This window comes from Heteronotia binoei, chromosome 10 (assembly GCF_032191835.1).
Source record: "Heteronotia binoei isolate CCM8104 ecotype False Entrance Well chromosome 10, APGP_CSIRO_Hbin_v1, whole genome shotgun sequence".
NCBI lineage: Eukaryota > Metazoa > Chordata > Lepidosauria > Squamata > Gekkonidae > Heteronotia > Heteronotia binoei.
This window is the reverse complement of record NC_083232.1, coordinates 56,836,203-56,976,195: the sequence shown is the minus strand read 5'-3', so window position 1 is coordinate 56,976,195 and position 139,993 is coordinate 56,836,203. Positions and strand designations below refer to the sequence as shown.

General features: G+C 47.1%; 10 protein-coding genes across 13 annotated transcripts; all 10 read left to right on the top strand.

Moving 5' to 3' along the window:
- Positions 1 to 11,891: 11,891 nt before the first annotated feature.
- On the top strand, positions 11,892 to 15,086 carry HOXA11 (homeobox A11). Its single transcript, XM_060248680.1, has 2 exons — positions 11,892 to 12,956; positions 14,720 to 15,086. The coding sequence occupies exons 1-2, from the start codon at positions 12,191 to 12,193 to the stop codon at positions 14,950 to 14,952; spliced, it is 999 nt and encodes a 332-aa protein (XP_060104663.1). The 5' UTR covers positions 11,892 to 12,190; the 3' UTR covers positions 14,953 to 15,086.
- Positions 15,087 to 25,447: 10,361 nt separating this feature from the next.
- HOXA10 (homeobox A10) lies at positions 25,448 to 28,538 on the top strand. The gene is made up of 2 exons (XM_060248679.1): positions 25,448 to 26,654; positions 28,218 to 28,538. The coding sequence occupies exons 1-2, from the start codon at positions 25,676 to 25,678 to the stop codon at positions 28,490 to 28,492; spliced, it is 1,254 nt and encodes a 417-aa protein (XP_060104662.1). The 5' UTR covers positions 25,448 to 25,675; the 3' UTR covers positions 28,493 to 28,538.
- Positions 28,539 to 35,848: 7,310 nt separating this feature from the next.
- Positions 35,849 to 37,862, top strand: HOXA9 (homeobox A9). The gene is made up of 2 exons (XM_060248689.1): positions 35,849 to 36,421; positions 37,565 to 37,862. The coding sequence occupies exons 1-2, from the start codon at positions 35,854 to 35,856 to the stop codon at positions 37,801 to 37,803; spliced, it is 807 nt and encodes a 268-aa protein (XP_060104672.1). The 5' UTR covers positions 35,849 to 35,853; the 3' UTR covers positions 37,804 to 37,862.
- A 7,478-nt stretch (positions 37,863 to 45,340) lies between these two features.
- On the top strand, positions 45,341 to 47,258 carry HOXA7 (homeobox A7). The gene is given in 3 exon segments (XM_060248691.1): positions 45,341 to 45,419; positions 45,422 to 45,808; positions 46,904 to 47,258. Coding segments are annotated over 3 exon segments (759 nt in total). The 5' UTR covers positions 45,341 to 45,355; the 3' UTR covers positions 47,212 to 47,258.
- A 2,574-nt stretch (positions 47,259 to 49,832) lies between these two features.
- Positions 49,833 to 98,494, top strand: HOXA3 (homeobox A3). Of its 4 annotated transcripts, XM_060248682.1 has the most exons (5): positions 62,206 to 62,783; positions 76,745 to 76,922; positions 81,094 to 81,178; positions 93,929 to 94,538; positions 96,821 to 98,494. In XM_060248682.1, the coding sequence occupies exons 4-5, from the start codon at positions 94,046 to 94,048 to the stop codon at positions 97,582 to 97,584; spliced, it is 1,257 nt and encodes a 418-aa protein (XP_060104665.1). In that variant the 5' UTR covers positions 62,206 to 62,783; positions 76,745 to 76,922; positions 81,094 to 81,178; positions 93,929 to 94,045; the 3' UTR covers positions 97,585 to 98,494. The 4 variants fall into 4 exon arrangements, with proteins under 4 accessions (XP_060104667.1, XP_060104665.1, XP_060104666.1 ...); XM_060248684.1 differs by lacking the exons at positions 62,206 to 62,783; positions 76,745 to 76,922; positions 81,094 to 81,178 and adding an exon at positions 49,833 to 50,310; XM_060248683.1 differs by lacking the exons at positions 62,206 to 62,783; positions 76,745 to 76,922; positions 81,094 to 81,178 and adding an exon at positions 85,566 to 85,893.
- On the top strand, positions 54,197 to 56,697 carry HOXA6 (homeobox A6). The gene is made up of 2 exons (XM_060248690.1): positions 54,197 to 54,889; positions 56,379 to 56,697. The coding sequence occupies exons 1-2, from the start codon at positions 54,415 to 54,417 to the stop codon at positions 56,636 to 56,638; spliced, it is 735 nt and encodes a 244-aa protein (XP_060104673.1). The 5' UTR covers positions 54,197 to 54,414; the 3' UTR covers positions 56,639 to 56,697.
- Positions 58,302 to 60,945, top strand: HOXA5 (homeobox A5). Its single transcript, XM_060248688.1, has 2 exons — positions 58,302 to 59,536; positions 60,648 to 60,945. The coding sequence occupies exons 1-2, from the start codon at positions 58,876 to 58,878 to the stop codon at positions 60,896 to 60,898; spliced, it is 912 nt and encodes a 303-aa protein (XP_060104671.1). The 5' UTR covers positions 58,302 to 58,875; the 3' UTR covers positions 60,899 to 60,945.
- Positions 72,856 to 74,449, top strand: HOXA4 (homeobox A4). Its single transcript, XM_060248686.1, has 2 exons — positions 72,856 to 73,589; positions 74,057 to 74,449. The coding sequence occupies exons 1-2, from the start codon at positions 72,935 to 72,937 to the stop codon at positions 74,386 to 74,388; spliced, it is 987 nt and encodes a 328-aa protein (XP_060104669.1). The 5' UTR covers positions 72,856 to 72,934; the 3' UTR covers positions 74,389 to 74,449.
- A 3,762-nt stretch (positions 98,495 to 102,256) lies between the features above and the next one.
- Positions 102,257 to 105,284, top strand: HOXA2 (homeobox A2). Its single transcript, XM_060248681.1, has 2 exons — positions 102,257 to 103,448; positions 104,122 to 105,284. Exons 1-2 carry the CDS (start codon positions 102,914 to 102,916, stop codon positions 104,886 to 104,888), a joined length of 1,302 nt encoding a protein of 433 aa, XP_060104664.1. The 5' UTR covers positions 102,257 to 102,913; the 3' UTR covers positions 104,889 to 105,284.
- Positions 105,285 to 109,526: 4,242 nt separating this feature from the next.
- On the top strand, positions 109,527 to 111,287 carry HOXA1 (homeobox A1). The gene is made up of 2 exons (XM_060248030.1): positions 109,527 to 110,425; positions 110,887 to 111,287. Exons 1-2 carry the CDS (start codon positions 109,762 to 109,764, stop codon positions 111,240 to 111,242), a joined length of 1,020 nt encoding a protein of 339 aa, XP_060104013.1. The 5' UTR covers positions 109,527 to 109,761; the 3' UTR covers positions 111,243 to 111,287.
- The last annotated feature ends 28,706 nt before the right edge of the window (positions 111,288 to 139,993 follow it).

Genomic DNA, 139,993 nt, shown 5'->3' with positions numbered 1-139,993 from the left:
GTATTGTATTTAAGGGATAGGTGAGATGTAGATATTAGATATGTGTAAACGCAGAGATGAAGAAAAATATATTCCCTCCCCTCCATACTGCAGATAGGTACAATTTACTGCAAATATTTGCCAGTGCTGATGGACGAAACATGTATTATCGCTTTCCCCCTCTTTAATTTAAAACACGCACAAGTGGATAGAACACATAAAATTTAAAAAGGAACTTTTGAACTCAAGTTTTATGGATTAAGAAGTCTATGGACAGAGGAAGACTCATTTTAAAAGAAAATTCATAATTACATTTTAATTTCCACTGATGTATATATGTATGTATGTATATAATGTATATGTTCTAAGAGAGGATTCCTTCAGCCTTAATTCTAATTATGTGGCTATGAAACAACAGTGAGGCTAGTAGCAGCATCAGGCAGGCGACAGCAACCAATGGGGGAGGGGGTAGCAGTCATGGTGGATGAGAGGTACTTTGGCTCTTCGTTTACAGAACTGAAAATTTCATTTTGGTTGCAGTGAGGGTTGTATTTAACATACTTCTCTTTCCCTGAAGGAAAAGAAGCTTTTAAAACAACCCCAAATAATTTACTATTACTGGTTCTGTAAGGAGGGTGTTATAAAATGCCTCCTTGGTTTACATAGCAGGATGAATTCTGTTGTGTGTGAAGCCCATTCAGTCAGTTGGTTTGTTCTTCAAAATATTTTCTCAGACGACTATTTCTGTTGACCCTCTAGGAATATACTTATGAGCCAGAGCCAGAAGTTTTTGATTTCATAGACTTAAGGATGATCTTAAGATAATTTCTTCACGCACTGTACGTCGGGTCTGCTTAATTCCAGTGTTGTTAATGGAACTCTCGTCAGCGACTTCAACTGAATCAGAAGGTTCCCTGGATTTTGAAAGTGACCTCTCCAACAAGTTAAAAAACAAACAAACTCAACCTTCTTCCTTTTTGGGTTCTGAACCTACAAAAAAGGCATGGACAGAACATTAATGCGCGTTCATCCCAATACTAAAATCGTTAACTACGGAGAAAGTAGTTTCAATCGGATTTACTTTTCACGGGAATCTATTTAGGATTGCAGGGATCTTGCAGGGAGCTTCCAGGAGTTTTCTCGCTTGATTAAAATAGCTCACATGGCTTCCGATTACAGGGATGGATTTTATTGGCGCGTTAACTTAACATTTCATGAGCTTATTTGCTTAAGGAGGAAACAGGCTTCTATGTATGGTTAAGATTTCTTGAATGGGTGGGGGACCACGAAATGTATGCAATAGTTCCTTTAACGTAAATCCACAACTCGTTTAAAGAGTCGAGTCGATTAAACTCAAAGGTACAGCATCGTTTTCTTACACGCATTTACTTGGGAGAAATCCCAAACTATTGAAAAAATAAGGATTGCTCCAATGTTGATTTATTTTAAAATGGCAGATTTAGGCTGTGGATCGGGTCCACTATGCCCTTCTCCGCCCCAATCCTGATCTCGCATTCCTCTGCCTCATACAATTTATAGTAGAATATATCCTAAGCGTTAGCTTAAACATGTCTTCTGGAAAGCCAGACAGGCTGAATTTCTTCTCGGAGAGATTGCATCTCTTAATTCCAAATTAAGGATCAGGATAGGAAATTGTGCTTGACCAACGGGTTACATTTTCTCCTCAGTCTCGCCTTCCGTGAGTTCACCGTCTTCTGCTTCGATAATAGAAATGCCTAGAAGAGCTTGTAGGTGTCTCGTGCAGGGGGTGTGCCTATTATTTATGGCCTTCATTTACCCTTAAACTGTTGGCACATATATTTCCCAGTACAAATTGCTTCTCTTGTATCGCTGCTTTCCCCTCTCCCCCATCTGCCGCCTGCCTTCTTAAAATATATGCCTAATATCGACATTATAAGAACATCGATCAAAAAAAACCCGAAATCCGCCCCAGCGAGGCAGGGGTTCTGCCTCAGAGGCCCTGCCTGACTAGGAATGACCCAGCAGGGTGGAAGCTGGATCTTACCTCGGTGTTCTTTAATAGCTCTATTAGAAACACTCGGATTTTATTCTCTCCCCAACGCATTTTTAAAAACACACACACACAGAGGGAGAGAAATAGCAAGAACGTAATAAATCGAATAGATTTTAATAATAATTCTGTTTTGTATCGCAGGTTGCATGGAGACATATACCCACAATCTTGGGTGGTGGTGGTGGTTGTTTTTTAAGAACAAAAGCATGCCATAATCCCTCCAGTCCACACACCCCCATTCAAAAAAATTTTCCCCTTGGGATGGAAAAATATTAATCCCGGGGAAACAAACCTGGCGCGCTGTAGCATTCCGTGGCAGTGTCTGTGGGTTTCCCAGGGCAGGACGAATGCCCTGCCAGCTCAAGGAATAACGGCAATTCTTGCAGCTCATCTCGTCGCCTTCAGCAGCAAGCTTATCCTTCTTGTAAATTTCCTTTTAGAATTCTTAAAAAGCAGAAAGGACCGAAATGATGATCGCAAGGGACAGGTACATTTTAAAAAAAACCCCACCAGGCAACAACAGAGGTGTTTTGCAACAGGAAATAACATTTGACAGCAGTTTATGTCCGAAAAGGAATTCAAGGGTAGCTGCGAATCAGTATCTCACCCACTGCCTCTCCCCACGCCCCACACTGCCGTTGAAAAATACCCAGAGCCTTTGTGCCTGCTGTCATAATGGTTGGAATACAAAGTAGATCACGCTTTCCAGGAAATTACTTGGTTTGCTTGGGGTGGGGGAAGCAACCGGCAATGATTTCAACTTCAGAGCGGTGCCTGTAGGGTGTTGTTGTTTGGAAATGGCCCTGACTGGAGTCAGGTACCTTTTCAACACTCAAATGGGCAATCTCGCTGCTGAGGGTAGTAGAGCATGTTTCATGCGCAGAAGGCATGCATTCACGAGGCCCAATGATGGTGGATCAGTGTCAATCTGAAACATGACCGTTCTTGGAAAGTGGTAAAGAAAATACCTACGTAGAGAGGAGAAAGGCGCTACCACAGCAACGCATCTCCCCTCTCATTCCGAAGAAACCAAGGCCCACCCCACGGTCTGAAAGGCATCCTCTGTGTGCCCCTGATCCCAGTTTCACTTTGTCGTCTCCCCCCCGCCTCACTCTCCCCGCCCCGATCCTCTTCGTTTCCTTCTCTTGCGAGAGGGAGGGAGGCGGGGAGGGGAGTCGCGAAGCAACCAGCACGAAAATGGACGGAGAGTCTATAATCAATGGCCGACCAGTTTGTTTGTTTTTTTACAGAAGGCTCCTTTCTTTCGTTAGGATTGCTCTGAATAAAGATCTCCAGGCACTGGGGGGGGGGGGGCCGGAGGGGGGGGGGACGTTCCTTTCATGCGTTGGTGGAATAGACCAAATATGGCGTGCAGGAAAACCCAGGGGCCTTTGCCGCTCCTGTCTCCGATTTCCGATTCAAGATCCCCAAAGAGAGCATCTTGTCCTCCGCCCGCCTCCCTGGCGCTCTGTCTGTCTGTCTCTCCCCCTCCCTCCCTCCCTCCCTCGCTCCCGCCTCATCTCATGCAGCGCGAAAGAAAGCGCCCTCTTCTACGTCGTAAAGGTCAAGTCCTACAACGCACAATCCACGGTCATTACTGTACTGTGACCCATGGTGAATTGGGGAGGGAGCGTCAGGGTGTTCCGTAATCAAAAACATTTGGACTTTCCCTATAAGTCAGATGGGGGGGAGAGAGAGGAATAGCGCGGGATTACGCGGCACTTGAGTCCGGTTTCCCTCACCTTGTTCTGCCTGATAAATCGCCATCGGGACTTTAATCTGCAGGATTTGGGAGGAAGAAGCGATTATTAGCGGGAGATGTTGGGGCACGTTCGGCTGGAGACCTTTGCGAGGAGAGGGGGGGAGGGCTCGGCTTTGCCTCTCGTCCTCCTCAGGGGAGTCTAACCGCCGGTGGTTCGCGATTAACCGACTTGGACAGGGCTTTATCGATCGAGGGGTCTCTCCCCTCCCCGCCCCCTCCCCTTGGAAGTGATCTGGAGCTTCGGAGGCCAGCCGGGAGAGTTGCTCGCCAGCCTTCCCTTCCCTTTTTCTGCGCCAGCAGACCGGACCTCGGAGACTGGGGTAAGCCTATTCCATAACTTCGACGCCTCTGGTTGAAAGGGCAAAGATAGTCCCACGGCTTTGAACTTCCTTTCTATCAGCTTCTGAGACCCCCTCTCGCCCGCACACACACGCACAAACACTTCCCTTTCCTTACCCCAGGCATACTGAGTTCATATATACATATGATTATTACATGAGGAATCGGGATTCTTTTTTAATCTGGATCGTGGCCATCAGACATTTTATCAAAAGCCTCAAAACTTGTTTTCCAGAAGCCCAACTGTCCTCTCCCCAAAGGCAAATGTTGTTGGCATCAGCACGAAATAGTGTTGGTATCAGCCAAAGCAAAAGGCTAAAAGTTTGGAAGCTTTAATTTTTCTTGGGATTTGGTTACAGTGGGTTTTTTAAGTGCTTAAAGGGGGAGGGATATCTATATAACGGGTGGAAGGTGTTGCTATATCATTGCTATAATTCGAGATACACTCTAGATTTCTGTGGGGTAACTGAATTCTTCTCCTCTCCCCGCCCATTTCAAATTACTGTCAAATAGAAGAAGTGGGGTTGCGTCGGCGTTCATTGTGTTCTTCCCCCCAAGCCTGGTTCCTTTACCTCTTTTCAAAGCAGCGTGGCAATTCCGACCTCAAAAGATGAGTGAAGCCTTCATAATATACGAACGAATTCTCTAGTACGGTTGCCGACAACTCAGCGTTCGCAGGAGAAACTAGGAGACCCCTCCCCCTCACAAATTTAGCTAAATCGACTTCCTTTTGTTAATTTAGAATATCCAGAATTGTCTAAAGGCTCCACGTGGTGGTATACACGCCATGTTTTGTTTTGTTTTTTAACCAGGGTTCTGCCTTCAGAATGCTTTTGGGTTTGTGCAGTTTTGCGCTTCAAATATTGTTTGAAGGTGTAGCCTAACAATTTGGCTAGATGTGAATACGATTAATAATTTCGCCGCCCCCCCCCCCAAAAAAATCTGGAGAATACCTAAACGGAGGCAGCCTGAGGGCAAGTATTCCCTTTTAGCCTGATAATTATTCATCTGGTCTTATTGATGCAAACGACGCCGAGGATGTCCATCCAACATGCAGAATTCCATTTCGGGCGCAGATCAGGCCGGCCGGCCCACAGGGCTGGAGTAATGTCAGCCATATTCTGCAGAAGGTATTCATTCCCTTCCCTCATTGTCATTCCCTTCCCTGAGCCGCCAGGCCCGCAAGATATTTACTTCTAACCGGAAACCATTGGCAGGCCGATCCTAAGCGTTTTTACTCAAGAGTAAGAGGCCACTGATTACCTTCAAGTAAATGCGCATAGGAAAGCAATAAGAGGGCAATTCTAAGCGCCTCTACTCGAAAAGAACTCCCGTTATGATCACTGGGGGTTACTCCCTCTCAAATGTGCCCAGAATTACGGCCTCAATTCTTCGTCGCTGTTTTGGTTTTTCTATTTTGTCTGGAGTAATTGAGTGACATTGGGCGCGCGGGTCTTTAAGGTCTTCTAACGTGAGTTTTAATGTATTGGTGTTTGTGCCTTTGCTCGGTGACTTAAATGAAGGGGGGCATGCCTTCAGAACAGGTGGTACAATTGTATAGATGTCTAAGTGTTTCCATAATGGCCAATCTTGTTTCGGTGCTAGCACTCTAATACAGGCTTTTGCAGCCAGCGGACAAACCGACAGCCAGAAGTGCATGAATAAGGGAAAGTGGGGTGCGGCACAATCATTTTAGTGGAAGGTTTTGCTTCCCCTTCGTCGATTAAGAAACTTAAGGTCAAGTTCAAGGCATCACCTGAGACAACGCACTTCTAAATATGTCATACCAGGAATGTTGGTGTGTGGTTGGTTTTGCTGTTTGTAGACAAAGGGAGATCAAGCAAGGGAGCAAGCAGACAAGGCAGAGCACTTAACAACACCGCCACCTCCAGAAATCGTATCTGGGCTTCTCATTGGGATGTCCCCAGTACATCCTGCTGAGAAGAATCCTGATGGTTTCTTTTACATTTTCCGGTCTAGTGTATGGCTTTTTGAAGCAGCAAGCCGCTAAAGCAGTTCTGGAGAGAGAGGCGGGAGCGTTCTTGAAAGGAACAAAAATCTCCTTTCAGCGGCGTAAAAGGCCAGGAGAATGGTCTTGCTCTAATGATGAGAATCCACTGGTGCTGGTGGTGGGCCGTGACAATGAACGTGGGAGAAATCCAGCGAATATGAGCGTGGTTCATTTGAATGGAGATCTTGACTCCTCTTCTTTCCTGCTAAACCAGCTGGCCTAGACACCGTAGTGTCTTCCTCTTGCATCTGTATTTGGATAGATTAAAAAAAAGTGTGCATATTTCCCATATTTTCATAGGAGGGCAACGGTGAAGAGGGAATGGAACAGATAATGGAGGAAGTATGTGCAATAGCAAATCCCGGTTAATCAGATGTAGAAAAATGTCCAGATTCACAGGACTTGCTTCTTTGCTTCCTATTTCTTTGCAAATGGCTCCCAAGTGCAAATGATCAGACATTATTAAAGGGTTTGCCAGTGTGAAGGTTTTCTGCCAAAACTCTAAAGCTGTTGGGAATAGTTGTGATGGTGACAAATGTGTATAGCTGAGCTTGGAGAGCAGTATACAGAAAAACACTCCAGTGGTCATGACCTGACAAAGGTATCTTGGCTTTTAAAAATATTTATTTTTATTTTGTTACACAGATGGAAATATTCAGGTGTACTAAAGTGCCACAAGTACAAAGAATGTCAGCAATGATCCCCTCGTCTGAAAAAGTGTGCTTTTAGCACACGAAAGCTTATGTTCTGAATAAAACATATTGGTTGGTCTTAAAAGTGCAACCTGACCCCTGCTTTGTTCATCAAATAACAACAGTTTCTCAAAGGGGGGAGAGAAAGAATGAAAAAGAAAAAAGAGGTTACTTGGATGTAAACGTTCAAAGCTATGGGACTTCTAAAACTGAGAAGAGTAACTAATAATATTGCAGGATGTGAGAGGATTAATTATAAATCTCTAATCCGCAAGCTTTAGGAAAAGGGACAAGGTAGACAAAAGAGGACAAGGATTTCATAAAATAACGTGCCTTCCTTATGTGAATGAAAAATTACAGCGTTTTTAATTACTCTTGTTTCTTGATAAATAAGGGTATGGAATTAAAACGAAAGTCTCTTAACATTCTAAAAACATAATTGGAATAAAACGTCCACATAAATTTAAGCACGTTTAAGTCCCATTCGTTTCCATGATTGTGTGCCTAAATTTGTTCTAGTTGAAACCAGGGGTACCTAAGAGAGCGTAACCTTGCCAGAATCATGGTCACTGATTTTCAAGGTGCGTTCTTCTCCTCTTGTTACGATTGGCATTAGACTAAATATTTAATTGAATATTTAACCTTTATTAGCTGCTTGCTTCCAGATAAATAAGAAGATTTGCTTTCAGGATAAATTACTGCAGAAAGCAGCAAAAAGACAACATTATCTATTATTTGTTTGCACTTCGGGGTTAAACAGGCTCACTTTTCGAATCTAAATGTAACGGGCAACCAATATCAGTCGTAATTACTTACTAGGGAAATAGGGAAGTAGACACTATTTTAAGTATATTTCGAATAGATAAGAACTCTGGAAATGTGAGTTAATGGCCTTCGAACACCATAGACTGAGATGGGATCACAAGCGGAAACCCGACCTACTGGAATTAGTGGGATTCAAAAGTGTTTCACTTGGCAGGAGCCCCACAGAGTTTTATTCGTAGGTTTATATAAACAGGCTCCCCCCCCCCGCCTTTAAAAATGTATTTTAGAACAATAATAAAACAGCACAGCAAAAATAGTGGAGGAAGGAATAGCTTGAGGACGTTTGTATTAAAATCTGCATTTGACAAGCTGTGTTTCAATAGCACAAGATTGCTTTCATTCCCAAAGAAAAGCCATGGATTTATAAAATAACTCATTTCTAATTTGGAAGCTTTCAATAAATTGCATTTGACATACACAGGCAATCTAAACACAGTATGTTGCAGAAAAAAATGCAGCAATACAAGATACCAATACAAGATATCAGACATATCTCACCATAAAACAACCTCAGCACACACACATACACACAGAACATATTGCACAGATTATCATCACAAATCCCTTAAACCCAAATTGAAAGTAATTTCCCTGGAATTCCTTTCCTTCCATTTAGGATAAGGGGTGGGGGGTGGGGAGATTACATTTCTGTTAGATATTTGTGTGTGACATGCACCCAATAGCAAAGCAGTGCTATAATCGGGGGGGGGGGGGGCACCGCACAAACACGTTGCACAAACACCGCACAAACACGTTGCATCGTATACACATCTTCCAGAACACATTGTAGGTTAAAAAAAATAATAAGAGGCAGTTGCATATTATGGAGCGGAGATCATTCGGAACAAAGGAAACGTTTTGAACTGTGCATTTTTTCCTATTAAAAATCAATATTCTTCCCCTATATAATCCTTGATCCTTTTGTGTGTGTGTAAACGTCTCCCCCAAACGTTCATGGCAAGGTTCTCCATAAACAGAGATGGCTCCTACTAAAGCCTTGTCTCTGTTCTCCCCCTCCCCCTCCTTCCATGCCGCCACAGTTCTGAATGGTCTCCCCGAACTTCGCCGCCTGCTGCTCTTAGCACCAGCCTCTCCAAGGTAAGCGGGGAGGGCGCCAGGCTGGAGATGCTCCCGCTTCTCCGCCTCCTCCCACCAGCCCCCACCCCGCTCAAGCCAGGAAGTCGCAAATATTGCATTACAGCAGCATTTGGAGGAGAAAGCATACAAAAAGCCTGCTTATGGCGTTCAAAAATAGCAACCTAGCAGCAGGCTCGCGGTCATTATCCACTGCTTTGGAGACTTCGGTGCACTTTAGCTGCCTTTCACTTAATAGAGAGGATAAAGCGAAGAATTGTGCCTTGGGTGCCCCCCCTCCCGCTTCCCAGACGAACGGCACCCTTAGGTCCTTTTAATAATGCTCTGGAATGGCTCCGCAAATGCAAAATACCCGGTATCCCCCCCCCCGGTTCGTTAGAATGCGGGTTTCTAAAACCCCCAGGCACCTCTGGAAAGCCATAACCTGCAATCCACGCGAGGCAGGAGGAGGCTGAGGCTGCAGCCACCCCCAGCGCCCTGGTCCCTTCCTCCCTGGTCTTCGTCTCCCTCCCTCCCAACCCAGCCTTAATTTTCTTCTTTGTCTGAAAGGATTAATCAGGCAAGGCTGGGAGGGAAACTGCCAGCCAAAGGGCTCCAGAGCCCGGCCCTACAAGCCTTCTCTCAAACCTGCCTCCCCCTTACTGTAGGATGCCCAGGGCTCCTGCAGATTTCTTGAGGGCAAGGAGGGAATCCACGTAGGTGGCGTCTCCTGTCCTGCCTCGGTCAGCTCTGCCGTTGTCTGCTCCGAGACAGGCTGAAGTTGACTGCCAAAAGTGCCATAAACCCCCTCCCCCCACCCCGGCCAGTCTAGAACGGTTTTCGGTTCTCCTTGACGCGCCGGGTTCAATTAGAGCTTGAAAAAGCCCCCCCACCCCACCCCCCGCCACCATCACAAGTGCAAGAAAGTTGTTTGCCGGGGCAGAAGAGGCGGGGTTAGACTGTGCAATGGTGGCGCCTTTGTTATGGGGGGGGGGCGGGGAGAGAAAACGGAAAGGAAGAGGATGGATCCATTTCTCCTACCAAGGACTGGAGCTAGGAAAGGGTGGGCAAGGAAGCCGTTCACGGGAACCTTTTCTTTAATGTATATATATATAAAATCAGGGCAGAGGGAAAATAAAAGCAAAAGGCTCTCGTTAAAACCAATTGGCAAGCATCAGTGTCGCATATTTCTGCTCCTTCCCTCTAACCTCCCCCCCCCGCAAAGAAAAGAAATAAAACCATTTTATAGTCCCACACAGACCCTAGCAATCTGTAAATAGTCCTTTGATGACACGCTTATCTCCTGTTTTCATCCACTCTCTTGGCAAATAGGACAAGCAGAGGAGATTAATTAATAATTTCAAGTTCAGCTCACAAACGATGAAGGCCCATAAAAGTTCTTGCAGCGATCCAAAATAAAGAGTTCATTAAAGGGATATGTCCAAAGCCTTTGATTTGTGATTGGTAGCCCTTGTAAAAGAGAGCGAGAGAGAGAGAAAGAAAGAACGAAAGTGGGGGGAGGGAGGTAAAAGGCATATAAACATGCTAATACATTCGTTTACTCCACTACAAAGTAATTACTGAATAATATTGATATTTACAGTTTAGTATAGTTAAATTGAACATAAGGAAAATACATAATGAGAAGGGTTTTTTTTCCCTCCAAGATCCAACATGATTAGATTTGTTAGTGAGTAGTTGGGATAAGCTCAGCAATAAATAAACAAATCGATCCTGACATTTAAATCCCGAGGATCTCCTCCAGTATGTACAGTAGGGCTGTTACTCGCCGGTATATAAATACAGGATTACATCTCAGGGAACAACAGGGTGTGTTTTTAAAGTGAGATTCTCCCCCCACCCCATCCCATCCCTTCTTTCCTCTTGAAAAGTCCACTCCCTCCCACCTCCCGGAAAGATAGGAAATCTGCTCGGTTCCCAGACTGCACCAACCCCAGAATCCGTTGTTTTGTGGCCTTTCCCCTTGTAATAATTAGATCCAGCTAAGCAACCTTTCTTCCCTTAAATAAAGCATCCAAATAGTACATCGGTGCAGAAAAGGGGGGGCGGCTTCCTGTAGGTGCTGTGTTGTTTGGCCCCGCTTCTCTGCTTTCTTTGGCTCTCCCTTGGTTGCGGGGGTGCTTCTTTTTACTGACAGCCCAAGGCTTTCTTGTGCAGCGAGACCCTATGCAGGTTTACTCAGAAGCAAATGCCACAGAGTTCAGCGGGTGCAATCTCAAGTTTAGGCTCTTGTTCTCTAAATCTGCCCTTTCCTCGGCCGAAGCGCTGGTCAAATTCTCTCTGCAGCTTTGCTAGGCAGGGCGAAGCATCTCTCAGATCCTGCTCTCTTCTGTTTCACAAGCACCTTTCGCTTTTGGACCCGCGTTCTAAGAAAGGAGAGTCTACTGCTTGCAGGGAACCCAGTGCAATCAGTGGGACTTACTTCCGAGGAATACGGTTTCAGGATCGATGTGACGTGTGGATCGTTAAACCCATCCTTGGTCTCTCAAGCATTCAGCTGCACTGCGCTCGACTAATGCTCCTTTTCCCCTAAACCTGGTGGACTGCAGTTCAAAAGATTCACAGGCATTGCAAAGAACAATAAAATCCAAATCACTGGCTTTCACGCATGTGGGAGTGGAGAGAGTGGAAAGGCTGGCTGGGGGAGAATCAAGTATCGCCATATACCTGCAGCAGAGCTGTGATGCAGCCGCCCAGGCTATCTGAGGTTAACATGTACGAAAGAGAAGGCAGGCACTAAAGCGCTTCGGAAATGAACGTGAAGGCGAGTCATGTCATCCATTCACCATGAAAATCGGTACAGACTTGACCCCGGACATTCTTCCCGACCATGTCTTCAGCAAAAGCCTGCGGGGCTGGGTGAGTGTCTTTGTCACAAGGACCCGGGGCTGTCGGAGCCAGGCTTCCCAAAAGTCAGATCTGGGCAGAATTATAAGATTACCCGGCACCTCGCCGAAGCCGTTCAACAAGCTTTGGAAAGGAGGGGGGAGGGGGAATCCGCGTGCGTTTCTAATTGCATCCCCTGCTTAATGGGCTCGCGATCTCCTGATACAGAAAGTGGGGGTGGGGTGGGGGAGCTGGAGAGAAAAGGGAGAGAAAGGAAAATGCTTTGAGAAAGCCACAGAAAGAAAGAGGGGCCACGCGTCTCCCCCTCTAATCATCCAGGAGGCCCGCCTGAGTTACATTTAAGATTTCTCGACTTTGGCCAAAAGACCCAAGTGACGATCTGTTGCTTCCCATGAGATGGTTACAAAGAAGGGGAAGGAGGGGGGGGGGAGAGAGAGAGGGCCCATACTCGCAGCTTGTCAATTTCAACATTTGGTCACATGACCAGCGCCTCCCTGCTAAGGATGGGGATAGATTTCCACGTCAGCTTACGTCTCCAAATTTCTTACTTCACGGATCTGCTTCAAAGAGGCAGCTGCATTAGAGAATCATGTTAAGCTCGGCTAATGCGGAGAGCCCGAGGTAGCCTAATGATGGATTTTGATGAGCGTGTTCCTTGTTCCTCTAACATGTATTTGCCAAGTTGTACTTACTACGTTTCGGGTCCTGATTTCTCCAGCCTCCCTTCCTTCCTGCCCCAGACCCCGTCTTCTCGCCCCGTGACATACTCCTACTCCTCCAACCTCCCCCAGGTCCAACCGGTGCGAGAAGTCACCTTCCGGGAGTATGCCATTGATCCGGCCAGTAAGTGGCACCCCCGGAACAATCTCCCCCACTGCTACTCCGCCGAGGAGATCATGCACAGAGACTGCCTGCCGGCCACCAACGCGGCGGCGGCGGCGGCGGCGGCCAGCATGGGCGAGATGTTCGGCAAAACGCCGGCCAGCGTCTACCACCACCCCGCGGCTGCCGCGGCCGCCACCACCACCAACAGCGTCTCCTCCAGTTTCTATAACACTGTGGGAAGGAACGGGGTGCTGCCCCAGGCTTTCGACCAGTTCTTCGAGACCGCCTACGGCACGGCCGAGAACCACCACGCGGACTACGCCGGAGACAAGAACGGCGACAAAGCCCCGGGCGCCGCAGCAGCAGCAGCAACTTCAAGTTCGGACGGCGGCAGCGGCGGCTGCGGTAGGGAGGCGGCGGCGGCAGCTGCAGCCACGGCGGCGGCGGCGGCGGCGGCAGAGGAGAAGGAGAGGCGCAGGCGGCTGGAGAGCAGCAGCAGCCCGGGCTCGTCTTCCGGCAACAATGAGGAGAAATCCAGCAGCTCCAGTACGTATAAAGGCAGCGCCCTAGCGCTTTTATGAAAGGGACTTGGAAATCTTAGCGCACCGCCGCTGTTAAATTTTTATATGCTGTTTTATAAGCATATAAGGTTTATGAAGGGCCTTTAGATTTCCCCCAACAAAACTTTGTTATAAAAGGCGAGATCACGTGGCAAGGACTGAAATTGGCCGTGAAATACCCACCGGCCAATGGATGCCTTTTTTCCCCCCAAGAAAAAAAGTTTTCCCCCCTTAAATCATAAAAAAGAAGGATAAAGAGAGGAAGGGGGGGGGGGGGAGAGAGAGTTTTTGTAGTCAAAGTCTCGAAAATATAATAACGCACGTTTTGCGCCTGTAAAATTCGGCCAAAAGGGGATTTCAGATTCCTTTGATATCCATGTAATCCTATGATTTTTTTTCCCTTTCTTTCTTTTTTTTTTATAAAAGCCATGTGTTGCCCCAGAAGTCTAGTTAGAGGGTTGGATTCAAAGCCATCCCTGTTTTTAACGATTGCACAAGAACAGTGTTGAACAGATAAAGTAGCCGCCTGCACTGTAGCAATATATTAAAAGCAACAAATTAACCTAAAGCTGGCCCTTTTTTGTCTAAAAGGGAGTCATTTTCCTAAGGCACTGTGGCAATTATGTGTCGCCGTCTGTCCAACAGTTTGTTGTTCCTTGCGATTGTTATTCAATCTGTCACAGCCGGTTTGGGTTTTTTGTTTTTTAATGTGGCATTTTTCTCTCTGCACCCCACCCCAAAAGTTAAGAGCAGAAAAATACCCTCGCAACCCAGATGTGCTAGAAAAGGGAGCGTTGTTGTTGTTAAAAAAATAGAAGGTAGCACTAATATTTAATGTAAAATGCCTTGAGAAAGTGCCTTGGAGGGGGAGCAAGGAAATGGGCTTCAGAAGAGATTAATTTTGCTTTAAAAACACAACAGCCACTGGGGCAAGACTGAGACACAGCAAAGGGAGGAAATTAGGGGGGTGGGCGCTTCAGAACAAAACAGCAGGGCCCGCTATACTGTGGACTTAACTACTGGTGGTCATATGCAGAGGGATGGGCGTTTTCTAAGACAAGAAAAGGAGGCGCAGAAAAGCTACAACAGAAGTTTAAGATTAAAAGCATCCTCAGTAAGCAGGGAACCATACGGAATGTCACCCACTTCGAAGGCATTATTGGACGGTTCCTAAGCAGGTCCACTGGAAAATGAGACCCATGTCATTTTATGGGTTCACTCCAGAAAAGTGTTTTTAGGATGGCAGCCCATGACTGCTGAATTTAAAATTTCAGTAGGTTCCTTTGATTGCAGAACACGGTTGAAGGTGCCATCTTGAGTGACCTATCTTTAACTATAACCTTTCCAGATTCCTTACGCACGCCCTGGTCTGGGTAGAATTCTGCTTTCAGCATTTGTTCCAGCTGGTGCCTCTAGGTATTGTGTCTGCGGGGGCAGTGTTCATCCCGAGAAGCAATCCTGTGCACCCTTACTTACCTATGGCGCTCAGGAACATTTGCTTTGATGAAGCGTGCACAGGATGATCCTGCGGATCTGTTTGAAGTGGATGACCCGTGTCATTATCTTTCCTTGTGACATGCACATACAGAGATTGTAATATATGCATAAATGCTGAGTAGGAGAGAACTAGCCAGGTAGTAAGCCAAAGGCTTGTTTCCTCGTCCCCTGATTAAATATGAACCGCAACCCCTCCCTCATTCATATGACTCCAGACTCACTGGCTTTTGCCTTTATCTTTTCATTCCACAGGTGGACAGCGTACCCGTAAAAAGAGATGCCCATACACCAAATATCAGATTAGAGAATTAGAAAGGGAATTCTTCTTCAGTGTCTATATAAACAAAGAGAAACGCCTCCAGCTCTCCCGAATGCTCAACTTGACCGACCGTCAAGTAAAAATATGGTTTCAAAACAGAAGAATGAAAGAGAAAAAAATTAACAGGGACCGATTACAATATTACTCAGCTAATCCACTACTTTAAAACTTGTAGCATTTTCCAGAACGAGATTAAATTCAGATCCCCCCTTTGACAAGGTCAAGCCACAAGGTTACCTATGAGAAGGAATTTTGTAAGATGAGGGAGGACTCTGGAAAACTAGGTGTCCCTCCATGTTTTTTTTTTAAAGCGAAAGTACAGATTTTTCTTTTCTTTTTGAAGTTCTTCTTGATGTATCAACTGGAATCAGTTTGGAGCCAAATATCTTATGGTCCGCGTGCAGTTTCCACTTCTTACCTTCAGACTGCACAGTTATGTTAGGGGTCCACGGGGAGAGAAGTATTGGCTTCAGATTGCATTTAAACTATATTAATTTGGTTTACTGTGGAACATTGCTTGGAAGGATACACACGACGGCACCCGAGTTTGAGGATCAATGAAAAAAAAATCAAGCCAAAAGAGAAAGTCTTCATATGCCCCCCTTTTGCTATAGATGCACAACCCCTATCCCGCATTACCCTTTCCTCCTTCGTCTCCCGCAAGAAGGTTTACCTTCTTCACCCATTAAAGACTAAAATGCTTTTTAAAAATGCTTAATTCCTTGCAAAGCCAATCATAAATGTCTGTTGAGAACCAACGCTGAATATAACTGTGCTGTGAGGGAGATATGACCTGTAAGACTTAAAGAACTCCTTTTGAAGCTATTTCAGGTACCACTTTGCCATATATGGTAAAGAAACAATCACTGACGAGGCGAATTCCTAGCAATTCGAATTCGCTTTCCTTTTAATGAGTAACAACTGCCGAAATGTGGCCACCTTTTCTGAGACAAATCATGATGTTCGTATTTATATGCTTAAACAGTGGGAAGAGGTGGAGAGAGGGACACAGAAAGACTAATCTAATACTTGCAAAAGGGTAAATCGGTTTAAGGAAGCTTCTGGCTTCTGTCTCACGATCTTTCTTCAGGAAATACCTGTGGATAATAACAGTTTGGCAAAGACCGTGCAACACTTAATTTGACTTTGGATATATCCAGTGCACTGAGATCAGACCATTAAACCAAGAATGGTTTTCTTAGAAGGCCCAGCAGCCAGACCTTAAAGCAAAAAGCCAACGATGTAAATAGGATGGATTCATTTTCAGACCTTGCTGTCCACTGTTGATGTTGTAAGTTCTACTTGGTCGTTCCGGCGGCAGAATCAAAGAATTGAGAGTTCCTTGGAGTTATTTTAAATATATATAAAGAAATATATTTCCCAGCAGGAACCAAAGTGAGAGAGAAAGAGAGAGAACCGTGATAAAAAAAAAGAGAGAACTATTTAAAATTCTATATCAGTTTACAAAGAATATGTGTTTTATTGTAAAGGTCATTTGCTGTTGAGAATATCTGAATGTATATTTCATACAAGAATGGTGTTTTTTCAAGACTTGTACATTTTAAAAATGACGTTTCTGTTGGTATACTTTTTAAAAGGTGTTGGGTTTGTTCTTTTTTAAAATATGTGAAACATAAGGTGATGTTGTTTTTTAAAATCACCAGCTTCCAAGATGGTTTTCTTTACACAGTTCACAAAATGCAATACATTTATAGCTCATCACTGTTTGAAATATGTATCGTCATATTTGTATATACAGTTTTCTCTTTAATATGCGAACGTCTTTGGCTGCATGTATACAGTGGAACAGTGCACAACTAAAATAAATATGTGGGAAATTTATATTTTTATCCTTTGTGTTACATTCATGGAGCTTCTTTTATCTGGTCTGAGGTTTTGAATCAGGCAGGCTGAGATGCTTGGGCGAAAATTCCACTCACCGGCTATTGTTTCTAGTCATTCAGGCCGGGCCTGAGCAAAGATGTCTGGTATTCATGAATGCGTAGGCAGAGTCCAGCTAGAATGAGGCCAGGTTTTACTGGTTGGGGGGGGGGGGTAAGTCCTTCAAAATAATGGCAAATTACAGACTTTGGGGAAATGTTTGCTAAAGAAGCTCTTGTGTTAGCTGGCTTCAAGGTGCGCTTGGTTATTTCAGACACCCTTTGTCGAAACGCGCTGTTAGAAAGTGTTTGCACTGTTTGTGGAGGAATTCGCTCTGCAAAATGGCATTTGTAGCTGTCCTGGAGATGGCTGTGAATGACTCCTAGGAAAACATGTTTCTCTGAAGGGCAACAGGCATGTGATTGGAACCGAAATGCTTTGCAGAGATCTATGAGTGGGGGGGCGGGGGCTGAAAAAACCCAGAGACATTCGTGAGGAGGTGACATGAGGTTGATCATTCTTCCCTTTTATTCTTAATCAGGAAAGAAAGCACATACCGTTTTTCCTATTGTTTATTGGCTTTGAACTTCTGTATTGCTTTGGACATCACCCATAACCTTGAGGTGAAGGGCTAACTGGCTCGGGGCTTTTGCTGACAACCCCCACCAAGCCAGACAGCGTCTGGTCAAAGGAAATGTACAAAGATGAAGGGAGGGGGGCGAAGAGGAAACTTGTTTGTTTGTTTATTTGGCTAGCATGCTACAAAGGAATGCAGCTCTTTAAAGCGGGAGATAGAAAGAGAGATGGAGAAAGAGAGACAGACCCGCAGAGGGATAGACGGATGGCCATAAAATGTTCGACCAGCCACTTCCTTTCCTAGTTAAAAATTAACTGGTTATTCATGGCTAGGCTGAGTCATGGGGTTTCTCTAGACTGTGGTGGAGATGGCGGTGGTGATTTCCTGGTCCACTACTTGTCGCAGTTTTTTTGTGTTGGTGGAGTGTTGTTGTTGTTTTAGCACATCCCGTGCGTTCCTGGGCAGTCATAAAAGTGCCCATGACTTGCCGGTTTGCATCTTTAGAAAGCGGGCCTATAAACGAGGGCGAAGATTCGCAGCAATCTCACAGCTGCAGAGGTTGGATCTGAGCAGGGCGATTGTCTGGAGTGGTAATAGCTGTTTGTTAAGGAGAGCATTAGGGGGAACTGGTTGCTAGGTCAGCTCTGCTTTGGAACAGGATCGCCACAAGATGGCGATCTTCAGATCAATGTCAAAGCCGCAGTGGGAGAAGGGGGGGGGGAGATTCTTGGCCTTTGTTCCCTTTGCATTCTAGGAGTTGCACATTATATTATTTCACGTTCCACGGTCAGATTTGCTAAGGTAAGCCGAAGGCCGTTGAACAGTCTTTCAAGGAGAGTAAAGCGAGAGGTCAGAAGTTATTTCCAAGGGCCGACTTCCTCGGGCTGCGAGCGCGCCAGAGCCGTGAGTATTTCCTTCGAGTCTCAGCTTGGAAAGAGGAAGAAGGATCTTTTACCAAGGTACAGCCAGAGTAACCTTTATATCTGCTTAAGCCTGTTTGGAAGGGAAAGGCCACGGGTGTGGATGTGTTTTCCCTTAGGTGTTTAAAAGACTATTTTTAAAAAAGGCTTCCTAGGTCTGGAGATGGAATCTTTGGAAAGTGGGAAGCTGGAGAAAGGTTTTAAGTAGAACTCAAATGCGCAGGCCGCGTGGCGGTAAAACAAACCTAGGCCGGAACGGTGAAATTCTTATAAAAACTGCGCCCCTGGAAATATTATGAATCTTGACGTTTATGTGCAGAGCTAGAGGTGCTTTCTATCAACTAGATCTATAGCAGCGAAGACGGAAAATGGCAGATTATTTTGATGGCCTTATTGAATCTGAGCTGTAGGTTACTCATTCCGGTTTGGCAAAGATCATCAGTGTGTGGTTAACAGCAACATTTATTAAAAGCTTTTTTTCTTCTGAGGCCAGCGTCACTTTTCCTCCCCCTCCCCCATTTCTAAGCGAAGGGTGGAAATCGATATCCTTGGACTACAAAGCGAAAGTCCCTTTGGCGCAACAAGAAATGGTCGATTGCAGTCCTTGCTTGGATAGAGGCTGAAATTCCAAACATCTCTATCGATCTCTAGTTTGTTTATGTGAAAGTATTTTGAGAGTGACACCAGGTGAAAGGCAACTTAACAGCTTGGTCTTTGGCTGAGGACAGGCCTAGATCTCGCCAGTATTTCGTAGGACTTGTACCGTGACCTGAATTCTTAAAGCTGTAGGCCGAAGCTCGCATACAGCGGGGTTCAGACCCTACGGAACCCAATTTACTGAACTTTTAGGTTTCTGTTACACCTCCCTCCTCTCTCCCCCCCCTCCATGAGAGGAAAGATCAGTGTCCATTTTTTTGGGTTGACTTGCCTGTGAAATTCTTAGGATAAGGATGCCAAATGCAGAGAACAATCCTGTGACCGATGCCTGGAAGGGACATTCCTGATTTCCGAAGGGAAGCAGTGGACTGACCTTGTGATATGGCCCCTCTGCAGAGTCACGCAGAGAGAATAGATGCAGACTAGCGCCTTCCCCGGAGTTCCCAACTTCTTTGGGAAGTCCTCTGTTTGTTTGTTTGTTAACTTGTATTAATTCTGCACTTTTATTTTTTCCCAATTTCCATGTTACATTAGACGCTTCCTTTCTTCTGAAGGTCTATTTAAAACAAGGTCGCTAAAGTATGTGTTGAAATTTTATTATGGAGGGGCTCTTGGAACTTGCGATCAGTGTTTCCTGTGGGAAAGAAACCGATTCTTTATTTGTGTGGGACTGCAGTGGTCGGACTTCCAACAATGAATGTGTATTTGTTTCATAGTTTAATTTCGGGACATTGAACCACAGCGTGGATTGTAATCAGTGATGGGCGGTGCTTGAAAAGTACTAGGTTTAAGAGATTGATGCTCCAATAACCATCTGTTGGGGGGGGGGATATGGAGGACCCCTCTCAATTGCAAGAACACCCCCCAAAAAAGGTGTGGTGTGGTCGATATATTTTTCGATGTCCTCTCCCTCTTTCAGAATGTAAACGTCTAGCCAGCACCGGCTATAAAGTAGTTGCTTACATAGGCCTCAGTCAGAAAGAGGCTTTTGCGGCTGCTGCTGTTGTTAAAGAAAGCGCATATTTCTTAGGATTTCTCTCCCCCAACCCCCGACTTCTCCTAAATTAGGATGCAGAGAATGTCAAACTGCTGGCCATTTTATTTCTCGTGACTCTTCTCTGGGGCCACGCTGCAATCCTATGGGGCTTAGTCCCCGGTGGAAAAAAAAATGGAGCTTGCTTATGAGCAAATCGGCCTGAGTGGAGAACCGCCCAGCCCAGAACAGACTCTTTCTTTTTGACATTATGTTGCAGTCGGTGTAACAGGAGCGCTGTTGAAAGCCAACGTTATTTTCCGTTCGGAAGTTGTTGCACGGGGCGAGATTGTCTTTCCAGAAAGAAGAGTTCAGAATTCGCAGCCTGAAAGATCATGTTTTGATGAGCGGCGGATGTCTCAGCATCTGAACGCAGTAGCGCGTCGCCAGACGGCGTTGGGAGCAAAAGAAGAGCTAGGAGTAGGCGCGTGTTTTGTTTTGTTTAAAAGTGCAACCTCTGGTTTTCTGTGCTTCGCAGTCGACTCGAGTGAATTGATATACAGATCAATACAGTCTGCAAATTTCACTCATAGGCTTAGTTCTGGGTTGCCGTACTTAATGGCCTACTTCTGCATTAAGAACCACCCGGAGAGGGGGAAGGAAGGCGCTCCACGGGAATCCATTTTCCGAAGGGGCAGCGTGTAAACAATGCAATCCTAAACCGTCCTTCGAAATCCATTGAAGTCAATGGCCTTAGAAAGGTATGATTTGCTTTAGGATTGGACTGTTAAGTTTAGAGTTTTGCGGCACCTGAAAGAGGAGCAGATTTTCTTTCTAAGGAAGTCAAATAAAGTTTATGCTGCTTTAAAACAACAACAACTTTATTCTTTAAGCTGCGGCGAGCACTGTGCCTGCAGGAGTTCAAAGCGGCTTTCACAGTGTCCAGGAGCTGGGAGTTCAGAGACTTGGCCAGGCCTCAGCGCTCTCTTGCACGCTTTCTGGACAGAGGTGCCCTTGACTTCAAACTGAATTTACGTCCAAGTAAATGGACATGAACGACCCCAAGGCTGTGGGGAAAGAGGTTGCCGTCTGAATTCCTGCCACATCAACCTCCTCAGCATCCTGAAGCCCGGCTGGCAGCGATCTTGCCCTGGTTTCCCGCACGTAAATCCCATCCATATCAATGGGAAGCTAACTCACCAGGAACGGTGCGCAGGAATCCAGCCAGACCAGAATTCAAGCTGCCAGAGGCATTGGGGTTTAAGACGCAAAGGCAGTCTGGATTTGAAAGGGAATAAATCTCTCCAAACTCGACTGTAGGTCATTCTGTTTTTCCTCTCTCTCTCTCTTTTCTTCTCTTCCCCTTTTTACCACGAAAGAATTTCGAAGTGAAGATAAAAATTACTGGGATAGCCATTTGTCACCTTTCTTGGCACGGAGATGCAGTTCTTTAAACTGCCTGATGGAAAGCCGCCTGTTTGGGAATTTATCCAGAGGGAAAACGGGCTTGGCACGCGGTCGCATTCTTGACAAGTGACAAGTCCAATATTAAAGAAGTACTCATTGATTGCATTAATTTGGGTTAGGCTTTACAAAAGGCGATCTGCCGCCGTAGACTGCAGGGCGGGCAACCGTCACAGCCCCACCATGGTAAACTTCGATACCCCCTTCCTTTCTCCTAAGCCCCCCTCCCATTTTAGCCCTCCCCACCAAACCTCAATTTGCCCATGTCAGAAATATAAAGCTCGTCTTAATTAGCATGCAAGCAGAACGACCCTCCCTTGATTAACACAGCGATCGACCTCTGGGTTCCTCGTGGAAATAATAAATGAGTAAATCGCTCTTCAGAAAAGAAAGAAATCCTTACTTTAAACAAGCTCTGGATTGAGATCTGGTGCCTTATTTATCTCTTCCGGTTTGTTTGTTTCTTTGGGGGGGGGGCTGGGTTATTTAGTTCAAATTCATAAAACGGCTTAACGACTCTATTAATATAGCCATTAGATTTCTCATGGATCAATAAAGTTTTATTTGGGTGGATGATTCGGCCACCGATTCTAAAAGCCGTGTTTGCTATCAAAACATATTCTCCGGTGGCACCAGGCTGCTTTCTCAGTGCTTCGGCGCAACGTGGTTGTGGGAGGGGCCTCTTACTTTATCGCCTCTCCCCCCCCCTCCCCAGTCGAGTTTGTTGGCAGGGGCCAAATGAAAAAGCAGCCATCCTTCATCCTGTGCCCAGCATAATAGTCTCAAGAAATGCTATAAAGCTCTGCTTAATGTCCGAGGCACATTGTTAAGTGTTTAAAATGTGGCCGCTGCACACAATGCATGCCAAAGTAGTTTAGTTGCTTCAGGATTGACCATTATCTTTTATAGTTAAGAATCAAGTGCACGTTATTAGTTTAACTTCACTGCCTTTGATGAGGCGAGTTGCCGCTAGCCTCGCCTTGGCCTTGTTAGCGATTAAAGAAAGCGCCGGGCCGAGTTCAGGAGCTCCGAAACCGGCCCAAAAACGCCTCCCACTCCACGCGAGTCTCCTGACCACTGACCTCGCCGGGCTCTGAGTCAGGCCCGAAGTGCCTTGACCGTCCTCAGAGCCAGGCGCTGGGCTCCCATAAACGCAACAATAAAAATGCCCTGTAAGATGTGAGTGGCCGGTCGCTTCTTGCCCTGTTCTTCGGGTTGAAAGAACCGACGGCGCCCATAAAAGCAGTCCCCTGATGGTAGAGGTAGGTCTATATCTTGAGCTGCAGCTTCCTCTAAGGAAAGGGAGAAGATTCAAGAGAGTCAGCGCAAAACTCCCCGCTCAGACTCCGCTGCTTCTTCCACCTCCCAACAAGACCTCTCCTGAAGTGCAGCCTTGCAGGATCGGTCCTGCGGGCCCAGCACTTTCTGTGTAAACCCCATGCGGAGTCACACCGGTCCAAGCCTATCGATCCGAATGGGTTTAGATTGGAGTTACTCCGCAAAGGACTGGCCAGGCATCCGAGGTGTGTATCTGGGGATTTCCATTCCTTAAAAATGTGACTCCTGGACATTGATAGACCCATCCGTCGCCTCTCTTGTCTCCCCTTCTGCACTCACTCTTTTTAAAGGCCTTCCCAACAGAGTCTATAAATTCGCCATCGTTTTATTTAGACTGGGAAGGATTTTACAGACGTTTACAGCCTTTCCCTTCACCTCCCTCTCTTCAGCCCAATAGGCCCCTCCTTTTACCAAGGTAGCCGGGGTAAGAGTTGGGTTTTCTTAAGCATTATTTTAATAACTTGGAAAGGATTTCCGTAAAGGTTTTTAAAGCTTGAGACTCATTTCTATTTTATCTGGCAAATGGAAAACTGTTGAGGGAAACAAACACGCCGGGCCAAGAAATGGGCTTTTCCCAGGGCGAATGGTGTTTTTTAATATTCCGGATGCGAGGCAAGAAAAGCCTTTGGAAGGTGAGGGCGAAACTGGGCCGAGGGCGGGTCCGATTTCATTATATTTAGATCTGTATTTGCAACGCTAAGCCTATTGATAATAGGGCTCCCATCTACTAGCCAATAAAACAGTTCCTTATATGGCATCCATTTTGTTAGCAGTTGATACGGCCCTCCTAGGAATCTGATAAGGGCCTGTTCGCTACACATTAACACATTGTATGGTAAATCGAGCTTGGGGACATACAAACAATATTACCACAAGGAGGGGGCGCGAGGGGGAAGAAAAAGATGGAGATTGTTTCTACAGGCTACTGGGTTGCTGTTTCTGGTGGGCTTGGATGGCTGCGTTCTGCTGGAGGCCTTTAGACGCTGAAGGCGGTGAAATAATTCTTGGCGGGTTAGCAGTGGCGGAGAGGGGAGGAAGGGGTCCAAGTTTAAGGGAGAGGCTTTGCTTTTCCATAAAGGACTTTACGAGGCCGGCAAAAGTTGCCACAAGCTCCACCAGGCTTCCGGCCGACCACTGCAGAACCTCAAGAGGGCCTCTCCTCCATTTTGCCTTGCCTGGAGAAACTCCCTTTTGCGCCCTGTTGTCTTGCGTGCCGCTTGAGAATAGCCAGCCTCTGTGGGGAGAAGGGCAACCGGCGGGGGGGGGGGGGGTGGAGGTCGGGTCCCGACTGTAGGCAAAGCAAAAGCAACCTTAAGCTTGACAGATGGTTTGTGTTGCTGCTGCTGGTGAGGCAGGGATGGCATTTGGCGATCCCACAGGGGCCCTGGCTGCATGGTCTGAACGCCAAGGGTAAGCGCCGTGGGAGAGAGGAGAAGGTCTGGAAGCCATTGCCCATCCGCGGTGAGGCTGGGGCAGAAGCCGGCTTCCCCGATCCCCCTGGCATCCTTAGCGCTTCGGAAGGCTTTAATGGCTGGAGAACAGGGTGCCAAAACGGAACCCGGAGGAAGATTTATTGAACAATATTGAATTGATCAAAAGAATATTCTTACTCGCTTGGGAGCAGACGCGGACCATCATTTAAGTCCGACCAGCTGGGGCGGTTTGGAGCAGGAACACGCCAAGCACGAATCTGTAGTCTTCCCGCGTGAAAAGGGGAGGGAGGGAGGATACTTTCATATACATGCATGTCTGTAATATGTATATAAGGCGTTACTGTCCCTGGACAGTTTATACGATTTCAGAACAGCACCAGGATTGCATCCCCTCTTTCGCTTCTCCTGCAGAAAAATCCATCTGCCTGTCTGTCGGCTTCCCAGGCTGTCTGCTGGCTGTCTGGTGTCTTCGCCACAAATACAGACAGGGCACCCTCTAGCAGTGCTTCTTAGACTGTTACGGATAGGCAGAGATTTGCAAAGGAGAACAGAGTACACTAAATTGTCCAAACGAGGACACGGAAGGAAAATTTGCAGGCGATCAACTCTTTAATTATCTCCCTCTCTGTGTGTATAGAAGTGATATCATATTAGATTCTATTTGTACTCAAAAGGGCTTATGAAATGCCCGGGTCCCATTCTTAATGTTCCTGCTGCGACCCCAGACAGAATGGTTTCATTGCTGCTCAACATTTTGGAATCAAAAGACACTTCACCTCCGAGACCACGAGCCTATGCACACTTAGGGGGCAAGTAACACCCCCCGCCTCCCGCGCCGCTACTGAACATAGTGAGACCTGCGTTTGTATAATGCAGGCATAAGGACTCCGGTGCAAGTCCGCCTCAAAAAGCATGAGCTTTCTCTCCGTTACAGTAGCTGACATTTGGAGGAGTCATTCAGTGCCTTTATAATGTCCGTAACCCTTCAGTGCTCTTGAGGAGGCCAGGTTGGTTCAGAACCCTTGGGGGCCCGCGATGCAGAATCCACCCCAGCGCCATCCCTCAAAAACTAAAGTAGGTAAGCAAAGGCATGTCCCAGACCCTAGCCCCATATACTGGGGCTTGGTGGCTTTATTAATCCCATCAAAGGCAGACCCTGACCAAGACCAAGAAGAATTCTGGAAAGGTAAGGAACAGAAACGATACAAACTTCAGGTACAGAAGACTATAACTGTCCTGCTCTTTCGCATTATGACATTAGCACGTATGCTGATAGGTGCTTCCTAAATTATGGGTCCCATTAAAATCAAGCAAATTGTTTTCGAATCCCCCCCCCCCCCACACACACACACACCCTGTCCCGGCTGGGTTTGCAGCTGCAGGCTCCGGGCTTCGTCCCTTCTCTGGAGGCAGGCTCCTGCAACCGTGCGGGGACATCGATTACACAGAATATATCTGTATTTATACCTACATAATACACAGATATAGATATATTGGAAATTCAGAAGTCGCCCTGAGGAGCAGCTCAGTGCCTACGAAACCAAACTGGGAGGGGTTGGTGGTGGAGGCCGGTTTTCCATTGGCTGCACGCACTTGCCGTGGCGCGGGGGTATCTCTAATCATATTCAGCATGTTTTGCACAAGAAATGTCAGCCAGAAAGGGCTATCTGCTCTCTTCGCCAAATTATTCCCCGACAATGGCATGCTCGGAAAGCCCGGCTGCAAACTCTTTTTTGGTGGACTCCTTGATCAGCTCAGCCTCAGGCAGAGGGGAAGGAGGAGGAGGAGGTGGTGGTGGTGGTGGTGGAGGAGGAGGAGGAGGCGGCGGCGGTGGCGGTGGAGTTGGAGTTGGAGGAGGCGGAGGCAGCGGCGGCGGCTACTATCCCAACAACAGTAGTGTCTACCTGCCACAGACGTCCGATCTGTCCTATGGGTTGCAAAGCTACGGACTTTTCCCCGTGCTGGGCAAACGCAATGAAGGTCCTCCTCAAAGCATTGTCCCACCTTCTCACTCCTACATGTCAGGGATGGAAGTCTGGCTAGATCCCCCAAGATCTTGCCGCATGGAAGAGCCGGAAAGCCCGCAGGCGACCTCCTGCTCTTTAGCTCCCAGCATTAAAGAGGAGAACTCCTACTGCCTCTATGACTCCGACAAAGGCCCCAAAGAGGCGGCGGCCACCGACCTGTCGACTTTCCCCAGGCTAAACTCGGAGGTCTGCTCCATGAACAACGTGACCGCCGCCGGGGTGCCCGTGCCAGGCTACTTCCGCCTGTCTCAAGCCTATGGCACCGTGGCCAAGAGCGGCGGGGGCGGCGGCTACAACAGTCACCACCACCATCAACACCCACACCACCAGCAGCAGCCGCCGCAGCATCTCCAGCACCCGGGACACTTGGTCGCTTCCCAGTTCGCCCCGCAGCCCCCTGTGCGCTTTGAGACGCCTCCGGCAGTCCCGCAGCCAGAAACCCCGAGGAAAGAGAGCGAAGAGTCCTCCCCACCCGCCACTTTGGCTTGTGTCTCCCAAAGGGGGGAGGACGAAGGGCCGGCGTCCTCCTCGGCCGCAGAAGAACTCTCCCCGGCTCCTTCGGAGAGCAGCAAACCCTCCCCGGAGAAGGAAAGCCTAGGTAAGCAAAACTAAAAACCCGCACTCCGGAGCCAGACAGGATCAGCCGTGGAACTAGCGCTGGACCGGCGCTTGGCAGACAAAGCCCCTCAAATTGACCTCCTGAACCGCCCGTGCCTGTCTGGGAGCTGAGAGGCAATGTAGATATTGAGGCCATGCTTCTGTGCTGCTGATGCCCTGCCTTCCAGTGCCTGAACAGCAATGCCCTGGGCCGGAGGCGAAATCAGGGCGCAGCAAAACCGGGTGGGGGTGGGAAGCGCCCCTCCTCGGCCCCTGTGAGGCTGAGGGGCCTGAAGAGATAACATGGATGTTTGTAGAGCGTCCAAAGTAAGCAAGAGGCCGGTGCCAATAAATAAACCCATTAACAGGCTAAGTTCTAGTTTACGATCCTGAATGCCTCTTTGAAAAGAAAGCAGCTGGGCTGAAATCCTCCTTCTATGAAGTGCTATCAAATCAGGCGGGGCGAATGTCCTTCAACGCAGAACAAGGGCTGCTGTTATGAATATAGGCTGGGGGCAACGTATTTGGGACCTTCTGCTCCAGGGCCAGAGGGAGCTGTGCACGAGCCTCCCCCCCTCCGGGATCCTGTTCAGTACCCATCCAGTTCTGTGGGGCTGGGGCCGGAAAAGATTTCCGGTGCATTATTCCCCCTCCCCTTCTTGAAAAGAAATCTAAAAACTGTCTTCAGAGAGGGTATTCTGCTTATTGGTCACTCGCGATTCTGAGGCTGTAATTACTGAGATGTACGGTAAGTTAGGTGTAAAAACATACTGAAATCTTATGGTACCTTAAAAGCGAGGTTATTACGTTCTTAATTTAAACAAAAAATATTTCCATTTATCGCCTTTAGGGTGCCACAACATGTCTGCTCTCTGATGTGACCTGGGTAGCCGTTGGGTATCTATAGAAAGATGGGAGCTATTTTTTGTCTCCCACATAGAAGTACAAACAGAGAGATTTCACTGCTGGATGATGGAAACTAACTGTCCTACACTAAATGCCCCAGAAGTCATAACACAGACAAAGGGAATTTATAGTCCGACAGCAGGTATGTCCTGCTGAATGAAACTGGTTTCACGCCCGAGTAAGTCAGGGTACCTGAAATTCCAGCTTTAATTGATTGGACTGGCGTTGGTCAGACTTCGATTATCAGCGGAGCGGTTTTTGATTTAGTAGCGCCTCCGAGTTGATAAATATCCAGATATTCCGGCTTTTTGCCTTGAATCAAGCGCCTGAGGAGCGAAGCCTTCAGCTGAAAGGAAAATCGGGGACCGGCAGGACGCCACTGCCAAAGGCACTGGCCAGGATCGGCGTCAACTCCAAAAACGAGCTTTTTCAGGCCAGCGAAGGGGAACCAAGTCCTTAGGCGGGGATGTTCTGGCTGCGGTCTAGGGAGGCTAGAGGGACCCCGAAGGGGCCATTAGAAGCGGGAACTGGTGCCCACAGAAGAAGACCCGCTTTCACTGAACCCCCCTTAGAGGCACTGGGCCCTCGTGGGTCCCTACCTCTCCCTCTTTCCTGGCGTCTCTTGGTAACGTCCCTCTCTTATTTTCCTCAAAACTAGGCAATTCCAAAGGAGAGAATGCAGCCAACTGGCTCACTGCAAAAAGTGGCCGAAAGAAACGGTGCCCTTATACCAAGCACCAGACCCTGGAGCTGGAGAAGGAGTTTCTCTTCAATATGTACCTGACTCGTGAGCGTCGCCTAGAGATCAGCCGCACAGTCCACCTCACAGACAGACAAGTGAAGATCTGGTTTCAGAACCGCCGGATGAAACTGAAGAAAATGAACAGAGAGAATAGGATCCGGGAGCTCACAGCCAACTTTAATTTCTCTTGATGAACCGACAAGCGCCCCTCCACGGGTTCAAGAGCCAGAAACGTTGTGGTTTGGGGTTTTTGTTTTGTTTTGTTTTGTTTTGTTTGCCTCTAGGCTTTAGCTAACTCGCACCTGTATGGATTTGAACGTTTCGATGACATTTGGTTTTGTTTTGGTTTTTTCCCCTCAGCCCCTCCGTAGCCTCTTGGTCATTGCTTTTGTTGGGATAAAGCCATAATGATGCACATCGCCTCCCCCCCCCCTCTCTTGTATCGCCCTTGTTTCATTCTTGGGTCTTGAAAACTCTGAGGCTGAGAAACAGCATTTCCAGAACCCTAGGTACTGCTTTCCTTCCTTTAGAAAACTGAGCCAAACGGGAAGGCAATTTGTATTCCCACCCCCTCCAATAATAAGATGAATCTGTGGATTGGGTTGAGGGTAGGTTTCGATCATTAAAATTTGGTCACACCGCTGCTTTAGTGTGGGGGGGGGGGGGGGCGGTTGTCGCCGCTTATATTGAGCGCACGTTTAGCTGACCACTTCGGGTTTCCAACTTCCACAAAAGGGAGACCCTAAAACGCTCCTCCCCAATGAAAGATAGGGAAAAGTTTGTCTTTTTTATTTGTCTGAATAAACACATTCTGGCTATAGGTAAAGACTTCTTTATTCTGAATAGATTGGGTGATCCCTAGTTATGCGGAACAAGCACATACAGAAATGTAAAAGACTCGTCTTCCACGTCTTGGAGGAAAACGACACGAAATCGCTTTCTTCTGTCTGTGAAGCGGTGTGTTTTGGTATACATATTCTGCTATATATATTCCATCAGAACCATTTTCGGCCAGAGAGCGAGGGGGAAGGCTGCCCAATTTTCTTTGATACTGTGAAGTTACATGCGTTGAGAAGGTCAAGCGTGTAGTGCAAAAAAGAGAGAAGAAAATATCTATAAATACAGATATGTATAAATGTCTATTAATATTAATATTATTAATATTATTAAAATGCCGAGACTGTTGGAAGCAAATGCATTCTATATCGTTATTCTAAATGTTAGCTACGGCTCTTTCTCGTTCTTACTTTAAATCGGAAATAAATTAATATTGTAATCCTGCTGTGCGTGGAACTAAAATCACAATTACAACAAAAATATGGAGATGCTGTTTTATGTTCTCTTAGAAAAATAAAAAGAAGTGGAATCACCCCCCCCCCTTTTTGAAGAAAAAAAAAACTCGTTTTGTGACTGTTTATTCTCAGGTTCTTACGTTAGATCTCCAAGAACTTTTACAACAGGAATACTTTGCCCGAGTCCCCTGCAATTACTTTAGGAATCTATTTAAATATTACCTAGACGGTCGTAATTTGTCTGGGCCATATAGCAATGGTGCTGTAAGGTTTGTCGGCTTTTGTTCAGTTTTATGACTTGCTAGTATATCTGGATTGTGGCTGTCTTGGACGAGGGGTTTCAGTTGAGTGAGAAGCTGCTGCACAGGCGGAGGAAGCCCAGAGCCATTGCTTTGAGTGTAGGGGATTGGCTTCCCAGTTTGTTTTATTTACTCTTTGCCCCCCAATTATTTCTCGAGAATGAGCTTAGACTATCCCAGCATAGGGGCTGAGCTATCTTACATTTTCCAAGGAAAGCCTAGAGGGCTCAAAAAGAAATCGGAAAAGGTGAGCACGGGGGAACGAAGATCTAGCTCTTCTCCTTGTCGTCCAGCTGGTCCGCCATGTTTGTCCGTCTCCTACCTGGCTGCATGCGGATGCGCTTGGCTTAGGCAAGAATAGTTGCCTCGAGGGCCTGCAGGATCACCGCCTGTCTGCTAAGGACCCGGCACAAAGGCGAGCGGATGAGAGAGAGAACGAGTGAGTGAGCGCGCGAGAGAGAGCGAGGGAAGCGTCAATGGCCAAGCCAATTGTTTCTTCCAGGCAAGAAATAGACTTTGAACCCGGCCATCTTTCTTGAGAGTCTTTGACTGCTTTTACAATCACTGTTAGAGTCCACCGCTCCTGCCTTTTTAATCCTTTTTAAGTTACACGAGGATTTTTCAAAAAAAAAAAAAAAAAGGATTTAACGCCAGGGATATTTCTGCTGAAACAGTAAATGAAAAGCAAAAAGAAAACCGAGAAGGCAGAGGGGGGCTGCAGAGGGGGATGGCGACTGCTGGGGTGGGGGAGGAGCGGGAAGCGGGGGACTGTTGGAGTCACGTTGCTGGTTTGTATTTATTTTGTTGTTTTTTATAGCGGGATCCTTTTGCCTAAGGAAGGCGGCTATGGGGAGCCCTCTTAATTAGGCGGCTGAGAACTGGTCGGTGATTTAGGTAGTTTCATGTTGTTGGGGCTGGAGCTCTCTCTCTCTCTACAGCACGAAACTGCCTTAATTACTTCAGTTTGTACTCATCAAGCGGGTCTAATAAACGCGGGAGTAAAACAAAAACAAAACCAAAAAACCCTGCCTTAAAGCTCCGAAGAGATCTGGCAAACCGGCTCTCTCCTCCAGGCGTCAAGGTCCAACGCCATTGTTTCCTTCAACCCTTGATCAGATTAACCTTCCAGCCGAAGCGGAGTAGGGAATAAGAGAAGGAGCAGGAGAGTCTGCCAGCGCTAGCTAGGAAGGCACAGGACTGGATTCTCGGGTGTTACATGAGGATTTCCTTCAAGGTCAGGGCCGCTTTGCATTACAGGAATCTCCTCACTCTCTGCACGCGAGATGATGCCTTCTCTCTCTTTTTTAATACGACAGCGAAGAGGGATATTACTCTACCTTTCCACTCTGCCCTGAAATCTTCTTCCACTGTGCAAAGGCCTCTATTCACAGCTGGGTAAAGAGACAATCTGGTGGCGCGCTTGTTGGCTTGCTACAGCCTCTCTCTCGCTCTCATTATATTTTATTGAGCTATTTTGTCTTCTGAGGTCACACACACACACACACAGAGCGCTTCTTCTCCCTCCCCCAACCCACCCCCTTTGCCGACAGTGGCGGCATTCAGGATTTCCCTCTTGGCTGCCCCCTCTTCTCGCTCCAAACGCAGCCGGCTTCTCCAATGTTGTGGCAGCGAGGGTGGGGGGAGAGAATGAGGAATCTATGGGGCCAAGGGGAGCCCAGAGAGAGATAAAATTGGGCGAAAGGCCCGGGCTCACTCCGGCTCACAAGGCCTCGGTTATGACCATGAGTGGAACGAGGCCGGGCGCCCGCATTCCAAGGAGGCGGCCTCAGCCAGAGCAACCTCGCCGGGGCTGGGCATGGGCCCTCTCCTGTCTTGGGCCACAGTCTCCCGCGCAGGAGCTGCAGCGTTTTGGTTGCAACGGAGTCGCACTGTTTACCTCTCGTGTGAATGAACAAGACCTGTCCTTGGGGAGAGGGGTCGGGCCGGGGGATAGCCTTTCTCGGCTTCCCCACCCCGGGAATCTGTTTGGGAGGTTTCGCAATTGCCTATATCATTACAGCGGGGGCGGGGGCTGTGTGTGCGAGGAGACTGGGAACTGGAGAGTTGCTCTGGGCTCTTTTGGGTGGGGGCGGGAGGGTCAGGGCTTTCCCCCTGTCTTCAGCCTTGCAGTGGGAGCCTCACAAGAAACACGGCGCAGGACAGCCTTGGCCTATATATCGTGTGATGTTTGTCTGCCTGCCTGCCTTCCTGTACCTGTTTGTTCCTCAATATCTAATCCAAGGCTTGGATTAAGAAGACATACTCGTTTAGGCCGCGGGAAGGCGTGCAGAGGACCCGGCCAGGCCTGGAAGGGTTCTGCTTGTCCGACTTCCCTCCGAATTGTTCCGAGGAAAATCCTGATTCCTTGATCACCTCCAAATTTAATTCCTCTTCTCAAACAGGCTCGTGGGGGTGGGGGATGCTGGGGATGTGGAACTTGAATGCCACAAGATAATGAGCCAGATATGAAACACCGATTTGCCTCATATGCATAAAGATGTGTGTGTGTGTGTATATGTGTGTGTGTGTGTGTATTAAACAAGTATTTTGATGTGTATTTCTATTGAATTGGGACATTTCCAATCGAATGCGACTGGGAATGGTCTTATCCGTCAAGATCTGCGAAAAAGGAAAGAAAAAAGCAGCACTTGAAAACGTCGGTTGTGGCTTTTCTTTCTTCGCGTCGTTGCCAGGGATGGTTTAAAGTGTTCGATGGACACATTATGCAATATAATGTATTATTTGGAAGGAAAACTGAGGTGGACTCGGTGGATCCAGGTCAGCACTTGAATGAAAGCCTTGCCGAATTTGTTGATTATATGCAAAGGCTGAAATCCTCACCGCCCATTCCTTGAAAATAAATCCCAAGCATTTGGGTTCAGGGTGAGGGCCAAAATCCAGACAGCCGAATCCCTGAACTCCCAGAGCCGAAGCGTATTTACTTGGAAGCAATTCACATGGGCCGGGATGGGTTTTCCTTTCAAGACGCCAGAGCAAAGCCGCACCTTCCTCTCGAGCCGCGGCGTATTTTACCCTTACGGTGGTTGTTTTATGAAATTGCCTACCTGAATTACGAAGCCTACTGATAAGGAAATCCTGCAAGTTAACGGCGGACCGAGAAACGCGAAAAAAGCGAGGAGGGCAGGGGCAGCACACACCCGCGCGTTGCAGCTCTTCGGTGCCTTCATTTCCCAGACAGTCTGTTTCAGACAAGGGAGGCTCTTTCATAGCCATTGTTTCCCACCTAGGATTTAAAAAAAATAAAATAAAAATAAATGCCAGTTTGCTCTTCTAGCGTAAACAGCCTTTTTTCTGCTGCTGCTGTTTTCAGGGGCGGCTGTTCAGAAATGGGACCCCCGCAGCAGCTCCCAACCCGAAATGTAATAAAGGAAAACAGTCTGGGATCCTGCTGTTCAGATTATTTTTCTCCTTCAAGGAGGAAGGAAGTTCTGCCAACATATTTCACAACAGCTGACTCTCGATTTTAAACAAAAATGACGTCAGGCTTCCCTCTCTCCAGGAAATGAACAGTCTCGAGAAAAGGCGACTTTTCTTCTGCCGCCCTGAAGTCAGGATTTGGCCAGAATTCCCTCGACAAGACCAGGGTCTGCATTTTGATATAACTTAAGGGGTGGGGGGGAGATGGGCGCCTCGCCTTCCGCTTGCGACGCTCTTCGGGATCGTCCCCGTCTCGATCCGGGAAGCATTAATTGTTGCTGGGAATGTGCAGGAAGACCTCGGCCTAATGAGAACAGAAACTGTCTGGGAATGTGAGCGCTTCCCCGACACTCTCGGCGTTCCGGTCTCGGGGAGATGCGAAAGAAGCCGCAAGGGCTGCAGCCGTGTACAAATAATGAGAAACATGCTTCTTTGCGTGCCGTGTCTTCACACATGCATTTCATTAGCCCGGCGGTTTCCCTACTCTTTGGCAGCCTCTAGTTCGAATCAGACCAACAAGGAAAAAATAAAAGAAAAAAAGAATTGTGGGAATAATTCCCTTCTCCCTCCCCCGTCGCCCAGTGTTGGCTCTCAGTGCTTTGAAAATCCAGAAAAAGAAGCAACGGCGGCCAAGGGATCCGCCGGGGAAGGGCATGAATTCAAACGTCAGATACAACCCACATGGAACCATTACTTGGATTCACAGCACTGGACTTGATCTGAGGGCCGCATCACCTTTGGGGCTATTCCCCCCCCCCCTCTGTAACCTTCCGCTCAGTTCCACTGCTCCAGTGTTATGCAGAGAAGGCGCCGGAAAGTAAATAACTATTTACACATTTTCTTTCCGATCCGGTTGCTGGGGAAAAAAATTACGCGGCAGACCCCGAATTAAACCCTGCCGGGGCCAATGGCGCCTCTCCAGCAAGGGGCAAAGACGGGCTGTTCCTTCTATTCGCTTTCACGCAGACTTGGGAACTAATCGCCATGCCAAAGAAAGAAAGAAAACTCTCCCTCCTCTGCTAATATACAGTCCGCCACGGCTGTTCTTTATGCCTTCCCGATCGGATGCGTAGTTACACTTCACCGGGGAGTCACAGCGGGGAGGGGGGCCGAAGGGAAGGCGGCAGCGCCCGGCACGGATCCGCCTCGCAGTCAACTTGATCGAGGGGCCTCATCCAACTTTACGCGTCCTGCAAGAGTCCACGTCTCTTCCTTGCTTGCTTTTTGGAGGGAGGCTTGTCCACGTGCACGAGAGTCCTCCTTCCCAGGCGTTACGGATCCCAGGGCGGATCGCTAGTCATTTTTTAGAGGTGACCTGTCACCTCCCCCAAACGACCTCCAATAAGGGCAGGTGAAGAAGGGGACACGGGTGGCAAGGACGGGAAGGTGGCACTGCAGCCCTGCCTGGGGATCTGCTTGCTGCTGCTGCGGAAGTTATTTCGGGGGGGGGGGGAGGGGGAGGGGGCACAGACTGAGATCCCGGGAGGGCCCGGCGGAGGTGGGCTGGGCGGCGGGGACTCTCTCTCTGATCGCCAGCCGTGGCTTTGGAAGCTCTTGGATCCGAGGGGCCCATCAAGGCGCAAAGGTCGGGATCGATGGGCGACCCAGCTCCCTTAGCCTCCTCTGCGGGGCTGGGGCTTCTTGCGCGAGGGGGAGGAGGGAGAGGAGGAGGGAGGCGCGTTCCCCTTCGGAAGGAGCGGCGGGTTGGATTTGACTTTTCCTCGCCAGCCCGGTTTAGCTCTGAACTACGCGGCGCACCGTTATTTACAGTGAGCTCCCAAACGAAACACAATAGTATAATTTAACCTTTCCAGGCACTCGTAAATTTTTACTGCTGCGCAACACAGCGATGCAAATGAATGGGCTCGTCGCGGCGGCGCTAATAACAACCCCGTGGCTCCCGAAACAATAACTCCTTATGAAATATAATAAATATATATTTAAATACAGTAGGCCGCCAGTGTTATTTTCCTTTTTTTTATTGCTTCAATTATTGTATAATTTTATGTGAAGGTCTCCGATCAAAGGCGGACGGACTGCCTGTTTGTGCGCTGGCGGGTGTGCGCCAGGACCACGGACCACGGAGAGAGGATGATTAATTATGATATAAAATAGTCCGCTCCCAATGTGCCACACCCCCCCTCCCTCGGCCAAGACACACACTAAAAAAAAAAAAAAAAGATCCTGATCTTTTAATCCGGTTGGGCCACAATTAAAGCAAACTTTGCCGCACCGCTCGCCTCTCCCTTTGCATAAAAACATATGGGCTTTGCTATAAAAAATGATGACTGGAAAACACTGACCCATTAATAGCCTGCGGACTGATTTATACTTTATTGTTCTGCTGCCCGGCCACGTGACACCCGGCAGCCAATGAGCGGACAGGCAGCCTTCAACTTATTAGGTGACTGTACTTCTTCGCCAGGACCAAGTTGTTACATGAAATCTGCAGTTTCATAATTTCCCCGGGTCGTGCCTGTCTCCGCGGAGCCCACCGGGCCGGGCTGGGCCGGGCCGGCCGGCATGGCCATGTCTTCCTCCGGCACGCTGAGCAACTACTACGTGGACTCCTTCCTGCTGCACGAGAACGAGGAGCTGGTGCCTTCCCGCTACGGCTCGGCTCCTCTGGGCCAGGCGGGCCGGCAGGCGGGCCTGGGCGAGCACCCGGACTTCGCCCCCTGCAGCTTCCAGTCCAAGGCGGCCGTCTTCAGTGCCTCCTGGAACGCCGTGCACCCGCCCAGCGCCGGCAATGTGCCCGCCGCCGCCGCCGCCGTGTACCACCCGTACGTGCACCCGCAGGCCCCCCTGGCAGCAGCGCCCGACGGCAGGTACATGCGTTCGTGGCTGGAGCCCATTCCGGGCTCCCTCTCTTTCCCCGGCTTGCCCGCCAGCAGGCATTACGGCATTAAACCGGAACCGCTCCCGGCCCGGCGGGGTGACTGTACCACCTTTGACACGCACGCACTCTCCCTGACTGACTTTGCTTGTGGTTCTCCTCCAGCTGATAGGGATAAGCAAGCCAACGACGGGCCCTTCTCGGAAAACAATGGGGACAGCGAGGCCAACGGAGACAAACCCCAGCTCGACCCAAGTAAGTCCCGTCCGCCGCCTGGCAGCCGGCGCCCCGGCACCGGGAGAGGCGGCTTGGGCAGAGGCCGCTTGGCCGGCCAGCGTGGGGGGGGGGGTGCTGTTGGAGCCCTGCAGGGGCCAGAAAGTGCTTTCACCGGGCCGCGGGGGGGGGGGGCGAGAGTGGCACCTGAGGGGCACTGACGTGGGCCGGGCGGAACCGGGGGTATGAGCGCCCCGCGCGTCCTTGGCGCGCTTGGCTGCCTGGCTGGCTGGCAGGGTCCCGGCTTTAGCAGCTGAAAAGCTAGAGGGGGGAGAGCGGGGCGGGGGGAGGAGAGAGGGGCGCCTCCAGAAGGCCACTTTCCTTAGAGAGATGCGGGTGGGGGTGGAGTGGGGAGAGAAAATCCTCTCTGCCAAAACAGAGCGCTGGATGTGAATCTGATCCTTTTGTGACGAATGACTTACCTAGGAAGAAACCTAAGCAAAATTGAGCGGGAGTGGGGGTGGGGAGAGAGATCTTTTTGCTTCCACCCCCCTCCCCTTCTTTCGGTCTGCCTTGTGTTGGACTGAACAGCCAGGCCAGGGCGAAGGCGGCGGCGGCGCAAAAGACAAGGGCCCTGCAGGCTGCGGGTCAGGTTCCTAAGGCGGCCCGAGCTGGGCTGGGCTGGGGGTCTGTGCCTGTCTCGCGTGGAGTGGCGTGGAGGGCTCCCAGGGGTGGGCGATACAGGACAGGAGAAGGTCAGCGTGGAGAACGGACACATTCCCAATGCCATGCGCTTCTCTTGGGGATGGGGGGTGGCGGGGCGGAATCAGGGGCTCGGCGGGGAGGAGGGACAGGAGGAGGAAAGCCGGGCTTGAAAAGTACAGTCTAGATAAACAATATGAAGGCGAGAGGGGGAGGGGGAGGAGGAGGCCGGTGGCGTTTTAGTGCAAGTAATTCTATGTGGCCTCTCCGAGTGGCTGTTTCGTCTATTGTGTCTGACCCACCGTGTATGTCTGTCCCAATGAAAGGGACGTCGTAAACCGCCAATATCAGGGCACCTACCGGTTTCAAAAGGAAGGGGGGGCGTGGGAAGGAGGGAGGGCGCGCCAAGGGGAGGCCACAATTGCGGGCTGTTTTGGAGGGGCTTCTTGTCTCCCCTAACCTCTGGGCGTCGTTTCCCTCCAGATAACCCCTCTGCGAACTGGTTGCACGCGAGATCCACCCGGAAAAAGCGCTGCCCTTACACCAAGCACCAAACGCTGGAGCTGGAGAAAGAATTCCTCTTCAACATGTATCTCACCAGGGACCGACGGTACGAAGTGGCCCGGCTGCTGAATCTAACCGAGAGACAAGTGAAAATCTGGTTTCAGAACCGGAGGATGAAAATGAAGAAAATCAACAAGGACCGAGCAAAGGACGAATGAGGCCCGGGGTGCGGGTTCCCCCCTCCAGCTGCAGAATTCTCCTCCTCCAACGCAACACAACCACAATCCCCATCAAACACCCCCCCCCCCTGCAGGCCTCGACGTTGATTTTTGTCCTTGCCAATTCAGCTCTTGAATGTACCTCGCCAGCGTAGGGTTGATGGCTGGACCCCGGTGCTATTCAGGAGGTACCATGATTTCCCCATTGTCTGATCATAGGAAATAAAACGGGGCATTATTAACGCGCAAAGCTAATTTGTTGGCTTCTTTAAATCTACCTGTAAGAAAGAAAGAAAGAAAGAAAGAAAGAAAGAAAGAAAGAAAGAAAGAAAGAAAGAAAGAAAGAAAGAAAGAAAGAAAGAAAGAAAGAAAGAAAGAAAGAAAGAAAGAAAGAAAGAAAGAAAGAAACTACCTTTTTAATGCACAACTCTTTACGGACTGTATAGGTTAGTCGAAGTAGTTAATTTTATTTGCTCTTTGCGTGGCAGAGAGAAGTCTGCTCGAATACTTGAACACTGTGTTTTATCGTGGCAATTATATTTGTGACTCAATTGTTGTGCTTGGGTGCTGTACCAGACGTGATTGTGAAAGCTAGAATTCAATTTGAACTCAGGTTGTTTATTATAAAAGTTGCATAGAGTATAGCTCTGTAGTGTAAGAAGTCTTTTTTTCTGTATTGTTAGACAGTTAACCTTGGATTGTATGGGAAAGAATATTCTTTCTCCCCCTCTCTCACCCCCCCAGGTTTTTAAAAACAAAGAGGGGGGAATAATTTGAGCTTTAAAAGAGACCAGGAGCTCTTCCTTCCTCTAAAGCGAGTCATCTTAGTATGCACAGAAAACAATGATCTATATATCTATATATATAGCACCGTCTTCGTCAGTTGTATATAATAATCTATATATTAAAGATTAAACCCTTAATAATCAGATTAGCTTGAATATTGTTTTTGCACCCGTGAGCGGTTTTCAGCTATCGGAGCTATACATATATGTGAAAAGGTAACTACCTATGGTTTACGTTTTTAAGTTTAATCAAATAATTTGATTCTTGTTGTAATGAAATTTAATTTTATTGATAATAAATTATACGCTCTAAAACCTACCTTTGGTTATTGTAGATTTGTACCAATTATTAAAAAAAAGAAAACAACCTTAAATCCTGGAAGTTTTGTTTATGCAGAAGCTACACTGTATATTTTGCAATAGTTACCTCATGGCCTACTGACCAAATAGTTGTGTCCAAATGATATTTAACTTTTTTTGCAAAATAAAGTATATATTGATTCTTTTTTATATATATATATATTTTGTGATGTTTTAAGATTATTAAGAGGGCGCTAGTCCTCCAATAGGTAGATATGAAGTCATGGAGATGTGAGTTAACCTCAGATCCTCCACACCGCTCCTCAAAAGGAAGTCCTGCTCCTTTTCTTGGAACTAACTTCTGGCGATTCTGCTGCCCTTCAGACAGAGATCGGAGGGGGGGTTTACCCTAGAAGGTGGTGGGCTGCTTCCTTTTACGCACCGTAAAGGGTACTTCTCTGAGAACATCCGAAAATCTCACAAAGCCCAATTTTGAGACCGGGAATAGCAGGTATTCTGCATGCCTTAAAGTGAAAGGCAAGAGAAAGTTTGAGGGGTGCGGGGATTGCCTTTTCCCCAATCAGGAGTTTAAAAGTATCCAGCCGAAATATTCACAAACACAACCGAGCAGGTTCCAGAAAAGGCAAACAGTCGATTGACCAAAGCCACCGGTATGAAATTTCATCCTTCTGTTCACCCAGAAAGCTCTCCCCTGGCAAATAAAATAAAATAGAATAGAATAAAAAAATAAAGTTAGCTACTCTCGCCTTCTCCCTGGCGAAATACTAACATAAGATTTGAAATCTAGCGGAAGAGGGTTGCCTTCAGACAACACTCGTGGTGATTTTGTTTGCGATTGTTTTAATTTCGAGGAGAAGCTGAGGTTCTTTTAACAATGGATTGGGCCGGGAGGGGTTGTGGGAGAAAACGGCGTTCGGGGCTTTGAGCGCTGCGCTTCAGCGGCTCGTTGGGTTGAGTGGGCAGCGGCTCCTGGGCCAGGCTCCCGGTCTGGCTTGGCGGCGGCGGCGGCCCCAGAACGCCACCCGGAGCAGAACCGTCCAGGAGAACAAGCAGAAATTCTTTTGCAGCCTGAATGGCCCGGTCTCTTTCTAAAGCCAAAACAAGTCCGCACACTTCCCGCTAACAAGCCTTGGCTCAAGACGCTGCTAGGAAAATGCAGAGCCTGCACAGCCATAAAAGAAAATGACGGCTGTAACTGTTTATGGGGTGTAAAATGCTTCAGGGGTAAAGAGGAGAAATTTCAGAATCTCAAAACTTTGCAAAAGTTCGAATGTTCAGGCGTTTCTTCTTTGGCCTCCGCTCTCTTTGGTTGTTGTTTTTCTTAAAAAGGATTTTTCTGGTGATATGTGTTTAATTAGCAAAAAGCGAAACAGTTCTTGTGTAGCTAAGGGGGGAAAGTCGCTAATTGATGCCTGTTCCGATGGTTTGGGATGCTGGGACGCCCTCTGTTGTTGCAGACAGTGGAGGACTTCAAAGAATCAGCGCTAGAAGCGCGTAATAAATGGCGGGTCTGCAAACTGTCTGGAATTCGGCCCTTAATGAGTTTACAACTGTCCAGCCACAATTAAGATTTTCTACAAAAGCCCTTTCATTTTGTTTTGTCTGGCTGTTTCAGATAAAGCGGCTGTGCGGAAATAGCCCGCTTTTATGATCCCCTTTTCCTCTTAAATGTAGGCTGGACTTTATCTGTAATGAATTTGCAGCTGGGATTTTTTCTGTAATTGCTCCTTCATCGCACAAGCAGATTATTAACCAGTTGCAGTGGCAGATACCGAGCAAGTTTGCAGTTTTGAAAGATTCCTGAGCCGATTTTATTGCTTGTAATGACCAAGATAGAACAGCAGATGGCACTGTTGTTCCACGAAAACAAGGACTAATCCACCATGAAACCGACAGAAAGCTTCTAAAATGTCGACTTCTCGGAGCATGTGCGGATTTGGAACTACTGATTTGATTTTAAAACAAAGACAAGAGTCTTCAGTATATGTATATGAATGCCACATATATTTGTTTCTTAAATGTCATTTCGTTGACATTAAATTCAGCGAATAAGAACTCCGAGATATCCTTATCATGCTTATTTTAAAAGAAATTAACTCTGAACATTTTTCATTAATTAATCCCCCGCCAAGCAAATGAACAAACCCTGCTTCTCTTGTTTGCCCTTTCATACATGTATGCATGTAGATCTATAGTGCGAAAATGTGATATGTCCATAACTTCTTTACAAACATTCAACGGTTGTATATTGTTGTTTATATGTTTTTATGGTCAGCCAGCCCATTTTTCTTAGCCTTGGACTGGATTACTATAAAACAATATGTGCAACTGTGTGTATATAGTGTACATATTTACTGAGTTTATGGGGTATGAGTGTAAAATACAAGGAAACAGAAGTACGTTGTCTCTAGTAAAAAAAACACACGTGCCATTTAATACATAGGTACAACAATATGGAAATGTAAAGTATATGCCTGTCGATAGCTATCTACATATATCCACGAAATTTAATCACATATATTAACCCCTTCGTGGTCAAGTAAACCTTTACAGTGATTGCTTGAGCAATAAGTAAACTGTTTACCCTTTACTTGAACAATGTTATAACTGAGAATCTGGATACCAACCGGGCTTCGAATAGCCATGCTGTTGATTCTACAAGCAATTCCTATCTGGTTCGGAACCAGGTGGCCGGGTTACCCGCTGTAACAAAATTCCCAGTCGGTAAGAATAATATTTTGTTGGACCATCTACAACGCAGTAGGCAACATACCCCCATGGAAAGAACCCGCATTACCGAAATTACTCTCTCTCTTTAAAGGCTCCGTCGTTAGTGCATGAATCTTTTGAAGCTATTTAATCCTGCAACGAGTCAAATCATTCTGTAAAAAAACCTACAAAGAAGTGCTGAAAAAAGTGGCCAGGTTGCAAATTTTAATTTGAAAATTATTTACCGGCCACTGAAATTCTTCAGCAGATGTTAGCGATGCAGTTAAGGGCGCCGCTGGTTTCCCAAGTAATTTCGCCTCTGTGGGACCCGTTTTAATTATATCCTGCAGATGCCGGCAGTCTGATACACCCCAGGAACAACCACATGCCTCCGCAAAAGCATTCTGGAAAGGTCCCTGCTATTTCTTTACAATTTCTCTCATAAAAAGAAGAAAAACACCGCTTCTGGGTTTGTTGGCTCGGTTATTGTTACCCATACTGGGTATCTAACCGCATTACCAGGGTAGATTAAGAGAACTGGTATTTGTCAGAAAGCGGACACTTAAGGGGCACAACTGTGGATGTAGGAGAGAAATGCTGGAAATTATTGTGGGGGCGGGGAAGTCACAAGATTATGCAAGGAAACCATGTCAACAAAAGGAGCGCTCTGAGGTCCCCTGAAGGTAAAATAGATTGGTTTTTTTTCACCAAAAAATATTATTTATTTATTTATTTATTTCTGTAGCAGGGATGGAAACGGACAAAAAGATTTTATTCTAAAAGCCGGGGAGAAGTGTTGAGCCTACGTCTCCAGTAGCAAAGGGCAAGGGGATTTTCTCACAATAGGGTCCGAATATATTTCTCGCTAACGAAGGGGTGCTTTCATAGCGGCTTGGTGATGTCACCCACACCGAATTCGTCTGCCCTGAAATCAAAACCCGAAGGTTCCCTTTTTGTTGCATAGTCCCGAATAAGCCAGAGAAAAACGGCCTAATGAGACGCCGGAGGATCCCAAGTTCCTAAAGAGAGCGGCGTGGTCTGGCAGGAGTCGCCCCGTCCCCTGCAAGGTTAGCGAAGAGGAAGCAGCACCCACAGACTTCGGGCCTGCAAAGCCGGAGGTTAAAGAAATCTGCCGCAAACCGGGCGGGCGGGCTTGAAGGGAGCCACCTCTTGCTCACTGAAGGGCACATTCCCGGGAAAGCTTCGCCTGGATCGAGTCCCGTTTGCGAATATGCGGGGATCCCCCCGGGGAAGGGAATTCCTGAAGGGATTCTTCTCGTGCATTTCCTCGGAGCCTCCTTCGTACAGCAGTGTGTGTGTGTGTGTGTGTGTGTGTGTGTGAAATACCCCTAACCTGTCCAAGAGAGGGATTAAGAGCAACGTAACCAGGAGCCGGGATGGGGTGGGAACTAATGCGGTTAACGAACAGGTTTGGGGACCGCGGTGTGTCCTGAACCTTCGGCCTAGGCCGGCGTTTGCACTTCACGGTGCCCTTTCGAGAAGACTCATCTATAAAATTCTGTCCTGCCTTATCAATACCCAAGTCTAGACTGGCGGTTCTGTTTTCTGCTGCTCCCTCCTGGCATCTGGCTCTGGTGTCACCCCAGGAGCAATTTATGGGTCTGATGCCGGCTCATTCCGCCGCTTTGATCTCGGGGGCTCGGCAGGTTTTCGCTTCCTTTTAAAGCTCTCTCTGTCGTTTCTCTCAGGAGATCTACCCCCCCCACCCCTCCCGCTCTTTTTTAAAAATAGGATTATTGGGGAGGGAATCCCTACCACCACCTCCAGCAGCAGCAGCAGCATCTCGGGTTGTTCCTGCCTGCCTTGGGGTGCTGAGAGGGATCCCTGCGCCTTTGTCAGTCCCGCAGAAAGAGAGGGAGCCTGGAGGGGTCCTTCCCTGCCCGCCTGTGTGCCAGAAACAGCCCTTCTCGCAGACTCCCGGGCAGACTTTCAGCAACGCCCTTCAATAGCCGGGAGGGACCTGAGACAATCTCTGTCCCACCTTTATGGTGCAATAGCCGGATTATCATCCCCTGGCAAGGTGGGCCGCCGGACAGCCCCCTCGCTGTGGGTCCAGCAGGTCCCCTCGCCCAGCCTCTCTCAACGGGTCACCAAACTGTACCTTCTCAAAGGTCCCTGCGAAATATCTCCAGGGACTATTTTAACTGGTGAGAACTTCTTTGTGCACTCACGACACACCAAACTCCGTACTTTAAGAGGGAGAATTTCCGGAGCAATCGCATTGTCCTCCTTCCAGTTTATGATGTGCAATATAGCAGGGGCAGTAAAAGCGGCCTTTACCAAACTCTCCGTCTGAAGGAAGGAAACTGCTTTTACGATCCGTTTAAAGGAAGGGTCGGATGCAACATCCTCAGTGGGAAGCAGCCTCATTGTGGGTTGTTGTTTTTTTTTGGGGGGGGGGGGGGGGTTGAAAATTTTTAGAAATTTAGGAGCCTGAGTGGGCGCGGGGAAAGGGAGGGTCTTCCCTGCTAGCACAGAGGTACTTTGGGTTAGCGGGGACCAAAACCGGACCGCCAGTCCCTTTCCAGTCTCCTTTGTAAAGGTGCTGAAAATCCCTTTGTTATTTGCCTTCTTTTTAAACCTCTCTCTCTCCCTGGGTACGCGCGCTGGTGCAGAGATGGAATTATGCTGCTGCAGGAGACAGCAAAGGCGCCCAGGTTCACCAGCTGCATCCCTGTCATATTTCCAACCAACCCAATTCCCTCTCCGGGTTCCTGCCGGAGATAGCAGGAATGGGCCAAAGAGAGCCTTCGCTCTGTTTGGGGGGAGGTGTTGAAAGATGCCAGTCGTGGGGGAACCGCTCATCGTCCTCGTCTCCCCTGGCTTTGAGGCAGTGCAGTCTGCAAACAGACAAGCAGAGAGAGAGACGAAAAGGCTTTCCTAAAGCTTCATTCATCCCGCCCGAAGAGATTAGCCGAATGCATTATGTCAGTATCTTAATAAATCTGTTAGCAAATTAAGAAACCTCCCGTATAAATATTTCACTATTTCCTTTCCCGCAGGAGGAAAAAAAAAGTGATGCATGATTTACGGGATCGTTTTTGCTGCCGCCTTAAAAAAAAAAAAGTATATCCCATGGTTTTAGTTGACTGCACCGGAATATGTTTATGGGCAAGAGAGGGATTTTCTTTTTTTTTCTTTTTTTGGGGGGGGGGGGAAGGGTCTCACATTTTCTTTCCTCTCCCTTCCCTGTTTTCAAGCAGCAACCAGAAGAAATAAGGACAAGAAGGGGGAGGGGGGGAGCAGAGGCTGGAAGGCAGCCGGAGCTGCAGGCTTGGGGCGGTGGTTTCACCTGAACTGTGCAGGCGACATCACTGCAGACCGAGAGAGCAGCAGAGGAGCGGCCCCCCCGCCCCCCCCCCCGACTCCGGGACCCGCAGGCAGAACAAGGCAATTGCGAAGCGCCACCCGGCTTCCGTTGCATAGCAGAGGAGCCAAGAAGGCGAATCTGGATTCCGGCCGGCGGTGTCTCGGCGGCCATGCAAGGGCAACTCTCCCCACCCCCCCGGCCCGGTCCCCCCTCGCGCCTCCTGGGGATGTGGCAGCCCTTCGATCCGCTCCTCTCGCCCGTCCATTATAGGGTCCTCGCGAGCCACCCTGATCTATCCCACCTGTGATGCAGGAGGAGATTGGAGGACGGGGTCATATGACTGGTCACGTGGTGGAGGCAGCTCAGTCCAAAAGAAAATGGGGTTTGGTGTAAATCTGGGGGTGTAATGTTATCATATATCACGCTACCTCGTAAAACCGACACCGAAGCCTACCGGACAACAAATCACAGGTCAAAATTATGAGTTCTTCGTATTATGTGAACGCTCTTTTTAGCAAATATACGACGGGGGCTGCTTCTCTCTTCCAAAATGCAGAGCCTACGTCTTGCTCCTTTGCTACCAACTCCCAGCGAGGCGGCTATGGACCAGGCGCTAGCGCCTTCAGCTCCTCCATGCCCGGCTTGTACAATGTGAACAGTACCATATATCAGAGCCCGTTCTCGTCCGGATACAGCCTGGGCTCAGATGCCTACAACCTTCACTGTGCCTCTTTTGATCAGAACATTCCCGTCCTCTGCAATGACTTAACCAAAGCCAGCTGTGAGAAAGCGGAGGAAGGCAACCTGCACAGCCAGGCTGAGAGTAATTTCCGGATATACCCCTGGATGAGGTCTTCAGGTATGGGGAAGGACGGGAAGGGGGGCGGAGGGGAGGGGGCCAACGCGCCGGCAGTCGGCGAGCGGGCGGATCAATGCGGAGCACGCAAACTTCCTCGCAAGGAGCGCGCCTGCCTTGCTGCTTTTAATTAGAGCAGAGGCGCCATTGCGCGGGGAGCCTGTGGCATTGTATGGAAATGAGTCTCATAAAACTTTTTATTGCCCCATTAATGGGTTCTAGCCTCGTAAATTTATCTAACTCCGGTTGGGCGATGGCACCGGAGCGCTGGGCTGGCTCGGGCGGTTCGGCAGCGCAGGCTCTTGGGGAAGGGGCCCGGAGACAAACGTGAGGCTGGGGCGCAAAGCAGACACGGGAGAGGCGGGCGGGGGTGGGAAGCTGTCCATTCTGGGACTGGGCAGAAAAGAGAGAGAGAGAGGCGGTTGTCTTCTTTCCCTCCCCCATTTCCTTTTTCTTTCCCAGAAATTTATGATCCGTTATAAACCCGGTCCTGGAAAGGAGAAAGGGGTCTGGGAGCGATGCGACCCGTCCTTGTTTGTGTAGGACAGGAAACAAACAAGCTGTCTGAAGCGGTGGGGAGGGAAGCCCAGAGTTCTAGACAGGGTTGGGTTGGCGTCCTCCTTAATTCGGGGGTAGTCTGACTGCAGTCTTCCTCGCGGTCCACCTTCCTTCTCCACCTGGCTTTTAAAGAGATGTCTAGTTATGGGCTGAGAAGCGACCTTCTGTCTTCTCCCCCCCACCTCCCCTTCCCCTGTCGCCGCCTTTAGTTGGGGCATTTCAGACAAGTTATGGCCGCAGTCTGTAGCGCAGTCTGCCAGGAAGACGGCTGGGGGCGATCCGCCGGGCTCCCCTCCCAGTCGACCCGCTCCAAAACGTGCCGCAAAGGACTGCTTCTGATCTGGCTGTTCGCCGGGATGGAAATGCCTTTGTTAGGAATTGGCGAGGGAAACGGTGGAGTCCCTTTTCCTCCCGAGCTGTCCGCAAAAATCCCATGCCGCCGCAGCCGCCTCCTCCTTCCCACCGGCTTCTGAGTCTCTTAACTTTCCCCTTCTGCCTCCCTTCCCCTCCTTCCCTCCCCCCCCCCCCGTGTCCTTTCAGGTCCGGATCGGAAGCGAGGGCGGCAGACCTACACCCGCTACCAGACGCTGGAACTGGAGAAGGAGTTCCACTTCAACCGCTATCTGACCCGCAGGCGGAGGATAGAGATCGCCCATGCTCTGTGCCTCACCGAGCGACAGATCAAAATCTGGTTCCAGAACAGACGCATGAAATGGAAGAAGGAGCATAAAGAGGAGAGCACCGGGGCCGGGGCTGGGGCCGGGGCTGGCGCCGCCACCGCCAACGACGAGACCTCCACCACGGCCTCGGTGGAGAAAGTGGAGGAAGACGAGGAAGACGAGGAGTAGCTGCCCCCGGGCCGGCTTCTTCGTGGGCGGATTCTGTCTGCACGTGGCGGTTGTAAACGCTCCCTTGGAAAACAAACAAACGAACAGAAATATAATAATCATAAAAGAAGACCCTTGTAATGGCCATTCAGAGTTCAACTATCTACAACTGGTCTTCCGCATCCCTAGAACGCCCTAGATTACTCCTGTGTAAACTAGGAGTAACTACTCGCAGCGCAACCCGGACCACTTTGGCCTGGGTTGTCCAGGCCTCTATTTAAAATGTTGCATTTTCAATACAAATGTTATTGATGTTGCTGACTGAAAAAAAAAAAATTGGTTACTTGCACATGGGGAGGAGGAAATCCCTCAACCTCCACACACAAAAGTTAAGGCTTCCAAATAAAACTACCTGACTGTATTGGTCCCAATCAGTCCCTAAGGGGCGGGAGTGCATTAGGATCAGTTGCAAACTACCTAATTTTAGAGGGAAGGTCGACGTCCTTCCATGTTACTGTGGGGTGGGAGTTTTTGTTTGTGGTTAAAATAACCCGGGTGGGAATCGAAGGGGGGGGGGAATCCTTGAAAAACAATGACTGAACCACTAGACTCAACAGCAGTAATTTGTACTACCTATTTTCAAAACTACCTATTAACTAGCTCCGCCTACCTATCTTCAAAGCCCTACTGTATTTTATTAAGGAAAGGAAAGAGATCCATGTTAGTGTTCCTTGCCTGCAGGACCTGAAGGGACAGAGAAGAAGGCATCGAAAGGGGGGAGGGAAAGAAATGTGAGGCCTTCGTAGCTCTGATAGAGAGTTTTGGGCCGAGTATTGCTGAGTATAATTTAAAAAATAAGTAAAAAAATAATATATTTATTCCAAGTCTGTTATTAAGTGATATGCTGCAACATAAAACTTTCTGCTCGTGTCTTCTCCAGTCCGAAATTCTCGTAAAGGTTGTATAAAGCGGTTTCATCTCCCGTATTTCATTTTGTATTGCGCTCTGGGCGGCCGATTAGATGTTTGGGTTTAAATAATTCATTCTGCTTAATGCAGCAACGCGAGGGGGGGGGGCCCTCTTGTGAATCTAGGCAGTGGCCACATACCTGCTTTCCTCGTCACCTGTCCCCGAGTCGTCCTGACGACCAGAATGGGATACACATGAAACTGCGTGAACAATTCACACATCTTGTATGTTGGCGGGCAACTTCGGCCCTCTCTGTTGTCTTGGACTTCCCATCACGCCGTAAGCTGAGAAATCTGTACTGAATTGGGGTAACTTTGTAGCATGATATCATGTTAATAAGCTCTGTATAAATAAATTGCGCCTGGAAAAGTTTTGGCTAAACTTTATTCATAAATTGTATGTTACAATGTGCTTTTCGATGTGTTCATTGTGAACATTGAGGTATTCTGTGTTTTAAAAGAAAAAACGGGGTGGGGAGTTGAATGTGTGTGAATTCTCTTTGGAAGTGCTTTCGTGTATTCAGTGTGTTTTATGTTACACAGAAATAAAAAATGCTTGTTGACAATGGATCATCTTTCTTTGTTGGGTGTGCATATACACACACACACTGCTGTACACAAACACACAAATGCCACTGATGCAGACGGGGGAAATTGTTCCTTAGGAATACCCCAAAACATTCCGCACTCGGTCCCAGTACTTCGACGCAAGCTTTACTCTAAGTGCAAAATCTACTCCCGTGTATATGCCCAGAATCTGAGCGAAAATAGTGGTCTAACTGGCATTTTTTTTGGGGGGGTGGCACATTCTAAGTGTTTTACAGATGTGTATTTATCCCCTAAATTCTAAGCGGGATAAATGCACATCTGTAAAACACTTAGAGAGAAAACTGAAATATTAATTAAAAACCTTTGTTCATGTGAATGGCATAGACAAGGAATTCGTCGACTCACGAGCACACCTGTCCCAAAGATTTTCCGCAGTCAAAAACACTCAGTTCTGTGATAATTCCTTCTGAGTAAATAGGCATAAGGTTAAGATCTCCATTTAGCCTTCGAAATATAAGAAGACTTTCGATCTGGGGGGGTTAACAGTCATTTTCTGTGGCATAAACGAGAATCCGCATCTGGGCCCGTGGCAAAGCGAAATTCCTGGTATAAAATATATGAATACGGGTGGGTTAAAAAGCCGTGTGCGGGGTGCGCGGTAACCCTCAGCCCAGAAAATTGTGTGTGTGTGTGCAGGCGTATACGTATATATGTGTGTGTGTGTGTGTGTGTGCATATATATACACACACATATACAAATATACACACACATATATACATATATAAGGCAGAAACAAACAAAAAAGCTCATATTGCCAAATATTTTCCGTACGAGCAATTATTTTCTTTTAATGAGCCAAATCGACTTTAAAAATCAGCAGGATTAGCAGCGAAATTATGAAGAAAAATGCGTGCAAGTGCCGGGCGAAGAGGGAAGGCGAAGAGAGCGGTCATGGCAGGCTCGGGTATTCTCAATGCATTCCGCGCAATTTTCCTGATAATGATGAAAAGGGAATCCAAACGGTGGGTCCTTTAAAAATCTAGGTCTGCCTCTCTGGTAAAATGGCGCCTCTCTAAGTCCTGCCTCTTTCTTAGTGATGAGGAAAAGGCCATAAATCCGTTGTTGTTTATGAAAATTTACAACTTTGCAATACAACTTTATGAGTGGTTCGGTTTCTCCATTGGTCGCCGACGGTCATGTGGATGGTAACCGTGAACATGAACTTTTTTATAATTTCCCTGGCGAGAATAGAGCTGCATTCTTTTGCTCAGCTCTGTCCTGCTTCGGATCTCTCTGGCTTTCCATTCCCCCCGCCCCACCCCCGGTTATCCGGAGTCCTTTGTAAGTCAATGGGGAGCCGGGCAGTATGGAGGTTCGGCTTCAGCAGCCGCCCAGAACGCGGGTCTTGGAGGGCAATTTCCAGCTCCTCCGCCGGAAGGTGTGGCATATTGGATTCCGAGCGCTGGAGTGGCAGATTTTCAGCTCGCAACCTGGCTAATTTCCTGCTTCTTCTGGCACCAAAAGGAGGGCGATTCGTCTCCGGTGCAGCCAACACGACAGCTGTCAAAGTCGAAGGGGGCTCCTGCCGGCCAGAACCTAAAGGTGAGAAATGCAGAGAAATGAGCAAGCGGACCTGCTCCACGTTATACAGCCTGCAATATTATCCTCTCTTTTTGTATACTGATTATTATTATGATTATGTATTAGAGGCAGGATGTTTATCAAGCGAGGAATAAACTGCACCAGGGGAGACTCAGTCTGCTGGAGCTGGGCTGAGCGCAGAAAGGGAACGGATACCAATGAGCGGGGCTCGGTGTCATTTTAACCATGTCAATCAGGCATTTTGTTTACTAATAATAGGTTATATTGGTGGGTTTGAGAAAGCCATCTAATTAAATGGTACATTCTCAGAGTCACACAGTGCTCCTTTCAACAACCAACAAACCTGTTTGGTGTTTTTTTTACCCTTTTCGCGTTGAATTTTTGTTTGCTGTTTATAAGCCCCCCCCCCCCCCTTTTTAAGGTGGTTATATAATATTATCGACATCAAGAGAATCTCGATAGATGCTTCTTTTTAGGTGGAGATCTGTTCCGCTAACACCGAGAATCTATTCATAGTTGGGTTATTTTATTTTTAAATCAGTAACGGTGCACAATATTTGTGATGTCTCTCAAACAGTTTGAAACCTGGGTTGTATTATGGACTTTTTCAAAGTCTAGAAATGTGGTTTCTTCGCTAATGGTAATGAAGGCTGAATGAAGGGGACCATATTCCAGATCCTCACAATGTCATTTTCGGGAGAGGGATACAAGGTGAATGAAATGAGAGGACATTCCCTTTAAAATTCTGGAGGGATGTGTTAATACAGCTGGACATAAAATTTCCTGAGGATTCATAACGCGCGGTTCGCCCATTTTGTGTTGCTGTTCAACTCGTTTTAGAGGCGGAAAATATTTCTGATTGGGCGGTCTTCAGTTAATCGCTACTGTTGTTAAGAATGAGCACCGAGCGTCTCTGATGTCTAAAACGAAATGTTTCTTCTGTTTTCTCCTGGCTGGCGAGAATTACGTGCGTATTGCATTGCAGTATCTGCTCGACTGCAACTGCAGTGAATGTCGGATTATTTATCGCCGAGAGACTTGTACTCAGTGCTGCCACGGTGTGGCCGACGTAGGTACTAGGCGGGAAGAGAGCCAAAGGCAAACGATTGTTTTTTAAAAAAAGCAAAACACCCAAACCCTAGCTGATTGCCTACCCTTGGCAACTCCCGTTTGTTTTGTTTATATTTTTAATCGGTTTTCAGTGCTTCATCTGACCTTATCTACTTAAAGGGTATTTTTCTACAGGTGATTTAAAAGTGAAGTGTGTAGGTGAGGGGGGGGCACCCTTGAATTATGTTCTTGAGCTGAGTGTTTGGCACGGCGAACGCGGAGGGTGACTAACACACGTCCAACCTAAACAATGGCTGGGGATTGTGAGATCTGTTTGGATTAGCGGCTATTAGCTAAAAGTTGCTTTCTGTTACCTCTCGGAACATGAGACGGATTTGTAAGTGGATTTGTACCTTAAAAGAAAAGGGGCTTTTAAGCTTAAGAGGGTAACTGCCCCCCCTTCCTCCCCGAACACCTGTATACTAACTTTTGTTTGACTTATGGCTTCGATGGAATGAAAGGCCAGGGGGCGGGGAGACCTCTCCTGGTGTTAAAGTGGTAATCATCCTTAAAAAAAAAAATGCATTCTGCTATATTTAAAGAGTTTGAGGGGTGGGGTTGGAAATGTTTTGCTTCGAATGGCTGTCTGTCTTGGGTCTGTTCGCCTCCTTCCATTCCGCGCTGGGGCCGGCAGACGTGCCCTCTCTTCCTCTACGAAGATGCCGTCTTCGACAGCGCTGCTGTTGAGCAGATGTGGGGGTCGGGGGCTCTGCTGGCGGTGGGAGAGCTTGAAATGGTTGTTATTCCTTCATTGGAATGAACCCAAGATATCGGGGAGGGGGGATATTCATTTATTGGACAACCTACTTTCATCACACTTGCCCGCTGCTCTTTCCCTTCGCAGAGATGTTTTCTTCGATTATTCTGATCAATTTCGCCGCTGTCTGAGTCAAAATAAATCCGAGGAGGGCTTCCGCTTCTCCCCTTGATGTAGCCGTCCGTTTCCTATCATGGCTGTGTTTACAAGCCCCTCATTCAGGCTTCGTACTGGGGGAGGGATCTTTCGCGGTCAAGAGAAGAAATGAAAACCTAGCTGTGCTAAAACTTCCCCTGAAAGTGGAGAGGAGGAAGAGACCGGTGCTGCAGTTGGGTTGTGGGGATCCTTTTCCTTCCCTTTTCTGTTCTTTCTCCGCCGAATCCTATGTTAACTTCACTAAAAAACAGTTATTTTTGTTCTGATCGCGTCCTAAAAAAAATGTGTGTATATATACATGAAAGGCAATTTATTTTTACTTTCAATCGTGGTTGTTTTCCTGTTTCTAAATCGATGCAGTTCTCCCTACCCCCGCGTTTCCAATTGCACTTATGGGTTGCCTTTTAGTTGTCGCTTGTTGTTTAGAATGGGGAAAGTCCTTTGAAAAAAACATTATTGGAGGCAATCGAGAGCTCTCTGTGAAACCCCGGTTGAGGGCACAAACAATGCCCACGATTGTGGCCGTGGGAGGGAAGGAGGGAGGGGGGCTGTTTTAACTTACTGCTGTTTTATAGATACCGTAATCGGACTCCGGAAATGAAACAATCCAATCCAAGCCTCCGAAGCAACAAACCCCCACGGGCCCCAAAGCCAATTGAGGGCCGCTGATTACAGAGCCCATTCAAACCGCCGCGCCGGTGAAAAGCAGAAAGTTTGGGCAAGTGTGAAAACCACGTCAACTGGCACCCAGGGAGGAGGCGGGGGGTGAGCTGCGGGTGGAGCTGGGACCGAATGCGAAAAGGGCCGACTCTCTCTTTACAGCTCCCCTCGAACAGCAGGCCCGAATGGAAGGTTTCCGTTAAGGGAGCCAGAAATTATTTGCCGCGGTGGAGACGAGGAAATGCCGAGTCAGAGGCTGGCTGGCAAGTCCAAAAATGAAAAACAACCCAGTTTAATGAAATGTCCAGAAGTCCCAGCCAAAGGAAGCCCTTTTTGAAGCAACTACTGGATTGAGGCTGGGGGGGGGGGCGGAGAGGCAGGAAAAAGAGCCGGCCCTCGTGCTCTGTTTTCAGGCCGCATTCAGACGACAACAAACTGATTTTAAAAACAAACAAACAGATCTAGGATTGTCTTTACTGTGATCCTTCCTCTCTTCGGAAGAGAGGATCGCCGGTTCAGTTACTTCGGAGAGGGTTTTCTGTAAACACCTTTTCCTTGACGGGTTCCAGCTGCGCTTCGAAATTGTCGGTGCTGATTAAAGCGGAAAGCTTTGGGGCCCGCGGGGCCGACGCAGAGCCATCGAGCGCTTCCTTTAGGGTCCCTCCGTGAGGAGGGCAGGGAGGGAGTCAGGACGGAACGTCTGCATTGAAGGTCCCTTCCTGGCTGAGCCTCCTCCGGGCGCTACTTCTGGTTTGCGGATTATTTAGAGCCGTCGGGTTAAAAATAAATAAATAAACAAACAGAGGGACGTCTTTTAATCGACTGCACGCCGACTTGCTTTCATCTGGGGGGGGGGGGGAGGCACAGCAATAAAAGAGGGGGCGGGGGGGGCTTTCCTAGCTGCTCCCTGACCTGCCTTCAGTCGCTACACCCTAACTTTGTGCTGTTCACCCACGAATTCCACCGGCCAGGCGCCCCCGAGATCCTCAGCCCCCCCCGTCACTTCCTTGGGGTATCCTGTGGCTGTCCTGCCCCCCCCCCAGTCCCTGTGTCTGCCCTCACTCTCCCCGCCCCCTCCGAGTCCCCTCCGACTGCAGCCCGACCCCCTCCCTCCCTCCTCCCCGGGTCCTTCGGAAGGTGGCTGCGGACGCGTTGCCATCCATCTGCCGGGCGGCGGCGGCGGGGGTGGGGGGCGGGGGGGGCTGTTGTTTGTAACTTTGCAGGCTCGGTGGCGGCGGGTCCCAGGGGAGAAGGCCCTCCGCCGCTCGCTCATTGGCCGCCCCGCCGTCAGCTGGTGCTATTTGCTGCTGTCGCTTTTGGCGCTCGGCCATCCAGAAACAAACCCCTCGGATGACTCCTAATAGTTATCGCCAGATGTACTAATACACAACAAATCACGGCGCGGGGTCCGGGGAGCGCCCATGAGTTCCTATTTCGTGAATCCCTCCTTTGCGGGGAGCTTGCCCAGCGGGCAGGAGTCCTTCCTCGGGCAGCTGCCCCTCTACCCGGCCGGCTACGAGGCGCTCAGGCACTTCCCCGCCTCTTATGGGGCCGCCGCCAGCCTGCCGGACAAGCCCTACGCCACCTCACCTGCCTTCTACCCACAGTCCACCAACACCGTCCTCGCCTGCAACCGGCCCGCCGCCTATGACTACGGGGGCGCCTGCTTCTACGCCGACAAGGACCTGGGCGCCGCCGCCACCTCCTCCTCGCCCTCGGGCAGCGGAAAGGCACGGGCCGGCCACCCGGGGGGGGACTTTCTGCCCTGCTTCGCTGCGGACCCGCAGCACTACAAGCCCGAGGGCGGCCCGGCCAAAGCCCTCCATGACGAAGGCAGCGACCGGAAGTACAGCAGCCCTGTTTACCCCTGGATGCAAAGGATGAACTCCTGCGCTGGTAAGCCGGGGGGGGGAGGGGTGGGCAAGGGGGTGGGGGAGGGGGCCAGAAGGGCTGGTGGAGGGTTTCTTTTCCCTTGGAGGGAGATCATTTTGGGAATAGATATCCTCTTTATTCGGGCTGTCTCTGAAGAGCAATGACACCTACAAGCCAATGGGTAACCTGAGACCCTTCCCCACGTTCTTTCCCAACCTGATACCTTGAGCTACCTTGAACAAACACGGTTTTCTTTTTTCCCCCCTTATTTTTTTAATGCCACCAGCTTAGGTACATAAATGAAGACTGCATTCCTAAATACACTTACATGAATGCTAGATCCATTAAGCTGAATATGATTGACTTCCAAGCGATTAACTCAATCCTAGATAGTAACAGTCCTAGCAATCATGACAACACAAAGAGCCCTCCTTCTATGAGACTCAAAGAGTGATGCTAAAGAGGGTACTCTCTCTATCGACCACTCCATATATTTGCAAGACCCTGTCTCTTCCCCCTCCCTTCACTCAGTCATTAGGGTGTAAGTATTAGCTATCGAATCCACGTTTTCTATCATATGTGCGCGCACACACAAATCACTTTGGGGGGGTGGGGGGGAGAATGGCACTGGAGAAAGAAATCTGATCAATGACAAAATTCCCATTGATTTCACTAGATCAGGATTTCATCCTTTGCCATCCTTTGTATGTGGCAGTTTAAAATGGGTAGCAAAAGGAGAGACCTACAAGGAAAAATCTAAGCTTCAGAGGCATTGTTTACAACTCTCCCATAAAGTGAGTTTACAACTCTCCCCTAAACAAATAGCACAGGAGACGCTACATTCCTTTCAGAATACACAACACCGTCAATTTTAGCCGTGTAGTAATTTTGGAATAGATTTCTTAATTTAATAATACATTGCCAAATCCCCCCCCCCCCCGCAAACCTAATTAATCTGTAGAACTGCTTCGAAGTAGCCCTTACTGCAGTCAAGAAAACTTGCAACGTATTTAGGATCTGGCTGTCAGTGTGCTGAAATTCCATTAATAAAAAGGGTCACGATCCCCTCAGAGTTCAAGTCACCGCGGATTTGATTAGGAGAGGGTTAAATCCAGGCACTTGTTTGGATCTCCCACTAAAACCAGCGGGGCTTGAAGGGGCTTCATTTGGGGCTGGATCTTGCCCAAGTATTCTTTTTGGTGTTTGGAGTTCCCCCACAGAGAGAGCCGGATATAATGTAACACACAAGGCCACAACAGTAACATGTGCAATCAGCTCTGTGGGAAATGTAGCCTTCCCTTAAGCTGGTTCCCAAAAATCTGCCCCTAAATTATGAAGTGAAGGAGATTTATAAATATTAATCCCAGTAAAGTCGAGAAGCTCATGAGCTTTCCTTCTACTATGGAGTCTGCAGGGAGAGAAGTTCCCAGAACTGAAAGCCGCTTCTTGATCCTGAGGAGGCGAGAGCCTGAGGCCCCGCTCGACTGAGTCCTTCCTGTCTTTCCTTCCACAGGTACAGTCTATGGGACGCATGGGAGACGGGGCAGGCAAACCTACACCAGATACCAGACCTTAGAGTTAGAGAAGGAATTCCATTATAACAGATACTTAACCAGGAGGCGACGGATTGAGATTGCCAACGCTCTCTGCCTTACAGAACGACAAATTAAAATCTGGTTTCAAAACAGACGCATGAAGTGGAAAAAGGAAAGCAAACTGATCAATTCCACACAGCCCGGCAGCGAAGAGACAGAGGAGAAGCCAGGGGAGTAAGACCATGCTTAATTTAAGCAACATTCACAGACCTTGCCTTGGTATCTTCCTCTTCTCCCCTCCTTCCTTTCCCGAGTCTGTTCTTCTCTCCACTAAATTCCCTCCTCCCCCACCCCGGCTTTTTTTAGTGTCTTTTTTTTTAAAGTCTGGTGATTCTGAATGGCTTGATTAAAATATATACATATTTATATAGAGATATATTTACAATTAACTGTGAATTTCTTGATCCATAGAATTATTGAATGTAGAAGTGATGGAGTGCGTGGTCAGGTCCCCCGCAGTAGAGGCGGTTGTGTTTCAAGGTCTGAGCACGATCCCTTTTTAAAACACACGCAGAGGCACGTTTTTTGAAAGAAGGGGCACCTGGCTGGTCGAGCTGGCAGCCCAAACCTGGCGCTTGTACACGTGGAGGCCTCCAGCCTCCAGAATGGCCAGGCGTCTTGACGGGCTTTGCTGCTAGACCCATACAAGGTGTTGCTCTCTCGTTGTTTTGCTCCCTTCCGCTTCATCCCTGAACCCCCTTATTCGGAAACGAGACCCCTTGATTCCAACGGGCCCGTCATGCATCTGGAGGGCTCTAGAACGTTAAGAAGACCAGTTTCTTTGTGCAATTCAATTAGGACAAAAGATGCGGGGTGAAAGATAATATTCAAGAATAATTTTTTTCTTTCAAAATATATATTTTAAAAGTCGGTGATTCTCCAGCTACATTTCCAAAACAGTCGAGGTTTTTTAAAAATACTCAAAATCCTACATTTTTTTTTTGTTTTAAAAAAGGCAGCACTATAATCAAAACTGGATAATTGTTGGAGGAGAAACTCTCCAAGGAAGCACATTCCTGGAGTTCTTATTAGAACTAAAGAAAAGGTGTTTATTGCCCACCCGGAGAACTCCCCCGTCCCATTTTGGGGTGCACTGGATGGAGTTTGTAACATGATCTGGCAAATGGCTAGAATATCGAACGGTGTGTTTTATCCCTTCCCCCTTCGTGTTTTGTTTCATACCATGATAATAATAGCAGTGATAATAGTAATAAATTAGAATATAATAATCTAGAAACGCAACTTCGATCATATGAGTTCATATTGATTGTAATTAATAGCGGGAGGAGAAGGCTCAGTTTCCTTCCCACACCAGGGCGAGGGAAACAGAGCTTGCTTCGTGTATATATATGCATGTGTGTTTGGAGTTCAATATATACATTTATATACAGAAACATGAGGATCTTTTTTGATATGCAGAGTGCTCCATCTGGGTGCCGACTACGACTATTTTCTGAAAGCGAACTCACACACCATGTCTTTTTGCCAAAAGATGCATTATATGTATGCAAAAAGAAAATAGGAGGGGGAGTCGATTCACCGGAGCTGGTGGTTAGATTCCATTAGATTTTTCCGCCCTTTGTATACGTATACCATGCCACACTTCTGCTGAAGTCGAACTGCTGTTTCAAATCTGTTGTAAAATACAGCTCCATCGATTCCGCCCCCCTCCTCTCCCCATTTTTAAGCATTGCCTCAGCAATTGGTGCGGGAATGCTGAGGTTTATTCTCCCCCCCCCTCCCCCGGGCCCCCTGAAAAAAATCCTTAAGGTTTTTTTTTTTAAGCTAAAGTTATTTTGCTTGGAATTTACAATCTGTAGCAGACTAGAAATGACCAAAAAAAAAAAAAAAGCAGCATGAAAGGTTTAGGAAGAAATCGTATTGAAAACAAAGGATGGATATATTCCCCCCTTCGCTTCTGCATTCTTGCCGGTTTTGTGATCTGGAGCCGATAGCCCTTAACAATTGGTACATACTAATGGAACTGTGCGAGAGATGCCATAATTTTGCTATAATGGTCTGTAACCTCGATTCGACCCCAGCCCTGCTGCAGCCTCTGGCTGGGAAGGGTGAAGATCTAGCTTGTCTCCAGAGGGTGGCGCACGAGGCCGACTGACACTCCGGAGCTGGCGGCGGGTTCGCGCAGCGGGCACGCGCCCCGGCGCTCCAGCATCCACCCAACTCCCCCATTTAGTGCACGAGTTTACCTCTAGAGGTCATCAGGCAGGATTTACGACTGGACAACAAAAGCACGTGACATGAAGTCGTACCCCATATTTGGGTGCCTACGTAGGAGGGAACCAAGTACATGTCCCAGTCATTTCCATAATTCATCATAAATTGTGCAAGGGTGCTATAGACGCACCAAAAAACGAAGCAAAGAGCCACAAATCAAGCCCCCCGATCAAAAAACAAATGAGCTCTTATTTTGTAAACTCATTTTGCGGTCGCTATCCAAATGGCCCGGACTACCCGTTACATAATTATGGAGATCCTAGTGCCGTGAGCGAGCAATTCCGAGAACCCGCCAGCAGCATGCATTCGGGCAGGTACGGCTACGGCTACAATGGCATGGATCTCAGCGTTGGCCGCTCGGCTGGCAGCCACTTCGCGGCAGGAGGGGGCACGGAGAGGGCGCGCACCAGCTACCCCTCCAACAGCACCTCCGCCGCCCCCGAGGCCAGGTACGCCAACCGGGCGGCGGCCGCGGCCACGTCGACTCACTCGCCGCCGCCTGACCCTCTGCCCTGCGCCGCCGTGGCCACCTCGCCTGTCAGCGACGACGCTCACCACGGCGGCGTGAAAAACTCCGCCGCCAACTCAGCCAGCAGCACTTCGTCCGCTTCCAGCAGCAGCAGCAACAGCAGCAGCAGCAGCAACCCCACCACCACCACCGGCAGCAGCTCTGGCAACACCCACCTAGGCAGAGACGGGCTCAGCACGTCGCCTGGCACCGAAGACGACGCCCCGGCCGGCAGCGAGCAGGCGAACCCCCAGCAGAACGACCAAAGCACCGCCCAGCAGCCTCCACAGCCCCAGATCTACCCCTGGATGAGGAAACTGCACATAAGCCATGGTAAAAGCACGCCCGGATCCTGTCTCGGCGGCGGAGGGGGTGGGGGGGGGGTGGCTTGCGAAGGGGAAACTGGGTTCGGCTGGAGAGCTGCCTGCAAAGCTCCTGGCCGGCGGGCTGGGAATAGGAGGGGGGGTTGGGGCGGCCGGGTGGTCTCTGGGTGGGGGGGGATTCGATCTGGGGCGACCCACTGGTGCCTCCTGGAAAGAGCTGCGCTGTCCAAGGCAGGGCGAGCCAGCCCCTTCTGAAAACTCCTCCAAGACTCCAGGGCTGTAAGAGGTGCCCTTGAAATGGTGGGGCGAGAGAAAGAGGGACCTGAATAGTGAGTGTCAGCCGTCTATAATTTATGAAGAGGACGGTCCAGTGAAAAACAGCGTTACTAATTATATCAAAAAAGAAGTTGAGCAAATACAGAGAGTGAGTGTGTGTGCGTGCGTGTGTGTGTTGGGGGTGGATTTCTCTGGGAGGAAAGGAAGTCGAAGAAGGAAACTTCAACAGAGACAGCTGAGGTGCGGGGGAGGGGAAAAGCTCTGCAGTCCCCACGAATTTGGAAGTCACTCTCACCGATTTTGACTTCCGCCCAAAGTCTGCCTTCGCTTTGGGCTTGGGAATGGTGCTTGGGGGTGTGTGTGTTTGTGTGTGTGTGTGTGTGAGAGAGAGAGAGAGAGAGATTTCCTTTTGTGACCTGGTCTAATATGCAGTCAAGAAACCTCAGGTCCAAAAAATCCGCACACTGTCAGGAAAGCAGTCCCTCGAAATTATAGGGCTCTTACTCTCCAGTAGCCATGTCTAAAGGGTTTGAGGAAGGAAGCTCTGCCTGCTCTTTGCCTTAGTTGCCTCTCTGGACTGAAATCCAGCAGCACATGATGCCGGGGGTGGGGGTGGGGGGAAGTTTCAGCTTCACGATGCTGAATATTATTTCAGGAAAGAAAAGGGGGCTGGGACGGCTGGGGGGGGGGGGAAGGGAGGTACTTGTTGAGCATTTCTCCAAGTAAACGCAAATAAAACACACCAGAGAAGGAAGAGGGGAAGGGAGGGGAGTGGGGGAGAGAGCCAAGGAAAGGAGCAGGTCCCTGTCGCCAAAACTCTCACCCGCTTCCCTTTTCTGTTGCAGACAACATAGGGGGGCCCGAAGGGAAACGGGCTCGGACTGCTTACACCCGCTACCAGACCCTGGAGCTGGAGAAGGAGTTTCACTTCAATAGATACCTGACCCGCAGGAGGAGAATTGAAATCGCACACGCGCTTTGCCTCTCAGAGAGACAAATCAAGATCTGGTTCCAAAACAGGCGCATGAAATGGAAAAAGGATAACAAGCTGAAGAGCATGAGCATGGCAGCGGCAGGAGGAGCCTTCCGCCCCTGAGAGCCACCCCAGCCCGGCTGCTTCCTCCCCGGAAAGGGAGGCAGGACGGGTGGAAGCCAAGTACTGAGCAGTATTATTACACGAGCTGACCCTGCGTGGAATGGCAGGAGTCGATCTCTCTCTCTCTCTCTCTTTCCCTTTTACGTTGACTTGCCCCCAACTTCCCCGGAAGGCTTCGGCCGAAGAGAGCTCCCCGTCATCTTTTAATCATGAGCCTGTTTAATTGAGCCTCCCTAGCGCGCGTTACCAGTAGATCTGCTTCCCCCGTGCATTTCTTTGTCTTGAATGGCTTTGTCTTGGGGAAAAAATGTAGATGTTTTAACTTATTTATATGAAGCGAGTCGTGTTACTTGAAGTAACTGTAAAAGGGGGGGGGGGGCTACACACACATACAGAAAATGGGCCAGGAGAGAGATCTCCTTCCCACCCTTCTCTTACCCCCCCCCGTCCTGTTTAGCCCCCATGTTCCCCCTCTGTGTTGCACTCGCTTGTGCTTAACTGTGCATGTGTGTTCAAAAAGTGTCAGTGTCTGTATAGCTCCAAGCTGTGGCCAAGATTTCCAATCCAAAACTACCTAAATTCCTGTGTCATTAATGGCTGTTGTAGAGGTGAAATGATGAAATACAACTGAACGTGTCCTAACGTGTAGTGAATAGTGAATCTGTGGCGAAAACTGTGATTCCAGACAGTATGTCCTTGCTGTGCCTTTGTATATGACTCTTTGCACGAACTCTTAGAGGTGACTTTGATTCAGCTCAGCTCCAGTAACGTCTAGTTCTTTTTTTGGTTTGGTTTTGTTTCTTTTTGTGAACGAAGTTAAAAATAGAGTCACAGTCTGGCTGTTTGAGCAAAAATGTGATCGGCTTTTTTTTAAACAACATGTTTGGGTTTGTTTTTTTTAAGTACTGACTGGACAAATAAACTTTCTATTGTAAGTTTCCCCCACCTTTCTTTCTCCCGGCCCCCCGCCCTTTGCGCCTACTCTAGTCTGTGACTCCTCAGTTTTATCTATCCCAACAGAGCGAAGCTGGAAAAGAAACTCTCTCATGCAAATCAACCCAGCGCAGTGGCCCAACATACCGCTGGAGCTATTTAGTTCCTCTTCTGATGGAACACGACATTACGTGTCCACATTCGTGGCTAGAGGGAAACTGGCTGAATGCCGGCTCATTTGTTGTTGGGGAAAAGACATCCAGCCTTGCTCGGTATCTCTAGATCCTCTTTGTCTCCTCACACATCTACCCTTGTGCCTATAGACTTAGGATACCAGCACTCCAAACCTTCCCCAGTCTTTAAGCACAGTCCAGTTACTGCAACACCCACCCACTCTCACAATCGTCCCACTTTTCTCCTTGAAACGCTTTGGGGTGGCTTTACTCTTCTTATTACATGTCACTACAGCTAGTTTTACTAGAAATGTAATGTTACTTACCCCCACCAGGGCTTGAATGGTTAACTCTTCTGAGCTTCTAAGAGCAACTAAAGATTTGCACATTTACTGACGGGGTACATTGATGTCTTCCTTTAGAAGTTATAAAACAATAAACTTTGTAAGCCCCAGTTCCGGCTATATGACATTTGGTGCCAAATGAATAGGGTTTTGTCTATGAATTAGATCGTAAAATCATCCATAGTGCAGACAGATAGGCTCACTGGCTATAAAAAGTCACGTGGTGCCATTAAAGTAAGTTTTATGGTTTTGGGGAGTTGTCATCCAACATTATATGCCACATAACATATAATCTCACTGACGCTGGACTTCATTTGACTCTTTTGCAGGCTACGGGTGCCTCCTGGTCATTCCAATTGTCAGGTTTAGGTACAGAAGTATCTATTGCCCAAGTTCTCAATATCTTTATGAAAAAATGGCTCCTGGCAAGTTAAGGTAAGTTTTGTGCACAAGTTCCTTGAGTTTATTTGTACGGTGGAGAACTTGGTTTCCCCGCCTGGGATTCTTGAATGATCACAGTGATGTCTTAAGGTTCTCTTTTAAAGACGGCAGGTTTATACCGAGGGAGGGAGAAGGATTTCCCTTCGCTCTTCTTTAATTCTTCAAGCTCAGCAGTTAGTTAACTCAATATTTTATCTATCAAATCCAAGTAATCCACAATAAGTGACTTTGTCAGAGATGGATTTTGAGGCCTAACTTTAATTACTTTTACTACAGCAAATGATAATGACTTCCTTTGCTTCACGGACTTCCCAGTTTCCAATGATTTTGTTTATCAAGGAACAGAGAACCTCAGGCGACTGTTTAAAAAGGAAAAAGGCTACAGCAAGCTATCTGTAAAACCAGCATCCCTCTCTTGGTGGATGTTTTAGAACTGGAGAAACTTTTTGTTTCTTAGGACATTGGAGTTGCGCCTGGTGCTGTTGATTTTGTGTTTGGATTATTTTGGATTTCTCTGTGTTCAGGGGCTCAGCTGTACCTCTATGCGTGTGTCTCCATATACAATGTACACAGCTGCTGTCGATTCCTCGCCATGTCCGCGTATTTTCACCAGTTTCTCTCTTCCGGAAGGACCAAATTGACTGTAACTTTAACAGGAGCTTCTACATTCCATTAGAGTACTTGAAATTATGAAAGACAGTCGAATTTTATGGGCGATTGTAAATAACCCCCCCATTTATATAGATATCTTTATTTTTTTACTGGCTGGCAATTGCAGGGTAGGCCCCAGCTGCCTGTTTATTATCAACATTCTTTTTATTTAAGTAGACTCTTCTCACCAGAGTGTGATTACTCAGCAATAAACTTTATGGCCGGATTTAACTTTAGGTCTTTGAATTCGCAGGGTTGAAAGAAAGCAGGAAACAGCATCTCTTTTCCCCCCGCTGCGCTTCTTCCCTTCTTTTCTTTCTCCGTTGGTAACATCAGGGTCAGATCCTGGAAACCCTTGCTCATTCCAGCCCTAGGCAGGCCAGTAATGTCTTTGCCATTCCTAGCAATTACATTCTATGCAGGTGAATTAAGATCTGGTATAGCCCCAACGTAATTGTTAGAAAAGAAAGGATATGTGGACTGATAAGATTCTCTAGTTTGTAAAGTGTTGTGATTGGGCTGCCGAGATAGTGGGGGTTTAAAATGGAGGTTCCTCTCTTCCTTGATAAGAACTTGGTTGTGAAGTAGTATTCTGGTTTTACTAGATTCATTCCTATTGGTAAACAGTCCATCTGGATTCTAGAAGAACAGTCTTCTTCCGGTGGCAAGAACTAGCAGCCAAACTTTGGTCAAAAGAAAGTCCGTGGCCCTGGGATTTGCTTCCCTAAAGCTTGCGAAATCTTTCAACCAAAGATGGTCCCGTCCCCCCCACTCCCCGCGCACCCAGTTTCCTCCTGTATATTTTTTCTTACCTCATGTAAGGCCTGAAGGGTGTCTGACAACCTAACGGAGGCTTACTCTGTTTTTGAAATGTCCTCTGCGCCAAGAGATACCCGAATTTAAATGAATCCCTTTGTTTTATGCATCGTCTCCTAAACACTTTGGAAGGTTAAGGAAGTTCCTTGCATTATTTCTAGAGAGTCTCATAATAAGTGAATTGTCATTTTTACAGCCCCCAACCCCGCCTTTCCTGGGTTTTTAGTGTCTTTCCCTGAACATCGAAGAGAGTGCTGATGTATGCTTAGCAAATCAGCGAGGGCAATTTAAGTGCATTGCATATTAGCTTCAGCTCTGTATTGTAGAACTAACCCATACAACCTGATCTTAAGCATATTTGTGGCTTTCTTGGCACCTGCTTTCCCAAAGTTCCTATAGCACCAATGCCAATAAACCTGTTTGAAAGGAGTGGCTGGAGCTGTATATGGCACAATCCAGAGTGACAGAAGTCTACCAAGTACTGAATGCTGCTGCTGTGGCGGCGGCTGGCATGGTGGGGTTCCCAAGCAATGCAAAGCCAATCCGCTCTTCAAGTCTGACACCTTAATGCACAGTCCAGTTCATTTAAAAAAAAAAAACAACAACCCAACAACTTGGATTTTAATATATCTCATTCCATTACCATCAATGGCGGGTCTGGGTTCCTAAAGCGCTTACTTGAAAATGTGTGGCCTGGGAACCCAGGGGATATACCTCCAAGTGAAATGGGCTTTGTTAGAACTGCAAATCTACTTCAGTTTAAAGGAGCGGGAATCCAGCTTATTCCTTATCCAAATTGGCACTGTGGGGCTTGGATTAAAGTAAGGTGAGCCCGTTGTTCAGGAAAGGAGTGGTTTAAAACTGCAACCCCGCACTTCTGTGGAAGTTCCTTGTTAAATCAGTTGGGTTCACTTCCAAACAAATGTTTAGGAGATTGATACAGGGCTACTGCACATTGTAGGACCGAGCAACATTTTACCCAACTGAAATTCCACTTCGTTGTGCAATAGGGAAACGCAATTATTTGACTAGAAATTTTTGTTACTTATCCAGTCTATCTAGCTGCCTATCTATTTATAGCATTCTGTTCCATTCATTTACCTGAATGTATAGTTGGTGGATGGTTGAATGGAGAGATGGAATCCGCAGAACAATTCGGTGTAGTCGCTGAAATGGTGGCATACTCGCTTGTACACCCCCCCCCCAGCCCTGCGGCTCCCCCCCCCCAAAAAAAAACCTATGGAAAACCAACACTATATATCTGCGTAATTTTCTATATCATATCAACTTTCTCTTTCTCGTAAAAACACAGACAATTAATAAATCACACAAAAATCGAAATACTAAATTTCTTCAGAAAGAGCATTTGAAAAATAATGTATATATTTATGCTATGAACAACGTTGTTTTGTGAGGATGACTGCCCTTTTCATTATATTGTCTGTAAACTGACTGAGGTCCGATTTATTTTACTTAAATAATTGTCACTGAGCTTCTGAATATCAGATATAGGTCAGTGGCCCAGACATAAGAACCAGACCAGTTATAAGTTAGACAAGCATTTGTGTTTACAGCCAGGAAGTTAGAGAGCTCCAGTTTCTTTAAAGTGTAAAATGGCTTTTGAAAGTCACATGATAGGCAGGTTTTCTAGTGCCCTTCTTAACAAAGCCTCATGGGAAAATTTCTACTCCCCCTACCTTCCTTATCTAAAAAGATAGCACTACAGGCTCTTTTTACCACCTATAAGGTAAGATTAGCTTTCCATAATACGGTATCGCGTTTTTATATATTATACGGCTTGTTGGGCCAATCATCCTAAGGGATTACGCAGCTATTCTGTCCTCCCCTTTACCTCAAGCACACCGCCACAACTGAAAGAGAAAGGCTGCTTTTTCAGGAAATACACTGCAGATTCGGTTTTCTACTAACATTGATCATACAGAATTCACAAGACTGGCGTTTATTGTGGCGCATATACGGAATCTCCCAAATTCAAGTGGTCTTCCTTCAGCCGTCCCTCCAGCTTCATCTGACAAACCCACCAACTCGCACAAGACTATGTCTTTGTTGCTTACGTGGATGCAACCAATGCCGTATAGCTACAGAGAGAAGATGCCACATTTTGCAATGGGGACCCTTTCCCGGGAACAGAAGGAATCTTCCTCCCTTTTCGCCCAGCCCACCCTTCCCTTCCGAAATAGCTTTTCAATAATAATATTTGTTATGAAGGTTATTGGGTAATTATTGCAATTTTGTGAAACAGTCCTTGCTCGAGGTGAAGTCTGTCTCTAGATAATAAATGGCAGCCCTTGCAGTTCATTGCCAGGTTAAGTAAATGCAGAAACGAAGATAAATCTGCACCCTCTAAGACTCACCAGCAGAGCTCGCTTTAGACCAAGTTCACAGCCAGCTCTCCTCTCCCTAGCCAGGGCTTCGCAAGCCCCTCAGATCTCTTGCTTAACTTAAGAAACAAAAAACACTGAGGGATGAGCAAACTCTCACGAGTACCTAGATGGATAAAAGACCACAAGCGCAGTGCCTACCTTCGCATCCAGAACTTACCCACCTGCCACGGGAACCTTAGCGCTCCTTTGCGTTTAAAGCTACCTTCTCCAGCGCTGGTTCGCTGGATTTTGGCGAACTGATTTTACAGAGAGCGGGATTTTTTGAAAAAGGAAGAAAATAAACAAAGATCTACATTTTAAAAAATAACAAACATCTTAGAAAATTCAGGGGAAAAGGAAACACCAAGGCCATGGACACAAACAAGAGCGCCGGCCTCTTCTCAAAGAAGCTTGCATGGCTTTTGTGTATCTTTGTGGTTAGGGCGTAACAACTTCGGGTCAAAAAGTTGAGGGTCAAAAGTTTACGTTTTGCACCACTCTTCGTCATGCGCCCAGACAGAGTTTGATGTCAATGTTATAGCCAAGATCTTGACTATCAACACAAAAGATAAAATAGCTTTGAGTGAGGCGTGCATCACAGTATGGACTCCAGGTGAACTCGAGGGGCTGAATGACCTCAATTACCGAGAGAAGGAGAGAAAAATCCCTCTTTTCAACATTAATACGCGCTGTATTTCATCTTGAACGGTCAGCCACATTTCCCCCCCTGAATATGCATCAGGTGAACTCGCGTGTCACACAACCACCCTCCCTTTCCTTTACACACAGGGCACAAATAATTTTTTACAAGTGCAAGGAGCATCGATGCAAAATCCTCCCAGGGATTTTAATACATCTGAACGCGGTCTTCAATGAATTTTCAGTTGCATTCTAAATTCCTTCCCTGATAACAAAAAGCTCCCAACCAATTCATAATAACATTTGCTTCCGTGGGCGGACCGCGCTGCCTGTTCCCCTTTTGAGTAGAGCACAAGGATAAAACACAGTCACCACAAAACCAAACCAGTCTAAGGGTGAGTCTCTTCTGATTCGAATTTCGGAAACGATCTCACCGGATCCTATGCAGACCACGCTACTGACAGCAATTTGCTGTCGCTGAAGAAAGACTCTGGGACCAACTGAACAGTTGTTTTGGTATCTGGAGAATCCGTTTGTTCAAAGAAATAGGAATGTCTTATTAAGTTGAAAGGATCGGTAGGGTTTCCTAACAGAGTTGCTTCCGAATTCTAGAGGCGAATTTTCTTTCAACATGCGCAGCCACTGTTCCACCTTACGTTGTAAGAAATACAAAACAGAGAAATTGGGTGCAATTGCTAAGCTAACATATCCACAGGGTCGTTCGAATCAAAAGTGTCAGTGATCATAAAATGTAGAAGATGGCCTGAAAGCACTTTTTAAAAAACTGTATGTATTATTTATGGGCATGTGTACTTTAAAGTGCCAGAATATATAGAAAAGCTGTTGACTCTTTTATCTCTTCATTATATAACACAGCCTCGGACTATCCAGATTTCTCTCCTATATTTGCACTGGAGTTAAATAAATAAATCTAGCTAGACAATGGGGAGATGATACTCACAACACATGGTGATAACATAGGTTGCTTGTGTATCGAATGTAAAATTTATGTCTGCCCGGCCACACATGTACAATCACACGTGAAACCTTAATTATATGAATCATTAAATAACATGGTGAAATGTGTTGCTAAATATCAATTTATAGATACAGAAATAGGAAGACCTCTGAGCAGATCATATTCCTTTGTGTCTGTTCGGAAGCGAACTTGCCTGTTTAGCACTGGTCTGTGTAAAAGCGACAGAAGAGAAATTTGGCCTCACCCTCCTGGCTCAAGAACCTTTTCAAGAGCCATCTCAAGAAGTATTGCCTTCTCTTTAACAAGTTTACATTTATCAACATTAGAAAAACCCACAGTCTGGGCTTGTGTTACCTTCTGCGGAAGCATTAGTGTGTTTCTTCTAAGAATCGTTGTTGGTATATTAAGATAAGGTCCTTCAAAAGATCACCCAATCCAGCTTCTAACTCAAATGCCCTTCTGTCTTCACACCCACCTACCCACCCCCTTCTTCAGATATGTGTTTATTTATAGTCCTGGACAACCAGACCCCTCTGAATGGCTACGTGTTAAAGGGAAAAATAATCATACAGTACTTAGGAAGCTGGAGTCATAAGAAAAAGAAATAGCAAATTCGGAGAGAGGGAGATTCCATAGTTTCATTTTAGGGTCTTTTATGATTCCAGGGAAGTCAGAGAGAGACCCATGCCTTCCATTTAAAACCCTTTACATTCTCTCTCCCCCAACACTATTTCTCCGTTTTCCTTTTCGAATAAATGACCTGAGCAAAGACACTCTCCCCCTCCCCATCTTTTAAAAGACACTTTTTAAGACCTCGCAGGGAGGGGGGAAAAACTAAGTCCAAGGCCGAGGTGAACTTCAGGTCAGCGCGTCTAACAAATATGAAAATGTCGCTTGCTGAAGGGCACGCCTTGTTATTTAACAAAGACTGTCAATGTGTAAGATTAATAAGAAACAAAATGCGCCCGGTGTCACTTTTCGGTCACTTTGAAACTTGGGGCAGGGTTGCATTCAAGAGGGAAAGCTGGGTTAACTATATTCAAAATGCTGCAAATCAAATTCAAGCCAGGCTGCCGGGGGTCTCTCCCCCCCCCCCCCCCCCCCCCGCAACTCAACTCTTCCCATCTCGCCATCCGCGTCTCTCTCTCCCTCTCTGTGGCCCAGACGCGTGGACAAGTTGAAAAGTTTAAATGAATCCCATATCTATACCCACACAAACGCACAGATCTGTACATCGATTTTATTTGTTCAGAGGGAGTTCACAGTAAAGGCGTGGGGGTGGGAGGGACTGTTTCTGCACGCAGTTTGGCTGTGTGTCCGAGATTAAATCGGCGTCTGGTTTACAGGTTGCCTTTTGGTGAATCTCCGGACCTGCTACGAAACTTTGGCGCCTTTTTGGCAAAAAAAGAGAAAGAAAAGTCCCTTTTTGCTGAAATGTGGACCTTTGTGTGTTTTTGTAAAAGGTGTGTCAGGCTCTGACGTTTGGCGAGGCCAGATTTCGGTGCAGGTTCGTTCGGAGGTTGCTCGACGAAGTCATAAATCTCTGGAGAGAGGAGGTGGGGTGGGGGAGAAAAAACCCTGGTCCAGGCCGCTGGCGAGATAACACTTGGTGGTCTTGGCTGAGCTCTTGTTTATGAGATGTAAACGCCGCAGACAAGGAACAGGCCCATCTCTGCAGCCGGAGAGAACCCCCTGAAACACACAGGCTGCCGCAGAGCCGCCGAGGTCACCTTGGAGATTTACAGCCCTGTAAGCCCAGAGCCGGTATTCATTCTGTCCAACTGAGCCAAGGATACACCCCGTGGAAGGCAGTCCAGGGAAGCAGGCGTAGCTCGGAGATGTAATCAGGAGCGCTAATATTAAACAGCCCCTGGGAGGCTCTCCGAAGGTAATAAGCAGCAGACACACACACACACGAAAGGTACTCTCTCTCTCTTTCCTTGCTTTTTTTTCCTTTTTAAAAAACGGTGTTATTTTTGGTTTTTTGGACGCCCCCTTGTCCTCTTTTATTTACTATAGCCTTCAGATCCAAGGGCGCCCTTTAGCTCAGCAGAGATGGGTGCAGTTTATGTGTTTTAAGAACATGGCGCAAGTGGGGATGCTCCGTTATACACTGGCGTGGATAATCTGTGCCGGGGGTGGCGGGGCGGGGTGAGGGAAACAGCGATGCTTGACGTTAACCTTTTAAACCCATCTTGGGCTATTGTTGTTCTCGGTAGTGAGCAAAGTCGTGTGTGTGTGTGTGTGTGTGCAGGTGACACCTTACAGTGGGATCCCTGCTCTGTTTAAGCCGTAAAGCAGGTCTGAAGCCGATCTGTGATTTCACAGGAGTCAAGGGTCGGCTCTCCCCAGTGTTGGATGGCCGGCCTTGGCACCAAGTGTCACCGTCTGTGCTTTCCCTGCAAAGTCCGCGAGAAAGGAGCAAAGAAAAGGAGGCTGGTGCCCTTTTAGGACGGAAGGGTGTCCAATATTCCCCAATGTGATATATATCCGTGGGCAGCCGTGTTGGTCTGAAGTAGTAGAACAAAATAGAAGTCAAGTTGCACCTTTAAGACCAACTTTATTTATAAATAAATAAAATGTATTAAAAATGTATTATTAACTTTAAGACCACATGAAAGCTTACGTTCTGAATAAAACTAAGTTGGTCTTAAAGGTGCAACTTGACTCATATATATATAATACGACGAGCAGAGTGACAGATGTGTGTAAGTGGGTTAAATGGGTATTTAATAGAGACGTAAATTTTATCTATATGTGCCTAGTATGAGTTCGAGGTCATTACAACAGTCAAACAAACCACCTTGGGAGCAAAATAAACATGTTGAAAATGAGTGACCATATTACATGGATTTTTAAAATGGTAGTTTGGGAGAAGGAAGCAGATTTAATCAGAGCAGATTTCGAGCTTCCTCATTCGAGTCCCTGGCCATTTTGATGCATGTGTCCTTTAAAGTTTCAGATATTAAAATAGCAGGCAGAAGTTCAATAGATGCACCAGAAGACTAAATTAATATGTACTTTTTTTAAGGGCTAGTTTTAACCTTCAGATTTTAATTACCCTAGGCCAGGCAGTCGCTTTCATTTCCTTCCTGCGCGGCTAGCTAGCAGATCAATTTTGTGGAATTGTAGCAGAAGTCAAATAGATTATTCGCAACTGCAATATTTACTGTGCTTATGAAGGGCAATAAATGCCCTTCTTTTAAAACAACGAACATTCAGAATATGGAAAAATTAAGCTTTCCTTCAAGAGGAATATTCTCACTTGATGCTGGACACCACAAAGAGTTATTTGTTTATTCATTCATTCACTCATGGAATGTGGATAACCTAACTGCTTCTCTGATCTACTGCAATGTTCAAATATCTATCTAGGTGGAGTTGTTTTTAATTTCCTTTTATAGCGGCTTCTCTATCTAATTACATGCCACCATCGCTTCCAAATTTGCCAAGGGATGGAGGATTTTAAAATAATTAAATGACCATAAAAGAGCAACATTTAAAAGCCCTGGAGAGGTATCAGAGAGAAACAAATAGCAGGCAGCAATTAGGTGCCCCGCGTTTCATAGGATCGAATCATCGCATTGATGGCGCTGACACCGTCCAATCACTCATTCATAGCCTTCCATCCAGCGGCTGCAGCAGGGCGCAATCTTGTCATGCGCAAGAAAACACAAAGTTGTTGCTAATTCTTGCAGTAGCCCTGCAAAGCCTCAAAAAGTCTGTGGGGGAAGGGAGGTGAGAGAAGGGATAAAACTTACGTTGTGTTGGCTGATCTATTTTAGATATATCAATCAGAACTCTCTTTCTCCTTGCTTACTTTTTGGCAAGCCAGTTCCAGAGAACGTGGTTTGATGGCAATCGTCAGAATCCCACGTGCGCGAGATCGCTGTCTGTCCTTCGGTGTCCTTTAACCAGGAATAAGGACTCCCTCCCCTCTCCCGGTTCTCTTCTAGCAATTGCAAAACAAGGATTAAAATGTCCACTCGGTCCATAGACAGGTATGGGGGGAGGGTACCTAAACCAACCTGATTAAGATATGGTGGGAGAGGGGACGGGGAGGGAGGTAACTGGTTTGTGTGTTTGTAGCTGGATGATCTCACAAGTCAAGTACGCATCTTTGGCTCTTTTCACCGAGCGTGGGGCGGGATGGGGGGGGGGGGGGGGTGGAGAAACAAGGTCAACCAAGCAGCCCGACAGAACAGGGCCGATCTCAGCGCTCCGTCGCCTCCGAGCTCTTCTTTTCTTGCCCCCGTGTTTTTTGACCGCCCTGTCCTCCAATGTGGGGCTCCGGTTGACCTGGGGGGCCTCTGGGGTGCCCTGAAGGGGATCTCCTCGGGCCGGGATTGTCCCTCCATTTCCTGATCCGGGCTCTGACACCCGCGCCGCAATTGGCCCTGCCGGTCAGGTGGGTGGGTGGGTGGGGGTGGCACCGGGCGGGGGGGTGCGCCTCGCGGTCTCGGGGTGGGAACTGCAGCGGGGGGGGGGGAGGGGAGGAGGCCCAAACTTTGGCAGGCTGCGCTTGACAACAGCAGCAGCAAGGAGAAGGGGAGGGGGAAGGAGGGGAGGAAGGAGGCAGGGAGGGGAGGAAGGAAGGGGGAGGAGGGGAGGGGCCTCGGCGAGCCCAGAAAAACGACAACGCGAGAAAAATTAGTATTTTTGCACTTCACAAATTAATGACCATGAGTTCGTTTTTGATAAACTCCAACTACATCGAGCCCAAATTCCCTCCTTGCGAGGAATATTCGCAGCACGGCGGGGGCAGCAACTACCACCCGCATCACCCCTCGCACCAGCACCACCAGCACCCCCCGCCGCCGCCACAACAGCAGCAGCACCTGCGCCAGCAGCAGCCGCAGCACCCGGGCCCGCCGCTCCGCGAGTACTACCCGCGGCCGAGCAGGGAGCCCGGATACCAGCCGCCGCCGCCGCCTCCGCCTCCGCCGCCTCCCCCTCCTCCTCCTCCTGAGGCTCTCTACCCCGCGCAGCCACCCCACTACCCCGAGTCGCCGTACAGCTACAGCAGCCTGGGCGCCCCCGCGGGCCAGGAACAGCCTCCGCTTGGGAGCTCCCCGCCACCCCCGAACCCTCCTCCTCCTCCTCCTCCAGCGCCCGCGCCTCCTGCGCTGAAAGGCCACCGCATCCAGGCGCAGCCCCTGCTCCAAGGCCACGTCCCTCAGCACCCGCACCAGCCCCCCCAGCGCCACTGCGCAGCGGCCCCGGTGGCCGGCAGCCCCGCTTGCCCCCTCTTGCCGGACAAGAGCCTCCCCGGCCTCAAAGGGAAGGAGCCCGTGGTCTACCCCTGGATGAAGAAGATCCACGTGAGCACGGGTGAGTTGACCTTCTCCAAGGGGAGCTGGGGGGCTGGGGAGGTGCCTGCCTGCTCCTCTTTTGTGAGTGACTCTGTGTGTGTGTGTGAGAGAGAGAGAGAGAGAGAGAGTGAAAGCGAAGGTATTCCCCCAGAAAAAGAAAACGTGAGAAACCTTTTGTGGGCAAGGCCCTTTATCGAGAGATTTACGAGGCACCAAAGCGATAGGGCAGCAATTACAGCCCCCATAAATTTCATTGCCCTGGCAGTGGCTCTGGCCCGCGCGTCTTTGAAGCTTTTCTTGAACCCAAACGCCCATCACCATTTTTTATGGCTCCCCAATTGTCCTCTATTGTCCACAGGCGCTGAACCATCCCTCCCTCCCCCCCCCCCCCCAGCTAAACCCCACTGTCGAGTTATTACGTGATAATGATGGTGTCCCGTTGCCTTCTTCTCCTTCTCGGTGTGCCTCCCGCCCGGGTCCGTTCAGTCAACCCCAACTACAACGGAGGGGAGCCCAAAAGATCCCGAACTGCCTACACCAGACAGCAAGTCCTGGAGCTGGAGAAGGAGTTCCATTTCAACCGCTACCTGACCAGGAGGCGACGCATCGAGATCGCCCACACGCTCTGCCTCTCCGAGCGCCAGGTCAAGATCTGGTTTCAGAATCGGAGGATGAAATGGAAGAAGGACCACAAACTGCCCAACACTAAGATGCGCTCCTCCAACCCCTCCGGTCTCAACCAGCAAGCCAAAGCGCCGGCACAACAGCAGCAGCAGCAACCCCGGGGGAGGTTGACCCCCAGCTCAACAGCGCTATGATGGCCCTTCATAGGCAGGGGACCCCTGATCATCCCTACCCACGCCTAGTTTCGTTTAGCACGGGGACCAAACGACTGTGTTGAATTGGGGGGCAAAGGAAGAGTCGGTGCCCGTCCAAAGGGTGTTCCAAACCAAAAAAACTGAACGATGCGCTTATGATGATCTGTAATTATGTTCTATTCCCTCCATGTTTGTTTGTTTCTTTAATTTATGGAATATACTGCCTACCTGCAGCATTAAAAGATTGTGGATGGATCTTGTACCTAAGAAGGACCCTTTGTGACTGTATATGCCTTCAGGCGTCAACAATGTTTTTAAGTGACCTTGTGAGAGGTGTGTGTGAGTGTGAACCATATGCCCGTGTTATTCCGTGGAATGTTTGTGGACTCTCAAGTATAGACAGAAATAAGCCAATCATTTTATGGAAGCCTTTGAAACCTTATGGGGTCGGGAAAACACCCCAAGACCACGCCCCCCTAAGGACAGAGAAAAGAGGTTTCCTATGTGCCAAGAACAATTTAACTTTTTAAAAGTGTAGTCCTTGCTGTAATTGTGCTTCCTTAGTGTGTGTCTCCCCTCCACGCTTCCCCTTGCACTTATTTAAAGGAAAGACAAAAAGTAGGCCAATATTAAGGGTTGTTCTCTCTTCTTATCCTGCCACCGTCAAAGTCTGTGTACAATTCGTGGATTCTGTGTGTATACATTTGTGAATGTGTGATGTATATAAATCCAGTGCTGGAAATAAATATTCTGTACAGGAAAAAAAATTAAAAGCACGAGAGGCACCATGAGAAGCATGCAGTTGCGCTTTTTGACTATCAGGTTGCCCTCTATGATGTGAAAAAGGGAAAACTCACTTGAATGGAATATTGCCGGTAGACACACAAACACACACACAGGCCAGGCCATTCCTGGGACAAGCCTGGAGAACTTGGGCCGAAACCAGAACTAACCTCTGGTGAGGCCAGGCTTCTAAGATGTCATACTGATCCCAATTGAACCGATTTTCACATAGAAGTGAAGCCCAACTTTGAAAGCAGGCAGATAGCGAATACCTACTCTTGAAATAAATCAGTGAGTACAATCTGCGCCTTATTCGCTTCAACCCAGGTGTGGATGGGCCTGGCCATCCTGCTTTTACCTCCTTTTTATTGCTTCAATGCTTTATTGTGTAAGATCTCAGAAGGATGTTTTTGTTTGTTTGTATTGCCAGCGATCACACTTTCGTGCACACATAACAAATTCCAGCCCTCTGTGGACAGAAACAGAGGTCTTCCAATGAGTCCAATAAACCAGAGTGCTTGTTATTCTTGTGGTGGTGATTATTATTTTGTGTGACCCATAAACTGCAACTTCTGTAGTGCATCTTCCTTTTTGTTGTTGTTGCTGTTCCTTAGACAATGGTCACAACTTTTGGAAGAGGAAAGATGGCCAAACTGGAATGGCACACCCCTCTAATAAATCAGGAAGGGCCTGTTAAGGAACTCTGTGGGATCTAGAAGAATGCTTTAACTTGGGCCCATTATCTGAAGTCTTCTGAAATGTGTATCAAAACTTTGCAATAAGCACTGACTGTGAAAATAATCGTTTGGAGTTCTTCTTGATATTGAAGGGATACTAGGGCCTTATATGCATTTATAAAGGTAATTCGATGCTCTTGATCTGCGCTCTCGAAAGAAATGGCTACGTTCAGTCGAGTACCTTGTAAGCAGTAAGCAGCTCCATGATCATTATTACTCAGCAAGCACAGCCCAGTCCCCCAATGGTTCCGATGTATGTCGATGTTATTGGACTGGGCGTGAAGACACTGCCATTAGAACTCTGCAGTTCCCAAGAGCGTTTGCCAGGGGGGGAAATCTAGCATCTAGTCCCCCTTTGGTCAACCCCAGGAGGCCTTCCTCACTTGAGTTCCCTTACCTCACTATCCTGTCTCCAGGTTGAACCACTAAAGGGGTTTCCTTTCACGTGTTTACGAATCTTTAAAAGCCCCATTTTGTTAGAATTCTGTTTAGAAATGAAGGAGAATAGATTGGGAAAAGAGATCCCTCCCCTGTCAGCCCCTTCTAGAGTAGACTTCTTTGTCTACAGCCTTTGTTAGGCTTAGCGTAGAGAATCTTCTTTTTCTGATTTACTGAAACTCCAAAATTAACAAGAACGCTCAAGATGCTAAATCAACTATTTAAACAGAGCGTTGAGGTTCTTCTTTGACTTCCGCAGTCTTACGCTTGAAACTCCCCTTCTTCCCCCCCTTCCCATTGTAAAAAAAAAAAGCGAAAGGAAATCACGCTGAAAATAGCAATTTTACTGGGAATCATTAATCACTTCCTCCAATAAATACTTCTTTGTAATTCAACAGCGATTCTGAAAGGCATTCTCTTGGAAAAGGTCTGAGGAGACGCGAAGGATTTTCCTGGGGAAAATGTGTTCATGTATAAAGACACAGTCGCTGGGCTGTGCGATGAAAATGTATACTTTCTGGGTGGAGAATGGAGCGCGCATTGAAAAATACATATCGCAGATTGTCATCATTCAAGGTAATGTTTTCTTTTTTCACCCCCCCCCTCTCTCAGTAGAGTTTGCTATGATGTGTGCGTGTCGGTGCTAGCTTGCCATAATCAATGTTACAATAAGTTGGAAATCTACACAGTGGAGTATAAACCCCACCATTGTCCCTTCTCTGCTAGGGGAACCAAGAGAGTTCACCGAAAGGACACAGTTTCTATCCCATTAATTGTTTTTTTAAGAGAAGGCGACTGACCCATCAAACCCTTGACCTTTAAAGACAGTATTCTTTTGAATCTGGCTCTCAGACCTCAATATTCCCCTCACACACACCACTTTCTTTTCTCTCTTTCTCTCTCTCACACAAAATCTCACAGGTCTCTCTCACTCACTCTCTCTCACACAGATAGATCCCAGTAGGCAGCCGTGTTGGTCTGAAGCAACAGAACAAAGCAGTAGACAAGTTGGTCTTAAAGGTGCACTTGTCTATTGCTTTGTTCTCTCTCTCTCACACACGCACATACTCGACCACACAATCTCCCTTCCATATACATACACTTTCTACCTCTTAAACACACAGGAGCAGGATCTATGCTATTGGATTCTAAAGGTTTTTAACATTTTCGATAAAGGCCAAAGGAAAGGCAGTCCTGGCGCCTCAGTTCTCATGATCAGTAAATACAAGTCCAGGTTTGTTTTTGTATTATTGGACTGTGAATGCCATTCTGGTCTGTTGCATGAAGGGGGGGGGGTGGAAAGGGCCACAGAAATCTGTAACTGGATTGGTTTCCTAACCATTGCGTGTTGCTTATATTTGCTTGCAAGAGAGCCTTCAGCTTTGTAAACAGGAATCGGGGCTGTGGGTTGAGAAGATTGTGGCCTTCCTTGCATGGCACCCCAGCCTCCCTCCCTTCTTCCTTTCAGGCCCTATTTTCAACCACTGACCATTTCTCAGCCATTGACTGGTCTCTTCAGACATTTCTACTCTCCTTGCCCTCAGAGGCCCCCGACCTGGCAGGAGTCAAGACTGCCTTCCTCCTCCTCTAAAGCACCCCCACCTTTGCTTAGTTTGATCACTACAGAAATATACAGGGGAGATCAATATCTCGGTGACACCATTCCACGGGGCAACCTTAGAGTGAACCTACTCGAAGACCAATAAACAAGAATTGTAGAGTTTTCCCAGTGATTTATGGTGTGCAGAGAAGAACCATCTCCCCCTCCCCAGTTCCGGGTATGTCAGCAAGCCTTGCCTTTTCTTTACATTTCCGTTACAAGAGACATAGAGACAAGGCTAGATCTGGGCGCTCTAGTCCCTCAGCAAAGAAAGTTCCTCGAGGTGAGAGCGGGCAGTGCTTCTGAGCTAGGTGTGCGAGCTCCGGGTTCATGGTGATGATCCCATGGCGAGCTCAGCTGGTTTGGTCACAGTGTAAACCTGTAGTTTTGCAGCGGGAGATCCAACCAATGGAGCAAGGCTGTAGGTTTCATCACCTTTCCCGGACCTGAGGCGAAGCACCCCATGCGAAATAGCCCTAGGACTATTTGTTGTTTGTCGTTGGAAGTTCTTTAGATGCAAGAAGAACAAATCCAAAGAACGACATTGGTTCTCTCCCCGCACCCCCAGAGAACTTGCTTCAACGTGCCATATTTGCCCTCTGCCTTTCGCCAAGGTGGGAAATCTTTAGCCCTTGAAAGGGATGGTCACACACACACACACCCGCCAGCTGACCCAAGCAGAAGCAGGACCAGGGATTATGAAGCGCGGCCTGAGCTGCCTCTCCGAAGTCTCCAAGGCCGCACCTTTTATCAGGAGCGATGGCCAAAGGCCCGGGTGAGTCCCTGTTCCGCGGGCTGGCCCGACCTCCTGCTGCTGGCGAGCCATAAAAACTGGAATCCAAATGAGGGCTGGGGGGCTGGACCTCTGCCCTGCGCCAGGGCCTGCCAGACTCGCGTTCTTGATGGGCAGACGATCTCCCTTGCAACGGGGAGGTTGTCAAAATCCGCCGAGATTCTGAGGCCTAAATAAGGAAGGCGAGAAACGCTGCCAGGGCAGATAAAGGTGTTGCCTGTCTGTTCTCGGCAAGATATTGAAATTTTAATCTGGAAGGGGAAAAGAGGGGGGGGGCGGGTCACGTGACTTGTTAAATAATTAATGCGGCTCGTCACGAATGGATCGGTGGCCGTCAGTTCTCACTAGGAGGAGTGATTCTTTCCGACGTGAAAGGGGACTTCCTCTTTTTCGACTTTCCCCAAAACAAAAGCCAACCTCTACCTGATTTATTATTTTTCCCCCCTGCAAGAGCCCCTAAAACTTCTTTAAACAAGCAATAGAGGCTGGTGAGTATGCAAAGGCCCGTCGTGTGCCTTGATTGCTTTTCCTTGTTCGCACGTGCTTTGCTGGGACTCTTTGCCCGGCGAGGGGGAAGATTTACGAAATGCCACATCTCGGCTGCGAGTTGCCTTTCGGGTGGTGAAGCCTCCGAGCCGGGCGCAGCTATTTGAGAGCGTCCTGGTGCTCATGCACACGGTGGAAGTTGCCTGCCACAGTGCGGGAGTCCCTTTTTCTCTCTCGCCCCCCCCCGCCCTTTCCCAATTTGCCTGGCCTCCATAAATCACCGGTACTTGAGCACGGCCGAGGCAGAAACCCGAGAGGCAGCGGCCAGCATCGTGAATGGGGCTGGAGGGGGGAAGAGGAAGGAGGCGACAAAAAGAGGAGAGTCGCAGGCAAAATGCCTCTCGATGACTCATCATTAAAGTCGAGAGATTTAGGACCAAGTTAAAGCCCCGCAATTAATATCGGGACCGGCCTTTCCCAAATGCCTGTGACGTTTGCCTGCTCGGTGGCTGCTTAGCAGCTATGGGAAGGGGAAGAATGATCGTGTTTGTTTCTTCGTTTGTTTGTTTCATACACCCCCCCATCCCCCACTGCTCTGGCATTTTAATCTATTGCGTCGCGTGGCTTAATCGCTTCCGAATACGCCGGCGAAAGTTTCTGGTAGGGCAGAATGCTGATCTACAACACTAAATAAATAATGGGGAGGCAGCCCCTTCAAGCCGCTCACGATCGACTGTAAGGTCGCGGGGTTTAGTTTCCCACGTAGGGGAAGTGGGGGGGCTTGAGCGTTACCCACCAGAGGAGTTGCCCGAGCTGGAGAGCTGCCTGGCCCAGAGCAGAGAGGGGGGCAGGATTCATCTCCTCGCCTCGCTTGAGAAGTAGCTGCCTGGCAAGACCTCGCTGCCCGCCTGGGCCATCCGAGCTCTCCACAAGCAATAAACACCCCTGTAAAAACGATTATGATGCCTAATAATTATTTCTCTTCCTTTCGCGCGAGATGGTTATTTCGCTCTAAATTTAAAATTATGATCGCAATTATCGAACGAGCCAATTACAACCACCAAATTTTTATCATGGAAAGCTCTCCCAAGATGGATTTTAGGCTTTGCAAGACTCTGGCGACATTCTTCCAAGAAATTGCACTTAGCATTATTAGCAGTCGCTCTTTACTAGTCCCGTTAAGACGAATCGAAAGGGATTTAAAAAAAAAAAAATTAAAAGCCTAAATAGAATTCGTGAAAAGAATCGAGAAGAGCCGGGAAGAAGAAGGCTTATTGTTACTTTCGATGACAGATATATTGGGGAGGGGGTGTTACTGTGTGGAGCACAAGAACAGGCTCAGATGCAGTCCCTTTCCTAACTCCTCGGTTATTATATATATTATAATATTATATATTATATATATATATTTAACTGACCTGAGTCACTGGGAGAGACCAGTCAGCGATCAGGCCCAAAGATTCAAACCTGCGTCCAGTCCCGGCCTTTTTGCATTGAAACTAAAGATCCATTTGCCATCCCACAAAGATGACCCTCGCCGGGTTGCATTTAAGAGTTTTATTTGACTAAATGATGCTAAACAAAGGTTTCCCCAGAGGAGTATCAAGCCTGCCTTTGATATAAAAGGCAAATACATGTCTTAAAGAAGCGGCCCTGCATACATTAAAAGGGGGGATTCACATTTCATACACGATTGCAAAAGACAATAAATAGTATTGCATGTTTATGACACGAATCAACAGCTTCGTTGTAGCAATGCCATACCCTGCCTAGGATAACTCAGCAGTTGACCCCTGCCTGGGTTCTAAACTAAAACCCCTCTTCTTTCCCCTTTCTTTACTCAGCTCTAGCCTATTCTTTGTTTACAGCTCTCCGGTGCACCGAAAAACGCGCTCTGGAGAAGCCGAAGAGCTGGAAAGGATCCCGTTGGGTGGCTGCTGGGAGCACGAGGAGGTAAGAACCCCGTGGGTGGAAAAAAGACATAGAAATGTGTTGCCGGAGGGTGTTCAAATAGTTGTCGTGTTGCAGTTACGGGTTTTGCGGGCGCTTGTTACAAAGGTTGCCGGAGATTCGGGTTTGATCAATCGCTGGATCGGCTGGTATTTTTCCCCCCAGAGCTGCGTCGCCTCGTCTTCCTTGCCCAGAGAATGCGCGTCTTATCGAACAAAGAAATACACAGGACCCTAAGTAAGAGTCAGGTCTTTAAGAGCCATTCAACTTTGGGAAGAGGGTACAGGGGCGCGGGGGGGGGGGCGCAGAGAGGCTGAGGAAGTCTTGTGCGAAAAGTTCAGTTGTCTTTTAAAATCGAGATCTCAGACTAGGTTGGCGGTTTCGTTTCTGGACTCTCGGGCTGGTGTGTTGCTTTCTGTAGCTCTCCAAGGTCCTCTGAAATGTTCACCACGTTTACTGTGCGTATCCGGAAAAATAAGAACCACCGTTAGAATTTAGACTATTTAAGGGAGCCGGGCGGAGGAGCTGCAGGCACATCTCAGGAACATCCCATCCCTACCTGTCCGATGCACTGGGTTTTAAACTCCTTTCCGTGGACTGGGCGCCCCATTGGAGGCGGCTGAACATGACCCTTGATTTTAATATCCTTGCCTCCCCCCCCCCCCATTTTAATCCTTAAAATCAATGAAAACTTTAAAGCTCCACCATATGGATGATTAAAACAGCAGCAGTAGCGGTAGACTACTAAAGGCTAAGCAGAGCTGTTTGAATTTCTTGCTAGAATTACCTGCTTTTACGAGGCTGAAGTACAATTAGTTTCGTTTACTACCTTTTAAAGGCAGGCATAAATTACCAGGCGAGAGAGGCTTGTTGTGTTGATTTAGCTGCTGGCTGAAATCCTTCCTGCTAAAAAGGGTCTCCAAACGGCCTCCTTTAAGCCGGTTCAAGACAAAACGTTGATTTAATATTAACAGCATTCTAAAGGGGAGATAATGATTTATTTTCCAGCACCTTTGGGGGAGATTCCACAATAACATCCCATAAACAGCCTCGTTATTTGCTAACTTGATTCTTCGCAATCTTCCTCCAATGCGTGATCGTTTGGAGGGAAAACACTCGAAGAATCTTGTGCTGTCTCCGATAGAGAGGTGAGCAAACCTCCTGGCTGAGGGGGTGCCTAGACAAGAATCCATATAATGCAATGTGGTGTCTTCCCTTGACTGAAACAAAAGGTACCCTACAACTAAATTAAGCAAACATACGGAAAATCACCTCACTTCTAAAGAAGAAACAATTCTACGCCCAGCTGTCTGTTAAAGTCTGGGTAAAAGCTGCATCTCTAGGCATACATACTTGGGGAGTAAGCCCCATTTATCTATGCGGGACTTTCTTCCAAGTAAACGTAGATAGAATTGAGCTGGAAGTGTTTTCCACAGGAGGTCACTCCATAGACCGGATGGCTTTATCTGTGCTTCAGGCTTAACTGTGGACAGAAAGTCAGCAGCCAGAGCCAGAGAGTTTATAATCTGAAATATTTTAAGAGTCTCAGAGAGAATATATGGCTGGATGGGTATCTGATAGAGCAGGACTAGGAAGCCCGAAGTAAAATGCCAGTCTTTACTTTCAATAGCTTGAGGTTTGTATCAGGCACCCCAAGCCTGTGCTGGGAAATGAGGCCCACTGACTGCCCAGGCTGCAGCAGACGGTCCCTCTGAAATCACGAGGACTTACCTCTGAGTGAATAGGGCTAAGACCAGTTTTCAAGCTTTGCAGACACTTCCCAGCTCAGCGGACAACTGCATGCCCCAAGCATTTTTAAATGCCCACTAAGCCCCCCACCCACCTTCTCTTTTCTTCTCAACCAGAGTTCCGACTAGGATCTCAGCCCCAGGTCTGTTCTTGTTTCTTCACCATGAATCCCAAAATGGACTGTCCCGTGCATAAAGCAGAGGGGGAGGAGAACACCTTCCTTCGTTCCTAAATAAAATGTAACATTTTTGAGCCTTCCCGAAGTTTACAGACGTTCCTGTCCTCGAGACATCAAATAAAGGCATGGAGGATTTCCCTGAATGAAGCAAAATGGGTGGCGATGCAAATTGAAGAGCTGCTACTTTGAAGTCAATTCGCATTTGTACCGAAAGGAATAATCCCTGAAGTTCTATCCAAGCAAATGAATTCCAGAACCATGTTTTGTTTAAGAGCAATATTCAGCCAAGACCCAAGACTCCATAGCAGTCAAAGCGAAGTAACTTCTTCCTGGCCTCACAGTGAAGAAATAGGTCATCACCCAACGTTTGACTTTTCTTCAAAACTGGTTCATTCCCCTTACAATATACCATGTTAATAGTTAAACTGCAGTTTTAACATTAACTTGATCGTTAGTGCTAAAAAAAGAAAGAGCACTATTGGGGGAGGAACATTTTAAAAGGGGACCCTTCAGTACTACATAGCGTTAAGGCAAATAAGCTGAACCCCAGATTTATGAGTGTGAGGTATTGCTTTTGTAATTTCTGTTTGCTAAAGGCATCTCTTTGCTTTTGGCTCAAAGCAGTTGACAAAGTTTTTTCTTGAGGCTCAGGAAAGCTTGATGTGCCTTTTCCTAGGTCGGCTCCATTATCCATTAATTTCAGCTGCATTGTTGCTGAAGAACTTCGGGCCTCTTTGACTGGCCTGAGGACACATTGGTTTCAGTCTGGCGAATCCAGTTTTTATTCCCCTGCTTGCGTTTAGCGCTTGTCAATGAAACTGTTCACAGGTAATGCTGATTGACCTGTAGATGGCTATTGTGCTAAGGAAGAGTTTTCAAAAGTATTGCGCCCAAGTTGTTCGTGAGGGAAGGTCGTTAGGTGTTCTGTTACAGTCCAATGCTGTGATTCTCCGCACAGTTATTTGGAAGGAAATCCAGGCTAGTAAAAGTTCGCCACAGCTGTTTGCAAGTAAGGGTCTTTGCCAGGGATTGTAGTATGGCTTTGGCTGTAGAGACAGTGGCAAATTCTCTTTTAGGATCTTATAAGCTTGTTACAATACTTATTGATGCATTTTTTAAAAATAATAATAATCATCATCATCATCCTGGCCCTTATCTCAGTGGAGTAGTAGAATTAGAATTATGACAAGGGGAAGGTCCCAGAACTTCGACATAACAAGACTGTGGATCGGGAAGATTAGACTGGTTATAGTCCTATAGAGGCGTGAAGTCAAATGGGCAAGACTGCTTACACTTTGACAATAAGGCAGGCGAAGGATAACATTTCATCTGCTCACACACTGGGTTAAAGAAAAGTCTAGGGCAAGTGTTGAAAGAAGCATAATAGAGTAAAACTTCCTTTGGCGTGGGGTGGTGGGGGTAGTGGAGGAGAACAGCTGAAGGAAATTATGTGCTCTAAAATGCAAAGATGGGATAAAGCACTCGGGACCCAAACAGCGAAAGTGGGCCTATATACTGCATATGGGAATGAAGGAGTTCCTCTAGCTGCCTTTATAAAACAGGGACATAACCTTCTCCAAAACATTATGTAGGTTGAGAGAAGTGCAGGGCAGAAACAGAAGAGCTCTTAGATCTGCGAGTCGAGATCAATTCTTTTCTTAGAGTCACTCGAGGGACTTGCATGAGTTTCTTTTCTTTCTTTCTCTCTCTCTCCCCCCCCCCTATTAAAAAAAGATCCTCCCTTTCTGGACTGCTGATCATTCTTGCCCCCTAAATATTTCATAGTTCGAGAACCCTATAATTTTGTACATCACTCAAGTACTTGCATAGGAAATGCGTAAGCGCAGGTTGAACGAGAAGGTCCCAAAAGAGTTTGCAAAATTCAGATCCACCACAAAGCAGGATGACGCTTCCCTCCTCCTCCGCCGCCTCCTCCGCCTCCTCCTCCTCCTAGGGTGCTGCGAGGACAGAAGTCCGGCAGTCTCTACCAGAGGCTCCTTTCCCTTTTGTCAGGTAATTACAGGTCTTTGGGGTTCCTACAACTGCTCTGATGTAACATGTGGGTGTTCAGCAAGCTCCGTTCAATAGAAGGACAGAGGAGACCGTGGGCTGTAGGGTGATCCTCCTCGTGTCTTGAGCGAAGGGGCTTCGTGAAGGCGAGCGCAGTGGCCGAAGTGCTCCTCGGATGGCGCCGCCTGCCCCCTTCCACCCTTCGGGTCACCGGAGAGTTGCCTGCAGAAGGGCCACTTGACCAGTCTCAAAGTTCAGTGTAATCGCATCCTATGAAAATCAGAATTATTTCCTTTCCGTCTGCATTTTGTGTACGGAAATATTAATGTGAAAGAAGGAAAAGGGGGGAAATAATCTTCATTACTTGATTGTTCTCTTCTTTAATTCACTTGCGTGAAGGTTTAAAAAAAAACAAAAACCACCACCAAAAACCAAACCCCGAGGCTCGCGTCTCGAACCCTTGTTCCTTCAGTGATTCCCTATTTCAAATAAAAGGATTTAAGTTGACGTATGACCACGTGAGCACATAATACAGCGCATTATTGTGGCATTTGGAGTGGAGACCCGGACTGGCTTCGCCTGTGATTACGCTTTTCCAGTTTCTGTTCAGAGCAAGAACTGCTTTCTATTATCCACCCCCCCCCAACCCCCTGCAAGCGACCAACCCGCTCACCCCTCGGAGAGCTTCCAGTCGGGCTACGGCGCTCGGTCCTTATGGAAAGGTTATTGCCGGGCTGTTAGGACGCGATGCTTCGTTAAAAAGGATGGATTTTATTTTAAGGTATTTCCGTTGATTGTTCATTTACGTGTGTGACTTATTGCTTGCCGAGGCAAAGGTCAGGAGAAAAGGCTTAAGGGTGCATATGGATCCCAGTCAAGCCTCGTTTCCCCCTTTGTTTCAGTGTGCTGGATGGGGGGGGGGGGCTTGCAATAATGGAATAGCTGCCTCTTCCCCCCCCCCCCTTTCCTCATACCGCTTTCACGTTTCTGCGTGTTGTTCTCCTGCCTGCCTTTCTGCCTGAATGCTGCATGCTCCTTCTTTCTTTATCACCCTACTGGGGAGGGTCATCATCGTCGCTTTTTATTGTTTAATATATTCCTCAAATGCTGAACGAAAGGCATTTTGAGAAACGTCACGGGATCGGGGTTCTTTCTTTCTTTCTTTCTTTCTTTCTTTCTTTCTTTCTTTCTTTCTTTCTTTCTTTCTTTCTTTCTTTCTTTCTTTCTTTCTCTCTCTCTCTCTCTCTCTCTCTCTCTTTCTCTCTTTCTCTCTCTCTCTCTCTCTGATTCAGAAGAGCCAAATCGATGAGTATGCATTTCTGCTGCCATTTTATTTATGATGCTTAGTGGTATATGGGGGGGGGGGTTACGTGCGCCGCCAACACCTTGACAATTTCGGTGGAGAAACTGCCCCTTCTGCCTATTTCTGCTAGCTAAAATCCAATGTTGTTTCGGAGACTGGATTAAAAGGGCCCACTCCAAGCCTCCGAATAACCCAGGAGATACTGGGGTATGTGTGTGTGTTGTTTGTACAGTCAGAGATCTGGAAAGGAAAAGGGGCGCATTCATCTGTCTCCCCCTCCCTTTACATAAAGGTTTACATTTCTCCTTAGATTGCCTATACTGATCACCGTGTCTTAACCTCTTATTTCTTCAGCTTTATGGAGGGAAATGTGCACTAAATAACCGGGGGAGGGGGAAATAATGAAAGCCCTGCTTGTGTTATACAAGGAGACAAATGTTATATAAAATTACATCCACCACTGAGTCCCAGCATTGCGAAAGGTCAGAGTGCTGATTTTTGATTTATGTGGCCAGTGGGCTGGGGCTGAGCTCTCGCCTACGCGCCGATATGCCTGGGGTTTTGTTGTTTTTTCCCCTCTTCCCAAATTGCAATTGTTCAGTTTTGGGATAGATTTCTGGAGGAAAAGGTTGGAACTCTTAGAAATAAAACTTTCCTTGCCGAGAATGTTATGGCAATTCAATCCTTCCTGATAGCGCCTCTAATGCCGCGACGCAAAAGGAACCTTCCCCCGCCCCCTTCCCTAATCAGACGGCAAAATAAAACAGCAATTTAAAAACATCACTTGCCTCTTTTCTAAAATTTGCAATTAAATATAGTTAAGTAGGGCTTCAAAACATCCTTTTGGAGGGGAAATCCCAGATTTCCACTAGGCCGACCTGGGCTTGGAAACAAATACAATACAGTGTAAGCTTTAATTGCTGCTCAATTACTGTGTCATCGTTCCTTATGATTTATGACCCAGTTCTGGAGTATTTTGACCCAGTTAAAACAGCCATAAACGAGAGTGTCCTGATCCTTTCCTCTCCTAAGCCTAGAAAGGTGGGGGGGGGGGGGCGAAGGCTCGGTGAGGGAAAGTGAAGAGGGAATCGTCTGTAAACCCTCAGTATACGCTGAGTAAATCAGAAAACCGAGTGCCATCGGCGACTATGTGGGTACCTGTAAACTAATCCGTGATCGGGACAAAAACCGTTTTCTTCCAGCGAGCTATAGTTCTGGGACAGCGAACCTGAAGACACCTACTGAGAAATAAGCGCCTCACTGAATTCAGTGGCACTTACTTCCGAGTAAACAAGGCATGCTTCTCCCTATGAGGCGTTTGGGACTGGCAGTCTATTCAAAATCTCAGCCAATCTCATGGCTCCTCTCCCTGTAAGGATACCAGCTCTGGACAATTTCCCCACCGCCGACTTCTCTCCCAGTTACTTGGAACCGTTTCCTCCATTTTCGGCACCCAAAGTCCCGTCAGTGTTTGCGGAGATCAGTGGGGTTTGAAGGGTTTCAGTCCAGAAAAGAATTGATGGGGTTAATCTTCATTATTGAATCAAAACGTGGGATGGGGTGGTGGTGCTGATAGAGCAGCCTCCTGCCCCAGGTTGCAAAAGGGTGTTTGGAAGGGGTCGCTTCAGAAAAGAATATCAAATCCCCCCTTCCAGGAAGCCCTCTTAGATCTATGGAGTTCTGCTTCCAGCCGCCACAGTCCAATTACCGTAGTCACTTCGAGGGGCAGAAACGCGGAGGCGCCTTCCGTTAAAATCCAACGACATCCATATTTGTTAAAGAGTCAAAAGGGTTAAGAAAAGAGACCAAGCCCTCATATTGCGCCCCAGAAGTATTAAAACTAAACGGGAAGAGAGAGAGAGGGGGGAGAAGAGCACCCCTCCGGTATTATTGCAAGAGACCCTCGCATTTCAGACCCGGGGCCTTACAACTGCCTGTTCCTGAAAGCGACAAATTGTCTACCTTCCTTTGCTCGGAGGGTGAAATCAAACCTTATCTGAGCATCAGAACATGAGACGTACTCAGAACAAAAACATCTCGGAGTCCTTGGAAAGCTCGCCACGGCCGGCTGGAATCCCCTGCGTTTGTGGTCCGGGGGCTGTGGGGGACTGGAAGGCGCAACCCTCTCTCGGATGTGGCTCAGGAGAGGGACCCCACCCCTCCTTTCACTGCTGCTGAACCGGCTCCGGGCTCCTTCTTCTTCTTCTTTTTTTTAAGGGGGGGGGGGAGTGTCAAAAAACGAAGAAAGTCACATCAGCAGTTTCCAGAAGAAAGAAAGTGCGGGGTTGATTATTGACAAAAGGGGCGTTTTCATCCCGCGCAACTTTCAAGGGGTCGTTTGTAGCGAAAAATGCCTACCAGTGGATTTTGGCCCCTTCTTCCCCCGCCCCGCCCTCCTACGCTGCTTTGCTTCTCTTTTCATGTTGAGACACCGCAATGTGCTACGAGGAGCAAGTGTTTCTGTTGTGGCGCTCTGTTTACAGCTTGGCTGCGTGAAGTCATAAATCTTGCCGAGCCATAAATGACAAAAAAAAAAAAGCCTTGGTATGCATAAGAGGCCACCCTGGCCTTAGAGTGCTTGTGGGTTCCTTTTTTAAAAAAAAGTCCCCTCCCCCCTTTGGGTTTGTTTTGGCTTTAAGGTGACATTGCGGTTGCCAGCGGCGCTTTGTACTTTTAACACCTTCGGGTAACGAAGTCCTGTCAATTTCACACCTAGGCATTATCCGGAGGTTCCTTTGAACGTGCTGCGCGCCAAGCGGCTTCTTTTGTGTGGCTTTTGGAGCATCCCCCCTCCTCTGTGGCCCGGCTTTCTTGGGACCCAGAGGCATTCCGCTGGCCGCCGTTAGGTGAACTCGGGTTGAAGGATGGACTGGATTGGGGCGGGTGGGGGAGAGGTGAACGAAAAGAAACGGGAAAGAAGAGAAGGAGCACGGAAAGGCGAGAGCGTCGAGGTCCGCCAAACCAAAACGTTCACACCAGCGACATGCACACACAATATCCCATATGTCTCTGTGAGTATATTTAAGAATGCCTGCAGACGTATTGTCTCTCGGTGTAAAGAAATCTGCGGACTTGTCTAGCTGTCGAGGGGTCTTGGCCAACCCCAACCACAATCCTTCCAAGTCTGGATGGTTGTGAAGGTCCATCGGTTTCCAGCAGAATTGTCTTCTGTTGTGTTGTGTTTAGGTTTTACTCACAAGCAGCCCCCCTCTAGATCCCTGACCAGATTTACGTTTCAAGATATTAGGGAGGGTCGTTCCCGGCGTCCCTTTGCTCTGGAGACAAAAGGCAGGCCATTCGCTTTAGCTGGGTCTGACAGTTGTTAAATGCCTCCTGCATTCGTTTCTAGGAACGCAATGCAAAGCGAACGCCTCCCTTTGACCTTAGAGCTTGGCACTGTGCATGTCGGCTGATCATGTGTGTGGTGTGCCTGGGTATGCATGCGCGGGTTAACTGTCCGGGGAAAGGTGCTGAGAGCCGGTGGACCCTTACATGGGCATCTGGCCGTGGGTACCTCTCGTGCGCCAGTTCCTCATCCCGAAATGCCCTCATTCAATCCTTGGAGAGGAGGGTCCCGATTGGCAGAGTGCCAGGAAGACCAGAGTTCTTTATGAAACATGGGGAGGGGGTGTCCCAGTCCTGAACACCCTCCTCTTAGCCCTCAGCCCTGCCCAGAAGAACCCATCTCCACCAAGCAAGAGCTCAGCCAACATTATGGTCAGATTAATAAAACCAAAACCGCGAGGTCCGGGCAGAGTGACCCTTTTGTGAGGACCCTTGGTCTTCATTAGCATAATCCGCTCGGCCTCCGGTGCCGCCCCGGCGGTCCCCTCGTCCTCTTTCTTCTCCCTCCCTCCCCTTCCCCCACCCCCGCTCCGCCGGCTGGACTGCTTCCCCCGGACTTCCCGAGGCAGCTGCCTTCCCCCAACGGACGCCCCCTTGGGCGTGCAAGGCTTTAGAAGAAGCATTCTCTGCTTTCTCGAAGAGCGGCGTTAGGAGGGACCTTGCTCCTTGAGTCGGGGTGTGTGTGTTGGGGGGGGTGTCTCTCTGATCGCGGCTGGCCTGAGGGGAGGGGAAGTGGAGGTAGGGGCTGGAGCGAGGTAAGGAAGAAGGGAGGGGGTCTGTCGGTCCGAGACGAGCTGGAGAAAGATCCCCTCGCGTGTCCTCTTCCTCTCCCTCCTCCTCCTCCGGATTGAGGCAGGGCTCCTCCTGTCTTGGCTGCTGGTGGGGATGCGTTGAGCCGGTCCCCATCCCGGAGGAGCTGAGGGGCTTGGGCGGGGGGCGGGGGGCAGTGGAGGGGGGCAGAGTCCTGCCCCCAGGGCCGGCCGGGAGCGAGCGACAGTCGCCGAGCCTCCACAGAGCAAATGCTGGCTTCCCCCTCAGTCGTCAGAAGTTAAGGTAAGCAGGCCACAAAATCCGCTGCTATCAGTGGTGAATGGCGGAGTTTATGTCCTGGTGATTTATGACCAGAGACTTAAATCTCGGTTCAAGAAGAGTTCACAGGCTGGAGCTTCCTTCCAGGCAGTGACGGATAGACCCTTTCCACTTCGAGTTCAGGCCGGTGGCCCCTGGCCCCTCCACTTGCCTGACTCCAGCAGGAAATCTTGCGGGGAGAGGCGAGGGCTGGCGGGGGTGGGGGGTGGAGGCGAGTGTGGGGTGGCGACTGGGAAAGGGGTGCTCTCGCGCTTAACCTCTTTAGAGTGTGTGGGGGGGGGGAGGGGGTGTCAGCAAAAACGCTCGGGGTTAGTGTTAGTCTGAGGTCTGGTCCACGGGCCAACGGAGGCGAGGGAATGGGCCCTGAAACTTTGGAGCTCCGGTCCACGAACCAAGGGAGGCGACGGGCTGGGCCCTAGAACTTTTAGGCCCCTTCAAGCTCCCCTCTTCCCCGGGAACTAAATCGACACAAGTCCAAACATTTGGTCTGTGTCCTGGGATATGGGTCCGGACGGAACAGTGGGAGAAAGGGCGGGGTTGTTTGGGAGGCTGAAGGAACGAACTGCTTTGCCTTAATCCAGCCAAACTCTCCCACCCAACCCCCCATCCCTTTCAAGCGGCTTATTAAAAAAGCACTTCGGAACCTTTCTTTGAAAGGACCGATGTAGTCCTTACTCACCCCGAGGCACCCACAAGGCATTAAGCCATTCTATGAGCACTGGCTAGGAATCCCTTCAAGCTCTATGGGACTTACTTCAGAGTAAACACGCACAGGATCGGGCTACCTTGCACCAGACGGAATCTCTTTTTTTGATAAAAACATCAAGAGTTTCCAGAAGAGGTTGTGTCTGCCAAACCAAATTAATTTGGGGCCTCTTTTTGCAGATATCAAGCCCCCTCCCCCTTTCCCCTCTGTAGTTGTAGACTGGCTGTGCTGTATCTGCAAGAGGCGAGTTATCAGGAGGAAATGTTAACCTTGGGAGGTGCAGTTGCATGTAGGGTCTAATCCACAGCCATGCTAGGAGTTTTGCCGCTGACTTTAGCGGAAGCTGGCTTGCTGGTCTCCTTCCCTAGTTGTCTGAACGCCTTAGAACTTTGGGAGGAAAGTGTCGGCTGTTGAGAATGGGAATAACCCTACCTTACTCCCTGAAACTCTTTAGCGTTATTCTCTCCCCCCCCCTCCCCCAGTTATGATTGGTGAGGGCCAAGTCGTGAGATCTAGGAGAGTATTAAGCGGCCTAGGAGGGGAAAGGAGGTTCTAGAAATCGTCACCGGTTTTATATTTTATAGTTGTGTTGCAGAAAAGTCAATAGGCCAGACTCACGCATACAAAATGCAACCCCCTCAAAGCCCGGAAATATGAAGGAACAGAAAGCAACAATAGGCTCTGCCATCCAGTTAAAAGTAAAGTAAAGTCGATTTACTTTCCGACTGGACCAATCGAATTCAGTCCGTGCAGCATCCGCGATCTGGGGTTGTCTCTACCTGCTTACATATTCACATCTTGACTAATAACCACCGAAGGACTTGGTTACTGGGGTTTTTTCTCTCTCTTTTTAATGGAATCAAAGGGCAGCAGGCAAATGTAAAAGAGTGATTAAATAATTCGTCCCCATAAAGTGCCTTAATTTCGATTCAAAGGTTCTAAATTGAAACTCAAGCCCGTACAATTAATTTGAAACAGAGAGAGAGAGAGAGAGAGAATATGATATTGTGTAACTTCCCCTCCAGCGATGAGCCTTGGCAGAGAAGTGTTTTGCTCTGAATGGTGAAGGGACGGTGCAAGCGGGAAGACTAGAGGCGAGGGAAGGTGTGGAGAAATGCGTTTAATTTCTGGCGCTGGAGAGTCTATAAAAAGTTCTTAGATGCTAGATAAGATTTCCATGAATGGGAGCCCATCTCTAGCTGGCAATGCTCAGACAGGTAAACATTGTTGAGTGAGCAGAAAAGATTCGCCTGGGCCGGAGGAGCCTTCTGCGGTTTTGTGTGTCCATTCGCTTCTCTGCAGCCAAATGACCCCCATACATCAAATTACATAGCAGTTCCAAAGACAGAACCTATTATCGTTGAGTTGGTAGGAAAGTTCAAGCCGTGGTCATGGAGATGAACGCTGGTTTTTCAGGTTCCTGGTGTTTGTGTATGTGTGTGTGTGCTTTCCCCCCAATCCATCATGTTTGAACAGGTAGAATTCGAGGGATCTTACTTGGGGGAGGGGAAGGAGATTTCGAAGAACATTTAAAAAGTGCTTATGGTTTTGATGGACTCCCTAAGAATTTATTTCACTTCCCTCAGAATGTAATCTAAGTATAGGCCCCAAAGTACAGAAAGAAACTTCCACACAGAATGGAGGTTTGGAAGACTTGGCTTCATGTGGAGGCTGTTTTGATCCTAGTGTCCAGATTTGTGTCGCTGGTAGGGTCGCAGCATTTAAGCTTAATTTATGCTCAGGAAGTTGGCTGGTTATTACATAGGGAAGTAAGGAGATATCCCTAGTCGATCAGCAGTTTCATTACACGAGTGCCATTATGTGTTACAACGTCGCTTCCTATCAAATATTTTACGAGCTGGAATCCCTCGACGGCAAGAATGTGGGGTTGCCCATGAATTGTGAAATAAATTGTATTCAGAATTGCAGCTATGCTTCCATCACTTTTTTGAAGGGAAGCAAAATTACGACCTCTAAGTTTGTAGCAGGAAAGATCTACCGATTAACCCGATGGTAATAATGGGGGGAGGGGGGAATCTCCCTTAACTGGAACTGTTGGATTCACATGAGCTAGGAGTTCCTTTCTGTGAGAAAACCATAAAATATTTTCAGTACGCGTGTGGGGGGGGGGGGGAGGGGGAGTTCGGAAATCCTAGAAAGCTGGTCTCTCCGAGAGCAGTAAACCACACGGTCCTGGCTGCCAGTAAATCCAAGCAGTTTTTCTGTCGCAACACACTCCGCGCCTCAGGCCAAGTCATGCTGCTAAATATTGCTGACCACTTTTTCTGTTATGGCTTTCATGTCACTTAGCTATTGAAAGTAAGATGGATTTGTACTATTTCTTCACTCTCCTGTGCTTTCCCTACTCCCTAGGTCTACCAGGAGGGGCCATTGGAGGAAAAACGTCACGTGACAGAGGGGTGCCAATGTTATTCTTTAAGGGTGTCAAGACCCTGTCAGTTTGTGAAATAAATATTGGGAAACAACGAAATGCAAAAAGCGACCTACTACGACAGCTCTGCGATCTATGGCGGCTATCCTTACCAAGGAGCAAATGGTTTCGCTTACAATGCTAGTCAGCAGCAATATCCTCCACCTCCTTCTTCGTCGCTGGTGGAAACAGAGTACCATCGACCTGCCTGCTCGTTACAGTCCCCCGGCGCCGGCGGCAGCGCCGTCTCCCACCACAAGGCCAATGAAATCAATGAGAGTTGCATGAGGACCATCTCCGGCCAATCCCTCCAGCCCCCGGTCCTTCCAGAGCCACCCCAACAGCAGCAGCAGCCTCCCAGCCAACAGGCCCCGCCGCAGCCACCTCCACCCCCTTCTGTGTCCCCACCTCAGAATGCCAGCACCAATGCAACCCCAGCCAACGCCACCAAGAGCTCCGTCATGAACTCGCCGACCATGTCCAAACAAATATTCCCCTGGATGAAAGAGTCTCGACAAAACACAAAGCAGAAGAACAGCGGTTCCAGTTCAGGTATGGAAGAAGGAAGGGGAGGGGGAGAAGAGATCGATTGCTATCGAACAAGGGAAGTACTTACACAGACAGACAGCTCCACCACCCAGTTCTTTGGATCCTTCACTCCTAGGTATCTCATTGTGGCAAGACAGGTTTGGAACGTCCCCCAAATATTTCACATGGGAACTGAAACTTAAAGCCTCTTGAGATCCCAAGGATTCTCTTGTTTAAAACATACTTAAAAAAAACACAAAACCCTACCAAACACACCCATCTCACAAGAAAGGAGTGAGAAGGGAAACTTCAGGAGGTTTTACATTACTTATTCCACAATGTGAAGTTTACTAGCTTCCCAGCTCTTCTCCTTGCAGACTATGAGATGACCCTAACAGCCATCTCTGAGTCTTCAACATTCCATAGACAAGCCCATCCCTCCCCTTTCAGCTGGCTTAAAACTATGTCAAGATACAAAGGTCTAGACCTGCCTTCAACCAGCAGCAGGATCTGTGTGCTTGGGGGGGGGGGGCAGGGAGGGCTCTGCACTTACAGTCACAAGACAGTGACCTATCCTAGCTGAAGTGTAATGGAGTAATATAGCTCATCATTATCTGCAGTCAGGATCAATGCTTGGTTTGATATTCATAACTTCTTTTGATTATAGCTCACAGACTGGCTGCTGCCTTAGAAGAGTAGTAAACAAAGCTTAGGGTCCTTTAGCACTTTGTAGGCAGGTCCATAAATACATTATGGGAGGATTATGGTGTTTATCAACAATGCTATTACATAAGAAAACTCAAATCGATGAGAAAAGTATTAGCCTCAGCCTCCCCAGGCATTTGGCTTCTGTTTACCACTTACTTCCTCAATTTATCTTCTGCTGAGAAAATAGATTCTAATTTTTTTGCAAATGTTTTCTTCAATGCATTTCTAATGCTGTTATAGTGGAAAATCAACACTGACATATTTTATTATTTAATATATACAGTGCTCTAAACTATGTGTTTTGAGCATTGCCCCTCCCTTCATAACCCAGTTCCATCTAAATAATAATGGTGGCAGCCCAGTCCTAAACATGTCAAATTGGAAGTAAATCCCAGTTTTCTGGGTCATGGCAACTGAAGTGCAATCAGAGACAGTTGTTCCATTGAATTCTGTGCAACATATACATACAGCTTGATAATAAACCTGCAAAAAAACAAAACCATGGATTCCAGTGGAATTTACTTCCAAAGGAGTTTAGGATACCTGGGACTGAGTGGGCCTTTTAGGCATTTTTAGCTTTCTCTGAGGGGTGCACAAAGCCAAGGCCAAAAATAGTTGTGTGTGTGTGTGGAACCTAAGCAGTGCCTCCTTCTCATGAAAAAAAAATACGCTAAGGCTGTGATCATACACATGAAATGATGCACTTTCAATCCATTTTCAGTTCACTTTTAAACTGGATTTTACTGTGAGAACTGGCAAAATTCAGTTGGAAAGTGCATTGAAATTGGATTGAAAGTATGTTATTTAGTATTGTCATTGCAACCTAAATGATCCAAAATACCCTATTTTAATATGACATCCTAAAATTTGCCTCCAGAGAAAACTTATGGTAGACCAGGCCCTGTGTGTAGATTAATCCCATGGGCCACAGTTATCTTTAACTCACCTGTTCTCTGTTACTGGTTTGTGGAACTGGCAGTTGGAAGCCACAGAGGAAAGAAATCTTTGGAGGATGGCTTTTACCACTGAATTTTACATTTACATTTTCAGTGTATATGTGAGAAATGAAAGTAAAGTGTCCAGAACCCACAGAGGTCAATGAGACCTTTGCATGTGATTCAAAAAAGGGGGGGGGTGTCAAGTATTTTTCTCCCTAAAATCTCCTAAGCAACAAAACAATTCAGCCTACAGACTTCAAAAGGACTTTCATTCAATTACTTGGAAGAAATCCAATTACTGTAGCAAACAACTCTTGATTTGGTGGTTTGGGGACTGACAGTGTGTAACCCCAAAATCTATACCTTTATATCCCACTGCATTTATCTTTTAAATAGAAGTATCTATAGACCTGCATTTCCATTGGTTTTCAATGGTTATATCTCAGGCCCTAAAACGACACCTACAATGTGTATACATTTCTTAAGTGAGTTACTGTAACCTGAGCATTTGGTAGACACAGCAGACCATCTGACTCATGAAACAGTCATTTTTACCACTAGGCCCTGCAATATGTTGGTGCTAGTAGGACAGAGGTTGATTCTTTGTTGCGTGTCCAGGTGCCTCCATACTCACTTTGTTCTTTGTTATGATTTGCATAGGTGAGAGTTGTGCTGGTGATAAAAGCCCCCCTGGGCAAGCTTCATCTAAGAGAGCCCGCACGGCTTACACAAGTGCTCAGCTCGTAGAACTGGAAAAGGAATTTCACTTCAATAGATACCTTTGCAGGCCAAGAAGGGTAGAGATGGCTAACTTGCTAAATCTCACAGAAAGACAGATCAAAATATGGTTTCAAAACCGCAGGATGAAATACAAAAAGGATCAGAAGGGGAAAGGTATGATGACCTCTTCTGGAGGACAATCCCCAAGCAGAAGTCCTGTCCCACCAGCGGCTGGAGGATATCTGAACTCTATGCATTCACTAGTAAACAGTGTTCCCTACGAGCCCCAGTCACCTCCATCCTTCAGCAAGCCTCATCAGAATGCCTATGGCATCCCTACGTCATATCCGGCTCCTCTCAATAGCTGCCCGCCTGCTCAAAAGAGATATACCGGAACTGCAGCAGTGACTCCTGAATATGACCCTCATCCTCTCCAAGGCAATGGTTATGGCAATCCGCATATACAGGGAAGCCCCGTCTATGTTGGGGGCAATTATGTGGATACCATGGCAAATTCTGGTCCTTCCATCTTTGGTCTGACTCACCTCCCTCATCCTTCTTCCACCAATATGGACTACAGTGGGCCAATGGGCAACAATCATCACCATGGACCTTGCGAGCCACACCCGACCTACACTGATCTTACTTCTCACCATCCTTCTCAGGGAAGAATTCAGGAAGCTCCCAAACTTACCCATCTGTAATATATCATCATCAGTTACTACGTGAATCATAAAAAAAAAATTCCCTCTAACGTGTTTTTTTAAGAAAAGAAAAGAAAAGAAAATACTTTAGCCCCCCCCCCTCTATTTTACTTTGTTGTTTTCTTTTCTTTTGGTAAAAAGCGTTTTTCTAGTTTATGTGACGTAGCAATATTTGTTGCTTGAATCGCTCTCTAGTTTCAGTAGTGAATATTTATCTCCTTGAACTCTTGCCTCGTGTCCTCCTTTGAGAGTATGCGGAGGCTTTGTACTTTCACTTCGACTCTTTTATCAAAACAGGGTATATGAACAAATTTTTTCTATCCAAACGGTTCTTAAATGTGAATTTGTTCGTACAGAATTGATCCCAACTGGGGAAGCATTTTTATTTTAATTGCACTTCTTTTAAATAGCGAGAGAGAAATCAAAGGCGCTTGAACAGGGGCTCCCTGGGTGAAAATATTAATACGTGTACGTCTTTCAACGTGTGTATGCTGGTGAACATTCAGATTTATTTATATTTTTTGCAAACTTTGAATAATCTAAGTGTTTAAATTTTTTATTTATCCCCATCTGTTCATATTTATATATATAAAGATATTAAAAAAAAAAACTGTACCCTGAATATTCAGGAGATATTTACCTGACTGTATGTTAGATAGCATACGTAGGGTATATCATTTGAAAAGGAAAAGAGAACTCCTTTATTTAAAAAAAGAAAATGCAATAAAATCTGGAAAGCAAACAACTAGCTGCCATAGGAACAAAAAAACCGGATGTCTGTAACATCAAACTAAACGGGAAATGTGTAAACATGAACAAGAAAAAAAACACCTAAATTTGTTTTGAAAATTATACATTCCTTGCTGCTCACATTCTGAAAAAATAATAATAAAGTTTTTATTCTGAATAATACAGAGTTCAGATACGATCCTTTGCCTTTAAAAGAGGAGGTTGCAGAAGAGAGAGCAGAAGGCAGCGGCCGATCCTGTCAGTTCAGCTTCTGAATACGTAACCCTCCCCCCCACCCCCCGCCCCGGTAGCGGTCCTTCAGTTCTTCCCAGTTGCTTTGGTTGGGCTCCCAAGCCTTAAATAAGCACTCGTCTGTTGCAAACAACAGGCCACTGGAAATATCCAAGATGCGTCGGCCCTTTGCGACCATAGCTGAGGATTTACAGAGTTCTAATATGTATATAGATATTTATTTTTAAAAAGATCCAGCTACAGGCAGTGCAGCGTTTTCTTCTTGTCCTTTTTGGGCCCTGCAGCTTTCACCAAGAATCGGTGGTACAGCCGGTATCTGGAGCTCAGGTGCAGCCGCTTTGGCGAGGGAGTCTCCTCTGGAGGCCTCCGCTTTGGCTGGGTCTCGCTTGCAGGCTGTTCTCCTCTCCCTTCGCCATGTTGGGCTCTTTCTGCTGCTGGGAAAGGGCAGCCGTTCCCTGGAAGCAGCTTCTTCTCGCCTCCGCGCTGAAGACCTTGGGAAAAGGCCCGGCGCCTTCTTACACCCACACTTTTCCTCCTGGGGTCAAAGTGGACAATTCAGTCACTGTTTACAAGGATAGATTTTTTTTTAAGGCAGAAATGCAAGAAAAAGGCGGCAGAACAAAGAATAACAGTGAGACCGGTGTAGACTCATATTTGGGATGGCACGCATTCAGGACGCCTTTGCTCCCAAGCAGAATGCAATCTGTCATCTCCAGATTGAAGGAAGACCTTCAGGAGTCATAAATCAGGCCTGTGCGCCAGGCGAGCAGGCCCTCCCCGGGGGTGAAGAAGAGACCGGGGTTGCTCCCGGTCCTTTTCTCCACAGACTGCGCTGCTTTCATCTACTGTTTCAGAAACCGAGATTTTAAAAAGAAAATAATAATAAGTTTGCACATTTTGCTTATATAATTCGCAGCCCACTCCCCCACCCACCCCTTCGAGATTGGGTGGGGGAGGGGAGATAAGAGAACTCCTTCTTCACTTAGAGACAGAGATTTGGGGGTGGGTTTTTTCCCTTCTTTTTTTTTTTTTGAAAGAAAACAGCTACTTTGCTTATAGCTTTGGTTATATCTCTAGAAAAATTGTTCCCAGAAGGACCCCCGGGGTCCGATCTGCCTTAAGGAAACCTTCCAACAAAGATAATTTTTAGGGCTTGGAAAAAAGATTGGTTGGTTTGTTCCCCACAGATAGAAAAGAGACCTTAAGATTTGAAGATTATTTCTTAATTTCGATTGATTTTGGAATTCTGGGACTTGAGGATGTTCAATGCTACTTTCCTAGATGTTTTACTTTTTAAAAAATTTTGTCTCAAGAAAAATGTCGCCATATTGGTTTCCTTTTTTGAAATATGATCTGTCCTCTTTTCCCTCCGTCTAAGAATCGTCCTGGTTTCATGTTCCAATAATATCGCCCCCAATAAATGAAACCGAGTTCTAATGTTCAAATACACATTTTTTCGGCATTCTTTGGCATTCTATACATACCTTCCTGCTTCCACCGAGGAAGCTCCGTTCATATCTACTGCTGCGCGCTGCCAAACGAGCACGGGTTGCCCGAAACCTTTTTAAAACGTGATCATATTTAAAAGAGGCTTATGATGGAAAAATCAATGTGAAGCTCCGAGATGTCGCTTTTGGAGAAAGATGAAGTGAAAGCGGATGATGGAGGATATTTCCCTCGTCAAAACCAATGCCAAAGAGGATGCCTTCTAGCAGGCATCAGGGGCGAGTAAGCAGCTGGTCTGGGCACAGGAAGCCCACCTTCCAAAGAGGACCGACAAGGAAAAGGCAGCGGCGTCCTCCTTTCTGTCTTCTTGCAAAGGCACCTCTTCAGGCCTTTCCCTTCCTGCAGCAAATATTTCATCCGCCTCTGATTTTTTTTTTTAAACAGCAAAAGATTTCTCCACGCAGCCCTGCAGGCAGGTATACTCTTGTTTATGTCTCAGAATGTATTTTTGCATGATTTTTTTTGTTTGGTTTGGTTGAGCACCCCAATAGAAAAAAAATTCTTTGTTCCAGGTGTTTTTTCTATTAGACAGCCCACCACAAAATGCTCGGAATAGCCCTCCCACACGGATTTGACTTACAAAGGCTTTCTGAACTGAACCCCCCCTTTCCCACTTGCCTTTCCTCCTTTTGGGTTACCTCCCCCGCCTCTAGTCCATTTCACTTTCAGCCCTCATAGTCTAGGCAGAAATAAAGAGGGGAGGGGGGAATCTAGGATGGTCGCTGTTTTAGGGCCATCCGAAAGAGCTGAGGTCCCCATCCTGAATACTAAAATCCCTTTTAGGGAGGAGGAAAAGAAGAAACAGCTCTTGTTTACTTGCGTTTCTTGCTCTTTCTCTCTCTTTCCCCCCTTCTTTTCTCAGCCACATTTGATGCAGGAAAGAGCAAGAAGCCTGAAATGTGTTCTTAAGGGCCAGAAGCTGTCAAAGCGTTTGGCCAGGAAGATTGATCGCGCCCAGGCTTCAGCGGAGCTTTGTTTGGAGTAAAAGCAAGAAAATTAAAACCCCTCTAACATCTCCAACAGCATGTATATTTGTAAGGCATCCTCCCTCCCTCCCCCTTCCACAGCTCTTAAAGAAGTATTAAATGACCCCCACCTCCCCATCTACATTTTAGGTTACAAATATTACAATATTCTAGCCCCTCCCCCACCTGTGATCCCTATGAGGAGGTGTTATTTGCTTAAAACTAAAACGATGGGTGCTTTTTTTGGGGGGGGGGGGGGTCAGTTTCACTTAAGCTAGCTGTATAATGACCAGTTTATTATCTTAACCACTTGCCAGCCATTCTCACGATTCATCTCGGCAGTCTAAATAGACTCAAAGGTAGCGGATGCACTTTTGGCTTCATTGGAATACATAAATATAAAAATAGAGCCACCTCGTTTTCTTTCTCTCTCCCCCTCCCCTTCCAGAATGCTCTCTCCCCCAAATCATAGGACTGCTGGCCTCTGCCTTGGAGAAGAGGAAGCCGGTCTGGTTTCCATCGCCGCCTTATGATTCTTCTCCTCGCCTCCAGGTCTCTCCACCTTTCTGTCCTTACCTTTTTCTTTTTTGGGGGGGGGGCTATTGTAAAGATATTTTCCCCTAAATCGTGGGCAGGTTAAACTAGCAAATGAGAGGGTCGTGTGCCCCTAATAATATGGGTGGAACAAAAAGGGTTAGTCGGCTTTCAGCCGTTTGCAGCATTTTTTTTAATAAAAGAAAAAGGCATTGGCTTTTGACATATTTTATTGGTATCGAAAATACCCCGGCCAGCTTTGCTGAGGCTACTTAACCACAATGTGTCAGCAGATTCCAGTGATCTAGTTAATGCTTTAGATGTTGTTTTGTGATCCCCCCCCCCTCCTGGAACCCCTCTTTACAGTCCCCGGGTCGAGTGGAAATATCTCTGTTTGGATCGTCCACCTCTGTCAAGCCGACTGCAGGGGAAAGTCTCCAGCCGCCGGGCTGCGTTCTGTTCCTCTTCCCATTGGAGCCCAAAGGCTGTGGAAGGAATTCCTTCGACACAATAGCTGGATGCAGGGACCGGCGGTCAATTGTTTTCCCTACTGTACACCCAGTTGACCGGGAAGGGAGGTGGTGGCGTCCAGATCCCAGGTTGGGAGCAAGTAAAAGGGGTGGGGGAAGAACCCCACTCCTATTTCTAAAAGGAAGTGGTTATTCCTGATTTGGTGGGGGGGGGGCGTTAAAAGCAAATCCAGGCTAGCCCCACTGTTTGGCATCGCTGACCGGGTGCAACTTCCAGCGTGTCTGAGATGTGGGGGCCGGTGGTGTCAAAACTTTGAAGAGTAATGGATTACTTTGTTAATGACTCAAGGCGTCAGATTGAGGTGCTTAAATGATTTGTGAGGTGCAAAGCGCTTGCCTGACAGTCCCAAACAATGAGAGAGGAGCGTGCTTGGAGGAGAAGGGGCAGGAAGGAGCCCACCCGACGGAGGAGCTCGGCGGCGGCGGCAGCAGCAGCACACAACTACCACAAGGCAACCACAAACACACACTCGCACCCAGATATCCGTCCAGATTAGGAGGCGAGAGGGGAGAGAGAGAGAGAAAGAACTGGGCAGATAGCCGCCTCCCCACCCACCCCCCTTTAAAAAGTGTAAATAATGGCTTTCTGGCCCCCAATGAGGCGTTCCTTCTCGACTTTTTTGGATCAATCAAACAGACAGTGGCTTCTTTTGATTAAAGCCCAAATTGTCATTGGGCAGAGGCAATCATGTGACAGCCAATTCGGTCCAATTTCAACCTTGTCTCCATGAATTCAATAGTTTAATAGTAGCACGGTCCCCATACGGCTGTAATCAGTGAATTAGAAAAAAAACACCCCACCAGCGATCTTCTATGATATTTTTTTTCCTTTTCTCTCTCTCTCCCTCTTCCTTTCTCTCCCTCTCTCGCTCCCCCCCCCCCTTTCCTGGGCCTTGCTCCCCCCTCCCCCTCCCAGAAGCGCTAAATAAGAGGGAACTTTTTCTCCAAGGGGGCTGCGAGTTGAAGGCCATGAATTTCGAATTTGAGCGAGAGATTGGTTTTATCAATAGCCAGCCATCGCTCGCTGAGTGCCTGACATCTTTTCCCCCTGTCGGTGATACATTTCAAAGTTCATCAATCAAGAACTCGACGCTTTCACACTCGACACTGATTCCTCCTCCTTTTGAGCAGACCATCCCCAGCCTGAACCCAGGCAACCACCCTCGCCACAGCAGCAGCGGCCGCCCCAAGCACAGCCCCAATGGCAGCAGCGGCAGCCCTGTGCCAGCCGGCGCTCTCCAGCCTCCGGAGTACCCCTGGATGAAGGAGAAAAAAGCCTCCAAGAAATCTGCCCTGCCGCCGCCGTCTTCGGCCTCCGCCACTGGACCAGCTTGCCTGAGCCACAAAGGTCAGTTGAAAGACTTTGCCGCACATTCAGCCTTCCAAGGGGCTTCCCATTTCACCCCCCCCCCTCCCCGCCACGCCGGTCCTCGGCTTCCCAACTTAAGAGATTTGAACTGGGTTTCTGGAGGAAGAGCAAACCGGTGGGGTCCACAGCCAGAGAAATCAGAATAGCCCCCCAACCCTACCGCCAGCCCACCCCCCAGCAAAGTTTCTTTCCCCTAACTTGTTTAGCGTGGGATGATTTATTTGAGTTGGAGGTGACCTCCTCTTGTCTCCCTGTCCCAGAGTTGGGATATTTGACAGTAATGAAGAGTGATAGATTGCTCTTGCTCAGCTAAGCAGCTGATGCATTAATTATAAATTGTTGTATGGCTAATATCAAAGTTTGCTCGGGGATGGGTAGGTTGGGAGATGGAGGTAAAGCGTTGCCTTGAGCTCAGGAGAAAGGGGGTCCAAGGGACCGGGCGCACAAGAGTGCAAAACAATGGATTTACTGCATTCAAGGGCGGCCATTTTGTTGCAGTTGAGATTTTTATGCTTTACAGAGAAAGAGAGAGGGTTTGAGTTGTCCCCCCCCTCCTTTTCTCCTACCATCCCTTCCTCAACATGTCTGGAGATTTCCAAATCTCCGATTTCGCTTTTTGATGTCTACATGATTGTTGTTGTTTTTTACACAGAATCTCTTGAAATCCCTGATAATGGTAACGGTGGTTCTAGGAGGCTGAGGACTGCTTACACTAACACGCAGCTTTTGGAGCTGGAAAAGGAATTTCATTTCAACAAGTACCTCTGCAGACCAAGAAGGGTGGAGATAGCCGCCCTCCTGGATCTGACCGAGAGGCAAGTCAAAGTCTGGTTTCAAAACCGAAGGATGAAGCACAAGAGACAGACCCAATGCAAGGAGAACCAGAACGTGGACGGGAAATTCAAAGGTTTAGAGGACTCGGAGAAAGCCGAAGAAGAAGAGGAGGAGGAGGAGGAGGAAGAGGAGGAGGAGAAATCCCTCTTCGAGCAAGCCCTCAACAATGTCTCAGGCGCTCTTCTGGAAAGGGAAGGCTACACTTTTCAACAGAACGCCCTGGCACAGCAGCAGGTTCCGTCTGTCCACAATGGAGACTCCCAAAGTTTCCCAGTTTCGCCTTTAACCAGCAATGAGAAAAATTTGAAACATTTTCAGCACCAGTCACCCACTGTTCCCAACTGCCTGTCAACAATGGCCCAGAACTGTGCAGCCGGCCTGAACAATGACAGCCCAGAGGCCCTGGACGTCCCTTCTTTGCAGGACTTCAGCGTTTTCTCCGCAGATTCCTGCCTACAGCTCTCCGATGCCGTCTCCCCCAGTCTGCCAGGATCCCTCGACAGTCCTGTAGATATTTCAGCTGACAGCTTTGACTTTTTTACAGATACACTCACCACAATTGACTTGCAGCATCTGAATTACTGAGAAAGGACAGACCTGCGCTCGCCAAGGGTTATGCTATCTTTCTTTCCTTTCTTTCCCCCCTCTTTTTGGGGGGAGGGGAAAAAGAGCGAGGGAAAAGATGGTTCGATTTAATATCTTTCCCTTTTCCTGGTCAGTATTTTCTTTTTTATTCTTTCCCTTTTTGATATATAATGTGTTGGAGAGCCATTTTTGCCGTTTTTCTATGACTTCCCTTTTTTTTTTAGTTGTGTTCAATATAACCTAGTCACATTCTAGGTCCTCCTGTGAAAGCAATATATAAGGCCTGCAAGAAAGTGATCGTATCGAACTCTCTCTTCACTTTCTTTTTATTTTTGTATGACATTAGGATGCGTTGTCATAAGTATTTTTGGTAGAATAAATTCTTGTTTGCTACAAGCACTTTCCTTATCTCTCTCTCTCTCTCTTTATGCACAAGGGATTCTCCCCCCCCCCCACAAGCCTAAATTCCGCAATAAAACCAAACAATTCGGTCACCAGCTCTGCCCTTTTTCATTAGAAATATATTTATTACAGGGTAAGCACCTGCAAATATTTTATTTTCAAAGTTCTCAACAGAAAAACAAAAATGCCCCCCAAGGGTCCACCCTCTCAACTTACACATTAGAATCTAAGATCGGAAACAAGTTAAGATCTTTATAGGCTGTAACTTATGTGCTTGTGAGTTCCTGAGGGTTTGGGGTTTTTACTAATGTTTGGCGAGAAGCCGACTAGTCTGCCTTGCAAGTTACAGGCGCTTGCATCTACAGGCTGCGCCAAACAACCAGCAATTTAATGCGCACATGTCTTTTCCCATTATTGAAAGCTTCTATCTATTCCTTTTGCCATGTCTCTGGAGGGAGGGAAGTTGCAGGGAGCCAGCATTTAAATGCCCACAAAGATTTCCCAGACGTCCAAAGATCCAGAAACAAGAAACCTAAGAGAGAGGAAATCAGGAAAAAAGTATTATTATTATTATTAGTAGTAGTAGTATCATTATTTGTACAATGCACGAAAAATTTACATATTTTCAATTATCTGTTCCTTACAAAAGGGTTAGAGAACGAAAGCTGGTGGTTGTAGGAAAGGGGACTCAAGGACGGAGAAGGGGAAACTGGGCTAACAAGTTCACCTTTCAGGAGACCAGAACAAGGGATCCAATTATAACAACAACCGAGAGTTCCCTGCTATTAACTGGGGCTGCGTGCCTGTTCTCGAACCCGCTTTCAGATGTCCAAATGCGGTTTACTTTGTGTGCCTCAGCCCCTCTGTGTGCTGCGGGTGCCAGCAGGCAACATCTTCCCCGCGCCTGAATGTCTAGATGCCCAGAGAAGAAGACGGCTGTAGAGCCTCCGCCAGGGCTCTGCATGCACCGGTTTCCCTACTTCCCTTTGTGTTTATTTTGATCGTGGTTTGCTTCCCTGCTTTGCACCCCATCTAAGTGGGGTGGCGCTGAGCTGCGTGGGTAATAGCTGGAAGGATTGGATGCAATTCTTCCTAAACTCATAAATCAAACGCGTTCTGTGAATGAGAATGTCATCAAAGAGATCAATTGCAGGAACACATGCACAAATAAAAACCCTCTTACGTATTTGCTCGGGCTGGGGATCCCCGTCTAAAACCATTAAGTAGAAGGCGGTTAGTCATAATTCATTTTTATTGCTCTGTTAAAACAACAGCTTGGCTAAGCTTCAGGTGCGGCAGGGAATCCCGGGCCTCTGCTCTCCCCCGCCCGCCCCACTTGATGCTTTGCCTGCTTTCAAGCTAGAGGTAGAGTTGCATGGGGGGAGAGGGCAGTGGGGGCGCTTTTTCGTTTCCAGAGGAGGCAGCGTGGGAAGGGGGGTTGTATTCAAAGAGCAAGAGACAAACACTCACCCCGCACCCTTATCCCAGTCGATTTCCTCTCGGTATTGAAACAAGCTCTAGAGTTTTCTTGTCTTTCAACAGCAAAAAGCCTAACCCTTCTTTCTCAGTTTAAAGGCCTGAGGAGGAAGATTTGGGTTTTTTCCCTGATGTCCTGTGACGGGGTGGGGTGGGGGGCTACATCGCTGGCTTCTCCCGGTTCAGAAAAAACGAGATGAACCGATACAACAAAGGCGGGTGTAGGGGAGGGTGGGGGAGGGGAAAGCGAGGAGCAGGCCTGGCTGTTTGGGAAACACCGGGCAGGGCAGGGGGACTGCGGGCTCTGTGCGGGTGGATGGAAACTTCGGGTGGTTCGACATCGGAGGCAACATTTCGATCTCTGCCCCAGTCCTTGCCCCCACCCAATTCTGTAAATTCTTGCTATTCTAGAAACCCGAGGGATTGTATTGGCCTCAGAATGCAAAGCATTAGGCAAGAGACAATATAACAAAAGGGGAGCAATGCAACAAAAGGGGCGGAACAATGGCGGAGAAACGGAGGAAGGGAAACGTTTAAGAAAGGAGGGGAGGCGATCAGGGAAGAGAGAACTCATGCAGGAAAGGGATGGATGGAGATAGATAGATAGATAGATAGATAGATAGATAGATAGATAGATAGATAGATAGATAGATAGATAGATAGATAGATAGATAGATAGATAGATAATCATCTAGGCCCACATTAATTTATCATTTTTTCTGGTTAATACGTGAAAGAGTTAACTCTTAACTATATTTATATAATATTGTCCTAGGCAATATACAACCATTCGTCTGGAATAGGGATATAGAAACATTCAGTCTATAGGTGAGTTTAATCGTATAAATAGCAATTTATTATCTTATCCTAAGGCTGTTGAATTTGTGATGACTCCATTCACATCTATGGGATTTAGGCCCAAGCAGTCGTGCATGAAAATCAACTTGGTCAGTGGTGACATACTTATGTTTCCCCTATATTCATTTACCTTTTTATACTCCTACCAATACGTAGAAATATAAGGACGAGGAAGCTAAGAGGGAATGTACACGACTCAGTCAAAGCTAACTTTTTTTCAAAGTCCCATTGGGTTAGGTGAATTTTATAGACTGAACATATTTCAGTGGGGATTTTTACCCAATTAGCGCTCACAGAATTGCAGTTTTAATGCTTAACTGACTGAATTGTTGTGGCTGTTGATCCCTTTGTAGGACAAGAGGACCCAGGAAGTTGAGAGCAACTCAGGAGGCAGCCTGATCTAAATTGGTAGCATTTTAGGAAATAATAAAACCAACATTCTAGTTTAATGGACAATTGTACAGTTTGGGCTTCCTTTATTGATCTACTGAGATCACGAAAAAAAAAAAGGCATGAGTATAATAGAGCTACAGTCTTTCATGGAGGAAATAATGCTGGATAGGTGAGAGTAGAAATCAGCCTATGTACACACGAAGTTCAGTCGCCTTAACAGAAAGTTCACATTCCTCATTCTTGTCTTTTCTGTTTTATGCCCACTACTGTGCAGTTTATCTTCTCTGCCAGTCTCGTGTTTCTGTACAGATTTAAACTTCTATCCAATTGCCAAGTTCTCTGCGGGCTGACCCCTGTTAGATCCTATGTTCCAGCTGTAAGCCCAATAAGATCCTGGGTGACTCTCTGGGGTGTAGGGGATGAGAACCGGGCTAACGGGCTTTATATCCTGGGACAAAAGAGACTGGAGGAGCCAAGAGAAACTAGAGGAAGCGGCTTCCTCCCACCGCCAGCCGGGTCTCTCATTCACCCCCCCCCCCCGCGGCTGGGAACCAGAGCAGCACCCCAATGACCAAGAAGCAGGCTGTGGCCCCCTCGCCCCTCTGCTCAGTCCCCGCCCCTTAACCGCCGGCCGTGGCATCCAGTTTGACGCACATCCCCCTAGATCGCCTGTTTTGAAACAGAGCGGAGGATCCAAGGGTGGGGAAAGGGAGGGGGTGGTGGAGGAGAGGCCGCTGAAACAAGCAAAGGTTGTAAAGGAGGGAGGGGGAGAGGGAGAAAGTGAAGGGGAGGGAGAGGCCGGCGGGGGTTTGCACAGGCGCTCTGCGGGCTTGGCAGAAGAAGCGCTGGCGAGAACCCGGGCAAGCTTCCTTGGCCACCTTGGCCAGCGCTGCCACGGATCTCGCGGGAAGGCCGGAGTGGCCCCGGCTGCGGCGGCAGGCGAGGCAGTGGCCGAGTCCCCTCTGCTTTCTCCTGGAGCCCCTTCTCGCCATTCCCGGGAGGCATTCCTACCGCCGGACAGCAGCCCCCCCTGCCCCAGCAGCCCGCCGCTGCAACAATGGCGCTGCAGCCTCGCCGAGAGCCTCATTGCCATGCAAATCGCTGCTGCCGCGAGAGGCTGACCCAAGCAGCGCCTTTAACTCTTGCGGGGTCGCCAGCCCGCATCGGCCACTGCAGCTCCCCCCGCCCCTGCCCCAAACCCTCCTGTGACACGGGGGAAGGGAGCAAGTCCAAGCCCGCGGGGGCTGGGGTTGGAGTCCCGGGAGCGAGGCGCCCTCGCAGCCGCCGGAGCTGCCCACGTCCGCTCGCTTACCTGCTGGCCCTCCATCCGCCCAGGGGCAGCCCCCTCCGGTGGCGGCTCTGTGCCTGCCGCCGCTGCCGCTGCCGCTGGTGGTGCTGGCGGAGGCTGAGCGCCGGGGCTCCCACACGCTGCCTCTCTGGCTGGGCTCTGCAGCCCCCGCGCGCTGTTGACGGTCGGCAGGGGGAGGGAGGGAGGGAGGGAGGGGAGGTGGCGGCGCGTCACCTTGATGGAGGAGCGCTCGGAATTTAAATGCCACCGCCCGGGTGATCCATCACCAGGAAGGCACAGGGCAACTTGGGCAGGAGGCGCTGCCATTGGCTGCCGCCCTCACGTGGCCGCCGCCTCACTGTACATTCATATCATTTTTCTTCTGGCCCCCATGGAGGAAGTGGGGAAGTTGGCACGGTCACCCAGGACTCCGAAGAGCCGGTCAATCGGTGATAGATGGACACGGCGAGGATGAATTCCTTCCTCGAGTATCCGCCGGTCCTCAACGGCGGCGGCGACTCTGCCACTTGCTCGTCCCGTGCCTATCACCACCACCACCATCACCACCACCACCCCGACCATGGGATTACAACCACTTTCCAGTCTTGCGCTGTCAGTGCCAACAGCTGCAGCGGGGACGAGCGCTTCCTGGTGGGCAGGGGGGTCCAGATAAGCCCCCACCCGCACCATCCCCACCACCAGACTGGGGCTTACCAGCCTCACCCCAGCCTGGGGATGTCCTATTCGCACCCCAGTTGTGGGCCAAGCTACGGCGCGCAAAACTTCGGCGCCGGGGGCTACAGCCATTACCCTCTCGGCCAAGAGGCAGAGATTAATGGGGGCTACCCCCAGTGCGCCCCTGCGCTCTACTCGGGAAACGTCTCCTCCCCACTGGTTCAGCACCCTCAGAGCTATTCCGGGGGTGCAGTGAGTTCGGCTCAGTACCTCCCCCACGCTTATGGAGACGAGCAACAGAACTTGCCCCTCACGAGTTACAGCCACCCCTTGTCCCCTCTGCACTCAAGCCATCAGGAGACCTGTGGCTCACCTTCTTCGGAGACCTCCCCTCCAGCCCAGACCTTTGACTGGATGAAAGTGAAGAGGAATCCGCCTAAAACAGGTTAGTCCTCGCCTCCCACACTTCGAAAAGTTTTCCCCCTCTCCTTTGCTTGTAGGCAGATGCCCGTGCCCTTCAACCTGATGGAGCAGACGTCAGAAGAAGCGATTTGCTCTGGATCCTGAATGCTAACTGAACATAGCATGGTGTCATTGGGGGAGGGTGGGTTTTAAATAATAATAATAATAATAAAATTGGGTGCTCCTTCTGGGCTTACTTTGAGTCGTACATTCCCCTTTCCCAGTTCCCCTTTCACCTTAGCGGGAGTGTCGAATCTTGATTATCAGTGCTGCGCATTTGCGAGAAATGCATGTGATTTGCTTCGGAATCCACCTGTTTACGACTGGGCCACCAGGGTCTCGACCGCTGCTCTCGATCGCTGTACCTGTGCGCGCGTCCCTATTGATTCATGCGACCTACAAATCCTTGCTGCTGCTTAATGAATCCTATTTGCGTGTTTGCAGGCAAAGCTGGCGAGTACGGCTATGTCGGCCAGCCGAACACGGTCCGAACCAACTTCACCACCAAGCAACTGACGGAACTGGAGAAAGAATTCCACTTCAACAAATACCTGACCAGGGCCCGCAGGGTGGAGATCGCGGCTTCATTGCAGCTGAACGAAACCCAGGTCAAGATCTGGTTCCAGAACCGCAGAATGAAGCAGAAGAAGAGGGAGAAGGAGGGCTTGTTGCCCATCTCCCCCGCCACCCCGACCGGAAGTGAAGAGAAAGCAGAGGAGTCCTCAGAAAAGTCCAGCTCGTCTCCCTGTACCCCGTCACCAGCTTCCTCTACCTCAAACACTCTGACTACCTCGAATTGAACGCTGCTGCTCCGTCTGTCGCAGTCTTTCAGGCATAACACAATCCCACGCACTGTTTGATTTGTGTTCAAAATAGCTTTTTAAAAATGTCTCGGCAGATCCCCCTCCCCCACGAGTTTCCTGTTGGTTTCCAGAGACTTTATACTCCGAAGCTTACTCAACTGAAGTCACCCCCATATGTATCTGGGTTTCAATGGAATTGACTTCTAAATTAAGAAAGGCAATCCAGCCTCAGCTAGCCAGGCCTCAGCCGTAAGCAATGGAGTGGGGGGGATGCAGTGCAACCATTTGCACCTAGGAAGCAAGTTGATTTCTTTGGGGCTTTGTTCCCTGGTTAAAATATAGAGGATTGGTGCATTTAAACCTCGTTTAATTTCATGGAGTTTAGCTACTGCTAGCCTCGGCTGGATTATGCCCTGTGCGTTTAGGATCTTAAGCATTTAGTAGGTTCTATTTAACATACTGATATTGTCCTATATTCAGTATTACTCTTCCACCTCAAGCCCCATGGACCAGGATCTATGTCTCTATTCATCTCTAGACCATTTGTGGGAACAATCATAAGTATCTGATAACTCGGAATAAAGTTACCATGGAAGGCAACCTAGAAGGAAGCAAAGACAAGCGACGTGGAAAGCATACAAAAAATAATAATAAAGTCCATGAAGAGATGCACTATTGAAAGCGTTTACACGAATTCTATCACCCTCTAATTTAAAGTCTCCCTTTTTTCCTTGTGTGTTTGTTTGTTGGTTGTAAATACTTTTGTCCAAGAGATTTATCTTTTTACGGATTTTCTAGAAACGTTTAGATAGATTATGAGCTTAAACAGGGTGGATGCATTCTCAACTTGCTTCGATTTTATACCGAATAAAGTGAGGATGCTACGAACCAAAAGTGTTCAACTTAATCAGATACCTCAAAAGAAAAATCATAGACTACTATTATTTCTTCGAAGGAGCTAGAAAAATAAAGTCGAAATTGCACTAGGTTTTTCTAAACCTTGTTTGATGTCTGCCCCCCTTTACCCTTCCCCCTCCCAAATCTGTGCTGGGTGATTCATGCCCTATTAATATTATTTTTGAAAAATTAAAACCCCACCTCCCTGCCTATTTTCTCATTCACCTTTCCTGAAACGTCGTCTTTCCAGACTAATTCCCAAATGTGATGAATGGCCAAACGAATGTATTTTTTTTCTTTCTTTCCAGTGATTCGTGTGTGGAATTTTGCATGATGCACAAAGCTTTGATGTACTAAGTTAACACTGAGTTCTATCAGTTGTCATTTGTGATGGAATACCTTTCTGATTTTTTATGTACAATCATTCATGGTTCTGAGATTCTGTGTGTGTGGGGGGGGAAGAAGCTGGAATCCAGAGCAGAATTTTACGGGTCCTACAAATCTCTGTAATAAATATATTAATATCTCAAGTTCTTGGCTTCGGTCTGTTTGGGTCCGCGCTCTCCTGTACTCTGCCCACCTCGAATTCTTGGCTCCTTTTGAGAGACCTGTATATAGAACCCCGAGAGCCGGCAAAGCAGGAAAATTAATCAAGAGAAGGAGAGGTCCTTGTTTATCCTTCGCTGTGCGAGAAGGAGGGCAGGAGAACCCGAGCTATTTTTGAATAACCCTTGCGGGAACTTCCTGGGTCAAGTGCTAACCTTTTCACCCCGAACTGAATATTGACCTATGTGTAAACAGAGTCCTCTTCAAAAGCAGAAGCTGTCTTCAGCCAGTCTTTCCTCACATCGCGAGCCCTCAGTTAAGAGAGTCACGATTCATTATCCTCAGATATAAAGCTGTCCAAGTAACCCAACGTCACTCCGTCCCTTCTAAATCGTCACTGACATCTTCAAGGGACAAAGCATCGTAAAGAGAGAGAGGGAGAGAGAGAGAGAGAGATCCTGTTTGCACAGCTCTGCTTCCCGCTCTCCTTCCCAGGTGTGCACCCGCGGTTGTTCTTTCAACCCGAACCAATTTCTTCCTGATATGTAAAACAAGTTCAGGCAGGTGCATTTCAAGAACCTTCTGAAAAACCTTGAGAACAAGTTAATAGATCTGTAAGGAAAGGCAGGCGCAACGGAAACTGTCCCCCTCTCCTCCCCACACCCTTTCTGGCCAGCCTGCAAAGACGTGTTCTAGTCATCCTCGAAACACCCGAGTGTTCTCTTTTGCAACTGACCCCTGCCAATTCCAAACGTGCCGACAATTTCCTTCGGCTTTAAAAAGCAGCCTGTCTTCCCAGCGGCTCCAGAAAGCGGTGGGCCTGGAAGGCGCCTCCACTCACTGCCTTCTCTGCGGCTGGCGCGTCAGGGCAATCCTTGGCAGCCGGGCGCATCGGCCATATCAAGAGAGCCCGGCCAGGCCTGGGCAGTGGCGCAGGGCTGTCTCCAAAGGGCTCCCCGGGCTGCCTGGCCACTTCAAAGAGGGAGCTTTCATTTCATCCTGTTGCTTTCTTTCCATCCTCCCCCCCCCTCCCCGGGGTCGGTCCCATCTTCTACTTTTTACCTTTTGTTGATCAGGGAGAGCCAAACAGATGGCCTCCCGCCAGAGACTTTCAAGTCAGCCAAGTGGCATCTGCATGCCAGTGGGGCTGATCGGAATCTCGGAGAATTTGCTTTAACCAAACACATCTGACCGCGCTGCGCTTTATTCTCGCCGGCTGATGGTGGAACCGGCAGGAGAAGCCACAAAAGAGAAAGCCCCTGAACTCCGCGACCTGGGTCTTTGGCCACCCATCCAGGAAGGCCGCCCTCAGCCAGCGCCCTCGCAGGTGTTAGGAGAGACAAGAGCAAGCACCACGGTCCTGATGTAATACTTGAGAAGAGGTTATTGGGGGAAACGGCTCTCGTGAACCTGTGAAGGGCAGGCACCTGCCCCGACACTATGCTTCCATTAATACTTCTCTTAATAAGGAAAAGAAGAGTTCGACTCACAAACAAATCCTGTCCCGGGTTTACTTCCCAAGAAACAAGCGTTAGACTGCAGCCTTGCGCGCCTCTCTCTCTCTCCTGGCCCCCTTAAAAGGAATATGTGTCTTCAGTCACACAATGCAATGCTAAACCGAGCTACACTCTTTTAAAGATACCGAAGTCAGTGGGTTTGTTCATACTGTTTAGGATTGCCCTGAAATTTACTAGGAGGGAGGCTTCAAGCGAAGCCAGTTCTGGAGCCATTCGAGGAATTGCTAGAGAAAACCGTCCTTTCCAGAAGAAACCAGACCCTTCGCGTTTTTTGTTTTTGTTTTTAAGTACAGATTACGGATCCGAGGGGGTCGACAGCCGATTAAAACACTTGACACCAACCCCAACCCCCCCCCCAAAAAAACCCACTAACTAGAACTCCTGTTCACTTCCACGGGGTTTAGTTCCAGAAAAGTGGCGCGAGGTCGGGTGTTAGCAGAGGGGACCTCTCATCCATTAACAGCGCTCCTGTGGAGACTGCAGGAGGATCTCGAGGGTGAGCTCAAGGGCATCTCCCTGGATTAAAGAAAGCGGGGGGGCACTCTCGGATGGAAGCAAAATGATATCCTGGACATGCCTTGTCTGAGATAAGATGAGGCAGTTCTGACTGCAGATGGTTTCTTTTAAGGAATCCGCATTTCTTTTCTGGGCAAGTGAATGGCTCAATCGATGAATCACGACCATGAATCAATGACGGCGTCACATCCTCTTTATTAGATATGGAAATGTGGAAGAAGCTCTCCCCCCTCCCTTTCTCTCCTCACTGTGCCAAAGGGAGGTGGAGTAATAATAATAATAATAATAATAATAATAATAATAATAATAATAATAATAATAATAATAATAATAATAATAATACCACCCTCCACATGTCCCGACTCGCTAGGTTCATTTTTAATTCCAGCCTCTTGAAAGCGTTTTTCCCCCTGCCACTCTAATGTCAAATGAGGCTCCACTCCCACCCCCCGAGTTTATGTCTCACTTTTGATGTTCAACTTTAAAGTTTACTTTTGGAGGCAACATTGAAATGCTTGGTTGGTGTTTTCCTCTGGGGCAATCAGATTGAAAGCGATCAATATTTACTCAGTCTGAAAAGGGTTGTTGAAAAGGCAGCTAACAACAAACTGTTTAGCTGCTCACCCCGGTTTAATCTCAGGTTCACCGAAAGTTCAAGCAGAAATGAATTCAGTGATGGGTCACTTTAGAATGAGTCCCAGCGGTTTATCGCGGCTCTCTGCTAAAGGCAACAATTATTTACACGCACGCGCGCTCCTCCCCCGCCCCCCAAGCCTATTATTCTAATGCTAAGCTTGGCCTTCTTAGATAAAACTGAACTAAGACTTTCTTCATGTGTTAAGTTAAACTCTTCTTTTCCTCCTTTCCTTAGTTCTCTGTCAGTCATTGATAAGAATCAAACTTAAAACCAGCTTTACCCCCCCACACACACACACACCACACACACACAAAGAGCAATGGGGATTCTATTTTAACGCTACTTTAAACATAAGATCCAAGACATCTGGAGGAAAAACCTAGCTCATTTCGGCTCAGTTTGCTTTTTAAGTACATGCTTCTTAGAATGAAGCTTATTCAGACTAATCTGCAACCCGATGAAATTGGAAGGTGTTAAGCCAGATCCTTCGGCCGGGGCCATTGGAAACGTGCCATCTTTAATCCTATTGCTTCTACATAATGGGGTTGAAGACTGCTGGGAAGGCATCTTTCAAAACCAGAAGAGTCGCAAGAGAGACGCTGACCTTCCATCCTGCCTCAGACCTTGCTTCAAGTAGGAGCGCCCAGAACCCACACCCTAATAATCATAATAATCCTCCCTCCCTGCCTTGTCATATTTCTCCGGGGACACTTCGGAAGAATCGTGCCTCTTTCACATGTGTTTGGGTAACGCACCCGGGACGCTTTCGGAAAGCACTGGGAAAGGGGCTGCGGGATCCCGCAAAAACCAAGCAATTGAATTTGGGGCACGTTGTGGCTAATTGCAACAACTCTCCAGAGGTCAGAGTTCACCCAATCGCTGCATAAATGCATTCCTAATAGGAATTTATTAGCTTCTTTCGGTGGCAGATCACGTTCGAGGCAGAGTCTAATTTTCATTAGCTTGTTGGTTAGCAGAAATTATCGCCCATATAAACCCAGCTTATTTGCATATCTGAGATACTGGGTATATTTCTTGTTAATTCTTTCCTTCTCCGAGTAAGGACGCACCCGTAGGACCGAAGGAATCCACACACACCGGCGCAAGGTCATAAGAGCAGGCAGGGAGACTGACAGATGCACCCGAGCCTTTCTCTCTGGGAAGCAAATTCCACTCAACTTCCAAGCTCCAGTGCGAGTCCAATTTTGGGATATCCCATGGAAATCTGAAGGATTAATCCCAGAAGAACTGCTTCCAGGGTCACAGTTTTAAGATGCTTTCAGATGATCAGAAAAAAATTGCGGACTCAGTGTCTTTAAAAGCGGGGGGCTCTTTATTAATGCAGCTAAGCGGCGGCTCCCCCCACCCTGCCTTCCAGCCCCCCTGCAGCATTCCAGCCGTCTCTGGGCCTGTTTCTGAACCGCCTTTCACGGCTGAAATCCTTTTTTCCTTATGGCAAGTGAGTCGTAAACTATTCCAGGGTTCTTTCTGCCCTTGCCCCAAGCTCCGGATTGCCTGGAGCAAAGCAAACCCCTGCAGGTTGGGAAGGCAGTGGGGGAAAGAAGGGGCTTGACACCACCGTCAGGGGCCCACCCACCACCCGACTTGATGGCGTTGGTTCCGACCCGTGTGAAGGGGCACAGAGAAGTGAGGGCCACTCGGTCGCTTTTCTCCAGGTCGCGCTGGTGACGCCTGGGACTGGCAGAGGGGGGGGGGGCTCTGGAGCCCTCTTCTTGATGTCCCGGGAACAACCAGGCTGGAGGGATCGCGGTGGGATGCTCAGAGATAACTCGTCGGTCGGTCGCTCTGAAAGGCCACCCGCACCGGCTTCGAGGGACAGCCCCAGCCCCAGGCTGGCGGGCATCTGCTAGTTGCCGGGAGAGGTCAATGCAGAAAACAGGCAGAGCGCGCGGGGAGGGGGAGGAAGGATCCAGCTGCAGGATGAGAGGAAAAAGCCCCCGATGCTCCAGAAGGGTTTCCTCGAAGACCCCTGCTCCCCGGGCAACCCTGCGACAGGATCTCTCGTCCCCGGCATTGGGGGTTTCAGCCCCTGTCTGCGGGAATTCGCTGGAACGGAAACGGACCCGCTCCTGTCTTCAGCCCCCCTCCCTTGCTGGTGGGTCAAAAGCAGGGGCATCTAGACAGAGGCTGGCCCGAGGTGGGACCCGCGAGGACACCGAGGGGCGACGTGGGCAAGGGCGACGGCGCCCAGCCTTTAGCGGTGGCTTCCCTCCAGCCATTCCTAAGGCTAGGCTTTGAGCAGCCTCCACAGAGCGCGCGCGCGGGGGGGGGGGGGGATTGAAGTCAAATGCAGAGGTTGCTTATGTCAATAAAGCCACCTCGCAAGATAAAAGCACCGGGACAGGCTAGATTGTCTTCCTTTCAGCCAGATTTTCGCCTGAACGATGTAAAAGCGTTACTGTTTTTATTACTACTACTGGGGTTTCCTAAATCCCATCTAAAATTAAAAATACGACACAGATCGCTATTCATATTTAACATTCGATTTTCAAAATCAATGATGAAAATAGTAAAATAAAATCGTTTCAGAAAATTCAAAAAATACACGCACATGAGCTCAGATATGGATCTTTCTTTCTTTCTTTCTTTCTTTCTTTCTTTCTTTCTTTCTTTCTTTCTTTCTTTCTTTCTTTCTTTCTTTCTTTCTTTCTCTCTTTCCCGAAAACTACCTGCAACTCCCCAGAAAGGTTCCCTGTCTCGTTTTTTAATGCAACTATTTAGTTGGGGGGCAATTAAACTTTCTAAAATGGGGGGCAAGAGGATTCCGGAGGATATGAAGCACCCTTCTTGAGAACCAGTGCTGCCCAACCGACAGTCATTCGCATTCCCGGCCACGTGAGTGCTATTTGCACATGGCACCGGTGTGCACGGTCACCTGCCCTCAGCCAACCCCGTCACTTCAACACCATGGGCTTTAAACTGGGCTTGTTACCCTGGAGGGCAAGTCTCCAAGCCCCTCAACTGGACCGAGCTGCCCAGTCAAGAGGGCGAGCAAGGAAGAAACACGCCCCCATGGGTAATCCAGGCAAACCGAAGAGCTGCTTGAATGTTGCAAGACTTTGAAAGAGAACCACGTAGGGAAGACTTCCCGACAAGGCAACCCCTCCCCATCCAGAGGGACTCGGAATCTATTGACTTCACTCCCGGCTATGAAGCCCCGATACAGTTTTATAGCTTCACTTCGGGGTGTGTGTGTGTGGGGGGGGGGGGGAATCAGTCAGAACTTTCTTAAGATTTTTGTTTTCAGTCTTAGCCACGAGGACAACATTTTAAACTGCATCAAGAATTTTATCCTCATTTTATGCCTGGAGAACCCAGGCATTACAATGAATTCGTGATAGCATGAGTTCAAAGCAAAGGCTATTTCAGAAAGCATGGTCCCATCACAGCAGACTAGATGATGAACTATCTTATTTATATTTGAAGTAGGTCTTGTACTTTCATTGTAATATTTTGTAATCCTCCTTGAGTCTCACTGAGAAAGGCAGCATAAATGAATCTGTGTCACCTCTCCATATGAAAGAGGGAGGAGAGAGAGGGAGATGAGTCGGCTGGTACCAGATCCTTTTCACTTCCCAACAGCCATCCTTGCCATTTGCAAACCAGTTAACACCTCTGTATAAACCAATTTCTTTACAAAATCTCAGTAAGATTATATTATTTTAAAGATTCGCTTAGTCTGACTGGCAAATAAGGGATGTAGGTGCTTCAATTAACATAAATTGAGATTATGGATGAATGAAAAGGCCAAACATAAAACAGGGTAATTTAGAAGGCAAAACTGACTTCAGCTAAGTGAAAACCAGGAGGAATGGCTGAACAGCGCAACCAATAGAAAAGTTAAGGGAATTTGGAGGGAATTTTCACACCATCCCTTTGCTGCTGGAACTACTGATTGCCTACTTCTGTATGCTTAATGCCTGGTGGTTTGGAGTTAAATTGCTGCAATTTCCCTCTAGGCTGCTTTACAAGAGACCCAGTGGAAACAGTTCCAGGATGGAACTACTGACTCCCTGGGCAGAAACAGTTGGTAGATTGTCCATCCCACAAGGCATAAAGCACCCTTACTCTGTAACTCGGTGCAAAACAAGCCACTTTTCTTTTCAACCTGGAAACAGAAGAGAGGAACCCAGACTGAAATGTTAGTGCAATAGGAGAAGAAATGAAACTAATGCAAAAGTACTGTTGCTTCAAAAGCACCATATAGTCGCAAAGGTAACCTGCACAATTTGTGAACTCATTTTAGTTTTCCGCAGAGCTACCAAATCTTGGCAGTTTCATAAAATTCCCAGCTTGGTTACTCCTTGTCCTATTTCCTTATTCCATTAGTATACTTATTAGAAAAAGTGAGTTTCTCTTCCCCACTTCTACCACTGCCTCAGCCAACAGTACCTTGTGATTAGGTAGGCCCTTCAGGGGTTCCTCGGTGACAGATGCTGGCATTTGGAGACTGCTTGGTAAACAGGCTTGGACTGGACATTTTCATAGCCCCAGATGTTTTTCATTTCCCATCAAGCCAAGACCAAAGGAAAATGCATCTCTCCTCACATTGTTCATCTTCCCATATTTCCAGCCATCATCTAGCTCTGATGACATGAACCTAAGAGCAGAGAAAACACAGGAGACCAGGCTCTTCAGCTGGGTTCAAGCCAGGTGGAGAAATGCAGCAAGTTCATCTGAAATATTTCCTGTAGGAAAAGGTCAAACCTATAAAATAAAAGAGGGAAGAAATCCAGGTTGTTAAAGTATTATTTAACACTGTTCTCCCCCTCCCTTATTGGCTATATTGTGGGTTCTAGTAGGGGTCAGGGGACTCAATGGTTGAATGCACACTATATTCAATAGGATTGCATTGTTCACTAATGTATGAATGGACAATTGATCTGAAGTTAAGACCTCAAGGTTTAACCAGTTTCAGTGGAGACAGTAGATTATAAGGTATGCTTATTGTGCATAAAATTCAGCATAATGACCTTAGCAGGCCTTTATATTTGAACACTATTCTTATATACGTATATAGACCAAGTCGTAATAATCACCCATTTTTCCCTTATGTATAGGTAATGTAAACTGAATATGTAACAAAAACTCTTCCTAAAGGTGATGGCCATAATGTAGGGCTGCTTCTATATAGAGTGTTTGCATCTAAATTAGAACAGATTTTTGTTCTTTGCAGCATCCACACAACATTGTCCCCTTTCCATGTTTCCGGATGTCCTAGTGGCCTTTCCCAAACCAGATTTGGTATAACCTTTTAGGAAAGATCCAGGTCAAAGCATCATTGCATGTTGTGTGGATGGAAAGGTGGGCATTTTTGCAGATCCTTTGGCATCAGCACCATTTCACATGTTTCAGTCCTCTGCAGCCACTATTTTCCCCACAATCATGAGATGGCTTTTTCAGGCTTTTAAAAAGAATGGTAATTGACATTTCATTTTAAATGACAGCTTTAAGTTTTAAATTACCATGATATGTCATTACCAATTTTAAATTAAATCAGTATGTCAGTTTCCAAATAAATCTGCAGTTGCCTTAATCCCACAAAGTACCTAAGAATGTGTGTATACTTCTAAAATATCAAATGATTGTACATACACTTACAGCTTCATCTTAAAAAGAGTTACATCCTTCTAAACGTACTGAGGTCCATGGACCTAGAATAATTTTACTCTCTTTAGGATTGCATGGCTGATGTTATGAACAAGTCCAGCATATGCTACAAATAACTCTTGGTGACCACAGAGCCACAGGGTTTTCAAGATGAGAGATGTTCCAGAGGTTGTTTGCCATTGCCTTGCTCCAGCTAGCAACTCAGGTCTTCTTTGGTGGTTTTCTCTCCAAGTACTAACTGCAGCCAGCCCTGCTTAGCTTTCATACTCTGGTGAGATTAGGATAGGCTGCGCTATCTGGTTGCTCTTCATGGCACTACTAGTTGGTTGGTCTAGGGAAAATTATTTTACAAACTGAAGCTTGTAATGGTAAAAGAACAGTAACCAGCCTTCTGGCTCCAGCGTGGCCTTATTTCTAAAGGGTCTGAGGCAACTGTTCAGGGTTCAAGGTCGCTCTGTGAGGAAGCTGGTGAGTATTTTCACCTAGAATGACAAAATGTTAAAGATTGGCTCTGCTTTTATGTTGCAGTGAATTTGTTTACAGAAAAAAACAGGATTCTTGTACAGGTGGGTAGCTGTGTTGGTCTGAAGCAGCAGAACAAAGTTTGAGTCCAAACTTGAGTCCTTCAAAACCAAGAGGTATGAGAGTTTATATCTTGAATAAAATTTTGTTGGTCTTAAAGATATCATGGTGCATTGGACTCAAACAGTATTCATATACATTCATATACATTTTTCTAATATTAGTGGGGAAAGCTATGCTTAAAAATGTTCACTCTATAGAACAATGGAGAAAAACTCTTCATTCTGCCTGGCTCCAAAAACGTAACTGGGAAGTATGTGGACAATTACATATTTTTTTGTGTATGTGCGAAGCTAATCCCTCAGTCCCTGAGCAGATTTACTTGATATCATTAGAACTGACTTTCAAGTATGTCTGCTTAGGATCACAGCCATGGGAAAAACAAAGTGATTTTTCATCTGTTTCAGATATGTATAGAACTACTACACATTGCCAAGATATGATTTTCCATAATGTTAAAAGGTCTGTGGTGCAGTCTAGAGTCCACTATAGTCAGTGATAAGCCTCCTGTTTACTTCCAAAGCTTAGAATTGTACTCTCTGCCAACATTTCAGCCCTCCATAAATTAGGAATTGTCTGGAAAGTCTACATACAGCAGCCTCACTACGTAACTAATCATAACCATCTATGACTAGGAAGTCTCTTTGTGTAAATATATGTGTACCTCAGGGAAGGCCAGCCAATAAAGAATTAATAGATCTGGACATGGATCCACAATTCTTCCACCCCCTTTTCCAGGGCATGACACCTTGATTTGTCTCCAGGGAAACTATATGCTCTGTACCTTTAGGAGTTCAGTATGAAAAAGAAACCATTCTTAAGCATGTTAACCAATTACAGGGCTTTATATCTGTTTGGGTCACAAATCCTAGAGACACATTTGTGCTGTCAGAGGTCAAGACACAAGTATACTGATGCTAATGATGGAATGAGAACGGACAGGTTTCTGCAAAAAGATCAGGATGATGGGCTAAAAATTAGTAGGCAAACTTAAGAAAGTCTTTTCTTCTGTTCATTAGAAGGTTACACCATTCACTGGATTCTGATTCTTTGTGCCATTAAATAATCCTAAGGCAGCTTGCATGTTTTCAGATGCACTTGTGCTCTCCTCAAAAAATATCTTCTTGTTTTAGACGAACAGTTATACTTGTGGTTTTGGAGTCATGATTTTGAGAAATAGTTATTACCATACCAGCTTGCTATTAGGCTGGTAAACTGAAAAGGCATCCTAAAAGAAATAGGGCACCATAGATCTGTAAGAGAGCTCTGAGTGATGTACTAGCTTCTCAGATCACAAGACTATAAAGAACAGTCTTGGGCAGGTGGCAATATTCCAATCTGAAGTCATTATTTCCAAAATGTGAGGAGTAATAATGTAAATGTTAAGACCTCCTTCTTATATGACATTTTGCCCTCAACACAGAAGCAGTCACCTGTAGGGAATACCTGTACAAGAGAAATTACTCTGTTCAAATGTTACAAATACCTCTGGGCCTTACTTACAACATGGAGTCATGCAGTGCAGGATTTTTTTGGGACAGACACACAGGTCAATATATGTAGCTACTGAGAGCCAGATACAGGTATATTGTGTATACATATCTGGGTATTCTATGATTGTTCATATAGCAGTGAATGGACCCTGGAAACTCCATTTTTATGATATCATCTTAATATAGACAGGAATGCAATAGCACTTTGTACCCTGTTCTACCTGAAGTACTCTGTGATGGTAATGAAGTATGTGCATGTTGGAGCAAGAATCTACATAAACCCAGTCTGACAGCCACAGTATGACAGCTGGTGATCTAGCTGCCAGGCTAGGTCACAGTGACCTGATCAGCAGACCGGCTTGAGCCGGCAGAAGCCAAGTGATGCAATCTGCTGAGTCAGCATGGCCAGGATTGGCTGCTTGGACTATATATGATCTGTGTGTGCATCACACAGGTCTCTCCCTGTGAGATGGTGGTTAGGCGAAGCACTTTGTCCGTGGAGGTGATATTGTATAGACTGCACAAGAGAGCACTTGTCGTGTATATATGTTAATACACCTTTTGGCACTAGTTGCACGTGTCTGCCTGATTTTCTTTCCTGAAGCCCTGTGTCGGGCAAGTCATCTCCCTCACTCTGCTACTCCCGCTCCGACAGGGTTATGGGCCCAGGGCGGCTCCGCTGCGCGGAGGAGAGAGTTGCGAGTTGAGCTGACTGTGAGTTTGGAAAGAGCCGGAGGCGAGGAACGCCGGCGAAGGACACAGAAGCACCACCGTTCTCTGTTTGAGAGCCAGAGGGACGTCGGCAGCCAGCTGTGAGGAGGAGTCGGCACGATGGCTCAGCAACAGCTTGGAGTAGCCGTTGAGAAGCTCACCTCAGCCAACTACGCGGTGTGGAGCCTGAGAATGCAACACTACCTCGAGCGTGAAGGGCAATGGCTGTTCGTGAGTAACCCCCCTGCTGACTTATCTCCTGCCGAGACTGTGTTATCGGATAAGGCACTGGCCAACATAGTGCTATCTATAGGAGATGACCAGCTGGTTTATGTGCGAGGGAAGGACACTCCCAAGGCTGCCTGGGACGCGTTGAGTGCGGTGCATGTTAGCACCACTGCTGGTTCCCTCATGGCCTTGACAAGGAGGATGTTCCGCACCGTTATGCCGGCTGGAGGGTGTGTGAAAGATCACATCAAACGGCTAACGGACTGTTTCGTTGAGCTGGAGGCAAGAGGCAAGACTGTAGCTCCAGACGACAGAGTGTACATTTTGCTGTCGTCGTTGCCACCTGAGTACACTCCCCTGATAACTTCTCTGGAGACGGTGGACGTAGCGACCCTGACCATGGAATACGTCTGTGCCCACCTGCTTGACTTCCAAGAGAGAATTGCGGCCGTGAGCTGTCCGGGGGTGTCGGCCGGGCAGCGTGCTGTTATCGGTGTGTCCGGGAAGACAGCCAAGAATGAGCCAGCTTTTGCTGCTGGCAGGCGTCCGAAGGTGGAGGAAGTGGAGCCGACTGCGTTTGCAGTCCGTCGCTGCTATGGATGCGGGTCGTCGCAGCACCTGCTCCGAGCTTGCCCTGAGAGGGAGAAGAGGCGGGGGCGTGTGCGGCGAGAGCGGAGGACCGCCAGCCCGTGTGAGGAAGCAACCCGGCTGGTCACGTCTGCAGTAGAGAGCACAGGGTCTGCTTGGATTTTAGACTCCGGGGCAACGAGCCATCTCTGCTGCGAGAAGGAGTTGTTGAAAAACATTGACAGTCCTGAGCATAAGTATGTGAGATTGGCTGATGGGACCACTGCCAATTCTGTTTGCTCAGGCAATGTGGAATTTCCTGCACTGAAATGTATGTTGCAAAATGTGTTGTATGTACCCTCACTGCAGTCTAACCTGTTGAGTGTTAGCACACTGTTTGACCAGGGATACCAGGTGAGATTTGAGAAAACCTGCTGCAAAATCCTGGGAGGTGGGGGAAAGTTGCTTGTGACAGGAAAGAGGGAAGGTAAACTGTATGTGGTCCAGAGTGATTGTGCCCAGGTGGCTCAGGTGTCGAATGAGCCTGTGCACAATAATTGTATACATTTGCTCCATAGGAGACTTGGGCACTGCGGATTTAGGGCGTTAAAGAAAACCCTGGAGCTCGTGCCTAGTTTGAAAGTAAATCCTTGCAAATGTTACTTGGATTGCCAGGTCTGCAAGAAGACCAAAAGCAAGGCGTGTGCTGTTGCTAAAGAAAGCTCAAGGGAAAGCACACGAGCCCTGGAACTAGTCCATTTAGACGTTATTGGCCCATTGCCAAAGAGTCTGTCGGGGAGGAGATACTGCTTGGTGGCCACCGACGACCACACGAGGTACGCGTGGGTTTTCACCATGGTGCATAAGTCTGAGGTGTATAAGACATTCACCAAGTGGGTCAAAGCAGTGGAGAGACAATTAGGGGTTAATCTCCTAGCTGTACAAACCGACAGAGGGGGGGAATTCTTATCTAACCAGATGAAACGTTGGCTGGAGAACAAGGGCATCGCCCACCGTCTGACGAACCCGGCAACGCCCCGAGAAAATGGGCATGGGGCTGTATTGCAGAATGTGATGTATTGCATGTTAGAGGATGCACAACTGCCAATGTCCTATTGGGCAGAAACCATACATGCAGCTGTTTTTTTGCAAAATAGGGTTTGGTGTAATACTGTGAAAAATGTGCCTTACAGGTTACTGTTGAACAAGACCCCAGATTTGAGTTCTTTAAAAGTCTTTGGGTCACGGGCTCGGGTTGGCATCCACTCCACGAGTAGCGGGGAGGGGGATGTCCGGGCAGAGAGCCTAATTTTTCTGGGCTACAAGCCAAGGGCCAGGTGTTATCGTTTCTGCAATAGCAAAAGCAAGATAACACTTAGTCAGAGTGCCCAGTTCAATGAAGAAAGCAGCTGGCCAAGGTTGCACTCCTTGCAGAAACAATTTGTCCTGCTGCCAAGTAGCGATAACGATGTTGGAGCGCAGCCCAGAACTCCAGCCCAGGAGGTGGCACCCAGTGGGGCTGGAGAAGGTGAGCCGAATGCTGGCACAGAGCCTGACGAGCAGAGTCAGGAGGCAGAGCCTCAAATGCAGGAACTGGAGGTAAAGTGTGAGAGTCAGGAGGTTCAACACCCAATTACAGGGGCAGAGCAACCAGCCCAGGAGGTGGGAACAGAGCAACCCGAAGAAGACAAAGCTGGTCCAAGCACAGGGCCACGGGTGTCTGCCAGGTCCACCAAAGGCCAACGTCCCGCTAGGTACAAGTGTCCCTACGTCACTCTGACTGTCAATCCAGACCCACCCGGATTAGAGGAAATGTTAAAAGAAAAGGCTAAGAAATGGAAAGCCTGGGTGGCAGAGTGCGAGGCAAGGGAGAAGGAGGCTGAAGCCAAGCGTCTGAAAGAGCTGGCTGAACAGGAACACGATGATGTGTTTTACAATCATGATGAGTTCCTGAACGAATTCCGGAAAGGGTTCCGAGCTACGTAAATATGAACTGTAATGTTGCTGGTGGACATGTATGTAAACTGTGTAAAGTGTTTTGGTGCACTGGGTTTAAATAGATTAGGAGGTGTGTTGGAGCAAGAATCTACATAAACCCAGTCTGACAGCCACAGTATGACAGCTGGTGATCTAGCTGCCAGGCTAGGTCACAGTGACCTGATCAGCAGACCGGCTTGAGCCGGCAGAAGCCAAGTGATGCAATCTGCTGAGTCAGCATGGCCAGGATTGGCTGCTTGGACTATATATGATCTGTGTGTGCATCACACAGGTCTCTCCCTGTGAGATGGTGGTTAGGCGAAGCACTTTGTCCGTGGAGGTGATATTGTATAGACTGCACAAGAGAGCACTTGTCGTGTATATATGTTAATACACCTTTTGGCACTAGTTGCACGTGTCTGCCTGATTTTCTTTCCTGAAGCCCTGTGTCGGGCAAGTCATCTCCCTCACTCTGCTACTCCCGCTCCGACAGTGCAATCTCTGCAACTGAGTTATTCTGATCTTTTTCACACAGCCTACGTATTCCGGTATGGCAGCTGGTCAGTTACTGAACAGTAACGGGTTTCTGTTGGCATTTCAGACAGACCCGATTCAGTCCCGCAGCTGTCCCGGTAGTGAGGCATGCCTGAGTCGTTACTAACAAAGAGCAGCTTCTTCCACTTTTCAACTCCTCCTTCCGGGTTGAAATCGCTATGGGGCGCTGTGTGAAATGTCCAGTATCTAACCCGGGAGCAGTTTTCGCGCCCTTTTTCGCCCACTGGCACGCGATCTCCGTTTTTTTTTTTTGAACGTCGGCTAAAATCACTATAGCGCTATAGTGACATATCACAACAGCATCACCATAGATTGCCACCGCTGAAACTTGGTAACTTATCTCAATGGAGCCTAGCCATCTCTATGGTGGTGCTGTTGTGATACGATGCTATAGCACTATAGCGCTATAGTGATCTTTGCCCGACGTTCCAAAAAAAAAAAAAAATAAGCCGGAGATCGCGCGCCGGCAGGCGAAAACGGCTGGCGCTGGTGGAAGCAAGATAAAAGCAGAACAGTGTGAAATGGCTTGCTTCAATCATGGAACCCTACCGGGAAAAAAACATGTGTCTGAAAACTCCCATCCCTGTCTCGGATTACTGCAAGGCGGCACAATTCCGACTCCCTTCCGGCTTCCACCGGTAAGTGTGAAAAGGGCCATATGCAATGACTTTGGCCAAGATTTGAGACAGAATATGACTATCCAGGACTTTAAGATGAGACCTCTGGTGCCACAGCAAACCATTACTTGCCTCTCCCAGCTTCACTTTCATACACCTGTATTTTGGAAAACGGTGAAATGGCAGGGAGGGAGAGGACACAGCTCTCCAGTGTCCTTTGATATTATGCTCTCTGAGAATTTGGGGTGCGTGAGTTTAATTTATTTATTTATTAATGTTATTTATAATTCACCATTCTCACAGGAACTCAAGGCAAATTACACATAGCAAGTCAGTATAACTAACAGCATGGGACATTCAATAACAATGTATTAACAAAGTGTAGAAGTCTGGAACCAACTAGAAAAAACTGAAACACAGCGTAAGTATTAATGTGACACATTAAGCAATGCAAAAATTATATAATAGGATCCTATTTACTGTAAATTATACACAGTATTATATACCACAGTCTGTAACCATTTATTCAAGTAAGTTTGTGAATAAATTTATAGAGTGCAACCCTATTACCTGTGCAGAAAAGCTTTCTTGAATAATTACATTTTGTTTAGTTTGCAGAAAGCCAAGAGATGGGGGAGAGTGTGTTTCTGACTTTCTCAGGCAGACCATTAAGTAAGGTGGGAGCCGTAGTGTTTTTTCCCCTGTGAATTCTTTAAGAAAGCTCTAGAAGACTGAGTGATTACTTATATCATAGGGTGGTTTTATGATCACTACATAAAGTAGGCAATGGCCAGAAACGGAAGGAAATATTGGGCAGATATGTGGAATTGAAGAAAAAAAAAGAGAGGAACGGAAACAAGGAGGAGGTAGAATTGAAGCAAAATAGGGATATGGGGTTATCAAGGAAGGAAGGAAGGACTGGAAGGCTAAGGTTCATAAACTAGAGAGCTGATGGAGGCATACAATTGCTAATCAGGCAGGATTTTCAAAATACGTGTGGGTGTCTTATTGTTATTACAACGTCAGCATCATGATCTGGCAAGCCTAACTGGCAAGTATGAGCAAAATACAAGGGGTTCATGGGAGGGGCGAATTTCACTTATTGATTTGAACTAACCATCCATTTCTTCTGCAGCAGACTTCTAGTATATTGTAATGTGACTAGTCTAAAAAGCGCGGCCAGAATCTATGTTATAGTCATGTGTCAAATAAATGTAGCTAACTGAAATGACAGGCCAGATAAATGCCTTTTGTGCCAATAAAGACTGTGCAAATTTACAATTAAGGCCTGCTCTTCTGCTACGCCAGTGAAAAACATGGAAAAGTTGGATAGGCACATGCTTCTAAAGAGAGCATTTATCACAATAAAAACACCAGGTGACACTGTTTTAGGATTATAATGCCTTCTGTTGCCATTACTCTTCCCTCTACATACGTTTGTCTGAATAATAATTAGCTTCCCACTTTAAAAGATGGATCCCACTCATTGTTCCCTCTTAAAACCATCTTTACCATTTGTAATATAGCTGGAAACCTTAATGGTCCCTTTGGCATATTGCATATACTGTAGCTGTTTTGTTAATGATATAGAGGCTTATATTATCATGGCTTTACCCTAACACTAGCTAGACTGAACTTTGCATAAACATACACTAGGATAGGTTTTCAGTGGTTTCACAAAATGTTTCCCTTAAACTGCATCTTAATGTTATGGTTATGGCTACAGCCATTGCTGGAAAGCATCAATGTTTTAAGTGAGATAAAGGTGATTTAGAGTGCATTTGTGACTCCTGCAATGAGCTGACAGCCATCTTTAACCAGCCTGACCTGGGAATGACCCTGAGCTCAGCTGGTTGTGAGATAGTTTGGTCTATTATGGGACAAAGTATCATATGTCTGACAGGAGGCAGAGAACACATTATAAGATCACAGCTGAGTAACACTCCAAGACAGAACGTAGTCTCATTTGACAAGCTAACGATACACAAATTTTAGAACATTTTTAAAACAAATATTGTTTGCCCCAAATGTAAAGAAATCCTCATCTGTTAACTTCTTGTTTTTATCCTGAGGCTAAAACAAATGATCTGGGCCCCAGAACATATATAAGCAAGTTAATGCACAGTGATAAATTAAAATGGACATACATCTTTCCTTCCCTTGTGGCTTTTGACTAGTTTCTGCACCTATTAAGGCCAACATTCCTAGTAGTTTTGTCCAAAATAGCATATATTATTTTTGTCTTGCATAATAGCTTTGGGAAGTAGCATAAAGGTGATATCTCAAAAACTCTGATTTTAGCAAAAATACTATCTGATGTCTGCCTCTTGCCAAGTCAAATTTGATCTGGGAAAGTTGCCACTAATTTTTTTTTTTAACTTTACTGTGTATTTATAAAAATTTCTTACAGACAGGTCACATGCAGATTTAATTGGAAACAAATCCAGCTGCATTAAGGCACATGTGCATAAGATTGCAGCCACAGTCACCTTGTCTAATGCAGAGCAAATAAGAACAGTAATAGTAGGTACAAAATATCACAGCCATTAAAAATTACAGGAAGCAGTAGACCACAACATACAGCCATAAAGGTGCAGTATACCAAGTATTTATAGGAACCATATTCCAAATGATTGATGGCACGAGAGAAAAGGTTCTACTCCATGAACTAGTCAGCCTAACAATACCTTGATGTCACTCAGAGCAGAGCTTTCCTCAGTTGATTCCCATGCATGGGGTTATGTACATGGGAGAAGGCACTGTCTGAGACACACTAGATGCGAGTTGTTAGATCTTTAGAGATAAATAATTACCTCACCTTTCAAATTATTTCAAAGAATGGTAGGGATTATGTCAATTGTTTTGCAGTTTCACATCAGCTAAACATCTCTGAAGATCATAATTTCTCGTACAAACAATTTTGTTCTAGAATGACATTGTAAAAACTTGCTTGCAGACATCATATCCTGGCACAATCTATTTACAAATACATGAAGATAGGTTTCATTCAGGAAGCAGATGATCCTAATTATTGGAATGTTACAGAGATTATTGGAATTAAACAATTATTGGAATTGTTGAAATGATACATGGCCTTTGCACAAGGATGACACAGAGATCCTAATTATCATTCCGTAATTGATTTTCTCACCCTGCTTTAATAAGGCTAAACCATGCTAAGCCATTAGATAGACATTTGGGATTTATCAAAAATGTTTTTAAAGGTTTACTTTTTCTATGCGGGTCTTGTCTAAGAGATTCCCTCATCCTTGGAATCCCATCACAATTTCCTACAGATAGTTTGTATCCCAGTATTGTCCATTTTTCATGTTCAGACAACAGGACTCATAAGGCATTCTTGGAGGTTGCCCCAAGTTGTAGAACTCTCTTTATTTTGAGACTTAGCACAGGTCAACATCTTTCATATTTTGTACATCTTTTACTTCAGCTCAGTTTGTGTGACTGCAGATGATTCCCGCCCCCCCCCCAGCAAATCAATTCCCCCAAAGCCTTTCTCACCTGAAAAAAGTCATCAACACAGCAGGCTCCATATTCAAAGTACTACACATATTTCTGGTTCCCCTCCACTGGGGACACTGGAGCTCGGTTGTGAATGAAGTATAGTGTCATCCTAAACAGAGTTACAGAGTTCTAAGCTCATTGACTGTAATGAATGTTAAAGGGTGTAACTCAGTTTAGACTTACTGTAGTAACCAGATAAATCTTGAGAGTCATGTCAGTAGAAGTACATAGACTTCCACTGTAAGTCGAATTCCAACCCCATGTTAATTGTTTCTGGAGATGGTCTTGCTGCAGTGATTAAATACACGAACGCTCTCACTTATTGTTATTTACCATAAGCTTTTAGATTGAGGCTATACATTTAAATATTTTTAAATATCACAATGCTCTTATGGTGAGTGAAAATACACGTTAATTAATCCAGTCTGGATTTATGCTGTTAGGCCCTTGTAACAGAAGTCCTATACGCTGGGACCTTTTTATATATTGCTGGTTTTGGTTTGGTCAGGTTGCCTCCAAAGGGAAAATGACAAGATGTGAATCAGTGTGACCTCATTAAGTGGTCTCATGCTGTTAAATGAATGAGAGCAATTAGGATGGCTCTGAGTAGCCACACTTCTATCATATAACCTGTGGGTAATATCATAACCTTGCTGTAACCTGCTGCAAAGATTTATCCACTGTGCTAACTTGCATACTGCAACTGCCCTCAGTCTTATAAATATTGACTCACATGCCAGAAACAACAGCTTGGTACAGGAGGACTTCATCTTCTATCCAGGCAATATATCTTTGCAGGTCAGTGGATTGCATCAGGAAAATAGAGCTCCAGAGAGTTTTATGATTTTAAAAATATACTTTATAAATGGATCTAAAATATAGTCTGATATCAGCAAAAGCATCATTTCAGTGACAAGGGGATTATATTTTGCCATCCAGTTTTTCATAGACATGCCTTCTCTTGATCTTTCTGGTCTCTGAGAAATTGTAAAGAAACTGTGCAGTTTTATATCCTAGGGTTTTTTTGGGGAGGGGGGCAGAAATAATTGGATACATTGCTGGTATATTAAATAGACATTTGGAACTTATTTTTTTGAGTTATAGTTCACCCTCCCCTGCAAGTGGGCTTAGGGCAGCTCACAATACATCAATACAATACACAAAGTACATAGAATTAAAATATTAAAAATACAAATTAACAGCAAACAATAGATTACTCATCAGATCCAAGATGGCTGGACTTCTGGGACTATTATGGGACTTCAGTGCCTCCTGAGGAAGCTGTTCTATTGCCTGGTGATGCTTGCAGATCTTGTAAGCAGGGCTGTTCGGCATGGGCACTATAGCACTGCAGCAGCATAGACCATGCAGGTAGTAAGGGCAGGGGAGGCTGAGATGGATTGGACATCTGCTGCCTCATCCAAAGGGCTACTGGAACAGCTCTGTTTTATAGGCCCTGCAGAACTGTAAAGTCCCACAGGATCTCCAGTGGGAGCATGTTCAACCAGGCCAGAGGCAGGACAGAAAAAGCCTTGGCCCTTATCGAGGCTAAATAGAAGTCTTTTGAGCCAGGGAGTACCAGAAGGTGTTATTTGGCTGAGCATAAAGTTCTTTGGGGTGCATATAGGAAGAGTTGATCCCATAGGTATGTCAGTCCCTGACCATGTAGGGCTTTAAAGGTCATTACCATAACCTTGAGCTGGATCCAGTACTCAATTGGTAGCCAATGCAATTGACGCAACACTGGATGAATGCATGCCCACATGGATGTCGCAGCTCACAGGTGTGTCACTGCATTTTGCACTAGCTGCAGTTTCTGGGTCAGGTTCAAGGGCAGCCTCGCAAAGAGCAAGTTACAGTAATCTAACCTCCATGGATCAATGTTGCCAAGTCCCTGGAGGTGAGATAGGGAACCAATTGCCTGACCACCCACAGATGATAAAGACCTGATCTGGCAGCAGTGGGGACCATGGTCCCCCATGGAATGTGAGGTGTCCAAGATCACCCCTAAACTTCTCACCCTCTGTGCTGGTGTTAGTGATTCCTCACCAAGAGTTGGGAGATGGATTTATAAAAATGGTTTTTAAAGGTTTACTTTATTCAATTATTTCACCCTACCCAACTTCTGCATTACACCTTGCTGGTCAAAATTCTTTTGCAGACATTCCAATATATAAATTTATTCCTGCACTATAGTATCCTGACCAATCAGTCATACAGTCTTCAGTGTTCTACTGGGTAACTTTTGTTGTTTTGCAAGCTGTAGCTGAGTCTATTAGTTCTTCCATTTCCCCTACTTGAGTTTGCAGTGCAGGGCTGTAGCCACAGGGGACTGGGGTGTGGGTGGGGCTGATCAGGAATGCTTCAGCAGCATTCCAAGATTATTCCCTGAATTTTCAGCTTCCATTTTTGTTTTCAAAAATTAAATTGTAAGAGAAAATGTGCGTGTAGCATTCTGATCAATAGTGTGGTAAGAACCAACCTTGGATATATGGGTCCCTCAGGTGGCAATCCTCTTTCCAAATGCTGTTTAACAGCTGGTACAGAGTTTTGGGCTGGGTTGTCATCAGTGCACAGATGACACCCAACTGTATCTGGGTTATTTTGTGTGTGTGTGTGTGCTGGCTCCAGGTTGAATACCAGGTTGAATACCAGATCAGGTTCAAAGTTCTGGTACTATCGGTAACTTTCAAGGCCCTAAATGGTCTGGGACAAAGTATTTATGGGACTGCCTCTCCAGGTATACCCCCCCCCCCCACAAAGAGTGTTACACTCAGGAGAGAAGAGTTTACTGGTGATCCCTGGCCTGAAAAGCATCCAACTGCTGGATGAGATCCATGCCCTTCAGTTCCACATGGCCTGTAAGACAGAGATGTTCCACCAGGTTGTGGTTGAGGACAACTATTGATTTTCATCTAGCCTGGCTCTTCCCTTCCTTCCCCTCTGTGGGCTAAGGACACAAATTGGTGTGCCTCTATGTATTGTCTGCAAACCATAAAATGTCACTGATTTTTTAAGGAATTTTAAATTGTTTTAATCAGATTGCAGTGTTGCCTAACTTGGAAATGTTTTCCCCACTCTGATCCTTGTTGCCCAGGGGAGAGTGGGTTACAAGTTGAAATAAATAAATAAATAAAATGCTCCCAGCTTCCAGAGTTCTGACTACTGAATAAAAAGGCATCTGTAGACTGACAGATATTAATCATTTATTTTAAATGTAACACAGTCTGATATTATTTTATCAACATTTAATACAGTTAAAGTTCTTCAAGCAGAGATTAGACTTCTTGTTGCTTTGTTCTGGCTTTTCTGCACTGATTTCACAAGAACCACAACCTTCATGTACCCTTGTACCTTTAGTTCCCCTTTCCTCAAAGAGTTTCTGGTTATGAGCCCATTGTGCTGCAGTGTAAGACGCTGTTCCAAAATGATGCTAAGTTCTTTTGCACATTGATGCAGCTTCATTGATGCAGCTATGCTGTGCATTGCAGTTAAAGGAAAGGATTCCTGGGGTAATGGAAAAGAGGAAATATTGGTAGTAAGTAAGCACTGCTGAGTTTATGCAGGCTTGTATCAGGGCAATGTGTTTGTCATTCCGAAGTGATTAAGGCAGCCATGTGGGAGACTACTTAAAGGGCTTCTGTGTGCAGCATCTGCTCCACATTGCAAATAAAACATACAAAGACTGCTCACCACATTGATCTCCCACATCACATGAAGCCTGAAAGCGGTACAGAGAATTGCCATTCATTGTGTGTGATCTGCATAGTGAGAACCTCTGGGATATTAAAATATCCATGTAGAGCAATCAGCTAGAGTTGAAACTTCCTCAGCATTTCCTCTTTATTTTTATTGTGCTCTCACAGGTCACCTGAAAGCAGGTGACACAGTGTGTTGGTGGTTGAGATAACGTCTCAGTATTGCAGGACTTCAAGGGAAATGAGAGAGAGAGAGAGAGAGAGAGGAATGCAATGCAGAGTTTCAGAAGAGATTAAAAGACCTGATACTAGAGTGCCATCAACAGCCCTACTAAGTTTTGTTTACTACAGCAACATAGCAAGTACAATATGATCATCATAATTTACAAATTACTCAGTGAGAAATGGTATGAGGTTCCATTTAGGTATATAGAACCATTCACAGTAACAGGCAGCTCACACAGCTGAAGGATATGAGTAGAGAGTTGTAATGCAGAATGTTGTACATGGGGAACTAGTTGCATAATTTGTTTACCATTCTTGACCCATCCTGCAGTAAAAACTGCTTCTATCAGTGGCTTTGAAGTGGTGTTGAAACATGGATTGATTTGTGAGTTGGACATATTCTGAACCTATCCCATCATCACTTCACTACATGCGGGGCACAACCTGGATCCATACCATTCACATTTGCCTTTTTGATCTTGCAAACCTAACCTAAATACTAGCAACAGCTTAAATGAAAAGAGGAGTATTAGACTGATTCAATTGTATTGTGTGTATTTCAAGGGTCCAGCCAGCTTTTCAATACTAAATTTGGCCTAATTGCCATGCTGTGTGACCATAAATCTATATCAAACTGCAGTCATTAAAATGATTTGTTTTTATTGCTGCTTAAATTCTGCGACTGATATGCTGAAGTTATGTTATATGGAGATCATTCTGCTTTATGACTTTTTAAAAATATATTACTCCAGTATCTGCACAAGTAAACCACTTTTTGCATAAAGCTGCTGTCAGTATTAAACTATAGACATAAAAAACCTCAAATCTGATCTGCACCATGTGAGAACAATGATACAATAAACCCCCACAAAAGGGCTTACTATAACATCAGGGTATAATGCTTTTTTAAGTAAAGATTTCATTTCAGCGGGTGCTTAAAATGGGTTTTCTTTTAGTGCCTTTATCTTAATAATATAGGCACACATTTCTAACTGGCAAATAATGATAATCCCTATTGAGAGTAATATGCCCATTGTTGTCATAATGGATCTCCATTCACACATTTAACAGCTTGAAGGTACACATTTTAGGCACCATAACTTACCATAATTAATCTTTATTACAACATTACTGCCATGTACTCATAAAACGCAGAACCCATGTAGGAATTTATCACTTATATTAATGAACATGCCAAAGTGTTGCTAAAATTGCAGTTGAACTTGTTTTTAGAGATGCCACGCACAAACAGTGATCCAGGGAAGTCAGCTATGTGTCTACTGCTCTGTTATAGCAATATGCATCTATGTAATAAGCTTACATGAAAAGCTTCTGTCTTTGTTTTAAAATTCATTAGCTTCCTAATAAGACAATATTAGATCTGCCAGTCACATGAAGATCTTGGAAACCTAGAGTTTCATTACTCTTCAGTCAAATATCTTTTTTACTAATAACCATCATATTTGTTAGGTTGACCAACCTCTTAATTATGTCTCAGGAATAATAAATCTCTTACAACAGCAAGAAAAGATTTGCAGGGATATTCAACTACTAGTGCATAGATCTTCAGGTCACAAACATTCACTGGAACTGATAGAATTTGGTCCAGTTGAACCGAAAATCCTAGATCATAGTCAAAGAAGAAAAGAAAGCAAAGAAACAGACATGGAACTAAACAGAAAAGGCAAGGGATGACCACCAATGAACGTGTGTGTGTGTGGGGAGGAGATTGCTCCCAATATATTCCTACCTAATGTTTTATCTTTTTGTGATAGAGCTAAGCACTACTACTACATTCATCTAGTGAGGTATCTGCTTGCATCTTGCCCATTCTGTAAGGTAATGACATTAATTAATGAGTTATACAGTCAGAAATCAGCTCTAGAGCAGTACACCACATATACAATCAAATGTATTGTAGGTTTCTGGTTAGATAGGTCTTCACAGAAATCTAGACTCAGAAATGAACATGTGCCACCGAGGTCTAGTTCCCAATATATGACAGTTAGCCTGTCCCATCTTGGGCTTTGTGAAAAACACTCTCAAAATGAAGATATTGGTATGGCAAAAACCCCCCAAAACCTTTGTAGTTTAGGGTTGCCAGGTCCAATTCAAGAAATATCTGGTGACTTTGTGGGTGGAGCCATGAGACATTGGGGTGGAGCCAGGAGCAAGGTTGTAAAACAAGCATAATTGAACTCCAAAGGAAGTTCTGGCCATCACATTTAAAGGGACCTCACACCTTTTAAATGCCTTCCCTCCATTGGAAATAATGGATAGAAGCTCATGGAATTGGACCCCCCTGGTCCAATCTTTTTGAAACTTGGAGAATCTTTTGAGGAGATGAATCAGATGCTGTGCTGTGCTGAAAATTTGGTGCCTCTACCTCAAAAAACAGCTCCCCAGGCCAGAGCCCCAAATACCAGTGGATCAATTCTCCATTATACCCCAAGGGAATCCATTTCCATAGGGAATAATGGAGTGCCCAACAGACATTTTCCCCTCCCCCTGCTTTCTGATGACCCTGAAGTAGGGAGAGGGCCTCCACATGGGGATTGGCAACCCTATTGTAGCTGCTTGTCTTCAGGTCTTTTTTTTAAAGCAGTAACTCCTTTGCATATTAGGCCACACACCCCTGATGTAACCAATCCTCCTAGGCCCTGTACTAAGAGCCCTGTAAGCTCTTGGAGGACTGGCTACATCAGGGATGTGTGCCTAATGTGCAAATGAGTTCCTGCTACAAAAAAAGCCCTGTGTTGTGAACCTTTGGATGAAATTAAAGAAGCAGAAACGTTTATATGTGTTTTGCTGGTATTTTTCTCAGTCTTGTCTAAACTGGTTGCTTGTTATTCATCTTTAACTGTGTGTCTGTAGTTTGTATATTTTTATGCAAGCATTATAGCAGTGGAAAAACTAGGTGAGTGTTTTCCAGCTTCAGAAGTACAAATTGGACTTCTTTTTTATATAATCTAGGAACAATTTTAAAAAGAGTGCTGTAAAAAGTAGCGTCTATGGGATGGATTAAATAATTGTCCTCTGCTAAGTCAGGAGTATTTCTCCAGCTTGGAGTATTTCTTTAGCTTGGAGAAACGTCGACTGTGGGGTGACATGATAGAGGTTTACAAGATAATGCATGGGATGGAGAAATCAGAGAAAGAGGTACTTTTCTCCCTTTCTCACAATACAAGAACTCGGTGGGCATTCGATTAAATTGCTGAGCAGACAGGTTAAAACGGATAAAAGGAAGTACTTCTTCACCCAAAGGGTGATTAACATGTGGAATTCACTGCCACAGGAGGTGGTGGCAGCCACAAGCATGGCCATCTTCAAGAGGGGTTTAGATATATAAAATTTTGGCCACTGCGTAACACAGAGTGTTGGACTGGATGGGCCATTGGCCTGATCCAACATGGTTTTTCTTATGTTCTTGTGTTCTCCAATAGAAGGAGTCTTCCTTTGGTGGAGGAAGCCTTCCTCTATCAGGGGGAAGTGTTTACTTAGTGAAAGGCAGTCCTTGTATCCAGCTCTTTATCTTTTAAAACCTCAACATGGTAGCTTTTAAATTGAATGTACAACAAAATTACTATGTATCTAAGGGCAGGTTTTTAAAAAGTCCATTTGACAGAGAAGCTATAGCTTAATTTAACTAAGGCAGTGTTTAATTTCTTTTTAAAAGGTATGCATATTCAGTATAACAATGGATTAAATTGTAATGTATTATAACCATCAGCCTATTAACCAATCCAAAGATTCCATGATTTCTCATAGTAACATTAGGACTTTTTTTGAGTGGGAACACAGTTCCGGCTGGCTTGGCATCAGGGGATGTGGCCTAATAGACAAATGAGTTCTTGCTGGGCTTTTTCTACCAAAAAGCCTTGTGTGAAACAATGGTGACATCAGGGGGTGTGACCTAATATGCCAATGAGTTCCTGCTGGGCCTTTTCTACAAAAAAAGCCCTGGTTAACGAATTTCAACATGTGCTGTGTTTTGAGCTACCAAAAGGAAGATGTAAATTGTTTAAAACTTAAGAAACAAGGGCATTGTAAGACAGAAAAGCCTCCTTTCATATGTTGTATTTTCTTTTAATAGTACAGTGACACAAAATCCAAAACAGTTTAAAGCCATTTTAGACTTGATCTCAACAATTAGAACTGGTCCCCATCAAAGAGTCATGATTCAATTAAACTACAGCTTTAGTAGACTGATCTATAAATTTAAACTATTTAACAGTTTTTTCCAGTCTAAGCCTGTGCGTTTCAAAAGGACAAATCCACACAGGATTTTACTGAAAAGGTTTCAGTTCTAGTTATTGTCATATTTTAAGAAAGATATCTAGGCCTGTTTCTTCATGCCGCAGACAGCTTTCTTTCTTTGCTTTTCAAATGAAAATCAAATAAAGATGACTGGGATCTGATTTTTCAGTGAAGATTTGCGTAACATACTTTCTCAATATTTGATATTGTATTCACTGAAGAAGCATCATTGTTGTGGTTTTTTACAAATAACTACAATTGAAAGCCATCGTAGGTAGGATTGCTAGCCTCCAGGGGGGGCCTGGAGGTCTCCAGCTTTTACAACTGATCTCCAGCTGGCAGAGGTCAGCTCCCCTGGAGAAAATGGCTGCTTTGAAGGGTGGACTCTACGGCATTGTACCATGCTGAGGCCCACCCCCAAACCCCACTCTCTCCTGGCTCCACCCCCAAAGTCTCCAGGTATTTTCCAACACAGACTTGGCAACCCTAGTAGAAAGTAAATGCATTATGGATTAGACCCTATCAGACTGCCATATGGCTAGTAGTGGAATCTGACTGAGGGATGGTGGCTC

Coding starts and splice junctions, on each gene's coding strand:
- HOXA11 (XM_060248680.1), top strand. CDS start 12,191: ATGCGGAGAGCCCGAGGTAGCCTAATGATGGATTTTGATGAGCGTGTT. Junction 12,957..14,719: donor GGAGAAATCCAGCAGCTCCA/GTACGTATAAAG, acceptor TTCATTCCACAG/GTGGACAGCGTACCCGTAAA.
- HOXA10 (XM_060248679.1), top strand. CDS start 25,676: ATGTCAGCCAGAAAGGGCTATCTGCTCTCTTCGCCAAATTATTCCCCG. Junction 26,655..28,217: donor CCCGGAGAAGGAAAGCCTAG/GTAAGCAAAACT, acceptor CCTCAAAACTAG/GCAATTCCAAAGGAGAGAAT.
- HOXA9 (XM_060248689.1), top strand. CDS start 35,854: ATGGCCATGTCTTCCTCCGGCACGCTGAGCAACTACTACGTGGACTCC. Junction 36,422..37,564: donor CAAACCCCAGCTCGACCCAA/GTAAGTCCCGTC, acceptor GTTTCCCTCCAG/ATAACCCCTCTGCGAACTGG.
- HOXA6 (XM_060248690.1), top strand. CDS start 54,415: ATGAGTTCCTATTTCGTGAATCCCTCCTTTGCGGGGAGCTTGCCCAGC. Junction 54,890..56,378: donor AAGGATGAACTCCTGCGCTG/GTAAGCCGGGGG, acceptor TTCCTTCCACAG/GTACAGTCTATGGGACGCAT.
- HOXA5 (XM_060248688.1), top strand. CDS start 58,876: ATGAGCTCTTATTTTGTAAACTCATTTTGCGGTCGCTATCCAAATGGC. Junction 59,537..60,647: donor GAAACTGCACATAAGCCATG/GTAAAAGCACGC, acceptor TTTCTGTTGCAG/ACAACATAGGGGGGCCCGAA.
- HOXA4 (XM_060248686.1), top strand. CDS start 72,935: ATGACCATGAGTTCGTTTTTGATAAACTCCAACTACATCGAGCCCAAA. Junction 73,590..74,056: donor GAAGATCCACGTGAGCACGG/GTGAGTTGACCT, acceptor GGGTCCGTTCAG/TCAACCCCAACTACAACGGA.
- HOXA3 (XM_060248684.1), top strand. CDS start 94,046: ATGCAAAAAGCGACCTACTACGACAGCTCTGCGATCTATGGCGGCTAT. Junction 94,539..96,820: donor GAACAGCGGTTCCAGTTCAG/GTATGGAAGAAG, acceptor TGATTTGCATAG/GTGAGAGTTGTGCTGGTGAT.
- HOXA2 (XM_060248681.1), top strand. CDS start 102,914: ATGATATTTTTTTTCCTTTTCTCTCTCTCTCCCTCTTCCTTTCTCTCC. Junction 103,449..104,121: donor AGCTTGCCTGAGCCACAAAG/GTCAGTTGAAAG, acceptor TTTTTTACACAG/AATCTCTTGAAATCCCTGAT.
- HOXA1 (XM_060248030.1), top strand. CDS start 109,762: ATGGACACGGCGAGGATGAATTCCTTCCTCGAGTATCCGCCGGTCCTC. Junction 110,426..110,886: donor GAGGAATCCGCCTAAAACAG/GTTAGTCCTCGC, acceptor GCGTGTTTGCAG/GCAAAGCTGGCGAGTACGGC.